Here is a 144179-nt window from a genome sequence, read left to right as displayed (position 1 = left end):
TTCAGCCAGCTTTATAACTGTGTATAAAAACACGGGTTGTATTTGCAATATTACTTCATTTAAAAAAGTAAACGACACCCCAGCTTCCACGTGCAGAAAAACCTCAACTCCACTCGTGAATCGGAGGAGAAAGTGTTTGACAGTCATTTGTGAACACCCACACATTGGGAACACAAGCAGCACCTACACTTGCCCACTGCTCGGGGGACAGCAGTGGGCATTTGATATTAACAAGAGACAAGATTTAAAAAATATGGTCTGTGAGCCCGCAAGAACAAAAACACATTTAATTGCTGCCGCCTATTATTACATGCAGCCTATTCATAAAACGACCACCCATGTAGTGTTTATCTCGCGGCGTAACATTGGCACTTAGCACACATATCTGCAACAAATGTGAGGAATGAAAAAGTGCTAACAGAGCATGAGGGACACGTCTAAAACTGGATGAATATGAGTATAATATAGAGAATATTAACATATTATTGCCTACTGATGAACAGGGCAGCTCGGTTCATGGCCCATTAATTAGTATCACAATTTTCACTAATATGCTAATTATGGCAGGCTGACCATATTACAAGAGATGTTTTGTTGCAATGTACTTTCTATCCATTCAGTGGTCTGAAAAGAGAATGTATGTCTTCCTTGACACACACTAAGGATCTATCTATTTATACACACACATACATACATACACATGTGCTGTCAAATGATTTAATCACACACTTTGCAAATGTATTAACCATTATTAATCTCGATTCATTCTAAAGATGCTGTGAACCAAAAATGTGTCACATGTACTGTGTGCATTTATAGGTTGCATCCTATATAATTATACTGTATATATGTAGGACGTGACCGTATAGATATACAGTATAATTATATAGGATGCAACCTATAAAATTTCACTTAAAATATTGTTTCACTTAAAATATTTATGAATAAATGTTTTTTTGTACATGGGACCTCTCAAGCATCTTAGATATTAGTGTTTGAGTTTAGGGTGTGACATAATGTAACCAGCAGACAGGATGAAAGCAGCTACAACCAGTGACAACTAATAAGACGGTAAAAGCGGCTGCCGCAGACGAATGTCAGGCCACGGGTACGGAACGAGAGAATAAGTTTGGGACACTTCGGGATCTGCCACAGACGGTCTGTTCGGTTAATTACAGTGCAGCCTATTCTCACAATCTTCAAATTGGCTTTGCTAAAACGATCTGCATTCGTGGAAAAGTGAAATGAATCAATTTGCATGCTAAATATAACCCTGAAAATTTGATGAAGGAGCCGCATTAATATAATTTTTTCCCTCGCTCTGTCTCCCTTTCTACCCCCAAGTACAAATGAATGGCGGCCACCTCCAGTAAATTTGGCCCTAATAGATCTTTTAAAAAAGAGAAATTACTTTTCAAACACAAAGGACGACAATGTAGAATAGAGAAGCTCGCCATATCTGCTTCTCTTTGCGCTCATTTTTAATTTTTTTTTTTTTACTTTTCCAATCTTTTTTTTATTCTCTTGGATGAATCAATTGTTCTTCTCCCCAGTAAATGGTTGAGGACTTCTTAACACAAACAGACCAGATAATAATTCCCCTATGAAGTTCATGAGGGCTTTTTTTGTGCTGCATAACCTTGGATCTCAAACTTTGGTACAAGGTGGTCCTCAGATTCCTTTTAGTGGTTCAGCAAGAGACTGCATGAGACTTAAATGCAGTGTTTCCAAATAAGAAATTGTGTTTTCTAGTGACAACCAGTAAAATAGGCCGATTTTCTAAGTGGTTCTCATCGTGAAAAGTTTGAGAATAAGACAAAAAAAAAAAATGGTGACGGCTGTGTTCCAAAGTGACCCCTCACCATCTGAACCCGTGACCTTGCGTCCGGTTTGGGCAAAGCATCAGGGCGGTTTCGAAAGGACCGGAGACCCAGTCGGTGAATGCAGAGGCCAATGGAGAGGAGTTGCGGAGGCTTCGCCCTCCTGCTTCAGTGCTCGGCGGCAGACGGATCATTCCTCAAGGTGAATTTCCTCCCCCCTTCCTTTGGCTTTTTTTCCCCTTCTCGCTCAAGCTGCATTGATTTGGCAGCAGCAGGCGGATGTCACACATGCACTGAACAGTGCTCAACGACTTTGCTATCCTATTCCCATTTAAATTGCCTCTACTTTCCCTTTCTGACACCTGTTTAAATCAATGTCTTCCTCTGCAGGTCATGGGCTGAATGTAGCGAGGTGCTCGCCGGCCGCCTCTCAAATCCACTAAAATCAACACAATAATTGAAATATTTTCAAGCTGATTACACCGAGGCCCGAGGCTCGGCTGGTTGCTATGAGTGCGCTCCCCGGTTGCTAGGGGGAGTAAATCATCTTGCATTATTTGATTTTTGTTACTGATATGAAACCGCTAGTCCCTCGATTAAATGTCTCACAGTCAAACACCTAGGGGACAGAAAGGAGAGACAAAATAAAACAGTCACCGTGAACCTGTCAAATAGCATCTCAAACTTCCCTGTCCTCAGGGCCTCGGCACAAATCTGCCTGCTTATTTACGTTAGTTCCAGCCGAAATGACAAAGCCCCGGAAAGCGGGCTGATTGAGGGGAAGAGGGACAGGCGTGGTGAAATGTCAAGAAAGCACACATCAATCTGGGCCTTGGTCAGATCATCAGCTCCACTAAGTGCTCTGTCTCACCTCCCAAACTCGCCGTGATTGTGTAATTCGAGGATGTAATAGTGGAGAAGGAGTGGAGCTTAAAGCGATTTGATGGCATTTGTTCTGCGGCGCTTTATTTACTGTTGAACGGGTGGCGGTGGGGAAGGGGGAGAAAAAGGGGAGCGGTGCAGGAAGAAAGGAAGTGTATGCAAAGCTAAAGTCGTTTTTTTACGCCCGCCGTTCTACACAGGCTTTGCTCTGCTGTGAGATTTCATTTGAAGGGTTATGAGTTCTTAAGATAAATACATTATTCCAGCCAGTGGTGAGGCCAAAAAGTATGTTATTATTTATAAGCATAAGGGTAAAAAAATTATTTCACTGGACAGGACAAATAACTGCAATACAAGAATAAGAAATCAATTTTCACCTCAATATTAATAAAAAAAAGTTCACCTTTCTCCCAGTGAGAGAAAACCAGGATACACCATTTTAACCATTTAAAAGGAAAACAACACTGTTTATTCAAGATCAAACTACACTGGAAGTGATACAAAAAAAATCTGACAATTAACATCACAGCAGTACACAATAATTCAAATACAAAATATTGACTGTTACGCTACAACAGATGTCATGTAAAATAGCATATGAAGCAATATAAAGTAGTGATAGAACATGGAAATTAGTGATAAACAATGACGTCGAAAGAGAAGAGTAATGAAACAGATAATTCCAATTACGTAAAATGTGACCCGCCGTCAGTTCAAAACACTTTTGTTTGCTTTGTTAGACAAATGTGCCACATAAAGATTCCACATTACACCTCGTTACAACATTACAACCTCATCCCCTTCCTTATGCTCATTTAGCATGGATTATTCCAAAAGCTTGAAATGGCCCTTCGCTGTCAATCGAGATGAAAGGATTGATTCAGATTCACTTTTTTTTCTTTTTTTGTATTTCAATCACCCATTAACGCGGCACCAGAGAGGATCTGGTACAAAGACGTGCGATGCACGTTCAAGGCTGCTGCCGGCTGCCTTGCCAAATGAGATCAGTGGCTGCAATAATGGGGAGGTCAAGTGGAGGGACTTGCCTTTCGGATCCACAGCAGCCTGACGGAGCAGCTCGTCTTCAAACGCGCCTGCCGGCTTTACAGTCCCGGAGCCCACTGTAAACGCGCCACGGCGCGGGGGGGGGGCGCCTGACTAAAGAGGAGCGTGGCAGACGAGGCCGCCACAACGCGGGCCCTTGAAGGGCGCCATTAGAACCCGTCAGTGATCTACAGTTAACAAACACAACACAGATGGCTGGAGCAATAAACGTCCTTTTGCATCGGAGGGCTATTGTCCGCCTGGGCGAGAGGGGATGTAGAAGGTGGGCACGACCCGGGAGATATTCCTTTGTAGGGTGGGGTGGGGTGGGGGGGGGGGGGGGGTGCGTGGCCCCTGCCGGCCCCCGTTTGTGTGCAGACACCGCTAATCCCCTCGCAGCGGATGAACTACAAGTTCACAAGTTCACCTCAGAGGCAATTATTGCTGAGGCGCCATGCTCGGTGTACGTAATGTTATTTTTCGCACAGCTGGTCAGTTCCCAGAAAAACTTGGCGGAATGTAGATACGGTGGAATTATGAGCCATTCCTGTAGTTCTATTCCTCTGGAATCGCGATATTGAGGTAGAATGGCTGTTATTGACCACTGTGGATTGCCGTCTGTGCGGCACTATCATTTTCGCAGTATAGCATGCAGCAGAACAAAAAAAAAGTCAAACGACACATTTGGTTCTAGGGAAAAAATATAAAGCTTCGTGATACATTTTTTTAAATGATTTTTTAAAAATTGCCCTTCTTTTATTTATTTATTTTTAAAATTTGGATCTGTTAAGTGGGAAGCAGAAACCAGGCTCTGCTGACCTCCCCCGTCCCCTTCTCCCCTCTTCCTCTAATTCACCCCTGCTCCCCTCTCCACGAGGCAGCCCTGCTCCTCTGAGGCCGAGTTAGAGGTGATCAGAAGCCCGCCCCTAAATAAACATGACGCCTGCCGACCGGGGGCCTTTCATTAGCCGGCAGTCGGAGTTGGCGCGTGGCGGTGCGATCGATAAGGCGGCCCCCGCTCCTTTTATTTACCAACTAGCGCATTTCTCGCGGCTGGCTTGTCTTTTTTTAATAACCAGCCGCTGTTTAACTGCTTTATTCGGCCCTCAGTGTGAGACCATCTGGTCCCCTGTCCTGTAAGTCTCTTCTGCTAAAGCCCAGGGCCTGACAAGCAAGAGATATGTCAATGCAGTCGGCAGCACAAAGCAACATCTGCCGTGCCTGACACCCACTATTGTGTGGCCATTTAATCTGTCCCCCTCCTCCCCTTAACGGCACACAACAGTCCCTGGTATTATGTTCTGCCACTCAATTAGCATTATCATCCCACTGAAATAGAGGCCAATTTACCTTTAATGACATCATTGTTATATGAGTGACAGCAGTCGGAGCGGGCGGCTATCGCTAGATAAACGAAGGGCCGGCCCCTGTCTCCCCCACTGGCCGTCACGGAGGCTGCAGCGGCCCAGTCAGCCAATCAAAATGGCCTCTCCCTCAACCCTTCGCCACCAACATTGTTTCCTCCAGTTCACAGAGGCAGTGTGCTGGAAAATTGAGTCCAGATTCATTAGGTTTCCAGTGTGCCGCTCGAGTCAGTTAAATTGATACATTTCCTAACAAAATTGAAGTGCTTTTGTGCCGCCTGCGGATGGCTGGTGACCTCACTCGGCCCACTGAGCAACCGAAGCAAGCTGATGGATCCATTAGAGCGCTAAGACCTCTTATTCCTCTCCCTCCATCTCTGACTGACACTGTAAATCTGAACCAATTTCAGCCTCTAATCACCATTACAAACCCCTTCCACTGTCCATTTGTTACTCTGCAATTCGAATACACTGCACAGATTGGCCCAGAAATCCCAGTTTAGAGGGAGCAGCCCTCCCGTTTCCTCCTGGCTAAATGGTTCATGACTGGTGAGAAACCCCACCCCCCCCCGCCCCTTCGCCGTCAGCTGACGCCGGGACGGCTGAGCGCCGCCACGCCGAGAGAGATGCCGACCGTAGATACACCCTGAAAAACACAACAAGGTCTTCGACAAATTCCCCCAGATGCACAGGAAATTAACATGGCAAAAAACAAACTGGCGCAGGGCTGGGGGTTGTGGAGGGGGTGGGGGGTGGGGGGGGCAGGAGTGTTAAAAAACTGCGCAGAGTAGAAGAAGAGATGACTGTGAAATTCATGGAGATGATGGGCAGGCCTGAAGGCCACCCTGCCGGCGGTGGGTGAAGGGTGTCCTTTGAATAACAATCACTTTCTTACACCTCCAAAACATTTCTTCATCCACTAGCCATTTTTTACTCCGGCTTTTATCTGCGCGCTCGAGCGCACCGCTCTGCCGGGGCTGGAGGATATTATTTCCCTGTTGGCCCCAGTCATATAACTCTGCTTAATATGCACTCTATAATTTAAGACACTTGAATAATAACCAAAATGCACTTACATGCCATGCAACAATTTTTTTTTTTTTGCCCCAACCTTCAACTTCGCCCGACTCTCGGGTCCTGGCACCCTGGCGAATGTTTACCCAAAACAGGTCAGAATAATGGAGGGCTAGTGAGGTGGCTACAGTTGGAGAAATGGCGCATTCATTATTGATGTGCTCCAAAAAAAAAAAAAAAAGTCGGGCCAATTCAATGCGATGGCTTCTGCCGGTGTGGAAAAAAAGTAAAAAAAAAAAAGAAAAAGAACCCATTGAGCCCGCTCGTCAGGCTGTGTATCTAATTACCGCTGCTCCTCGTATCCTCCAAGTGTGGTGGAAACGCATTTTAATTGATATTGAGATGTTTATGCCCTCAGAAAGTAATTAAGATTTTCAATTAATCCTGTCTAATTTCTGGACATCTTTGCCTCTGTGTCCTTGAGCGTCCACAGACTCAGCGCTAAAAAAAAAAAATACGGAAGGACTTCAATTACAGGCGCGTTGAATCACAGGCCTGTAAATGACCTGGACGAGGGCTACATCAACATTTAAATTAAAGCCAATACAGACACAATTAAATAAAGAAATTGAGGTGCCACAATCGTCCATCGCTGCCAGGTCACCGGAGACGCCGTTTGTCTTTCCTGCCATTTTTTTTCTGTCCCTCTACGCTGCGGCTCTTCCCCCCTCGCGGCGAGTTTTGAGGCGGTAGGTCCTGCCATGGACCAGAAGCGCTTAATCAATCGATACCTCAGCTCCGTAAGAATCAATTAAACAGCCCACTTGCAGAAAAGTTCAGATTCCGCAGGGGGGGAGGACAGGAGAAGTAATGAGTGCCCTGAACTCTCCCACAATGCCTCTTATTCATCTGCTCGCCTACATTTGTTCAAACAAATGTGCCCTGCCACACACGCTGGGGTCCGGAAAAACATCACACTAGGGGTGGGAATAGCACAGAATCCACTGATGCAACAGCGTACAATTAGCACGGACATGGAGACGTGTCACCACCAGTATCCAACGATTATCCAACTGTCCCCACCAATAATTCAGCAACTGGATCTAGGACAGGTGCCAACACAAATCTACACAATTGCAGTAAAATACTGATATGTTGCCCATGATAAAAATTGATATCGAAATACCGTTGATTCCACGAGAAATAAAGAAGGAAATCATCAAAATGCAGTTTGAATTGTATTATTAATGGCTGAATGTTTTTAAAAGATTGGAGAAAACATTTACTGTACGAGTGTTGTAACTTCACTGCTATTCCTCCCTGTTTTAATTCATTCTTTCATTCATTTTATGTTTAAGAAAGTGTTAAATTCAAAGTTCCATGCATTTTCTGCAATACAGGAAACCAGCATATCAACAATGTTTTATAAACTGTGACATAGAGACACGGTGTTGAATCCTATTGAGTTGTACATTAAATTGGGGGCACTTACCAAGTTAGCTAAGTAAAAGTAATTAGTAAAACTCTGCTAGGTGCTTAAGAACAAATTAACATAATTTACAGATGCATGGCTATCTTGGTAGCCAGCTGATCTCTGAGGTTTTGGAGAAGTCATCCATTTTTTCCACATTTCAGGTTAAGCAGTAACTGAATGAGTTCGTAATTCGTGATTGCGGGTTACGGACAGGTGAGTAGGATCCGATGACAACCAGCACAACTGCCCCAGACAACACCGTCACATTCTGATCCCAAAACATTTCTTCAGGGGGACAGGACGCAGCTCTTCAGTGGACATTATACAGCCCTTCAGCTGCAAATATGAAATTCCATGTGACAACACTCTGTCACTCTCTGGACCTCTGTTGCCATGCAAAGGATAAAAAAAAAAAAAACAGAACAATATTCTTCCTTGCTGCCCTTGCAATGATGTTTTCCTCACACATAGAATCACCTGCCCATCTAGTCTACAGTGCGGCTGCTTGGGGATTACGGTGACATAATCTTAGCGGTGGCCTGAGAGGGGAGGCTGAATGGGTTTGAACCCTCTATGCCACACGGAGATAACATTTGTCACCGGGGCTCCTGGGCTTCCCATTCATAGATTAGTGGACTGCCGCCTTTCAGAACGTGAAATAGCTTTGGCACAGCGCTGTGTTTATTTTCAACTGCCCTTCCCCCACCCCAAACACCACCCAATGTAAAACCGCGGCGGACAGAGCCCGCGTCTTGTCGGTTTCTTGAGTATCGCTGCCGGGCCCCTTATTCAGGCATGGCCTGTGGACCGTCCTTAAGAAAGGACGTCCGGACGTCAGCACCAGATCCGAGGCTAACAAAAGGCCGCGGGTTAATACCCCAACATCATGTCAGCCATTTAAAACATGAAAACTGCACACAAAGGGGGAAGCGTTTTAGCTTAACACAGTCCACATTAAGCATTTCTGACCCCCCCCCCCACAAAAAAAAAAAAAAAAAATAACCCATCTTACCGTGTAGAGAAACGAATATCTCTTAAACCCACCGGTGTCGGAAAGCAATGCCACGGGGTCACCGCCTGCAGGCGAAAGGCTAGAAGTTATCCTGCATGACGGCCCAGCGGATGCATTTACTGGATGACACGGGGAAAAAAGCTATTTTCAATTGTCCTATGTTTGCACCGCTTAGTCTGCAGCAGGCATCATCTGGGCACTTTTTACAAAAGAGGGACTTTAATCAGACGTCTCCGCCGCGCCCGGTTCTTTGCATCTCAAAAAAGGGCATGGGTGTAAATGAGATGTGACATTTTATTTGTGCTGTGCTGTGCAGTAAATAAATAAATAAATAAATATCGGGCCATGACAGACCGAGGCTGGTGGCAGGATCCCCCCCCCCCCCCCCACCACCCCTCTCTCACTCCTTCCTACAATTGCTCTCTCTGGTTAACTGTCACGCCATTAAATTGTCTCACTTCCTCGATATGTCGCCCCCTTGATTGGTTACCAAATGCGAAGTGAAGGGGCACTTGCCAACCAGTCTCCGAAAGCATGAAATTGACATTGTGAATCACACGTGACACCGCGACTCCGCCCGCCTCGCCATGAATCTGCTTTTAGGTCGCAAGGGACCGAAGGTCAACATTTATATATTTCTTTCTGAGGCCTATTATTTCATTACGCTATCGGCTTTTAGAGACGATCTTCATCTTCAGGTTTTTTTTAAAACCTGAGGAGTATGAAATTTGGGGTGAGGCCCTAAGATATGTCAGTGAGACCCTAGCCAGAGCCCTTTCATGTGTCGGATCCTTCCATTCAGCCTAATTAAATTGAGCTTTTTAATCTGGCTCTTTTAATCCTGAGTCTTGTGCATGGGGACCTGGGTGATGTGATTTTGGAAGAGGGAGCGCTCCTGATTCACAGGATCGGGCCTTATCTTCCTCTCACCCTTTTTCAAACACAACTCGAGAGTGTGTTTTGTGCCTGAGATCCCTCAGTCTGGTGCTTGTGAGGATGGCAGGGGGTGTCTTTGTTATAAAAATGCCGTTTATTGAAAGCACTTGATTAAACCAAATGACGCCTTGTATGGCTAATGAACATGGGCACTGCTTTCAGTCTGGCACTAGGCTCTGAGCGTGGGGCTTGCTCGCTAATGTAATATAAGTTGTTCTCAGCATTTAAATAAGTAAAAAAGAACCGCTTGGTAGGTTTATGCACCCGGAAGACCCTCGTTGTGGGTTTGTAATGATTCCAAAACAGTTTAAAATAGGAGGAGCAGCACAGTGATTGGCAGCTCTGATTCACGCTGCTTCCTCATTGTGCATGATTTAAACCCCTACCATAAAAACGTAACATGAAAAAACGTAATTAAATATCATGTTTCTTTCTTCAAGTAACACACAGGCATATAGTGCTTTGAAACTAGTGCCTTATATGTTTTATTGCAAGCTCTTATGAACGTCCACATAATGTCATGAAATATTAGTGATGTTAGACTAATAGCCATTTTGTGCCACACTGTGGTGAGAGAAGTGATTTGTTCGCACTGGCACTCATCCCCTGAGCTCATTTTACCTGTTAAGCTGGACAAGGAGAGGCATAAGAGGCCAAAAGATGCCGTTGTCTTCTTCAGTTTCGGGCGTTAACCATCAGCCATGCCAAAGTACAGCTGGAAATGCGGAGCAAAGCCTGAAATATCAAACGCAATAAGTATCCACATCCTGCGCTCTCGCATTTCACCGCGCGGGGAATTCATGCGGTTTGGTCTTTAAGATCCAGATCGGGGTCGGGGTTGATAAGGCTTGTTCTAGCTGGGTATCCAGAGATAGAGGTCTTACCTGGGAGTCATTTTCAGCATGATCGCCCTTATCTGGGCTGAGCCGGGCTCCCCTGGCCACTCACAGTCTCTGTTTAACTCCGGCCTTCGCCTCCCAGTTCTGAAGCTCTCCCAGCCAAGGATGCTTGTTTGCAAGGGATTAGACTGTAGCCCCCCCCGCCCCAATCCCCCCCCCTGTTTCTGTTGTGCCGTCCAGGTTCTGGCTATGTTGTTGGCACCGCTCTGCCCCGCCCGGTGAAGCCATGATCAACACGGTCAGTTGCCAAGACATATTAGCCCATATAAACCTGTGCAAACCAGGTTATGTAAACATGGGGGATGGACTACAGCCGAGCAGGGGTGGAGGGAACGGGTTGGGGGGACAGAGGGACACATTTGAGGTCAAATGTCTTGTGCAAAAAAAAAAAAAAAAACATTTTTTGGGCAAGAGGGAGAGGAGATGGGGGTTAAGAATGAAAGCGAGTTCTGTTGCTAGGATGGCACTGGAATGAAAGGAACAATGAATCTTTTAGGCAATTACCTCATTAGATTGAGAGCAGAGTTCCATAATTTATCAGGCTGTTGAGATTACAGTAATCCGCAATGCAGAAACTAAAGAGCTGATCTCATAATGGATATTTTAATCATGTCCCTCGAAGAGAAAGAGGGCCCTATTAACTTCCCATTTCAATTTATAAATAAAAAAATGATTTTGCACCTCGCCGAAAATTACCAAGGCATCCCACAAGATGTTTTAGTGGATTATACTGATACTTTAAAATAAATTAAACCAGAAACAGTCTGAGAGCTAAGGCTATTACATTTTTCATATGATTCTTTTTTTTTTTTTTTTTTTGGTAAACCAACTTTTCTCCTTCTTTCTACTTCTTCTTCACAGAGTGGTAAGATTTACAGTGGAGGAGATTTGTTAAATGACACAGCCGGTGTTACCAGGGAGGCTACGGCGCTTAAACGCCGCAAAATGCACAATGTTTACAGCATTCGCAGTATTCGAAGTGACAAGCGCGCTGCTGCAGGGAGAGAAGGATGTGTTCATATCAGCGTCTGCTTAACTGCTGCGCAACGCAAAAAGCGGATAAACGGCCCGTCGGGAATAGTTTCTATAGCAGCGGCCCAAGGTTTTCCTTTGCGCATTTACATCTTCATCTCCAAAGAACAGGCATTGTTGCTAGACATGAGCGACCTCAAGGTATTATTTTTTTTTTACACCAACCTCTGATTCTAGCACTAATAAATCCTTTTACGTTTATTTTAAAATGTGGGACGAAATATATATTCACTGAAATCTTCTGCATGGAACTTTCATGAGCCATGATGTCTGGGCTTGATAATCTGTACGAGGTTGGTGTTCGAGTTGAGTGGATCTTCTCCGGAGATCATTAGGTATCGGGACACCGAGCGATGCGGCAGTAATCCATCGCTCCAATCTCAGACACATTATGCACTCAAATAGGCTAAATTAGTGGGTAAATGTTCGCTCGGGTAGTCCAACATGAAGTAAACAAACAGCAGCAGGGTGGGAATAGGGTGTGCTGGGCCCCACGGCGCCACACTCCAGGGGATATCTGCAGGGACTTCTCCATAGTTACAGAGCAAGGACACGAATCGCCGTGTCCCTTCGGAAATTGATCCAGGGTGAGCTGAGTCCTTTCCCAAAAAAAAAAAAAAAGAAAGAAAGAAACAACAAGAGATGCACAAAAGATTTAATCGCTGCTTGAACCAAAACAATCCCAGCGCTAATCTCATACAAGGAGGGCCAGCCAATGGCGTCCTCAGCTTCCTGTTTACCCCAATGTGCAACGGTGAGGAGTTTATAGATCTCTGGACCCCCCAGTCCTGTATTGATGGTTCAGCCTCACTCTCAGTCGAAAAAGTCTGACTAGACCAGAAAAGGGAAGGAACAAGGCTGCTGTGATTGTAATGGTCAGTTCCATCCTGCAACCATGAAAAGAAAATGATCTGATCTTTAAAAGGCTATTGTGGATTTATATTGGGAAAATAGCCTATTATCATATAGTGTCTTTTTGGTTCTTTCCAAGTCAAAGTCATATCCGATGATGATTGGCTTCAGCGAGATGTTCTGATGGGAAAGCAGAGACCAGTGCATCCCCATCTCCATCTCGCGTTGCATTGGCATACGCGGCTCACTGCACCCCAGTTTTGACCAAAATTGAAGAGCTTACACAGAGGAAAATAAATAGATGGCTGAATAGCAATCGCCTGTGCCCCTGAACCTTTTATCAGTGGGAATCTAACAGCCGTGCTGTTTCAGAATTTCAGTTTAGCTTCCGATTAAGGTATGTCCCGGCATTTTATTCCCTACATCTCTATGCTTCATAGCTTTCAAAGACTTCTGGGTAACTGCCTATTATCCAACAGTTCCAGTCCACTGACCCTGCCAATAAAACTTTTCATATCCCAATAAATGAACTCGATTGCGGCGTTCTAAACATTTACACTGTGCTAACAGATCATCTCCAGACCTTGGAATTGGCTAAATTCCCTTTTCCTGATGAATATATAGAAGAAGATTAGAGATATGATAGCTTTTCAGATTGCTGCACCCGGAGAAATTAGTTTAGCGAGCGTTTACAGAGGCTAAATTGGAACCATTAAATAGCGGATTGAATTGATGGCACATTCATTGTCTCTCCATTGGTATCACTGTAAAATCAATTAGCCGTCACTTTTCCATTCCCAATAAAGTGTGATTGTCAGCCACGGATGGATACAGGAGACCCTGACAGCCCCTCCGAACGGAACACCGTGTGAAAGCAAATTTTAGTGGTGGGCGAGGGATGGTGAAACGTGACCTGTAATTGTGTGGGGAATGCACAATCGTCTTCATCTGAAGCCAAATGTGTGCGCTATGGGCTATTAGCTTGAAATACTGTTCAGGCCATCTGGAAAGGGACTCAAGGAATTCAAATTTTTTTTATAAAGCTCGGATGTTTTTGGCAGAAAAAAAACGAGGAGATGTTTATTGATTCTTTATTATTATTGCTTGTGTGCATGGTGGCATTTCCACGTCTGGCCATGAGATTGTATGATTATGTGCTGCCTGACATGTAAGGACACGCCGAGGCTAATGCCTCATATGATTTCAGGTCCTCGCCATCCTTTTAATACATGCCAGAGTATGAAAATCGAAAATAAAAAAACAATCACGTTTCTCTATTCATATGGGCATATTTCTTTATTCATTTTATACATTAGATATAAAATAGGCCCTGTTAACTTCCCATGCTATAATGAAGTGGATGTGAGCATTAAATAGTGTAAGCCTGGTGTTGACAGTCGCCTCACATACACACATTGTGCTTCACTTGAATTATAATCCATTTTATGGAAATCCTTCAGAAATCTTTTGAAATCCCCCCACAAGATGCATCTTTTGCTATACACAATTATTATAACTCACTTTATTGCATTTTTCAATTACTTCTAAATGGATGTAGCCTCTGTTATTAAGTAACCCATATAATGCCTTGTAGAGCAAACTTTTGTGGTGCTTTATAAGACCATCCTCATTAACATCACCGTTGGCACCTTACAGAGACATTTTCTTTGCTACGCAATAACATTATGAATATTAGCACAATGAAACATAATTGCATATCGTAAGACGTTATAACTATGAACAGTGATTTATGTATTCATTAAAAATTCTTGCCATCTGTATTAGTATAACACCCTGACTATGCCTGTATAATGCAGAATGAAAGGGTTAGTCATCCTTAATGCTAAGTGTTATTTTAACACAGCCGAGTGCGCACCAGGTCAGGACTCGTAGTCTAATCCAATTCAGAGACCCTGACAACCGGCTTGCACTTGCTTTAATATGCACATGTCTTATTAGGATTATTCTAAGCAAAAGGCAAACACAGACACATTCAATTGTGTGCAATATAAACCAATTTAATCAAACTTACATCTAACATGCAGCAATAATTATTTTTTCATTTACTCTGCTATATCTATTTTAAGAAGTCACCTGACATTCATTTAAATATATATTTTTTTTTATTTTCTTGAGTGTAATTGTAATTAATGGATAATTATAGGTTCTTGTCCTATAATTATTATTAATTGCTTGATCCTTTTAAACAAATAAATATTACAACGGTTATTGACTGAGTTAACACCGTTTTCAACATGGGGACATGAGCACTGTCGTTTATTTTGTTCATGGTCAGCTCCGCAAAATGGGTTTTATTTTATCAATCGGCACTCAAAGAAGGGCATCATCTGCTCTCCTAATAATCTGAAACAATCTGTATTTGGAGAACATGTTCAGAGATGGTCAGCTGCTCCAATTCTGAGGCAAATCAAACAGCATTATGCCTGTCAATTTGCCAGAGGCGTTGCCGACTCTCCTCTGAGAGCGGGACTCCCATCTAATTTTGCAGTCTAATGAAATCAAAATAGAAGCCCTACCGTCCCTTATCCCTTTACATTGAACGGGGGGGCTTCTGTACCAGATTGTCGAGACCGATGCCATGTTTTTTTTTTTTTTCGAGGGACATATGGATGTGCCAGGAGTGTGAGTGGCTTCATCATCACATATGTTGGAAAATGATGGGGAATATGACACGCCGATTATGCCAAGCAGGCCTACAAACAGATGAAGACCTGCTCGAGACCCAGAAACCAGCACTGAGCTGGAACCGTCCAGACCGAGAGGGGCGTTATTAATTGGTGGGTGATAAATGTGTTTGTGTGAAGCGCTGCCAGAAAACGAAACTGGTGTTCCTCTACACAGGCATCCGTGTTGTTACACATGAGAAATGTTGCATGAAGGCCCGCTACAGGATTGGACTGAACAGATCCGAGAAGGACAGTTTTAGGAGAACACTTTTGTCCGAATCAGAATCACGTTTCTTGGCAAAGCATACAAGGAATTTGACTCTGGTCGCTGGTGTCTCTCAAGCACACCAACAATATACAATTTTCAAAATCTTGTATACAGAACAACAGAAAGATTGCGCATTACAGAAACAATGCGGGTGTAAATAAAGTGCAGTTGCAACGCTGTAGGTGTTTAGCAGTGTGACAGTTCAGCTGTTTAGGAGGGTGACGGCGAGGGGAAAGGAACCAGGGTGCTATGTAAGACGGGGGTGTTTAATTAAACTGCAGATAATCTATCTGCGTGTTTGGTTCCCTTGTTTTCAATACACAGCAGTGCTCGAGTAGTTGGAATGGAGTAAAAAAAAGTCATCAGGTTTCTTCTTTCCACTTTTCTCGTGATGATAAAGCGAAGAGGAAGTGGTCGCAGATAAGCTTAGATTCAGTTTCAGTTAAAGCAGCTGGTTCAGATCACGCACCAACACCCAGCATGGCGTGCAGAAACAGATGCACTTTGTTTTTCACCATTTGAGTTGGTTTTCTGAACCAACAAGTATAGACTCAGACAAAAAAACACAGCAGCCTACTTATAAAAATGAATAATGTGCGAGTCCATTTTGGGACTGTGACTTTAAAAATTGAAATGAATACATTAGTTACTGTTTGGTGTGAACTGGCGCAAGGACTGGAAGTTGGGCCCAGAAATGATGGCGAGACCATGCATGTGGAGTTTCAATCGTTCCAAATGAGGAAGCAGCGTGTGTGAGAGCTGTCAATCATCCTAACTGGCTCCTCCCACTTGTTTTTAAAAATATGATTAAAGGTCATCTTTCTTTTTTTTAGTTTTTTATTTATAGAGTGAGGGCCCAAATAGGGCCCAAAATAGAAGCGTACATGTTTTTTTTTGGGGGGAAGGGGGTTAAAATAGCAAGAGACCTGCTACCATAGGTCAATGTGCAGCCAAGAGTGAGGTGTTTGGTAGGACAGAGAGCCATGGGGGCAGATTGTGTTTCGCGGGAGATTGACGACAGTTCGGGGGAGGTGGGCAGGTTGACCCCTGAGGGTCAGAGTGTGTCTCAGGCAGCGCATCGTCCTCGTACCAGCTGAGGAAGCCTTTAATGTCCGAGCGAAGGTGAGAAGAGCCACTGGCTCACTTTCTCACGAACCTGGCTGACCTGGAAGAGTGCTTCCCGCCCGACCTGCCGCAGCTGACATTGGCAACACACAGGTGCGGCGCAGATGCCTCCAGAGGGAACGGCCGGCCTCACCCCGTGCCGCTGGGACTCCTGGAGCCGGGTGGAGCCGGGCTGGCAGGCTGGAGGAGGGTCTCCCCTGCTCCCGCCTCTCGCAGCGTTCTCACATCTGCTTCGCCATTCTCCTGCAGTAATTAAAACACAGAGGGGGCTGATGACAGTCTCGGCCATCAGATACAATCGGCACAGGGCCTTGGCCAAGAACAGTCCGCATGCAAAGTCTTTTTTTTTTTTTTTTTTTAAATAAACAATGACACGTTTTAATATTCCTGCGTAACATTTACACTGCATAAATATTTACCTCATCAGGAATTTTTTCCCCTTTTCTGAGCCAAAAGAGCTCATTAAAATGAGCAAATGATATGTGAAAAACAAAACGCATTTCAACCGGTGCCAGGCCCACTGTTCCATAATTACAGAAGCCCACACTATCAGATGGAGAAACCGAGATAAAAGCACAGGGGCTGGTAATGGAAATCTGTTTGGAGAGATGTGGACTCTAATATCTAATTCCGCCTAATAAACTATAACTGATTTAATCTCCACCTTATCAGGCCAAGATTTCACCACTTTCCCTTTTAATTGGCTATTTTGTAATCCCGATTCCCAGCGGAGCTCGTGGTCTGTCTCCCCCTCTGGAGAGCGCGCGTGAAATCGGTTTGAAACGGTGTGTCAATCTCATTCTGAAGTGGCCATCTGGCCGGCATACAGGAGTCGAGGATGGCGCGCCGAGCGGCGGGGTCTCGCCGAGAGAATCAGCAGCAGCTTTACACAATGTGTTAATGCTAATTTATTAGAGGTTTCCTATCTGCCTCTTTAATCTGCTTTGTGTCCTCACAGCCGGGCCTGACTCGGGCCTAGCTGAGACTCGAGCCTGGGTGTGGTTCAGAGATCACACACACACAAGCACATTAATTCACACACACACACACACACACACACACACACACACACACACACACACACACACACGCCACATCGACACAATAAAGACCTGATATCCTACATATATGCTGCCTCATGTAAAGGCACATGAATAAAACATTAAAAATTAAGACAATATGCTGCCCCATGCGAACATGCGTCCTTATCCACTATACATTATTGCTTTGTGTGGGCCATAGTCACAACACACTTTTTGAAAATGCGTGACCAGTAACTCCTGCAAAACAATTATATTGCCGAGCATCTAATTTCCTCATCTTCCGACATAAGCAAAACAATTTAAATTTGGTTTAATTCCAGGCTTGAATCGAATCTTCACAGACACTCCAATTCCATACCTTAACACTTCATAATGATATTCTGGGTAATGTGTGTTGTGGAGGTGGTGGGGTGTCTGGATGGGAGCAAGGTGTTTATTTTTTTATTCCTCCCGTGTATTTTGATAAAGCTCAAAATTGTATAATTTTTGCTCCACTCTGGCTTTTTCCCCCCCCATTGAAAGCACGCAATAATGCTATCGGTCTCACTAAAATTTAAAGTAATTAAACACATGCACGGGGCAGCAGTGTTCTCAAAGTTCCATTATCATATCTCCATAAGACAGGAAAGGGGATTTGTGAGAGTATGTACGCCGCACAGCAGCGCCACGCGAACCTTTGATTTCATTTCGACTCGAAATGTTCCTTAACAAAAGCAAAGAAGTGCTGGATAAAGAAATTGAGAAAAATACATTCCCATTATTTTTAATTGGACAAGCGCCTTTCCTTGACTCTGTGCAGAGAGGCTCTGAGAGATAAGTTAAGTGAGCTTCTCCATGGAGACTTAAAAAAAAAAAGTTTTTTTTCTTCTTTAGTTCAACAGGGCAAAGACTTCATGCCTTTTTTTTTATTTTCAGGATGATGGAACACAGTCGGCGTAAACAAGCTTAAAGCAATCAAGCTAGCCGTTTTTTTACTTTTTTTTTTTTTTTACGTTCTTGCGCCACAGAATATTCCAGGACTGGGGGTGTGCCACCGCCCGCAAAACGGTGGAAGTTCAAGCGCTGTTGATAAAGAAAGTAAAAGCGAAACTCTTATTACTTTCTGCCGTTATTACAACTCTGTAAACAATAAGGCTCACAGACGTGAGATATTGTTTGTAAGTCAATATGACATTTACCAATATGAGGGGCATTTTAAATAGTGCACTGTTACCATCTGAGCATTGCCGCCGAGTGACTTAAGAGCAAAATGTGCTCTACTTGTGTAGGTATGGGGAATAATGGGGGGGGGGTCCTTGCATTATTGCAGGCGCTTCCTAGGAGCTATAGAGTCTGTCATTAATCCCAACTGTCTGTAAAATTGAAGCAATAAAAACCACTCCGCTGTACATCAAATATCTTCATGGCGATGCTCTGGCAACAGAAAAGAAGGAGAGAGAGAGAGAGAGAGAGAGAGAGAAAAAAAAGAGAAAATATAGATCCGCAGAACAAATAATGAGATTTATCCGTGATTGTTTCAGTAAAGATTCCTGGGCACCCCGTGCTCCCTTTGTTGTACATGAGAGAGACATTACACCCATGGTAGCGCATGACTTCATTTGCTGAGGAGGAGAAATTTAATTAACAAGGCAAACATTGCCGGTGACAGTGCCTCTGCAGAGACCCCGGCGGAAAGGCGCCGACTCTCAATACTGCCCAAAAAGGTGTCATTACAGCCCTGACAAGACGTCCCCCAACAAACACAAAGTGGGTATTAAACTACCTTGGTCCAAGGATGTTTATATATATATATATATATATATATATCGAAGTATAAAGTTGCCATAATAACCATCACAGAAGTCACCAACTCATTTGGTCATTAAAAAAAAAGAAGAAGAAGAGTTTTCTTGTTTGGCATCACGGATGCCAGCTGAGCTGACAATATGCTGCTGGTCCTTGGCTGCATAAAGAGAGGGGTGGGACTCGATGGCCTTTGCATCATAAAGCCACAGAGACCTTTTGTGTCCAAATAGAAAAAGTCTTGAAATGAAATGGAGGACACTGATGCGCCAGAGGCTGGCATGGGCCGGCGACTCCCAAAAGCAGCCCCGCCCCCCCCGAAAAAAGAAAGCCACCCTCTATATTTAGGCCGGCCATAAGAATGAAAAGCAGGGGTCGTCCACTGATGGAAATGCCCGTCGAAGTTGCGGGTACAGACAGGAGACCGGGCAAGGAGCAGGAAACGTGAATTTCATCTCTCCTAAACCGAGAGACACTTGGCTGGCCTTGATTACAATGTTTACCATAAATACCTCGCCACATGCCAACTGTGGTTGTGACCTTTGAAAGCTGAAATTATTGAGTTGAGAAAGGGAGAAAAAAGGCCAAGGCGTAGTCAATCCCAGCCATTTCCATCAGCGCCTCCCTCTTTGTTTCTCAGACGGTTTGAGGCTCCATTGAGGAGCGGGACGCGGGGCTGCTGATTGATAATAATGGGGCTGATAGTTAACCTTCATTGTCTCCCTGTGTACACGGGAACGCCTTCTGTGAATTATAAATGCCTTCCATAATGCACACACAGGTTTCCCCACCCATTATTGTAAGAGCAATGCCTCGACAACCCAGGCAATAATAGAGCTGGTGCCCCATTACCCAGACTCCCATTCATGCTAATGATGTGCGCCATTACTCTTCCACCGGCTTTGTCTACCACGCCATTCTGGTGACTTATGGCGCTGTATATAACACTTGCTATGATGCTTATTATGACGAAAGGCTCAAGCGGCACGGTCACACCCCAAACCGGAAGAGCGCGGGAGGTGTTTACTGTATATTTATTTATTTTCATTGCTTCGGATTATCCAGTGTGAGAGCATGTAATTGGCTCCGCGATAATATTAAAACTCGTAGCTAAGGAGAGCTGCATCAAAAGCAGGAAGCACAGCAAAACAATTTTAAGCCTAATTTGGTACGAGACATGACTGGCCCAGTGGCGGCATGAGAACACAGTCAATTACGATAAGGATTAAGCGCCGCGCAATCAAAAGATAGAACAAGATAATATGGCGAGATACATTTGGAACACAAGCAATTAACTGAAGACGCATGACACCGAGCCGCTAAAGATGAAGGAGGAGAGGAGGCTTCAACACTTCATTATTATTAATGACAAAGACGACTGGTTCTTTTTTCCCTCCCCCTTGCTGCCGTCTCCCGGTGCCGGCCACGGACGTAAAGGGAGAGAGCGTGCCGTATGTTTTGGGGAAGCCAGACGGAGCTGTCAGGGAGCCGTCCGGATCCTGCGCTGCCTGTCTATTACTCATGTGACTGGTGAACCCACGAGGCAGAAAATGACTGAGTTCACGAGGTGATTAATGAGCTCTCTGGTGCCAAACGTCAAAATATGACGCCGATTGTTGAGCTCCTAACCTCTCGCAGGACAGGTACTATAACACGTTTTTATCGGAAATCAATTTGCCGTTCCGGCCGCTCCTTCAAAAGTAAAATCATTGTCTTTATTCATTGGCTTTGCGTACCTGTAGTTATACAGGCTTTTTTTTCTCTTCCCCACAACTCCCTTCTTTTTTTTAACTTGAAAAATATGGCACATTAAGTTTTAAGGATGCATATTGGTATGTGTGGGAAGGTGAATTAGACTTACATGAGATTCTAAAAGGATCCCTGGTGTGCTCTTCCATGGCCAGACATTGACTTCAGGCTTCTCCCTGAGAGCCGAAAAAGAAACAATACATTAAATTAATTACTCGGCCGGTAAGGCGGAGCATAAAACCCAATCATCCGGCAGTCACCTTGCGCCATTATTGCAAACACCGAACTGGAGAGATGAAACCATCATCCCATTTGCGGCAGGAGTAATGATTTGTTCTTTATCTGCTGTGTAAGTACCGCATCCGGGAGCCCCGTCCAATTAACAGCGCAGGTAAGCGGGGCCCGCCGGGTGGTCATCGGGGTTACGACGCTGGAGGCCCGCGCCGGGACGAAGTGCTGCGCTTGATCCGCGCCTGGCAACGGGGAAAGTCAACTTGACGGAACGTATAGCGCATGATAAACATGCTATCTAGGGCGCACGCTGAGTAGGATGCCTCTCTGGGGGCCGACTCAAAACCCTTGGCATTACAAAGAAACCCAAAGCAAATTATCCTGACGGGGATGAAACAATAGCAAATTGGACAAATGATACAACGCGGGTCCTGCAGGCCCCAGCAGAGAGCGGTTGTTTGTGTCGCTCCAAGGGAATTGGAAATAAGAGCGGGCTTTGATGCTAAAAGGTCAGACGTGGTCGTGTGCGGCTTTCGCTGCGGCCTCCTTATTGAAAGATTGGGGAGATAAAGCTCCCATAGAAACATGTCGACACCCAACACGCTTATTATTATGTTGATGCCAATAATGCTGTGTTAATAAAAGGAACCCAGTTTCTTTTTATTATTATTATTAATATTATTATTATTATTATTACGAAGAGGGTCGCCTTGGATTTCTTTGATTTTGAGGGACAATTCAGAGAGACTGTTGTCAACCTCCCGGCCATCCGTGTTTCCAGACTATAATAAATCACAGGATTTTTTGACTGTCACACAGCCTTCTGTCCCTCCGTGATAAATAGCCTTGCTGCTAAACAACAGCGGCAAATGAGCTTAGATCAGCGGAGAACTCCTGGATTAAAACTATAAGTGCTGCCGAGATGGACGTCTATTTTTATGGCCCGTCTGCAAAAGTAAAAATATTCAGGGGAGGCTGGGTGGGTTTGGCCTCCACCAGGCAATAGAAGGGCTGGATTCTGATGGCGCCGCCTTATGTGTACGGCGCTCTAAATCAGCACTTTTGAATTTTTTTTTTTACACTAATGAGGAAAAATGAACGTCCCTGTGGTGTTTGCCCTCAGAACTGCTGGGAGGACTTGATGAATTGTCCACTTTTACGTCTGTGATTCTCTTTCTATCCTCTCACTACTCATCCCAATGGGTAAAAAAAAAGAAAAAAGAAACAATTACTATTCTGTCCAGCGATTGGCCATGTTTTCTTGCCTCCACGCCCTCCGTGTCCAGTGATCTAAGGGCTGAGATGAACCCTTTTTTCCACGGCAGAAGGGGAGAGGGGGTAGGTTTGAGGTAATCTTAGTCTAGACTGTGTGCTCTTTGCAGCAGGGGGTAGCCATTGCTGGTCATTAATCACGCCGCGCTGACACTGGAAACACCCTGCCCTCTCGCAGGGACTAAATAACTTGTGCCATTGTGGAAAGACGCGCCCGGGCCGGAGACACCTGGAACGGCTGAGGGCTCGTGGCCCTCAGTGCGGCGCCGTTGCTTCGTCTTTGTTTACGCTGTCGTCCTCATCAACATGCCGAGCAACCTCGGCGCCGGGGACAGCAGCCATTTGGAGCGTCTCCCTGACTCCCAGCTACCAGCAGGGTGGCTGGTGGATGACCCAGATCGCTGGGAGCGGCGCGAGGAACAGGCCGTCTGCTAGTCACATCTCCCTGCCCCTGATTTGGCTCATTAGAGGCCCTCGGCCTGCGACACCGACGCATGGGCCGGGGGGGAAATAAATAAATAAGCCAATGAAATGTTCTTTTTTTTTTTTTTTAAATGGGCGAGACGCGTTGCCACCCAGGACTCCTTGCCCCACGATGCTTCTCTCCGGAAGGTGTGCAGAAAAGCTAAAGGAGCAGGGCGGGCGGGGAGGGGGGCGATCAGGCGCCTGGCATTTCCATGCATTTGCATTCCTGCTCTCTAGACACTGAGTCCGATTGATTAATGGAGACGGGCCTTGCAAAGCCATAACAGAGCTGCTGCTCAGGTTAAGTGGTGCTTAGATTGTTTTATATTGCCTGTGATTAGGGGATGAGACTCAAGAGTTTGATCGCGCAGAGTTCATAGCCTCCCTAATCAGAGGGGGCCTTTCGATCCAACCTGCCCTGGCAACTTCAATCAGACATGCTTTCAGCGTTTCCAACAGCCTGACACACTCATCTAGGAATGGAAAAAAAAAATATATATATATATATATATATATTACAATAATAAATAAAGAAATAAATACAAAGGCGCGAAAATGACCAGTCAAATGCTTTCCACATAAATACACGGATCAATATACGCTGCCATGAACAATTGTGCAACTCGGGTTGCATTTATTATGCATTTATTACCTGTTCAATTGAATTCGGTATTTCAATTAAATGCTCAGAGCGTGTTCGTATTTACACAAACACCTCAAAACCCACACACACATGCAAATACACACACATAGTCATTCTCTGGGTTATTTAAACAGAAAAAAAGTCACTTTAGCCATGCATTATATATGTGTCGGTGTGCAGCACGGCATGGACATTCCGTGTCCCCTGCATGATAGACACTGTATTATTTTTCCGTAGTGTCGGACCCTGCCCTGTGATAATCACCGCCACTTAACCTTTTCATCAAGCAACCTGCTGCCAAAGTTTAACAGCGAGCCTCTGAGACAATGCAGGGAGAATAGCACAAGGTGGCCTGTCACTCTCCCGTCCCTCCCTTTATTCATGGAGGTGAAGCGGATGAAGTGACAGTTAGCATGGCATCCCGGCCCATATTGCATGCCCGAGCTCTCATTGCTCTCCAGGCTTTTTGCTGTAAGGAAAATACAAAAGTGGTGGTGGTGGTGGTGGGGGTTGGAAAGAAAATCGCTGGCAGCTCATATGTCAGGGGAGATTCGTACAGTGCTGCTCCTCTTCCCGTTCAAACGTACTGGGGTAAGTATTTTAATTAGCTAGCTAATTGTCTAAGTAATTGGTAGACAACTTCGCTCAAAGAGTAATCAATCTTAACAGGGCTGTGTTCTATCACATCAAAGGATCTGTAATTAACACCGCTAACTGTGGGAAGTTGTTTAACCGAGCACTGTGGCATAGGGGTGCATGATCTCAGATAAAGGAGACGTTGGAGAATCGCCTCCAGTGAGCTCTGGATCCTGGGTTATCATCAGAACAACAATAAAAAAAAAGACATATTTGACTGTTAATTTGAAATCAGGCATTTTCACAGCAATCAAAAGTATTTTGTACATAATATATGAGTTTTTTAAAAAACGAGTTGTATATGTCCATGATGCACAAGGTCAGAGCCACATTAATTATATTGAATAGACTACTGAGTGTAGAGAGTTTTTCATTAACGTTATCCATTTCGCCCTTTTTGTGAGGTGTAATTATGGTGACTTCATAAGCTACCTATTTGTTGGAAAAAGGCTCTGCTTTCATTCATGAGGAGCAAGCAGTGTCTTTATAGGTTGAGCTTCTGTTTTTTTTGTGTGTTTTAACCAGTTTTTCTCATTCCTTTTTCCATGCGACTGATTTCAATATGTATTAACCCCCCTACCCCATCCCTCCACTGTGTCTCTATTCTCACAATTGCAATTTATACATATGGGATGAAAAAGGCTAATAATTTCTTCAATTCTTCCATTTAATTAAAAAAAAAAAACATCCATTGCAGAAAACAAGAATTATAATGAACATTTATACCAAAGTCCATTTGTGTGTTGTGCAGAAAGTTTAATTAAAAGTACTAATGAAAATCGGGGTAGTTATGGTGGGCAACCTGACTTATCTGTTTGCGAACGGCAAAATGAATTGCCTTGCCTTCCTGCATTAGACAGCTAATGAAATTGACCTCAATTGTAAATAAACCCAGATTTATTTATTAGTAAATAGGAAATAGAATTAATTAACCTTAGTCGAGCCATGGTTGAAAATATTCTGGAACAAAAGCCTATTGTCTGTCACATGAGTCACAGCTGTGACAACTGGTGACAACACTGTTGTCACACCAGGACAAAAAGAATGACAAAAAAATGACCATAGCTGTAAGGTTATGCCCTTAGGAATGTAAATATTTGCATTGAATGAGCTCATTATACACTATAGAATAAACCTCCATTGTGCTTGATTGCGTGTGCGAGAAGAGATATCTTTATTGTCCGCTTGTTGAGGATTTAGTCACCAGTGTGGATCAATGCAAATTCACTTCACATCACTTAGATCCAGTGTAAAGAATAGCGTGCACGCTTCAGAGTGGCCGTGTTTAACGTTAATGGTTAAAGGAATGGAGGGGGTGGGGGTTATAAATGAGTATTCATTACAAATATACACCGCAAGCTTCACAAAGAGAAGACAACAATGGCTTTTGATTTTGACATAATACACCAGCGGTCCCTCTCCAATAGAAGCAGTAGATATTGCGTGTGTGCCATTTATCTTCTAGCTTATTAAACCACACAGGGAGGTCACTCAAAATCAATCCGACAACTGGGATCCGGTAAACATTTTAGTGTCTGGAGGTCAACAAATGGCTGCAGTATGTATATGTGTGATTTTTTTTTAGAAAAGTGTTCTCTGCATCTGCTGCAGTTAGCTATATAGGTTCTTGTTAGCTATATATGATCATATGTAACACAAATGCCTAGGCCTATAAAATCCAGAAAACAAAATTTCTTTTTTTTTTCATCAGCATTCTAAGTATGACAGTTGATAAATTGATGCATTTACAGAAAACCTCCTCAGGATGCACATTAATGAAATAATGTAAATTGCATTTTGCATTTTACTTCCAGAATCTTGTGTAGACCACAATCATTGCTGAGTTAAATACCAGTGAAAGATGCTAATTCTGTAAATACGAATTTCCAAATGTTTTTTTGGAAGAGGATGAACTTACATGCACGAAAATAGAATGGCAGACAATGTTTCTGTAAATGTGCACATTCCCCTGCTCTAATGCTACATTCCCACAAAGAAATCCTCATAAACCCAACTGTATTTGTATTTATGCAAAGCCGCATGTGCCCATAATTAGTCTGCACATTATCCCTTTCATAACCTGCCCCCAAAACTAATTTAATATATACATTCAATTTATTGTTCTAATGCACCATTTGAGGGTAGTGTTTTAAATGATCAGATTACAGAGGTGTAGGGGGGAAAAAACGATACCGTACGAAAGCATGTTCAAGCCCAAGTGGCTAATTATGGGGAACTACCAGGAGAGACAGACAGTTGAGGAAATTAAAACAGCCCCCCCTTCTCCGTTCTCCCTGCAGCAAGGTCCAATTCAGAGAGTGCCGCTGACAGATTGACAAATAAGGTTAATAAGTACTTTCCACTTCTCCTAAAGGCTAATCAAATATTAATCCTCCAAGTGTGGTCAGCAGAAAAATAACAAACAATCGCTAGATAGGAATTGATTGAATTGATTCTCCAGCCGGAGCCCTTTGAAGCCATTCAAATTCCCAGAACGTCTCAGGAAACATTTGCACAGTCAAAGGAAACACTTTTCTCACCAATCTTAATTACATTTTTCATGTGTCCATGTTACAAATTTACTGCTGAGACCAAATTTGTTTCAAGGGTACATATCATATAACAGAACAGAAGAGTGGTTTTAGTTGTTATAATTGCTGAGACAATGAAATGTCCTTAAAGCTGTTCTAGCAGAGCATGGAACACATATAGTGTAAAAAATAACCTTTATGAGAAATTCTACTAAATCTGTTCTTTTATTGGTATTATCCTACTAATGCATGGCACATTTGTACAGACAGCAGTAACAATCACACAAATAATAATAATGTGAACACTACAGTAATTATTACCAAATGCTATAAATTTTTTTTGTTATAGATATCATAAAAAAATGATGGATAATCGTCCAATTTTCAAATAAAGGAATAGTGGACAAATACAACATAAAGTAGATTTATTAAGATTTATTTAAGAGTAAATTGGATATAAACCATTCACCAGCCATTTATGGGTATCAATGGATTTTATTTATGATAGGGCAGCTCTGTTTCCCCTCCTTTTTAACCCCCTCTGCTTATTCTTGCCTTCTTTTTTTCCTTCCTGCACTGCTTTTACTAATCACAAGCCCCAGGACATCTTGAGGCCTAGTGGACTATGTCTGCAGCCCTCCACATACACACAGATAGGACAAAATTGGATCCAGTGCGAATGCAAAGAAGCTTATCATCCAACACTTTCAGGCGTTGCTCCCTCCTAGAGCATATGTCAACATCATTTATTAGATGTGGCAAGGGACTAAATAATGTATGATCACAAAACGAAAGGAGGAGAAAAAAAAGGGATCTCTCCCAGCAGGTGGGTGGAATAATATTTGGAAAGAATATGAAAATTATTAATAGAAGCCCTTAAGGGAGAATTATTTGTTAACATTATCCGGTAAGTCATTGGGGGGTGCTTCAAATCTATGATTAATCATATAGAACATTTTCAATACTAATAATATTACGCATTGAAGGTATTCCATTAAGTCAATACAATGTAGACCATCATCCAGGTAATTACCAGTCGGCTCAAGAGCATCTTACGTTTAAACTCACTGTCCTGCCGATCCTCACTGTGCACAGTTTTGAGTCAGCCCAAACATTTACAGACACATGTAGACACAAAAGGCCTAACTAATTTAAATGTACTTTTACTTAAAGAGTACTTGTTTATATTATATAAACAGTGCATCAAACTGAAAGCAATATGTTAATTTGAACAGAACAAAATGAAAACTTATGCTACCTTATAAATACTTATTTCAATAGTTGTGTCTATCAATAAAGAATGTGAAACTTTTCATTATTAGCTTCCTCATCTGTTATTATTATTATTATTAGTAGTAGTAGTGAATAATACGCCCTGTAGAGATTCCCTCCAGAAATAGCTTGGAGCTTAAGGATGTGATATGTGTACAAGAAGAAAAGGAAAATTAAGTAAGGAGGAGCGGTTTTTCCCACCGGGTAAACACGCTACATTTAATACCGAACTTGTGTTCAATGTTTGAAATGCTAAATATCCCGCCACACCATTGATTGCATTTTGGTATTGCCGTCTGTTCATAAGTGCATTATATCAATCCTGCCAACTTATATGAAATACAGCACTAAGTATATTTATTGCCAGATGAGCAATTCCTCAACCAAAATTCACTTCCGTGATGCAATGTAATTGAGTCTCCATCTCACAGTATGGAACAAATCCCACTAGCGCCGGGACCTGACAAATTGCATTAAAAACACTCAATTGGGCAGGGATGGGATAGAGGCACATGTCCCTCTTTATCCCATTAAACATTTAAAGCTTTTTTTAATCTGCAAAACTTGCTGAGACATAGGAAATGGCACAAAAACTTAGTTTAATTTTTTTTGTGACAATACTCCATTATGTAAGCAGTGAGCCTGTTGAAAAGGCATGAATAAAAAGCTTTCGCACCAGGCTAATTAATTACAAACAAAAGACAAATGACTTGTGTCAGCCATAAATATCCATCCAGAGAGTAAACCGCGAGACGAGGACTCCGACCGTCACATCATCCAAGTTACAGCTGAACGGTTTACCCGACTGGAACATGTTACAGTCCCTTTGATTACATGTAAACAGGTTTTGACATGGGCCCGCTTTAATGTGTACGACATGCAGAAAAAATGGGGTGAAAGAGAAAAAGAAAAAAAAAAAAAAAAAAAAAACGCAACTGAACCTGTCAACAGCCCGTACCTGCTTTAAATCTGTTCCCGTTTCAGGCAATCTGTGGGAACCAGGCCTGTAGAGAGTCTAATCCAGTTTTTATCCGCAGTCCCCCCCCCCCTCTCCTGTATCACACTTTCAATTCCACTTGCTGCCTCCTTTGTGTGATTTTCATTTGATCTCGCTTTTAAAATTCAAAATGTATTCAGGTTTTTTTTTTTTTAGATTTAGTTGGTTTCATGCTGTAGCTGTAAAGTCCTATTTATGTACCCGATTTGGAATTGCAAATCAAGAGTGTGTGATTTAGGGAACGGCAAGTGCAACATTTTGCCAGTAGTACCCACCTCTTACGAGCGTGTAGATTTGGACAATGTTAGCCTGTCATTGGCTCAGCCATGGAGTCCACCATGGTTACTTTGCCATGAACCAGCATCTAATCCTATAAAGGTGAGGAAAACACAGATTGCTGTTCTGATGATGCCTCAGACATGCCCAGACCCCGAATTTTCTCCATCTTTACACCGAGTCCTCTCTGACAAACTGAAAGATGCCAGATGAGTCAATTAGCTGCCTCTTTCTAAGGATTTTACATGACAACCTCAGAAAACCATCAGTGCACCAAAAAAAGTTTTAGAAATGTCAGCATATACCGCACATTTCAACATATTCCAGAAAATACAAGCAAAGGCTTTTTGTGAGACATCACCAAGTGTGTTGTACATCTCAATATGGAAAGTATTTATTGTCTACACATTCACTGAGATGCAGAAATAGGTTCAAATTCAGACGAACCATGCAATATTGACACATTTCGTCCCTGCAAATAAAAGCTTCAAAATATATATATAATGAGTGTTTTCCCTCAAATGTCTATGGGTAAAAAGAAGCGCCTTTTTGTCCTATAACCAAATGGTAATGCATGTAAAAGTATTCTCCAACGTCTTCCCACGGCCTGCGAGTGGAATCCACATTTCCTGGTTCCTCAACTGAAATATAATAAACAGCAGCACACAGCAGCATCATTTTCAATATAAACTCATATATTTTTAATAAGTAAACGCACAGGGGCCAAATCAAGGGATCGGCCTTGGAAATGTCACTGGGAAATAAATAGGTTCCAAGAAACACAGTAAATTATTTGTGAAGTGCGTCTTCGGAAAAAAAAAAAAAAAACAACACGGCCACCTGCTTGCTGAGAGGCGTTCGCGTGCGGAAGCGGGAACTGCGTCCGCAAAAAAAAAAAAAAAAAGAATTATTCTGCTTAGCCAGTAGGTTCGCCTCACGTAGAATCAGTCTGGCAAAGCCCGCAGCAGCCTCTGATGCCCTGTCACGGCTTCCTCAATAAGAACAAGGTGCTCCGGTGGCTGCCTGTAGCCCAGCGCTGTTGACATTTGTGTTGATATCGTCACTGAAGGCGATACCGGTGACAGGGATTTGTGCTCTCTGTTCGGGGCTTATCATCAACATTTCAATGGGCCTCCGAGATGACCTGTCATGGCTGACTCATCACGGCACCTCCACGTCTCACGTGCTCCGGCCTGTTCTCTCAGGTGTTTGTGGCTAGGATCCTCCACTTTATTAAAATATCTATTTATACATAAACATATTTTATTCTTTCTAGCGTACGCTCTCGCTTACACGCGGCTTGAGTGGGGCGGCCTCCTCCTAATTAGTCATTAATAGGATTAAATGTGTCTGTGCTGCATCAATAGTGTGCAGACATATGGAAATGGGAAAAAATAATAATAATGGCGTGTGGTTTAATTTCTGTCTTTCCAGCGGCTTTTAAACCCGAACCACGGCTTCCACGGTTAGTCGGATGTAGGAATTATTTCCATAAAATGCACTTGATGGGACAAGACTCTAACGTGGCGTTACAGTGAAGCTTGGCGAGAGAGGTTAATACTAAAAGGCTTGGTGCCATCACAATTATGCACAGAAACATTCGTTTGCACATCAATCTCTTTAATGGACTGCCAGTGTGTTCTCTTAAACAGAGCGTCAGAGGTAAATGCTCTTTCTGAAAAAGAGAAGAAGCTAAAATTAGTGTGATAACACCAGATTACACTTTTTACTGGGAAATAAACGAAATTGCAGGGTTTAGAAAATATATGAAACTATATCTGTGAAGCGTGGTATTATATTAGGATGACTTCCATGCTGTGGGGGGGCAGGGTGGGGGCCGAGACTTTTGAAGTTTTCGGTCGTAAGACCTGCTTTAAAACGCGGAGCCCCTTCTTTTACCCCGGGTCTGTCGGAGCGTCGCAGTAATATGAGTATTTTCTACCTATCAGCGGATAATGGATTTGGTATTGGGTTTTCCCATGACATTTAGAGGTTAATTTGCACCGGTTTCATGGTTACTTATTGATGGCCAGCCCAGATATTTGCATTAACCACGCTTTTTTTTTTTTTTTTTATTGACACAAATGATTAATATGCCGGCAAATAAAACCAGTGGTCGGAAGTGAAAAAGTGCTGCCTGAAAAGCGCTCCAGTGAGATGAAATTTGACAAAATATGTGGTCTGTCATGGACCGCAATTAATAATTCCACCAATGCAATGGCGTTTTCGAGTTCTCACCCTCATGTGTATTTTCACGCTGAGAACCCGGCGCTCTGAAGCTGGGGGGTCACGGTGCCACCGATGTGGCCCCTGCGACTTTGATCCGAGCTCGCTGCCCTGGGAGGAAGAGGAAGGGGAGATTCTTCACGGCCCGGTGTACGTCTCCGACCCCGTATTTGTTTTCATCCTCTGCTAATGCCCTGACAACCCTGAATAATCAATCGCCTCGGTGTCAGGGCCTTCTCCCAGAATGCACTGCTTCTCAACAGGTTTCTCTCTACCCCTGTTCTCTGGGACAGGTGGGTCACACGGTTGCCACACATCGTGAGAAATCTGAAAGGGGGTTGCTTCACACAAATAAAGCCAGGAATGTCCTACAAGCTGTTGCAACGCTAATTAAAATCTCACCATAATGCTTGGACAACCGGTTTGCAGAAAAATCCTTTTTGGCGTGACAACCGATTGACGATGAGAAACCACTGCTGCTGCATCAGATGACACACCACACAGTATGTGGCCATAAAACTCCCGTTGGAGATTCCTGAGCGGCGTCTGTGGAACATCTCTCCAGCCTCTCATCTCGCCTTAATACCGGGCGGCTGTGCTTAAATGTGTATAATTTCACATCCACTGATTCACACGACATGTCAGCAACTCAGAGTGAAGTACAGCGATGTTCAAAGGACTTCTAATATGGAATGATGGGGAAGTCTGTGGAGGCTCACAGAAGTTGACACACAGCTGTCTTTGCCATAAATCTTGCATAAATCCACACTACGAAAAAAAAAGAAAAAAAGTCTCTCTCTAGAGATTATTGTGAGCTAAAAACTTAAACTAAAAACTAAAAAAATATGGCAAGTGTTCATATCAGACTTTTCCATGTGAAAACGTGGCTTAATGTGCTTCATCTTTCAAAATGGCCAGTAATCAATGTAGACATGAATGACCTTATGTGACCCAGTGGGTGGATATATGTATTTAGCATATACTGTATGGTGGGATCGGAAGGGGGGGTAGGCACAAATTAAATAAGCAGTGTATGGTCACTACACAAGGTTAATCTTGTGGGTTAATAAATATAACAATTTCCCCACTTAATAACATGCCTGGCCTTGCACGAGCGCCACTGTCTCCAAGCAATATGAAAAGGTTATGATATAATTATATGATTGTATTGTCATTTCAGTTCACCCCTTTGGGTCAAGAACAAATTGCATCACTTAATATTTAAGCTTTATATCCCCTCTGCCTGCAATGATGGAAGAAAAAAAAAAAAACAAAGTTCAAATTTTGGTGTAATGAATCCTCCATTATTTAAGCAATGAATTATGGATGCGTGTGAACCCCATACAAGCTTATCTACAAACCCTGTCCTTAATTCTTGTGTATGTCTGTACCTCAAAAAAACACATCAGGGTCTGTCTATGTCAAAGCACAAGCCATGTTTCCATCACTATACTTGTTAGTGTCGAAAGACGAAAATTACCCGGGTCTCACGATTCAAATGAAAAATTGTTGCCAGATTTATAATATCCATATAAAAGAAAGTAAAGTGACAGCCTTCTGAAATAATGCATCACGCAAACTTTGCCCACAATGCCTCAAAGCTTTCAGCTGTTGGTCTGAAGGCACAATTCAAGTTTTTAACCTAACCCCCACTTTATTAGCTTATTTGATTCTCCATTCTCCCTTTTAGTTGATTCAATACATTTCCTATTTGCATAAAACTGGCCGGTAAGATTATCTTCACTTATTCGATCTATCCTAAGAGTCACCTTGTTCAGGATCTTATATGAATAATGAGATTTTAAATTGGAAGACACTCACACAGAGAGGGAACCATTTACAGTTAATTCATCTCATTGAGGTACATTGCTTAGAGGTATTGGAAGGTTTAGAGTTTCATTCAAGCATCATATTTAACAATGTCTGCCTCCTCCACTTCGCCAGCTTTCACATTTAAATGCCTCGAATTTGACTGATCCAATATTGCGTTTGACTGTTGTTATTTTCCTTAAAGCAAATATTTTGCCAAAATCCCTTTCTGTGGAGGAAATGAAGCGGCAGGGGGAGGGTGTGAGGAGGAAAAATTGGGGGGTAGAAAAGAGAGAAAGCAGCATTGAGGTTAAATTTGCAACATTATTTTTTCTTATATGAAATTATCTGTAAAAAGGACTGTATAAAACAGATCATTTAAAATGATACGCTACACAAAAATATCTTTTTTTTTCTTTGCTAAAAATGAGAAAAAACTGGCTTATTCTGTATGTGTGTGTGTTAATATGTAACTGGAGGTGAAGTTAATTGGCTTTTTATGACTCCAATTATATAACATTATGAATATACATACTTAAAAGCTCATGTGTGGCCTCTATTAACAATGTCTTTTGGATTAAATGTTAAGGCTTAAGGTTTCCAGTGGGTTGCAGTGGTTTGTCGTGGATTTTAAAGCCATATTAAATATATATATATATATATAACTAGTCAAAAATACAATAATTAAAGACTGTAAAAGACCTTTTTTTAAAAACTGAGAGCAAACTTCACCATTCTGAATATCAAACTGCAAGACCACCCGAATGCCAACCTGAAAAGGGGTGTCAGACAAAAGCAATCAACAACAACAAACACCGACTGTAATTACTTTTTGTTCGTCCGTAAGACACCCCCATCCACTCCGCCTCGCCGGCCCCGCCATCTACGGTGCACGGCGGCTGAATGAAATGAATAACAGTCTCTCATCATTACGGCATTAGTTTGTTATAATTCTAAAGGCAGCGGCGGTGGCGGCGGCGAAAACAAGCATGTGCCTGTCCTGGAGAAGAGCTCCTGAGGTGTTAACTAATCTCTGGTGGCCAGTCTGCGCGCTGACTCCTCTAATTGCTCCCCGAATTTCAGTCTGCTTTTGAGAGCAGCCATTGTAGCAAGCGCCCGGCCGGCCCCCGGAGGTCTCACACCTTCATTATCACGTTTTATTGCAGAACCTTCTACGGGCACTCAGCACCAAACAGCCTGGACGATAAAAATAGAGCCCCCCCCCCCCTCCTCGCCCCCCCTCCTCTCCTTTTGGTGGTTTCAGTTTTAATTACCAACACAGAGCCTGAGCCTGAGTCCTCGGCAGGCTAGGCTTTTTGTTCGCTAATTAAAGTGAGGAGGGAGTTTATTGAAGGGACCCCAACTCTGCTCTCTCATCTATTATTAAGAGGGCAGGACAAATCATTTTCAAATTTAAACGGTGAAACCTGTCCAGGGAGACACGGGGGCCGGAGAAACCGGGGAAGGAGGCGGGGGGCAGGCGGGGGGGTAGGAAGTCGAGTTGAGGAATTGGGCAAATGCGGGAGGGTGGGGGGACCGGGCCGAGGCTGTAGGACGCGCCTCTATTCCAGGGGTCAGTGCGAGCCCTCATTTTCCATTAGGTACGCCTGTCAGGTACGGTACATGTAAAAACTGGCACGGGCCGCGTTCACAAACGTTACCCCTTGTTGCCCCATCTGCGTCCAGCCCCCGCGTCAACACCGCTTTGTGGGTGGAATGTCAGAAATGCGATGCTAAACACGCCAGCGTGTAAGCCGCTCTTATTTAATTGGCTGGCCCCCCTTCAGCACACTCCTGCTGAATCGGGGGACACAAATAAGTAACCAGCGGGAAGGTAATGCGAGGGGCCAAGGAGTCAAGGGGTGTAGACTGATGTTTCATGGGCATCTTCTCCTCGGTGCCAAGCAGATGCCCAGGTAACCCAGCGAAAGGAACCCCCAGTTATGGAGGACAGAGCGATCAACATCCACTGATGTAATAACCTTGTAATAACCTTATTGTTGTAAACATACACATAATAGTAAAAGTGTAAAAATGTGTTAACTGATTCATTTTTCAAATATGTAGCACAGTAAATTGACACAATTAATGCAGCTGTGTTTAGTTTACTTCCTGTCTGGGCTCTGACCTATGACACAAGCTCTACAGAAAGATGGAAAGACAGTTTAGGTCCGATTCCGATCTTATGGCCAGTTCACAGTAAACTGATCAAAACCAGATCTTGGCCAGGCAGTTTAAAAATAAAAAGTTACCCAGTAAATTATCATGATCAGATCATCTTCCCACCTCTCCCCACCTGGGCCTCATGCTTGTCTCCATCCTAGATATGCATCAAAGATGCATTTCCTAAATGTCCACTCAACATGATAGTAGCCAGCATTGTACACATGCAAAGTCATCTCAAATGCTATTCAAATATTCCTGAACTTAAATATGGAGTAAAATTGCTCATTTCCACTCCGGACCCAATTTTTAAAAAAATTAACTTGAAAGGTGAAGGCTAACTTCACCGCTGCAAACGCCTCCAGAGTCTTTCGGATCGCTGCTAACTTTGCCATGCGATGAAGACTTCAAGGGATTTTCTGACATTAGGACATTAGGATTTCAGCCACTGCTTTTCCAGCTCTGCCTGGATGAGGTGCAGTGAACAGAAGAGAGAGTCTAATGAATTTAGCCCGGGTGAAGAGGCAGTGAAACTTTCATTGGCCTAACAAGCAGCTCGCATCCTTAAAGCAATTAGTCACTGTCAAATAGGGGCAAGTGTAGAACTCTCTTCTTGCTTGTTAGCTAAAAAAACTACACAGAGGTCAGCGACACTGGGAAAAATACGGTGTAACCACTGAATTGTCGAGCGAACAATACATTTTCCCCCTCCTAATTCAAAGATGTGCATGCTGACCAGCACTCCATCCATAACCTACTGTACTTTGTCAAAGAAAACAGAAACAGATTAAGCAAACTTCTGCTAACAAGTGATAGTATATCTATATTATTAGTATTGTATTATTATAATACTATACGAAAATGTTGATATTTATTAATTAATTTAATAACCTATCGATCTTATACATTGAACAAAACATGTTTTAAAAATCCAAATCAAAAGTGTATCATAAAACATATTGAATAAATAAAAACCTTTTTTTTGGTATTGTGAATCATAGTTAATATTCTAAACATTTGATTTCTGATTAGGTCTAGAGACATAATGATGAACATAATCCCTTTTCTTCAAATGAATAGCCTGTATGAAGATTAACTTTAAATTAAGATGAATTAAAATTAAGTAATTATCATAGTAACTATCATAGTTTTTAGTTGCACTTGTAGTTGCATCATTTTTAATTTTCATATGCTCTAACTATTAAAAGTGAAAAAAAAGTGAAAAGATAGCACACTGTCCTCAGTGTGCTCTCGGATCTCTAGATCGGAGGTATATATGCGCCCTGATATGATCTGTGTAAAATGCAGCGTGAAGACCTCTCCTCTCCTGCCCTCCTTCTCTCCATCCTGCCATCCGGCCAGGTCCCCTGTGCTCCGGTCCAAAATAAACTGTCACTTCCCCTCAGCCTCATGTGACACACGTGTCTGCTCTCTTTGAAATATAGATTTTCAATTACCTTCGAAACAAGCAGCAAGCTTTTTACATTTTGGCACCTAACCCCAACCGGGCGGAATCTCTTCATCTGAATCACTCTCACCAGCACCGTCTCGGCTCCCCTGCTTGCGCTGTAATTGCCTGCACCGGTGACCTTTTCCTCTGGGCCAGGCCTGGTCTTTACTGGGCCTGGGCTAAGCGACATCTACAAAATCAGCGCTATTCTCAAGTGAAATTGTACAGGATGTTAAAAAAAATATATATATAAATAAATAAAAAACATACGAAATGCATTCAGAGACCCCATTGATTGCAGCTAAGTGTTTTAGTGCATTTACCACAATAGCGGCAAGGTGCTAATCCTGACCCGTGATACAAGGTTGTAATGGAAATTAGCGCTCCTCCTCATGTTTAAACATTTTACGGAAAACATGTAAAAATGGGGTGCAATTACATATTTTTCGCGAAGCTGTGCTATGAATTTTAAGTGCTTTTCAGAGGACAAAATAAACTGAAACAGCTACATGTGTACTGTCACATATCGCAGCATTAAACTTATCACGTTTCAATATTTTGCTTGTCATTTTCACAAGTCAGCCCTCTCGCCTTATTGAAAAGAACACATGCCTGCACTTAAATCGACTACGACTACAAACATTGATTTTCCTCACCCCTTTTAAACCATCTTTCAATGCCCCAGATTATTTAATTTTGGGATATGCATTTAAAAAGGTACATTTCTCTCTTGGATGGATTTTTTTTTTCCAATATACAGAGGTGAGGATATATAGGTCAGAGACCCCAACGCCTTATCAGTAATTCACCATTGCCTGGTTATTAAGGACAGCTTAGGTGGAGGAGGCTGAAGTACCAGGAGGGGTTAAGGTGAATTGATTGCCTGTGGACATGTTAAACATGACCCTGTCAGGGCTGCACTCCACTCCCAAAATGCGCCAACCTGTGCACCTCGCTGCAAGTAATCAGCTGTAGAAAAGGCTTTAATAAAATTCGGGGAGCCCCAGAACCACCCCCAGGGGCTGTTTTCGACCAACTCGGAAATAATCAAAACCCGCGGCAAGAGACATTTGCGGCGTGTTATCGTACAGGGCATAGAGAAATGCCTGCCCATATCTCGGGTCTTTTAGGGTGGGGAAGAAAACACACACACACACGCACACGCACACGCACACACAGACGTACATATAGATGTCGCCTGGGCGCGGGGTAAAGCGCAATTGTTCACTAGAGTACCGGAAGCCACAATGGTTGCCAGGTCAGAGGGAATTAACAAAAAAAATGAGCTAATAGATCAGTTAATAGTTTTTTTTTTGTTTAATTTGTATGTATGGTTTTTGATGACTACTGAAGCTATTTAGTTTGGATTTTGTGCATATGCGATAACAGGCTGAACATATGAGAACAAAAGTCTTTACTTCTCGACAAATTAAAAGGCGTATAATCGGCGGACCTGGCAACGCCGCCTTACCACGTCGGGAGGCAGCAGCTTGCTGCACAGGGGCAACGAGAGGATAATTGCGGGGTAACTTGGGCTCAATCTGTCCGCGCGTCCACCCCCCTCCTCTCCAAAAGAGGGAGTTCCCCTTGATTAGCCGGAGTCGGGGCGCAGCCCCCTTTGCGGATAGCAGATTGAAGTTCATCACAGGGGTCTCAGCTGCCAGTGTGTAGCGATGAATTGCCTGCTGTAAGAAGGTGTTGACAGGAGCAGCTGGACATCAGCGAGTGATGAAAAGAAAGGGAAATTCATTGAGAGCCGAGACAGAGCGGTCCGCCGGGAGAGAGGGGAGGACGGAGAGGGAAAGTGGCATCTGCCGGAGGAAGGATGAAGTGCAGGGCGGCCCTTGCGCGGGCATCGCACCCCGCGGTCACGGGTTCACGACAGGCGAGGAGGCTCTTTTGTTTCGTGCGGCTCGTTTTTAATTAGATCGGATCCATTTCCAATGGTCAGGATTTCACCCTGCGTTCTTGTGAACGTTGCAAACTTCCATTAGGCTGTTTAACACAGCTTAAAATGTAATAATATACATTATTATGATTATATAAATATAACTGTATATTCTTATCTGGTGCCATTTAAACCAATATATAAAATATTACTATTTAATAATATTTGCAATTTTTCTTGTTTGTTTTGCGCTAAAATAAAAAAAAAAATCTTGCCGTGACATTCACAGAGAGAGGCGGAGGTAATGAATATGGATATTTACCGACCGCTCACGCTCGCCTGCAAAATAAACACAAATAGTGGGAAGCCATTGTGCACGGCCAGGCCTTCCTGCTCGCAGAAATGAGGAATTGTGGTGCCGTGAGTGTACTGGCACACAGAACCCCGGATTCTGCCAGTGCCCTGGGGTTACGCAGAATTCTATTGGTGTGATTTCACAATCCAGAGCATTAATGAGCTGCCTAACGGTGCAAATTAGCTTTTAATGGGTGTTACTTTACAGGAGTGGTCCTACCACACACAAAGGACTTCTCATTCACCTACATAATTTTCCGAAAGGAGCGAGGAAACAAAAAAAAGTGGCACTGTACGTAATGAAATAAATGATGCGAAGCCAGGAATTTTACACATTGTGTGCACTTCATTTTGGCTAAAAATGTGTCCCCAGCTCCTCAGCTCACCTCGCTCTCGTGAAAAAGGAACCGCCTTCGTCCAAGGACATTAAACGTCTCTATTTTCCAGAGGTGAACCTTGTGTATTGTTCAGGCCCAGTCAAACCCCAGAGGAGAGGAAGATGATGAAAGCAGCTTTTTTTCCTCTTCTCTTTATTCTGTGGCCGCGTTCGCAGGCGAGGCTCCCCAGTTATGATACGGAGGTCTCTCAGCATCCTTGACACCCGCCACTACTTAATTAGCCGCCATCAGCCAAGCCCTGAAGGAGGAAGGCGGTGACTAATGATTAATGATGAAAAAAAAAAGAGAAACTCGGCCTGAGAACAACCACTGACAAAACAAGAACATGTCACATGGCGGGATCTGAAAAGCCGCTGCAGCGGAGGTGGCTCTCGCCTCTCCCCTGAGCAGCTGACCCTTTTTCACCATATTAAGCCTCTAATGGTCGGAGAGGTGTCCTGCTCTCCAGCATATGACACCTCTGTTAAAGCGCAGAGTGTATTGCTAAATCAATTGCTGCATTGATCGGTGTCTAATTAGGGGAGGATAAATGGCCAAAGTACACAAATATCGGCCGGGCTGATGAGCCAATAGGCCTTGAGTTGCATAAAATCAGTAATGGATGAGCGGCAGTGGAATGGAGAGGTGTCAGCCAGACATTTTAGGCCTTTGTTAGCAGAGGCTATAAAATGAAAATGAACTGTCACAGCACCTTTGTCCTGGCCTGTCCAAACTACAAAACAGATATTTTGTCATCATTTGCTCCACACACACACACATATACATACATACACACATCTATATATAATTTAGGCAGCTTATTGTCCTGGTATCCTATGTCAAATGTCATGTTGGGTAAATTAATGTCATAGTAAAGAGTGTGTGTGTGTGTGTGTGTGTGTGTGTGTGTGTGTGTGTGTGTGTGTGTGTGTGTGTGTGTGTGTGTGTATATATATATATATATATATATATATATAAAAACACACACACACACATATATGTACAGGCCTACCAAAATGAATAAAGTACGTGAAAACGATTTAAATAATTATAGAGCTCTTGCCTAGTAGCCTTATAATTCCATATAAAAAATGAAATGTCCTGTTAGCCTCCTATCTGTGTCATTAGACAGCGTGGGTGCAAGTCAACAAACTAATTAGTTCCAGCTGACAGCAGATGTCCCAGAGGTCAAAGATCACGACTGCTTTCATGGGGATGATGGCGAGGGAAATGGGTCACAGGAAGAGTCGAGGGATCAGCCTGTTCATTACTGTTAAATACCTCCCTTCAAACCAGAACACCTGCTTTTTTCCTCCAAAAATAAGGAAATCGGCACTCTCTTCCGGTGTAATTTAGTAAACTGTTTTATTTGTCCAGGCACCCCCCACACCCGTCGCTGTCAATGTCAGGATGACAGAGGCAGTTTTTCAGCTCTTAAGTGAGCATGCTCGGTGGTGCCCTCTACAGACGGCGGGCAGGCCTTGTCCCCAAGTCAACCCGTGGAAATGGGTCCCTGCGCCCTGCGCGCTGCTGCGATTGTCGTGACAGATGTTTCAGAACTATTTCCCTGTAAGCTGAAAATCTGGAATAAGTGGTAAATTAATAAACGCTCCCTCCCCTCTGAGGCCCTCCGTTCTCAGCCAATGCTAAGTGCCCTTGTTGACTCAATTGGATTAGCACTAATATGTAAACACAGGAGGTAAAAAGAGTAATCCTCTAATGATAACGGGGGGGGGAATGAAATAAACAAATCAAAATGCATTTTCTTTGAGTGCAGAGCGGCTGGGCGGGAGTCGGGTGTTTTCAAACTAGGTCTCATGCTTTGGACCCTGGGACGCGGTTAGGCTGACTTTTTGGACCGTCCAGGGGCAGAGCAATTACTCGTTTGTAACTTGGGTGAATGGGAGGCAATCGGGCCTCTGGGGGGTTAAGACAGAGACTTGTTAATTATTAAAAGCTTACATCAGCCAAGCGCTGGAGAGTTGCAATTATTAATGTTGTTGTTCTTGTTTGCGCTTAAACACCGCCGCTGCCGTTAATATCCTCATTAGCCAAAATGAATGATTTTATTACTCCTGATTTGGTCTGGGGTTTGGTAATGCAGCGCCTGCTGAGGGATAAGCATGTGCCGCTCATCAGATGACTTGTTTGTCACGACGATTAGTGTTATAATTATTTGTATTATTTTCGGAGCACTCTGGAACCCAAGCCATTCCCGACACACCTCCAGATGATCCAAATATGAAAGTACTATATTTATGCAGTTTTTCTCATATTTTGTTAAAAAAATCCTGCACAGACCCCTTTTGGGATGTTACAATGACAAGATAAGCTGGGATATATATTCAGAGTGACACAACGGCCATATGTGTTATGATTCGCCGCTGCTGAAAATATCTGAGATTAATGTAAGTGGAACATTTGGGGATGGAGGCATATCATTATAATTCCTCTGATTCAAATGCGCTGTGTGTTTATGCATCTCTAACACACCTTTTATGTACTAAAGGTGTCCTCAAAATGTCTCATTGCATTAAATCATTCCGATTAATATTCATAAAAAAAGCTTTTTTGGACGAAAAGTTTAATTTGCCTGTTTTTATCTCCATAAATTCAACGTATTATGGTTGCAGGCTAATGTCATTATGGCAGGATATCAGGTCAAATTTTATTAGGAAGAATCAAAGGGGGCAAATTCCTTCCGCAGGTGATGAATAGGTTTTGTGAAAATGTTTGGCCATGCAATTCAGGTAAAAGCATGCAAGCTCTCAGCCTCCACTTAATATTTGCATAACTGGGAGAAAAACAGTCATCAGGTGAGATGCTCGCTCAATTGCCCTGCCTTGTCATCTATACGCAAACCGTTATCACAGAGTCAAGGCAAATTAGTCTCCCATTTCGATCCCGACTCGAAAAGCCGGCCCTGCGGTGCGCCGCGCAGTGCGCCTCAACCAGGAAGTAAATGATAGGCTGCGGGAAGAGTGAACATATTGCTCCCTGTTATTTACTATTTCAATAACAAGATAAAAGATTGGCTGATCACAACTCTGAGGCGGTAATAACTCTCCGGCACAAGTGCTTCTCCTCGGGCCCGCCGATAGCGGTTAAAAGGACTCCCCGCTGCTGCTATTGCCGCTTGTAAAGATTCTTTGATTGGGCCCGGCTCTTAAGATTTCCCCGGTGAGAGAGTGGACGCAAGATCTGTGAACTGGATGCAAAAAAAAAAAAAGAAGAAGAAGGCAACACCCCCGCCCCTCTCCACCCCTCGACAAGTTCTCCCGTAAGCACCACTAAGCCAGCAGGGGTTCGGGAACGGTGGACAAAGGTAAATAATTAAATTACAGCGCAGAGAGTCATTTTTTAAAACACACCGAATCCTGCTTTGATGACAAACGGGGCCAAAAGGTCAGAGGAGACGGCCATTAGAAGCACATTTGGCCGTAGCTCTTCGTGACCTTTACACTCGCGGAAACTGAAAACAAAAAAAGAACTTGTCATTTTCTGCTCCGCAGCGACGCGCCGTACATTTATTAAAGCCTCGCGCTCGCTATATTTCAACACACGGATGTGGGAAACGGACAGACGAATCTATACGTGCAGCAAACAGGGCCATGCGTCAGCCTCAGCCTAATCTGGACCATATGCAATTTTAAAGGGTGTTCCTCAGCCTAATGGGACCCCGGGGAGCGAGGGGTTAATTGATGCAGCTGTTGATAGCTTTTGCACATGATGCTGGGATCATCTCCCCTGTGACTCTTATTTCAGAGGCAGTTTTTTTAATGAAGTGCTAAACAGAAGGCTCCGTTCCCTCGATTTTTACAGTGCGTTTTTTTTTTTTTTTTTTTTTTTTGTCTGAGAGCGCACTTAAAAAAAAAAACAAAAAACGAATGTTTTCCTCTGTGGAAGCTCAAAGGATGAGCATTGATTTATCTGTTAAATAACGGCAGCTTTTCACAGCACTTACTTGCTCGTGATTTGCGGGGCCTGATAGAGAAGTGAGTGGAAGGGGATAGTCACAGGGCTATTATTTTATCTGGAAAGGTCGGCGAAAGAGGTTTCTCTCTTGGGCAAACTTAAAACCAACCTCTCCACAAGCCCTTAAAATGCATTTAAATGATCAGGAATTTAACAAAGTAATGAAGCACCTTACAAAATATAGCATCACTAACACAAAAGAATGAGCAGGAAGGATCTGTTGCCGTGCATGTATTCCGATTAAAATTTTAATCAATCATTATGAGTCGTGTTCTCAAAATGTTCATGACAAAAATGCTGATGGGCTATTTGCTTTATCCTATAATGATATTATTTAAAACTGCATTCAACCAACGCGTCTTAGACTTCAGTGAACATTAGAGGTGAAAGGGCCGATACGTTAAGTTGGTATGATGCAATCTCCAGCACGTTTTAATTATGCCGTTATTATGGCACCAGGGATAATTTGGAGGCGAGGCCTCCTCGGGACCACTGGAGCAGATGGGGCGTCGCTGAGCAAAAGGTAATTTTATAATGGCGCGCCATTTAAGGGATTTTTTTAAATGTGAACACAAATAAGGAGCTAAATGAATTTGCGTGGCAGCCTGTAGGAAAGGAAAGTTGGGTCTGGTGACAGTGTGATGAACTGGGTAGTGGCGTCACCCTGAGGATTGCTCTCCCACACTCACTAAATTGTGCTCATTAAAGTGACAAACCCAAACACCGGGCCAGTCAGGCATGACATTCAGCTGTGTACAGCATCTGGGCCGGAGCAGCGAGCCACACACCACAAGGCAGCCCAGAGACACACAGCGTACACGCACACAGCGCAAACAGACACACCACACCACGGCCACGCAGATGCACACATCACACCAGGCCAGTCACACAAACACGTGTGTTTGCATCTTTGTGTGAACTGTGTGGTAATAAAAATATGACAGACACCTACTTAAAACCTAATCTCAACTCTTCTCCTAATTTAAAAGCAAAATTAACTTTTTAAATTTGAAAACCTTTGTGGTCCAATTTGGCCATGTTATTTATTTATTTATTTATTATTGTTCTTTTGGACATTTAATCCTTGCCAATATATAAATATGTATTTATCACACCACCTAAACACACCTGCCACACCACATACACCAACAAACAACAGAACAACAAACATCAATAATATTCATTATACCATGAATACAGTGAATAAACACACACACACATCATTGTATGATACAAAGAAGAAAGTGAAGTGATTGTCACATGTGATACACAGCAGCACAGCACACGGTGCACACAGTGAAATTTGTCCTCTGCATTTAAGCCATCACCCTTAATGAGCAGTGGGCAGCCATGAGAGGCGCACGGGGAGCAGTGTGTGGGGACGATGCTTTGCTCAGTGGCACCTCAGTGGCACCTTGGAGGATCGGGATTCAAACCGGCAACCTTCTGATTACGAGGCCGCTTCCTTAACCGCTAGGCCAGCACTGCCCCAGCATACATGTTTGTGGGAACCATGAGAGTAATTATGCAACTTATGTAGCTCAAGCCTTCATCTGACCCTACCCTTTATCTTACTTTTAACTTAACTAAATGCATTGTCTTTTTTTCAAATTTAATTTTCTGAAAAGGAAAATCTCCTCAATCTTGTGTATACAATATTTGTAACTTTATCAACCAGCATTCTTTTATTTACTGACATCTCTGACATGTACAGGAATCAACATATTAGAATTTGTAAGACAAATAAGTAAATAAAACCATATTGAAACATTATTATAAATATACAGTACAGTACAAAAGTCTTAGGCAGTACTTAGGCAGTATCTTCCAAACAGTAACTGTTCATGAAAGGACTTTCTAAAATGTAAAACACACAAAGAAATACTGCTGACTTCTTCAGCTACAAGAACTGGGGGGTTTGTCTCTCCCAAAAAAATTAATGATCTCCTACAAGAAATAGTCTGCAGATGGAAACCAACATTATACTGTGGCTCAGAGAACAAAGCTGTATTTAACAGAAGCTTTTTTGCCTTTTTCTCTTTACACCCAATGCCCACAATTGCGGAATCCTCTGTTGAGGTAAATCAATATTTGATCAATGTTTGACACAGGGTTAGTTGTTACATGCATCTAAAAATATATGAGTGCCTTGTATGTTGGGTGCCGTTACTCACACCTTTCACACCTTTTGCATGATCACAATAAAGCACATGCCCTCTAGTGGTGCTTCATGATATGACACTGATACAGTGCTGATATGCCCTTGCAACTTAGAATTAGGGCTCATCTGTTTACTCTCATATCATAGGCATACAGATTTATTTATAACAAAAAAATATAAATCTGGGTAGTTAATCAACAGAATTCTTTTCTGATTGTTTATGCTTGAAAAAAGGCACCCCAGACACATTACTTATTCCTGCTCTTGTCTCAATTAATTTGTATGTGCACACGCATGCCAGTGTTCATGGACACACAAGGTAATCCTCCTTCCCTTTTGCTTGCACATGCGAATGTGTAGCCTCAATCAAATTTAAAACAATCAGCGCTGCTTTCCTTTCCAATTTACCAACCTGCCACCCAGCTCTATTAATGTCCATCGTCATACTCCTCCAGTGATTTACAAATGAGGACGGTGCACACCCTGCTCCCCCTCTCCCTTCATCCGTCTCCAGTGCAGCCCTGCGTCTTTCATTTCTCCAGTCAGCCTCTCACTCCATCCGTCAGCCTCCTCCATCCTGATTATCTGGAGACGGCAATTTCAAAGAGACATCTTAATAGTGATGTCAACGTATTAATTAGAAGTGTTAATGAGCTAAAAGCAGCCCAAATTAAATTAATACAGCCATAGACACAGAGAGCGAAATTAGCTTCAATTTCTGTAAATGATTCTGAAGTGTGCACAACATATCAGCCCGTCTGAACATTCCCATCCCCCAAAGCTAATCAAGAGCTACATTGCAATTAACTGCTTAATTAAAGCAACACTCTGCTTGGAAAATCCGGCACAATTAAGTAATGGCTGTTACAGCATGAAGGCAGGCTGTATTTGTCTTCAGGAAAAACACACACACACACACACACACAATGGGTGCAATAAAATAACACAATACACACACACACACACACACACACACGCCAAAAAATAAAAAAAAAACACCAAACATATTATGTCCCCGATGGCCCACGGGGGATTGCGATGGCTAAGATCTGCCAAGATGGAAGAGGTTCCATGGTGAGGCTCGTGGCTCCAGCTGGAAGCTGTGCGGAAGTCTGTGACAGGATGCCAGATCACAGCGCCTTGCTCGGGGTTTCGTAGCCATCTGAACTGGCGGCGAGTCAAGCGAGCGCGGCCTAATCGCCGTTTCTGTGTTCTCACCCCACTGCTCTCCAGCTGGACAGAGCGCTCCCAGACAGGCGGAGTTTCCCGACGCAGCGCCGATGGAGACCCCGCGCTGACCCCGAGTCTACTCGGGCCGCGGCTGACGGGCCGCAGTTCTGCTCCAGCTCTCACCGAGAGAAGGCCCGGAACGATGTCAGAGGCACGCTAAACGTCAACGTTGGCGCCAGCGACGCCGTGCAAAGCCCTTTCGAGACGTTAGAAAAAAGCGAGCGCTTGAAAGCCGCGCCGGGGAACGTCGGCGCCGCGCCGCTCCTGTGTATTGGGTTATTTACTAGTTTAAAAAGTGTGGGAGCGAGCAGCGAGCTGTGATTAACACCCCCCCAGCTCGGGGTGGCGTCCAGGGAGCCGTGTGCAAACCCCATCCTTCAGCGGGTGTAGGCCTCAGTAGAGCGTATGCCGGCAGGCTGGTCGGGCCCATCCTCTGCAGGGGCCGCTCCCGGGGCCGCGCCTCAACTGGGAGCGCGGCGTGGCACGCAAAAAAAAAAACACCATCTGTTGGGAACAGGTTCACCTGCTAGGAACGTTTAACAGAGGGGCGAAGAGTCCCGCTCACGTTCCACTGTTTTATTGGTGTTTTTTTTTTTTTTTTTGCCCCACGGTAACCTAGTCGCTCCTGGTGAGCAGGGCCCAGCGTGGAGCGTCACACTCCGCTTCCATGCCCATGCACCACCGCTTGTCACTGCTTGATCGTGTAAACGGGGAACAAGGGGAAGGGGGAGGTTGTGCGTTAGAATGGTGAAAATAATAAAAGAGCTGCTCACGGAAACCTGTCCCAGCTCCGTAGAAAGGCGAAGAGAAAGAAAAGACACCTGAAGTTCTTGAACGCCAAATGAGGTTTTTTTTTGTCTTTCAAAGACAATAATTAGATTTCCCTCCCTTAAGGTAAATTACCTGCTACCTCAATTGATCTGCATTCTAATTATAGCCGTGGGCCCGGCAGCCATCGCCCGAGCGTCCCCCTTCCCGCGATGGCGGCTGTTAAACATGTTTAAAATACATGTAGATGTATGTATGAATCTGTTGTGTCGCTGCGAGGGAAAGGGATTACATCACCGGAGAGTCACATTGGGAACTTCAGATTCAGAATTAAGCCAGAGGTGAGACTTATTATTGTTATTATCGTCATCATTGTGTTTAAATGCAATATTCCAGCTATGCAGATTAGGTTCATAATTGCATGCTTTGTTTAAATATGGGTTATTTGAGGTGCAGTTTTCGTCGCGTTCAGCACTCTGCTGTCATTTTAAAATAAGGAACACTGTGGGGACACCTCATCTAATTTGCTGATGACGGTTAAAGTAACTCTATACTGGCGATGACATACTTAACCAGACACCCCCGCCAGAGGAGGGAAAAGAGGGTGGCGGTGTTCCTCCCTCGTTAGGTGCGGTCACACCTCCGCCTGGCGGTGCTGTGGCGGCTGCTGGAGGAGCCACGGTCACACCCCCCTCCCTTCATCCCCCCACTACCGACTAACCCCCTCCCGACTGGAAGGGGCCAGTCATTTAAATTCAGTCTGGGCTACTGAACCTTAATTAATATGCAAATTTCACATTGTTTGTTAGCAGCGATGTCAAAAATTTGATGCGGGCGGCGGCCCTCTAAGTTAACAGAGATTTACCCGTAGATTGTACGCTGGGTCGCCGCCAGAAAGCAGCCTGTCCATAATCTAATATCTTTTAAGTAGATGGACTAATATATGTCTCTGTAGCTTAGGACTTGGTAGACTGGCTAATGATATTTTATTAAGCCTGAGTAATTGAAGAGCCTATTTAAATATGTAATTAAGCACTTAAGCATAATTATGCAACGCAGTAGGAATCCAAATGAATTAATTAAAAACTGTCAATACATCAATTTGGGTGAAATCCTTTGTCTGTTTTCTGATTAACATTTTAATAAGGCTCATCAGCGGCAGAGTGCTTTTTAAAAAAATTATATTTTATTTGTCATTAACCAGTGCAACAGGATATAGGAGACAGCGGAGACAGGGTTTTGTCACCATTTCGCATGTTTGCTATTAAAGGGAATAAACACATGGGCCTGGTGGTCCGTCGTGCCGTGTGTGTATCGTGTGTGACACATCGATGATTAGAGTAACAGCTTATGTTCCCTCCCACCTAGAGTAAATACGGACCCCATAGATGAACGAGAAAAAAATGTAACCGGGTGACAGAACATTAGCACACATCCCGCAATGTTTGTGTGTGTGTGTGTGTGTGTGAGTGTGTATGATGAGCAGGCTGTCGGAGTTTGATGCATACCCAGAGAGCTGCTTAATTTCTCCAGGCTGCCACTCTGTGGCACACCATGAGAGAGGTTCACAGATAAACACAGAGACGCAGCCGTAGCCCGGGCCCCAGTGGAGCCATTTACCTTTCTCCAAGTACATTCAAGATATTAATTAAGATAAATCTACCTCAATTCTCCGATTCTGCCATCTGGTTATTTATCAGAATTATGTTAATCATTTCTGTAGGGCAGGAAAATTATTACCCGTTTTGTGTCTAATTTATATTAATATTCAGAATTAAATAATTCAGCATTTTGGCCCATCTGGTTTGGCCACATTGCACCGTAGCATCTAAGAACAGAGTAGAAACTCACACACACATGCTCAGTGGCAGCTGCTCTAAATCTCAAGTGTTATCACAAAGTAATAAGGTAATAATAAACCTGTAATATATTCATGCAGTTTTGCAAATGTATCTGTTTGACCCGTATGGCTTGGCGTAATAACTTGAGGCAAACTCACCTACCATGGCAGGTGAACGCATGCTTCATACGCAACCATGCCAGCGTGCAGTAGCTCCATAGGAATGATATGAGCTGTCATGAATGCAAAATTCTTATGTTATGTCAATTAATTGTAATTTTGGATTCAAATTAGTGATTGCCCTTTATGACACATTTAATTAAGTTATTGGGCACTACTTTCAAACTAATGCTAAGAGCAGCTAAATGTGTAGGGCTTGCTTACTAGTTAACCTCTCGAAGACCAAATACCCTTTTTATTGGTGAATAATTATCACCCAGAACATGATCCTTAATATTGTTTTCATACACAGAGTATAAAATGGGAGGTGCATGATGATTGACAGTCCTTACTTCCTGCTAGAAGTGCTACTTCCCACTTCTGTATGTATGAATTCAACCCATATCCATCAATACTAGAGTGACCGGACGTCCTCTTTTCCCCAGACGTGTACTCTTTTTGAGACCTGAAAATTAGATCCAACTGGGGGTTTAGAATAGTTTTCTTAGTTTTTTAGCTGCCTAAGCATTTGTCACGTCATCCTATTCACTTCCTAATCACTTCCATTCACGTTAGTGGATCTGTCCCCGCTAACAACCTGCTCGCACTAATGGAACTATTGCTAATGGAAGCACCCTTCACCCGCAGATACACTAGCAAACAAGCCTTGCTCAGCGCCATTGTGTGTACAGTCTTACTGTATGTATACACAGTTTGAGAGAATTATTTTGGGTGTTATGAAGAAATATTTAATACTAATACTAAGACCTAATTAATGAGACCCAATAACCAAAATTAAAACATTATTGCCATCCACTGGAGCCCAATGTGTCCAAATTCAACTTACAACTGAAAACAAGCCACCACATGAGCACTTTTAATGACGGTTATTCAGGAACCCCACAATCTTGGGGATCCGGGTGACAGTGACGCCTTGTCTAAAGCAGCAATTAGTCGTGTTGGCGGCGCAGTGCCGGGCTTTGTGCTTGACTTGGTGCCGTTGTTTGTTAGCTGATCACGCGCCTGGGGCATGGGGAAGAGCCGAGGCAGGAGTGGGGCAGATCACACGCCAGTGCAGGCCAAGCACTAATTAGAGCCAAGATGGGGCCAGACAACGCGGTGTGATTAAATTTAGATCTGGAGGGAGATCTTGACCCACAGTGGCCCTCATCTAAGTGACATTTACCCAGGATAACCATGCTGCAGCTGAGCCTTATTAACCTTTTGTGGACCTGAACACAACTGACTAGCTTAATTGGCAGATGGATTATTAAATAGACCAACGGGAAGATGATTGAACATCTCATAATATCTGAAACAAGGAGGCTAGTTTGCATAGCCCGGTCATGGTTGGGGGCTGAACATTTTTCCCCCTTTCCTTCCCTTTTCACTTTAGCGGCGCTCTATTTTTAACTTTGACCACACATCTCTGCTGTTTAACGGGAAGGTGGAGACGCCATGCTCCACTGCTCTGTGTCTATGTCCTCTAATTGTTTTCAGATTGAGCTTCTGCAAATTGTTGCTTGTTCCAGCGCCCTGCTAACGCCAACATCAGCATCCTATGGATCACCGTAGCCGCTGGCCCTTTGACGCCTCGGCGCTCCCATCGCATTTAGGATTCCCACTGGAAATCGTATGTAAATCATGGCAATGACCGTTTCAGGGTGCCAAGTGCAGCATAGCAAAAATGGTGTCGATTCTGTCTAATGCCCACAGTTCTGTTTAATCCACTCCCACCGTCTTAATGTTCTTTTTCTTTCTCTTTTTCTTCCTTTTCAAAAAAAAAAACGCTCAGAAAATCAGGTTACTGTTCCGTAATAGAAAGCCAGTGGAAGCCATAAAAGGCGGATGATGGAGTTACGAGGCTGCAGAGCAGCAGGCATGTACAGCCGCCGTCATCCCTCAGCCTCTGAGGCTGGAAATACTGCATGCTCATTTCTCCTCACAGCCAAAAGTCTCTCCAGGCATGTGTCTACGGCTCGGCCCATTCACCAGCGCCGGCACTGCTTTGCCATGTCAAATCGGCGCTTTAGAGGGGAGCAGAGAAGACAGCCATATTTGATTCGGTTCTGCATTGGCCCCTAAGTGGATCATATTTTCAGGCTTTACCATGTCTGCGCGTCTGAGGCTGTCTCTCATATTCAAATAAGAGATTATTGCACAGCATGTGCCAAATGTCACCTTAGAGCACTGACCTACATTACATATTACGTTTTCCTCGGCAGGTTCCTCCCAAATCTGCCATGTCAGCTATGGTCATCCGGGGCCCATGAGGGATCTTCAAATAGGAGCAAGAGCTGAAGTTGCATCCGTAACATGTGATTCCGCACTGAAGCAACAAGATGTTAAAAAGGCACGGCGGCGTCAAACAGTTGTCACCCCTGAACGATAAAGCAGGGGCTGAAATAGAAATATGTTAACATGCATGTATGGAGGGAGAGCAGAGACTATCATGACTGACAAGCGACGTGGTACTCGCACTCAAAGCAAGCATACTTAATCCCTCCGAATGAAGAATTTAAGTCCTTTTGTAATTAGGCACTGGGCTAATGTATGCTACATTTTTGCAGATGAGAAGCTCTGGTTTTCCTTTCATTTCACTATTATTGTTCACATTACATTACAGTGGGCATTAGAAACCCTTAATGACACATGCAGTGGGCCTGTGGGGTGATTCACAGAGTGTGTGTATCATCCCTAGCGTTATGGGGACCAAAAGACATAATAATGGTAACATTATGGATATATTTTGTCATTGACATAACGTATATAAACCAATCAAACCTGCAGTTAGCTGATTTATTTACATTATTATTACATTATATAAATGCTAAAATATTAGGTGTGACAGATTAATTCATTATTAATTATTATTATTATTATCTAATCGGGTTGCAGCTGCCAGAGCCACTACAACTGATTTGTCACTAGCCAGTAGTTCAAGATAGAACAATGTGTATATATATATATGTTGTGATCATCACTTATGCTTAGGACTTTTTAGAACAATTTTACCGTAATATGAACATAATATGGAATGTAATCCTGTAGCAGGTGCCATATCCCGCGATGAATAAAAAACGTCTGTGTGTGCAGAGAGATGGGTAACCAGCACCAAACTCACCAAATGGCAAATTAAGAGAGAGTCATCTGCTCATCTACGATTCACAAAACTCTAGACACCGAGAGATCAAGAATTTATTAAAACCGGGGAGAACTGTTCCAACTAAAAGAGCCAGAAGACCCCCTCCGCTTAAGCCCCAGAGTTACACACACGCGCACACCATGACAAGTTTCCCCTCGCATCAAATTAACGTTTAGAGCATAAAAAGCCCGAGTCTTAGACTTTACATGGCAGTTTTGTTGTTTGCTGTTGCTCATTAGCACGCCCCTGAATGCCAGAATTAAATCTTTCTCTCTGTCAGCTCCCATTTAGCCTCAGCCCCTCGCTGTTTGTCTTTTAATTCATTACGCAAAACAACGCTGCAAAGCGTCCCACTCTTGATAGGCATTTGAAAGGTGAACATTTAGCAGCCAGCCATGGCCAATTAAAATGAGTCTAATCCAGCTAGCGCCGCGGTGTACGGTGTGTCGAAATCTCACGACGGCCACCGTACCCCCGCTTTTAAGCCACATGCCGGCGGTTTGTTAGCCTTCCAAGGACTTAGCATCAATAGTGCAACTCTGGGAAGCATTTGGTGCACAAAGCCGTGTGAAATTAGAGGCAGGATGAAATTCTAATTGGTAATGTAGTTGTAGCGGATCTTGGGCAAAGCCGGGCATCTTCAGCACGCTGTTGTCTGACGTCTGTTCAAAAGGGGCGAGCATAAAGCCCCGACATTCATTGCGGCTTTACCGCTATCAAAACTCTAATCTGTCTAGGATTCGGGCCGCTGCTAAAAACGGAGAAAGGCAAACACTCCAACAACACTGTAAATGTCTCAATATATTAGCCGCACAATAAACAACCCATTCAGCTCGCGAGGATTTACATGAGAAATGTGAGCATTAGCAGGGAGGGGTGTGTGTGTGTGTGTGTGTGTGTGTGATCTGTGTCTCGGTGACTACATTCTACGGAGCTTTCAAGAGAGAAGAAGAGGGCCCCGCTGTGGAGCCCGAGAACAGTGCTGGCATATCACCGCACACAATGCCCTAGATTAGCATAGTGTCAGCGCCGAGCTGAAATAAGCTAATTGCTTAATTAGCTGACCCAATTCGATAAGCTTCTTCGAGCATATTAGCGCTAGCTACGTAACAAATAGCTCGGATTCATGGGGAAAAAAAAATAGGGGTTTAATTACAATCGCGGTTGTAAAATGCAAAATGAGATGGCCGGAGCTACTCTTTGAATATTATTGTAAATGAGACTATTAGCCTTCATTTGAGTTTGATCATTCCCAAAACGAGTAATGCAGAACCCGCTAAGAGTACGCGCTCTCCATCTCTCTCTCTCTTTTTTTTTTGTTCAGAGACGTATCCTGGCTTGACAGCTCTCTGATCCGCTGAAACAAAAAACCTCTCTACGTAATTGTTTATTCAGTGTTTTTTAATAATCAGGCATTTGTTGCGAAACAATTACGCGCCGAAACTGAGCGCGCGGCATGCGAAGAGGAAGCCGGGAGGAAAAAAAACGAGGGGTCAGAGGTAAAAGCGTTTTCTCATTAGGCTGAGCGATGAGTGAGAGATTAATTTACATTTCTCCCGACATATTTTACATACACAATCTTTCGCTTAGCTCTGGGAGTTATGGCCAATAGAGTGTTATTTGTATAAGATGGAGTCATTTATATGCTAATTCCTCAGGATGTAGACCTTCGAAATTCATTCCTTACGTACACCCCCTGTTTACCCATTAGCACGCTCACATGCGAAGGGACGGTGAAAATGTAAAAAAGAAATAAACAAATAATCATAATTGTAATGATAGGGCTGAAAGCTGTACTGTATCACCTGATCGTGGTTAATAGCATGTAGCATCGCTGCACGAGAGCCAGGTTCGGAGTCATGCTTAACTAACAGCCTTTGAACCTGGTAGCTGAAGGTGATTTTATAATCTTTTACAGCTCAGTCTGTGTGGGGAAAGAAGCCAAGGGAATGTTTTGTGTTAAAATATGGCGGTAAATTAAGAAGCCAAAGTATCTGGGGTGAGACGTTCCACAAAACAATCCTCTTCAGCGGGTCGAGCCGGCATTACGGAGAAAAAAAAACAGGGAGGCCGGTCAGTCAGCAACACCAAGACAGACTCGTTTTGAGAGGTGTGACAGATCATATTACAAGCCGGGCTGAAATGTTAATGTAATTCCACATGAGCCAGGCTTAAAGAGATGCAATCGACCATTCCTGATACCTACCGCCGTACTGTCTAAGAGGATGACATTCTTCCTCTCATTGTCTCAGTAATTCACCAAAATTGCCACTTAGAGCCGCTCCGAGTTGTGTGTTTCATCTCTGAGCTTCCTCTGGTCTCTGCTAGTCAGCCCATTTTTACTTCCTCCGAAGAGCGCTAGCACTTCATTAACCTTGCCAGGCTCAAGATAAGAGAGGTAGTGCATCAAAGCAGCTAGCCTGCCGAGAGAGGAGAGAGCGGCCGCCTTCAAACGGACTCTGGTGGTCCCGGCGCACAGCAGCCCGTGCAAAACACACAAAAAGCCACCTCACGGCTGTGCAACGTCGCATTCGGACTCATTTTCTCATTTATTGCTGTTTTGTTGTTGTTGCTGTTAATCAAATGGATTCTGTTTTAGGTCAATTAAATGTAGCCAAGTTGCCTTTGTTCACCCCCTCGCACCACCACATAAAGTGCATCTAAAACAAAAAGAAGGGTGCCGTACATCCGTAGCCTGACAGCAATCGCTGTACCCGTAACGCGCATGCAGGTTAAATAATACAAAAATATCCCAAAATGTAGCAATGAAAGTGGAATGTAAATTCAGATTAGGTTCAGCAATTCAGTGCACTTACAGTTCAGCACCCTGCATAAAACCACCCGGTATTTTTAAAAGGCAAAAACTTCTCTAAAATATTGTTTAACCACATTGAAGTTGCGGTTAATCCCCCCCACCCCCCACCCCCCTCCGCTCATAATTTTCTCTCTCAGACTGCAGTTAAAATTATTTTCATTTGGAAGAAACTGCAAATCCCTGTCTGGATTCTGTTAAAAGGCTTAAAATGTCACAAAATGCCAAATCCAAGACTCCAGCTTACACGAAGGGTCTTTAAGACAAGATGTTAAAGCATTTGAAAGTTACCTGAAATTGATGAGGTTAATATTCTTATCACCAACTCAAGGTGGTGAGAAAGAGTGGTTATTGAAAAATGGAGACGGAAGCGTTTTCACTTCGTATTAGAATCACATGGATTAAGATGGGGTGTAAACAGCAATTATGCACTAGTGTTTCACAGTAGAAAGAGTGATTATTACTACTGTTATTATCATATGAATGTGAGGCGTAACATTATGTATTGTTTAACTGGGAAACAAATAAGTCTAATTAGGCTTAGGTTAAATAAAAAAAAGAAAAATATCTAAATGGGGCTGATAATGAATTTGGGGATTTTGTCTTGGGTTTTTTTCCGAAAATAGGTTGGGTTCTAAAGAAAGCCTAATTCCTATAAGAGACGCATTTCAATTATGTTAGAAGAGAATTGGCGCCACGAATGCAGCTCATTTCAGGATATCTGTAGGGGGCCACAATGGGACCCTGGCACTGTTGAGCACCACTGTATGGATCACACATTATACTGATCAACGACACAAAAAAAAGGGATAAAAGCGAAAGTCCGTGTACTCATGTGCCATTGGATGCACGTCCAGGCAGAATGTGGGAAAAGCGTGGCAGGGGAGGCGGTGGAAAAAAAGTTGCTTTTCCACCAAACAGAGTTGAACGGAATCCTGCGTCGCCGCTGATAACATGGCTGGATTAGGGATGTTTAAGGGAAGGGAAAATTATTCATTTGAGATGGATGAAAAGCTGTTCTTGTCAAGTCTCCCAGTCATGCACTTTATCCATTTCATTTCCACTAGCCAGCGCGCATATTTTTCTGCCCCCCCCCCCCCCCCCCCCCCCCCCCCCCCCCCCCCCCCCCCCCCACCTCATCCACGACCCCCCCTCCTTCCCTTTTCTCAATGCAAATGTGTACACATTGGAAACTGTGAGCACATTACCCACACTCTTTACACACGTCCACGGTCACAGACGCAAGATGAATTCCATCTGTGGCAAATGAATTCCACGTAGAAGAGTTGGAATGGAAGGAGGGGGGTGATGTGCGGAAAAACAAAGCCGGAATCGCATTTGATACTGTACACACACTCCAAAACAAGCCAAGTGATTGTGCAAACATGCGACAATGGTTTCCGACCCAAAATAGGAGCAGATCATGGTGGAAAATGGAACATGAGCACTGAAGCTGCGAACCGGCGTGTTTTTTTTTTTGTTTTTTTTATCTTTTATTCTTTTTTTTTAAGGCTGTAGATCAAACAGGCCTGTCCAAAGAACTGCAGTCATGCTCAATTATCAGAATAGGCTTTCTGTCAGTCCGACGCTTGGAGTGCAATTAACGATTAAAGCAACAAAGTCCCCCCTCTCCCTCAGTGTCGGCCTCGGAAGCCTTGTGATACACAGAACATGTCAGCCCCTCTGTACAAATATTATGATCTCTCTGATGAGAGCCGAGTCTCCAGCCTGGATGGCCAATAAATTAGAGGCTCGCTTCTCGTTTACTCATCAGAGCTAATGAGCCTGATAAAATTACCTCGAGGATCATAATTACAGGCTAGTGGCAGAGGCACTGGCACTCTCAACACACACACACACACACACACACACACACGGTGTAGTCTGATGAAGGTCTGAAAAGCAGCTCACCAAGTAGCATCTGTGTTTCGTGCGGCACGATAGCCGCACCTTGGTGACCTTTCCAATATGCCGTCAGGGCAGACAATAGATATGGCTAATTTCAATTTAGAAAACAATTTAGCAATTTCGCAACCCTTCAATTATACCTCAGCCCCTGTCATCTGTGACATGTGCATATGTGACACTGCACAGCAGAACCTGCTGTGGTTTATGCACAAAATTTGGTATAAAACATCTGATTAGGGGAAAAAAATCCAAATTTGAAACCCAAATTGTTACCCAAAACCAAGCGTGTTTAGCCAATTTAGCCGACTGAGACTGACCAGTCCAAGCCAAGCAGCGACATTCTTCATTTTTCACTATTTTTATCACTTTGCGCATCCACATTAAGCACTTGATCAGTAATGGCATCTTTTGATGGACACAGGCCGCCTGGACGTAAGAGCCCACCTCAGCGGATCCCATTTCATCAGCCATTCGCAGGGCGAATTGTTTTACTTATGAATATTAATGTCGCACTAATTTGAGGCTGTTGTTAATGCTTGTCGCTAGGAGCCTTGCAAATCAGGTCCCATTCCTGTTAAAACCCGTGTATTAGACACCCCCCATGACACTAAGCCCTCGTCTTTGATTCTTAATTGCAGAAGCGCGAGCATTTGCAGGAGATGGGGTGCAAAGCTTTAATTAACTCTAATATCACACGTATTCAGTCTCCACTGTCACACACATCACGCGTGGCGTTCTGCACCAATATCGTTCCCGGCTCCTCTCAGCCAGAAAGATGGTGTTCCAAGTTCATGATCACAATTTCATGCATCTTAAATTGGGGATGGGTGGTCTACAAGTGCTTGAATGGTATTAAATGGAAATTATCTTAAATGCATCCCACCCCAGCCCAAATACACATACATATATATATACAACCATATTAAATGATAACAGTAAAAATGATCATTTCTGGGTGGGGGCAAATGACACCATTCCAATAAATGATGTTGCAGAATTCCAGGTGAAACTGGGGGTGTGGGGGTGGTCTGTGAATGCTGCACTTGCATTTTTAATGGTTTTTAGAGAGGTTAAGCTGCGGCTTTATTAGGAGGCATAGTAAGGCTGGTCCGTACTATCGGCACAGTGCAAATATTCATATATTCAAGTAGAACTTGAACAGAAAATGACTCAAAGCCAACAAATAATAAGATTAAAATAAAGTTCAAAATATTTATTGAATGACTTATGTTAAAATATTAAAACACTATGTACATTTTCAATATACACTCCTGAGACAAACCCTTAAACATTTTAAAAACATAAAATCCACACGCACACACCCCGCACATTTTACATGATAAAACAGATTCTTTTCATTTGGAAACATTTTAGCCAACTGCAGTCATCTTTAAATATAAATATATATATATATACATACATATATATTTAAGATTACCAGAATGAGATCTGGTGAATAAAACTTTGTGGCTGTATTACACTTCATTAGGGTTTTAATTAAAAATGCTTTAAATATTAAACCTCCATACAAATGCTTCGGAATGAGCTTTCCCTCGACAATCTCCAGATGATTTCAACACTCAGGCATATAATATTTATATATGGAATTAACAAAAAGCATTAGTCATTTGTGGGAAGCAAAATTGGGATTTACACACCAGGCTGAAGGTGCTTGTAAACCTGCAGCGCCCCCTTCAGCATAATAGAAAGAACTACAGTTTAAAAAAGGAAAAATAAATAATAATAATAATAACTCATTCCGAAATGTGCAGCAGATTTAGGCATAAGCTTTCAAATGTGATATTTAACAATCAGAATTCTGTTTTAGGCTAATCCTTCAAATTAGTGAAACTGATTATTTTTAAATTCAAAAATCAAAACAATTCAGTGGCCATGAAAAAGTTCCAAAATAACTTGTGCATTGCTGCTTTCCAGTGCGAATCATAATATGGAAAAAAAATTGAATGTGTTCAAACAAAAATTGTACTAATAAAATCATGATCAAGAACAGTGGTACTTTCATACATTTCTGAAGCAGTGTGTTGCATTTTGTGATGAAGAATGACGCGTTAACTAGGTTTCATCCCAGACCAGCTTACTGATAAAACTCTGGGTTCTATAGAATTAGGTTCCCACAGTTGTGCTCAGTCCTTCACAAGCCCCTTCTTACGCCTCCTCCTGAAAAGCTTAGAGATAGATGAATTCCTCTTGCACTTAGACTTCTTCATACCTGAAATAAAAGAGTTCTGAATACATCTATATTTACCTCAATATGAGAAATTTTGAGGTAAATGTGATATGCCCAACAACACTTACTGAGCTTCTGCATCATTTCATTCAGTGTCTGGTCCTCCTCCTCTTCCCTAAAATTAGGGGAGACATGGGTAAAATCTCTTCAGCCACACAAGATGGTTGCCCTTGGTCACTATTAAATCCATAAACCTCACAAAACAAACCTGAGTCTGTCCTGGTCCAGCCCCTCAACAATGGCGTTCCTGTCGTTGATTATCTCAAGGAGCTTGTCCATCAGTTCTGACTGCCGCCTGCGCTCCGCATCACTCTTTCTGTGCTCTGCAATGGTGTTCATACAGGGGACAGAGTGTCAGTTTTTTACAGCATGGGGGAAATGGCTGAGGGACTTTTAAGGGAGATTACAGTACCTGGTTTCTCCAGCAGTCCACGCAGCTCCACCTCCACACCAGGTTGTTGCTCCTCAAGTTCTTGGGTTTTTACTCTGACAGTCATTTTATGGGGTTAAAGAGATCAGCAAAAAAAAATATTATGCAGATCTTATATCAAAATGTCATGTTTAAGAGATCTAATATGCAAAAATCATAAAAAAAATTAAATAAAAAGGTGAGCTGTTTCTCTATATATAAAAAAAAAAAAAAACAACAACAACAACTCACATGTAAACCAGTTCAGACTCTCTTCTTATGTAACTTTGCTTCTTTTGGATGAGCCTGAACCAGTCCACCATCAATGGGTCCATCAGAACATCTCCACCTCCCTCTGCAAGAAGAAAGACAAAAGATGTTTAGCATGAGCCTTTGGCGGAGTTGGTGCCAGACACCCCTTTCTTCACGAGGACCATTGTAAAGAGGCCTGGGCTGAGACCCAGCTCTCGGAGCCCTCCACCCCAATATCAGCAGGACAGGTGACTGGAGCGGTGAGCGCGGCTGAATTTTCTGTGCCAAGACCACGGTGACCTTGAAAAGATCCAATCAGCCGTCCCTCCCCCACGCGCTTGACACGGAGCTTCGGTGTACCCAGTCCCTCCCTCCCTTCTTTTCTATCGCTTGCCAGAGTCCCAGCAGAGGAGCGGGTACTTCCCGCCGCTCGGGCCACGCTCCTCGCTTCATTTGGCCCCGGCTGCAAGAAATGAGACCCTTTTATTGGTCGCAGCCGTCCCCTTCAGGCAGTTCTGGAATTCCGGCTCCCTGGCGGACCGGCTCGGCTAACAGGTTTGGAATGAGAGCGCGGCTCCCCAAACTCCAGCCAGAGAGCGACGCACACACAGAAGAACAGGTTGAGTCCTTTTCGTCCCCCGTCCAGTACATTATCAAAACCCCAGCAAATCAAATGGCTGGCCAAGAAAAGCCTAGTCAGTTTATTTTGACGAACGACCTTGGAGAGGTGGAAATATTCCGTCCTTCGACATAATGTGAGGTTTCCGACATGCCGGTTTCAGTCTGCTAGGGAGTGACATTCGGAAATAGAGAACCATCACAGATTTAGATACACTGGAATAAGGACTTAGATTGGGCCATCAAAATAGAGATGGAATCCACAAGATTGTTTTGGGCAAGAAACAAGCCACACAGCAAAATTAGAATGGGGGAGAAGGAAAGAGAGAGGAGGGTACACCTTTACCTTCTTCACATCGCCGCAGTTGTTTCTCCAAGTCCACCCCCTCCTTCTCTAAATTATTCAAGTTTTCTTCAATCTCCTTTAACTCCTTTGTGATCTCATCCTCCGGAATGTGATTAGGATTTCGCTGGGAATGGGAGGGAAAAGGTCACATTTCTAAATAATTCGGATTTTTAAAAGATCACTGTGATCCATTCTGTTCTCTTGAAATACTTCCAAAGCATTGAAGACATTAACAAAAATTAAACTGCTGCATTTTATGGTTTGGGGCATGGGTTAATGTTTCAAAAGGGTTTAAATTGCAATTATCTTCAAACTATGTGATTGACGTTAAATAAGTTTTGTACATGATCACTTGACTTACTGTATGTGACCTCAGGTCAGTTTTTGAAGTCTTGCCTGGGCTGGTTCTCTTAGAACCTATGACATGAGAAAGAAATGGACGCCATTGGGAGTTTTTTTTTTTTTTTTTTTTTTAATTATTGTATGTGAAAACGTTGGGTAGCTGAAAATGAGAACTTGCTGAGCAGTCCTTACAACGTTGAGCTGAAACCTGATGAGGTGACTGGGGAATCGGATTTGCCAACTCACTAGGAGATGATGTTCGGGTAGCTGAAGGGCCGTTTGGTGTAGGTCTAGTGTTACGGCCTAATAATATCAAATGAATTAGACCAGCATGATGAGCTGAATTGTAAGATGTAGTTCAATCTGGCAATAAAGTCTTACCAAACCCATCAGGAACCTGAAGTATGCGAGGAGGTGGGGCTTTCTGATTGGTCTGTCCTGGCGTGCAAATGCTGACAGAAATAGACGTGGTCCAGCAGGCTGATGGCCCATTAGAGATGGGGTTCACATTTGAAGATACTAAAAAAAATTAGGCATGTACTTAGGCAAGCATAATTTCAACAGTGAAGACATTTCTTTGGAAGAAATTAGTATTTACCAGACTGAGCAGAACCATGGTAATGCTTCCCGAGAGACGAGGCTATGTGATTGGCTGGCCCATCTGGGTGCAAATTGGGTGAGACCAATTGCGTAGATCCTTAAATTTTTCATAGATCAGAAATTGATGATTACTCAAAATCAGCATTTTTCCCCCCAAATAAAAATGCATAAACAAATATAGAAAACCCTGTTCAGGGTCTTGCAAGGAAGAACCACTAGATGGCGCTGCTGATTATGAACATTTCCAATGAAACACACATAAAACAGTGATGCTACTAAAAACTGCAAATCATCAGGCTTCGGAGTTGCTCTTCAGCTCAAACTTGTATTTAGTCAAGGTGGAGGGAATTATGAGTTGCAAATAAGTCCCTTAATGTTTTATATCCAAATTGAATAAAAAAATAAATATATATATTTTTTTATTGTTAGTTTAAGTGAGTGCACTTCTGTAGCCACCTTACCCAAACAAGGAGACACACATGACTGTTGGAGAGACCAAGTCTGAAAACCAGATGACTGATGTTTGGAGCCGATGGGTCCAGGCCCATTCATATTTCCTGTTAAAAGAGACTCAATTGTACCAAAATTCCCTTGTTTGCTTTCAACTGAGCTAAACCAGAGGCTGAATCCCTTACCCAGATTTCCAGGATGTTTCTGAGGCTGCATGGCAGGAGATTTAGAAATAACAGAGCCAGCGGAGGAACGAGTGTCAGGTGGTATGAAAATCTGAGTGGAGGGAAGCTCTGTAGTGCGCCTTGACGAAAATTCACAAGAAAACTTGCTTTTGCTTGGAGTTTGCGAAGTAGCTTCAAACGTTTTTGTTGTTCTGTCAAATGAATAAATTAAAAAGCTTTATTATGGCAGTGCTTTAACACCCCACCTGCACCTCTTCCAAAAAAAAAAAAAAATCCATGCTTGTTCAGGTTTACCTTCAGATGCAGCCAATCTTTACCTTCTGAATTAAAATGGTTTAAAACTGCAGGGAGCAAATATATATATTTGCAAACGTTGCCCTAGGGGCAGGTTCAGGCGCAGCACTCCTTGGGGCTGCTGAGGATGGGGGACAGGGCTAGGGGCTGCGCTCTGAGCCAGTCAATCACTACAGAGATGGGCGAAGCGGGGGGCATCAGCACGCTGGAGAGGTTGTTATACAGGGAAAGAAAAAAAAAAAAAAAAAAAGTGGCTATGGTCAACGCTGCTGCTCTCAGGTGATCCTGCAGTCCTCACCCAAGTGATTCTCCCCATCGCGCCCCGCAGTGTGGATTCAACAAAACATTGGGGATGAAGCGGCGGATCAAACTTACTTTAGTCCCGCGCCGTTTGAAACTGGTTTCAGCCTTGATCTCCAGTGAGCTGAGGTCTCTGAACAGTCAGGATCTTCAGTTTTAGGCCGGGGAAAAAAAAAAAAAAAAACACAACACAAAAAAAAAAAAAAGAGAGATTATATAAAATTATGTAATTACATTTATATAGTTTAATCAATTTAATCGTGTTCCCAATCCCTTGCACCAGTCTTATTTGCTGTTGACCAAGGTGTCAATGAAAGGCCTGAAGGGCTAGGAGGTGGATTACCACCCCTTGGTGTTCCTTTAATGATTGGTCTGTGGACATAATAATATCAACTCTTCCTCTTTTCTTGGAGCTCATGAACTATGTCCTTGTTTTCTGTTTGGATATATTTTATGTGAAATATGGCGTGGCAGATAAATTACGCCGCTAAAAAAAAAAAAAAAAAAAACTCTGAAGGATTTAATTGAGGTAGGGGGCAGTATTTCACCCAAATCAAGAACAATTAACACAGTTTTGCTTCTAGTGGCAAGAAAGCAATGATGCTGTTCTCCCAGTCTACAGAGAGGCATTCAGTTCCACCTCGACGAAAACGTATCTTAATATTCCATCATTGACCTTTTAAGTGCAACATTCAATGAACCACAATCTGTAGCAAAGGTCATCTGCCGAAAAGAAAAAGAGGAAAGAAAAAAATAAAAAAAATAGCCAACCTTTGGCTCCGGCGCCGAGGGCGGAGGGGGTTCTCGTGCGCTCTTTGTTGATGGCCGCTAGCCAGAGGGTTTCCTTGCTGTTGGTGCTGGAGGTGGGGGTAAGGGTGGCAGATGGGTGGGCCGCCAGTCCTCCCGCTGGGCCTTGGCTGGGCTTCTCCTGCCTTCGTCTGGGCACCCTGGTGGAGTGGAGATGGTTCCCAAACCTGGCGAGAGTGTGCTTATTCTATTAGGTTAACAATTTACGCAATTAGCTGCCGCTCTTCGCGGCTTCAAGTAGGCATTGTGCATGTGTGATTTATGGTAATCTCCCGTTGTATAATTAAATATGCTAATGAACAATGCTGATCCATTTTAATATGGGGGAAATAAAACAAGCTGTGGGGGGAAATGTGTTTAAATATTTAACTATGGCTCAGTCTTTAAAAAAATAAATAAATAATTTTTAAAAAGGTTCTTAATGTGTTATATTAAGGATATGATAATATAATAAATAATGCTTGTTTGATTCACCTGAAAATGCTAATTAAAACCTCACCGATTATCAGTTTTGAGGCCAGGGATGTACGCCGTGTTGTTATTGTTGCAATTTCCATCTCCCAGTTTCTTGGTTATCAAGGCCCTGGCACAATGCTTCTCATCCACAGGCCTTGATGGCACTATGGCCTGGGCACTGCCAGCCTCTGCCGGACCCGTCGGCTGCCTGCGGCCGATTGGCTCTTCTGGAGCAGGGGATTGGAAGAACCTCTGCCTGGCTGCCTGCGTTTTCTGCGCTGATGCCATCCACGGCTGGGGTGCAGGGCGAAGATCCACAGGCTTGGGAAGGGCAGCTTTGATAGGGGAGCAGAGCACCGACGTGGGCCTGGTGGCAGGCTGGGGACAGCGCTCGGTCCTTGATGCAAGTGCTCCAGTGTCTGGAGCGGTGGAAACAGCTGGAGTGGGGCCATTCTTCTGAAAAGCCACAGCGAGGGGAGGCTTACAGCCATTCTGGTGGGCATTGCAGACAAAAGCACCAGGATCTGGTCCAGCCTTGTATGCTCCAGTCAGAAGTGGGCGCCCACATTCGCTGCACCTATAAAGACCATTTCGCATTATGTCATTCATTTCTGAGGAACGTTGGTATAATAACAGCTGAAACATTGTTCTTGTATGGATTAAAATCTTACTTGAAGCAGCTCCGGTGGTAGAGTTTCCCATCCACCAGGTGGCGCTGCACTAGATGCACATGGGCCTTGCACACGGCACATTTACTATTCAGGGTGCCTGTTTTATTGGAAGTCTCAACTAAAACGGTCTTCTGTAGGAGAAACAGGGTTGATCCATTACATAAACACTGTCTGGAAATTGCCATTTTGTACCACCACCTCACCCAGCCTAAAACCTGGGCCTACGAGGTACTAAAAATGCAACTCAGCCACGATATCAAAGACTAAAGTTAAATCACTGGCCCTTGTGAAGGCACGTTGCCTTTCCCTTCGGAAAGAAAAAAAAATCCTCCAAAGCCACTGTATCATCCCAGGATGCCCCACACACCAGAGTTTCATGATTCTTTAAGGTCCCTCAGACAGCAGTAAGCCCAAACTCAGCGTTCCTCACATGACCCACTGTGCAGGTCTCCAATGGCCTCAGCCAGCCACACTCTATTTCTCAGGTCCCAGAACTGCTGGCAGAAGTACCCTCATATGTTACAGTTGGGACCACGGGAACCGCAAAAAGAATGACTGTCATTGTAGGAACACTTTATTTTGGAGGCACTAATTTTGGCTGCACAGGGTAGGGTCTAAACCACTACACAAGGGACAAGTGACTTACATTACATTTACGGCATTTGGCAGACGCCCTTATCCAGAGCGACTTACAACGTGCTTTCAAGTTACCATCGATGAAGAGATCAATTCCGGTTCACTAGGACCCCAACTATGAGTACAATCTTTTTATTCACTCCGTTGTAGATTCTGTACACGCGTCTGTAAAGCACATCTGCATTTTAAATGGCTTGGAAGGCTGGAGAAGTGTGCCAAAGCAGATTATGCGTGTTCATTGGTCAGCCAAACACCTGCCATAAGGAACACTGCCGCCGGGCATTTAAAAAAAAAATAAACCGAACATCAAAATCGAAACAAATGGCAAATGGACCAAAGCTGAAGAACATCTGACCTCGTACACTATAGACTAAATTAAACGATTTTGAAGTGAGCAGACAAAATGGAAACATTTTTCACTAAACCAAAGGAACAAATCTCCATTCAAAGCATCCTTGTGCTTGAATGGTGTATGGTAGCAAGACACTTAACCCTGATTGTCCCCAGGGGGGACTGTTCCTGTAACTACTGATTACAGATAAATACCGTAAACATAATACTTCATGTGTCCTACAAGGTAATAAACGTGCAACAGCAAATGCCTGGCTTGTTGGTTTGGCAGTACACTGATTCACACACTAGGTTGGGATCAAGGAGGCAAATTTCCTATTTTTGTTCCCACCCTTTAAATGGTCCTCACTACATTATACCATCTGTTACAGGTATTACCAAACACAGATTACGAACAAGTGTCTCCAACAAGCAATTGCAGCACCTGACGTATGTCTCAACATGAAAGCGCGTCGGTATTTTAAATGGCTTGGAAGGCTTGAGAAGTGTGCCAGAGCAGATTTAGGCGTGAACAATAGCTACAAACTGTGAACAGACTTGGTAAGTCAACGTGGTGGAGCCGGAAGCCAAACCCACAGTATAAAGGGGCGGGGCAGCTGCACAGCAGTAAACAGCTCTAGGTTCACCGCAGGCTGGTGTTTTGGAGCCACTGCCCTATCTGGTTGACCAACATGACTGTAAATCATAGCCGGACCCTGGAATCTGGTTTTTAAACTCATGCATCAGTTTTCATGAAGCTACTTTTGCATGATTTGACTGTTACGTGGCATTGGACCGCACCCCCCTGATATTCCATACCTGTTGGGCAGAGGTATTCTGGGTATATGTGGGTGGGTGGTGGACCTCTAGCGATTTTTTAGGGTTGAAGGTTTTGGCAGCAACTGGAAGATTCTTCTTCTCTGATGGCTCCTCCTTAGAGTCTTCTGCCGGCCTTTTAACGCCACCAACTGGAGGAACAGAGAAGACGACTACAAATAAAACCCCCACATCAACAACAACATATTTTTTAACCAGACACAGCAGTTCTACAAACTGCTTAAGATCAACTTTTTATGTAAGAAAACAGTTGTGTTTTACCACAACATTTGTACACGTTTACTGCACTTACATTACAGATAAAAACTGATTATATAAAGAAAAGGTCTAAACTTTCTAATGAAATCATTGTACGCCTGGACCTTACTGGGCGGGCGGCCGTTGAAGTAGTTGTAGTACTGAGAGACGTAGGTCAGGATGCTTAGTCTGTCTGGGACGCTCAGAGCCACCATGTCCTCAGCATCCAGCAAGGCAGGGATGCCCAAACACTCCTCGGCAACGTGGAACGCCTCGGGAGAAGACACGAGACACTAACAACTCGAACTGCATCAGACGCGCACGGTCTCGGAAACTAGGGGTCAATACAACGACGGACCCAGTAACAACACAACAGGAGGAGTGGAAAAGCACAGAGAGCTGCTGCTTCCATTACAACACAAACGTTTCATATTTAAAAATAGATTTTTATATAACGTACAGCAGTTTTGTTAAGTGCTTAAATGTATAGTTGTCCAATTAACACAAAAGCAGGCTAAAAATGAAAAAAAAAAAAAGATATATAAAATGAACGCAGCGTAAACTCCAGCCCAGACGCTACCGGCGTCCGGACAAAGAGCGAGTAACGAATAGCACACTTCCTGTGCGGCCGCGAGCCTGGGAAAGAGGGTGAAGTGGAGGAGGACAGCGGAGCATTGTTCCAGCTCGATCTGGACACGCTCATTACATTTTAGTGGCAGACTTCACAGCGAGGCAGCTGCAGGGATACAAGGGCCGGAAACGCGCCGGCCCACCTGGGAAGGGCCCTTCGTTTTTCCTTCAAACACTCCAAGCACAAAAAAGCAGGACTTGGCCGTGGAAAAAAAAAGAACCACAATCTGTCAGGTGAGCAGCCTTCTACACACGGCGCCATCGTTTGAAAAGGAGGAACAAACAAAAGGCTGGCATGCGTTCAGCAAACGGCTGGTAGTGGCCTAGTGGCTGATACGCTCGCCTATGAACTGGAGGACCACTGAGTCACAGGTTCAAACCCCACTTACTACCATCAAGTCCCTGAGTAAGGGACTTCACCCAGAGTGTCTCCCGGGGGACTGTCCCTCTAACTACTGACTGCAAGTCGCTCTAGTAAAGGACACCCGATGAACGCCGGAAAAGTACAGTACGGGCCAAACGTTTGGACACACCTTCTCATTCAATGCGTTTTCTTTATTTTCATGACCATTTACGTTGGTAGATTCTCCCTGAAGGCATCAAAACTATGAATGAACACATGTGGAGTTATGTACTTAACAAAAAGTGGAGACCTGACCACCACAGTCACCGGACCTGAACCCAACAGAGATGGCATGAAAATAAAGAACACACATTGAATGAGAAGGTGTGTCCAAACTTTTGGCCTGAACTGTAAATGGGAAGCCCCCCCGCACAGATCTCGAACGCAGCTGTAAACGAATCTTGAGGTCGGGGATCAGGTGCCCCTCGCATGACGGTAGGCTTCATTCATTATGTATTTCTTAGAGGGAATCCATGCGGCTCGTGTTCCTCGGATGGCCCTGCCACGCCGGGACCCTGGCTCACCGGGGAAAAAGAGGCAGCCCGGAACAACAGAACAAAATGCCCCGGCCACACTTCCTGACAAGCAAAGGAAGTACAGTATGATGAAGAGAGTGTCCATCCGTGTTATATTTCTGGATCCTCAAATAATCCAGACTCAGAAATGAAAAACAAACAAATGCACAGTCTTTTTTTCCATGAGGTGAAGGGTCACGCACAGCTCACGCTCTCACGAGTTGTGAGTCACTTTTCCTGTCATCATCTGCTCTTCGCAACTGGAGGAAACATTGAGGTTAAAAAAAAAAAAAAAAAAAAAAAAAAAAAGCAGCCGACACGACTAGAAATTCATAACAGACTGCGACCCGTGGAACTCTGGTCACTTCCTCTCACTCACGCCAGGTCCATAAATCTTACCAGGCTGTTGTTGTCATAAACGTTCTCCTTGTTCAGGGAGCCGAAATCTCTAAATTAAAGAGAGAGAGACAGACACAACATAGACAATTAATTTAACTAGACCAATTAATAAATACAGACAATGAGACTAAATGGCGTTTTTTTTTGTTGTTGTTGTTGTTGTCTACATTCCCTAATTCAGCAGGATAACCTGGTTGGTCTCCTGATACAGGAGACCCAATCATGTCAAACGGGTAGTAGCCTAGTGGGTAACACACTCGCCTATGAACCAGAAGACCCGGGTTCGAATCCCACTTACTACCATTGTGTCCCTGAGCAAGACACTTAACCCTAAGTTGCTCCAGAGAGACTGTCCCTGTAACTACTGATTGTAAGTCGCTCTGGATAAGGGCGTCTGATAAATGCTGTAAATGTAAATGTAAAAACCACTCGGTCCCTATAAAAGCGGGTTGTAATATAATCGTTTTAATTGCATGCGTGTATGACACGCAGGACTTTGCGCCGCCATCAGCAGCCACTGCAGTTAACGGTCCACGCGAGAGCCAAACACGAACAGCCAATGAACGGAGAGAACAACAACAACAACAACAACAACAACAACGACGACGACGACGACGACGACGAAACTGCTTCTGTGGACTAAATTACAAGACTCAAGGCTACAGGACGCAAGCGTCTCTCGTTTAAAAAGCGGCGCGGTGCGGGTCGGTCTCACATCAGGTCGGGCCGGAACTTGTGGATGAGCGCGCAGAACGCCAGGCCGTCCCGGAACGACGTGGTCATGTTGGTGATCGCCACATCGCGGTAGCCCTCGACCTGGATCCTGCACCACTGCTGCAGCGCCTTGATGGCGGCCATCCTCAGCCGGGAAGGAGGAGAGGGGGAGAGAGAGAGAGAGAAGGAGGAAGAAGTTGCGGCGGGGGGGAGAAGTTGGTCCAAACAAACGGCAGCGAGGAAGGAGGAGGAGGAGCGGGTGAAGATCCAGCTAAGCGAGATCCAGCCGCCGTCGAAACACGATCCGCGGAGCCGCTACTTCTCTCGCATAATTAACTTGAACCCTCCGAGGGGGGTACCTGAAAAAAAAAAGCGAATTGGCGTGACGTAAGAGGGCGGGGCTTCCGCGAGGTTTCATTGTTTCAATTCACGTCACATCTATTGCCCAATTAAGCAAATTCCAGCAAACGTGGTCGCGTTGTTTATTTAGATCGAGAGCAAAAGAAAAAAAAAAAGTACCCACGAAACGCTTAATGAGTGTAGGCATAGAATAACAATGTGGATGCCTAATGAGCAATTTAATTGACAACGGGGCGCTAACAAGCTCCTTCACCCCCATTTGCACGAGCACGAGAAATTAGGGTCGCGTTTTGTACATTTAACACGAATTCTTCGCGCCATCTCGTGATTCGTAACACTGGCCTAAATGTCCCGTTGGCATCAGGCGCGTCTTTAAAAACGTGATTTATTAGGAATGTAAGCTTCAGAACCGAGTGAAGGGATAATAGAACTCTCGCGAGGTTATCTGGCACTGGTATTTAAAGGTCACGTGATTTGTCATCGTAAAGACTTTTATTTTTTCTATATTTTAGAAACGTGGCGCTTGTAAAGACGCAGATGGGCAGGTCAGTAGGTCGAGAATGATGCAGAATAAACTTTAGATGCCGTCTGAAACCCGGGCAAGATCAAAGCAGCTCCCAAATTCCAAAGTTTTTTTTTTAGGTCCTGAATGAATTTGGCAGAACGTTCTTTGCAAAGTCTGATTAAGCTTTCTTTTTTTTTTTTTTTTTTTTTAAACAACGCTGTAAATAATTTATTTAGAATTTTTTGAGTAAATGCACCCACGTAAAATCCTCGACAGCAGACAGCAGTTCACGTGGACGCTGCCAGAAGACACCGAGTTTGGACGTTCATGTCGAGTTTCTCCGAACTTTTCAGAGTTCTTGCCAGAGGAGGGCACCCTCTCACCGCAGAGCTACAAAGGTCGCCCTGTCCCCCGAATCCCCACGTTCTCGTCAGAAATCCACGGACGTTGCGAGAAGGACCGGCAACGTCTTACCTCACCCCACATCGAGGGCTTAGGAGAAGGGATGGTGTCAGGACAACAGATTTACATTTTACATTTTACATTTATCAGACGCCCTTATCCAGAGCGACTTACAATCAGTAGTTACAGGGACAGTCCCCCCCTGGAGACACTCAGGTGTCTTGCTCAGGGACACTATGGAAGTAAGTGGGATTCGAACCTGGGTCTTCTGGTTCATAGGCGAGTGTGTTACTAGCACCTCTACCCAGTGGTTAAAATGATGAATGAAATATATGAAAGAGACCTTGGTAGAATGATGTTTCCTCAGAGTTTCCTTATCATCATAAGCGGCTTCATGAGATTATCGTCAACATGAAAGGAGGAAAGGCAGCAAGTGTGCAAAACAGCAACTTTCCGGATTTCACACGAGTGTGAAATTTTGCCATTACCATGGTTATTTTATGACATCATGTGCGTTACTTCATACTAGGCAGGGGCAGTGGTGGCCTAGCGGTTACGGAAGTGGCCACCGTAATCAGAAGGTTGCCGGGTTGAATCGAATCAAGGTGCCACTGAGCAAAGCCCCGTCCCCACACACTGCTCCCCGGGCGCCTACTTATTCTACAATAGTCTAAATAGTCAGAAAGACCCATACATGACTAGGTTTGTGGAAACCGTTGACTGGCAGTGTACTTTTGTGTGTGTAAGTGAATGGGAAGGCCACTGCCAAGATCGAAATTGATTATACTTTGCTGTTGAATCATTTATGTACAGTTGTATAAGTATGTAGTATAAATATCATATAAATACCTGGACATAAGCTTTTTAGTCAACGCTGTATTTGAATGAGTCAAGGCTGTCTGAATCACAGAATGGCACAAGACTGTTGAACACAATGCGCGTGTGTATGTGTGTATGCGTGAGTGTGTGTGCCTGACAGGCGAGTCGTGGAGTCATTGCGCAGTTCGGGTCATCATGGTGAGTTGATGTGTATAGGTTTTACTGTGATGCAGTTGCTGTGGGGACCTGTTGACAACGGTCCTCTCATACATAACCCAAGTCAAGGAGTTATATGTGTGTTTTATCATGAGTGAGGAAGCCCAGCAGGCCAGATGGGAAAAGAACAATATCACAATCCAGACATTACATTACAATTTTTGTTTTTGGCACCCCGCCCCGCACTCCGAACCCTCGAGAAGCCGTCTACGCTTCACATGTTTTGCCATGGTCCAATACATTAAAAAAAAGGCATTGTTATAGAATATGTATTTTTAAAATCTTTAAAGTACTCTTTGGTCTATCATGCCATGATTCATAAAATGAGGGCGGTTCTTTTGTTCTGCTGTCTTGATTGTTTCCGCCGAGGGCCTGCGACAGCTTGCGCACGTCCTGCCTCTGTCGGCAGTGAGAGTAACAGGATAGTTGAAGGACGAGCCGGCCACGGATGAGATCACTGAGGCCATTTCCTTTTACAGCGTGTCCTCAGAAGGAAGATGTCATCAGACAGAGCAAGCCACGCCCGACTTGTCGCTAACTAAGTTCTCAGTCCCGAGGAACGATGCGCTTAAATACCCACACTTCTGGAAACAAGATTATTCCAAATAAAATAGAGACATTTAAGCAACTGGCCCAAGCAATTGACTTTGATTTCATATGTTGTTGAAGATCTTGGTTTGAGTATTTTTTTTTTTTTTTTTTTTACATTTGTAAGCATTTTAAATGGTGAATTCCAATAAACAATACACCCGCAATGAAAATAAACATTAATGTACAGTCATTTTAATGTAAAGTAATTTGAAAGAAAATTAGAGGACACATATTCAAAAACTGAGCAGGCAGAAGTACTGTAGATAGTATGTATGTGAAGATATTGATATGTCAGTTAATGATTTGCCCAAAATTGTTTGTTTTCATCAGTTGGCCTGTAATTTAGTTTTGAATAATAACTTTTGGTGACCACATACATACATACTGAATACTATAAAAACCTGTTGCACCTTGTAGTTAGGGTTAATATGTTGCTGATATACATAGATACATTTTCATAAATCTTGGTCCATGAAAAGCCATCAACACCATGCCTATATGTGCTAAATGTCTACAGTGGGTACATATGCTGTGTTATAAATAATGAGTGTATGCTGTGCGTCAATAATGCAGCAAAAATAAATAAAGTGACAATGCGGAGATTTGTATGTGACTGAAGATGCAGGCGGAATGAATGACAGAAGCGACTCGTCATTCAGTCGATGTCCTCATCAGCAGCAGCTCCCGCTTTGACCACCGTGTTGTGGATCTCCGCCTCATAATCTCGGGCCTTGGCCCTCAATTTGGCAATGCTACAGGAGCGGAAGTTCTCCGAACTGGTCCCCTCTGCGCCTTCCTGACTCCTGGGCGTCCGGAGCAAGTGCTGAGCAGGATCCGTCTGGGCCAAAGGTGCGCGTTTGGGCCAGACGTAGCTCCTCCCCTCCAGCTTCCTCTCCCAGTGCTCTGTGTCAGGGCTCCCAGGCTCGGGTGCGCCTCTGCTCGATCGCTCGACCTGCATGTCCTCTCCGTCCCCCCTCCTGCCGCACAACTCCCCCGCCTGGGGCTGCAGTTTCATCTGTCGCCGCATTTTGGCCCTGCGGTTCTGAAACCACACCTGGTGGGCAGACAGGATTTGTGTTTTTTGTCTGCTAGATAAAATCTAGAGTAATAACCGGAGCATTTTCGTGAGGCGAAGGCCCTACCTGTACCCGTGCCTCAATGAGGTCCAGTCGGAGCGCCAGGGCTTCTCTCATGAAGACGTCTGGGTAGTGAGTGCTCTGGAAGGCCTTCTCCAGCTCCTCCAGCTGCCAGCTGCTGTAGTTGGCCCGAGCCCGCCGCTGCTTCACTGGCCGCTGTTCATCTGGAAAGCAGGCCGCCGTCGCCAATTAGACAACCGCCGGCGGGCGACGGCGGACTAATGCCTCCGTACCGGATAATTACTGGCGCGCTCATTAAGGCCTCTTTAACAGCGCTGGATAATTGATTGTTAGTTACAGGCTGTTAGCCAGTCCTTCTGTAAACATTAGGCCGCCGTTAAAAGATGCTCAATAAGAGTGGACAATTATTAGATAATGTCTTTTTATTCCCATGGAATTAGCTGTGCTTTATTACACAACACATCATGTTCTGACACTGCACATAAACGCAAGTGACGAACAATTTCACTGCGTCAAGGAAAAAAATGGACTCACCGATGGCCTCTGACACACAGCTCAGGCCGGTGGCCTGAGAGGCCAGGAGCAGGGCCTGTTTGCAGGGCTCCGGCTGCAGATAGCTCCTCAGGAGCTCGTAGCCGAAGAGCGGCCCGGGGATGAAGATCTGAGGAGGGCCCAGCCGGGTGGGGAAGGCGGGGAAGACGTGTCCGGCCGAGGAGTGCAGGAGCGTGGGGGCGAGGGTGGACACCAGCTGCCCTGACCCAAACATGTCCAAAAGTCTAGTGGTGGACCTCCAGCTTCTGTGGTAATTTTTAAATGTGTGGAAAAAAATTCCAGGATATTGTGGAAAATATCAAAACATGTTTTCGATGTAATATTCCATTATGAGTCCTTCAAAACACAGAGACAGGCTGAGAGTGGACCTGTCCTCTGAACATTAGGAAGGGCTTCTCACCTTAGTAAGGTGTGAGTAATTCCCACTCCCACCCGTGTCCCGCCTCCATCTTAAATTACACCAGTCACCTATGATGGTTAGCTCCACCCACTGGAAAACGCACCGTCCAATTGGAAGGGGCAGCAGGTCGACGAAACCGCCATTACTCTTCATTAGTCCATTAGCACTCTGTCTCCACCACCCCCTCCCCGCCACCTTCTAGAGGGACGGCAGTTGCAGGGATAGGCATGTCTTCAGGTGACGTGCTGCGGGACAAGTTCACACACATCTCGCTTTCTGCAATTACAATCAAATCCGATGCGTCACACAGGAGAGGTCGGAAAAAAAACGAACCAAAGGTGCGAGAGTGACACAGTGACACATGGACAGCATTGTCCACCATGCGTTTGGCGGGAACTAATTGAATTGAACAGGGAGGGAGGGAAGTGTCGGCGAGGATGAGTGGAGCTCCGGTAATAAAAGGCTTTGGAGACAAACAGGCCCCGTTTACAGAGTAAACACATCCCGCTAATGAGCCCGCACGACTGACGTTCATTCAGAGGCTCGTCTGCTCCGATTCGCGCCACGACTCTCCTCCGTCAGACGCACTTCATCATCTCCAATCGGCAGCGGCGACACCGAGTCGTCTCGGCCTGTTGTGCCTGAGCCTGTGGTCTTCTGGAATGAGATCACCTGTCCAAACAGGGGCCATTGTTCGTCTCCGAGTTCGCGGAAGAGGGCTGCGGGTCAGGGATCGCTGGCCCTTTGAAAACGGATCACTTTCCCAGCCGCGATCCCTTCATCCCGCGGGGAAGGAATGCCGCGCCTTTTACCCCGCGTCAAGCAGGATGAGGGAAATTGTTTCATTGCGTTAGTGTCTTCCCCTCAAGTGTCAAGTGCGGACTAAAAGACAAACACGTGATTATTACCGCGATCTATGTTCACACAGACGGATTAAAAGCAGACGAGAGTACGCTACTCCGGGATAAAACGTGATAATGAGACTCTGCACAGGTGGCCGATGTCGGCACCCAGTCCCCTCCGCGGCCGCGGCGGTGTTGAGCGAGGCCCGATGAGTAAAGCGTGCAGGTGCGTCGATTAATCCCCTCGGCCGCCTCCCATCACCGGCGCGGCCTGGCGCCTAATCAGATCAGACAGCGGCGAGAACGCCGAGCTGTCACCGGCGTCACCGGCGGCTTTGATCGCCGCACAAGCAGGCCCGGGCCACAACAGCGGCAAGGATGGCCGCCGTCGCCGCACCTGTCCAAACACAACCCGTTTGTGGAAAAATGTTGAGGCCAAAAACAGGCGATTTTGTGTCTACTTGCAGAACATTGTAATGTTTGTATTTTGCAGTGAAATTGCAGTGAAATTGATAAATGTTCTAATAAGAATAAAACAGTACAATCGTGGCCATAAGTTTTGAGAAGGACACAGATATTGGTTTTCACAAAGTTTTGCAATTTGCATCTACTCCAGAATGTTATGAAGAGTGATCAGATGAATTCCAAAATCCCTCTTTGTCATAAAAAATGAACTGAAAAAAAAAACATTTCCACTGCATTTCAGATTGCCAAAAAGGATCAGTGATCCTCTCATTAACATAAGTGTGAGTGTTGAGGAGCACAAGGCTGGAGATCATTCTGTCATGCTGATGGAATAGCAGACTGGAGGCTTTAAAAGGAGGGTGATGCTTGAAATCATTGTTCTTCCTCTGTTCACCATGGTTACCTGTAAGGAAACGCGAGGTCATCATTGTGTTGCGTAGAAAGGGCTTCATGGGCAAGGATATTGCTGCTACTAAGATTGCACCTAAATCAACCATTTATTGGATCATCAAAAACTTCAAGGAGAGACGTTCAAGTGTTGTGAAGGAGGCTTCAGGGTTCCCAAGAAAGTCCAGCAAGCGCCAGGACCATCACCTAAAGATGATTCAGCTGCAGGATCGGGAGGCCACCAGTGCAGAGCTTGCTCAGAAATGGCAGCAGGCAGGTGTGAGGGCATCTGCACACACAGCGAGGTGAAGACATTTGGAGGACGGCCTGGTGTCAAGCAGGGCAGCAAATAAGTCACTTCTCTCCAAGAAAAAAATCAAGGACAGACTGATATTCTGCAAAAAGTAAAGGGATTGGACTGCTGAGGACTGGGGTAAAGTCATTTTCTTTGATGAAGCCCCTTTCTGATTGTCTGGGGCATCTAGAAGAATTATTGTCTAGAAAAAAAGGTGAGAGCTACCATCAGTCCTGTCTTGTGCCAACAGTAAAGCATCCTGAGACCCTTCATGTGTGGGGCTGCTCACAATTTTGCCTGAGAATAAAGAAGGGTACCAAAGCATCATCCAACAGCAACTTCTCCCAACCCTCCAAGAGCAGTTTGGTGAAGAACAATGCCTTTTCCAGCATGATGGAGGGCTAATGATGGTGGCCTGACACCAAGCAAAAATGAACTCTCATCTCACCTTATTGTGCCTGAGCCTGTGGTCTTCTGGAAAGCTCTGAGACAATGAGATGACCTGTCCAAACAGAGGGTATTGTTAGTCTCTGGGTACAAGAACCAGATTTATTATTATTGAAATATAAATTCCATTAATTTGTAATAGTTTTCTTTTTTTTCAGCACAGCTGTAATAATAATAGTATAGATCTCTTAAATATTTTGCATCGTGCTCACTTACATTTAGTGAAAAGTGATTAGTTGTCACATATGTGACACCACAGCACAGAACCCAGTGCACACAGTGAAATGTGTCCTCTGCATTTAACCCATCACCCTTGGTGAGCAGTGTGCAGCCATGACATACGCCTGGGGAGCAGTGTGTGGGGACGGTGCTTTGCTCAGTGGCACCTAAGTGGCCCCTTGGCGGAACAGTATTTGAACCAGCAACCTTCTGGTTACGGGTCAGCTTCCTTACCCGCTAGGACACCACTGCCCTAAGTAGCCCTCCTGGAAAACAATTTTCCTTTTTTGTATTCGGTACACAAAAGTGAGCTTTGAAAGCAGAGTTGCAAAGATTAGATTAGAGGCGTCTGTTGGCAGGAAGGGAGCCTAAATAAACAGTGTGCATGTGGTGGCATCCAAATCCTCATCTCCGTTTGTCTCCAGCCCTGGGGTGCAGACACCAGGATTTGGAGAAAGTCAAGTAGAAGAGTTTCCTCCCTCCCTCCCTCCCTCCTCCATCCTCTAATTCCTGCTCATCCACACAATCAGGCGGCAGTTTGACCACCGGTACAGGACTCCCGTTTATAAGTGAGCTCCTCGTGGACAACTGAAGGAGGCTTTAGCACGACAATCGATCTGTCAGGTAGTCTCGGCCATCAGAGACACCAGGAAACCTCAAGAAATCCACAAGGGGTTTAAACTGAAGGTCTGAATATCCACGGTGGACTCGCGACAGAGGGAGTGTCACGTGGATTAAACACCCACCAGGACTTCACATCTTCCCAAAAAAAAAAAAAGGGCTCATTCCTTCTGCCAGCTTCACTGGAGCTATAAAAGGACGGAGGACATTTACACACATCCTTTCTGACACAAAGCTCTAATCTCCATTATATGCATCCGAATGAAGAGACAAAGGAGGCGAAGCTCGGTGTTAAAAACGCGAGATAAAACCTACGGGCGACATCAGTAAACAATAAACACATCACTCTCCATTTGTTGTGCCGTTCCATTCAAGGCACCATTAACCAACTCAAATGAGCTGGCGACTGCTCTTTAGTTTAACTCCAATTCGTCTGATTGATCCGTTTCCGGGGCCCGATCATAATTTAGCCGGGCTAATTGCTTCCCGCAGCTGAGTGAATGATGATGCATTATCGCTTCAGTGCTACGCGCAGACTTAAGCAGCGAGGCACACGCTTGCAGGCAGAGGAAGAGAAAGGGGAGAGATAGGCTTAATCCTCTTCAGAGCGGGTCAGAGGTCAGACGTCCAACTGGTTGTCCTCCACTACAAAACAAGGTCGAGCCTCAAACGGCAGACACACACTCAGAGGGGAGTAAAATGACTGCTGAATTTCAATACTTTATTAACAGGGATGGACAAAACCCTGCCGTAAATATGTACAGTAATACATTCTGTACAGTACATTAAAAAATCCTGTACTGGCGATATTAAAACACATCTGTGCTGTATTATTGCTTGCTTATTTTTCGGTTGTTAAACATTTCAGTGGGGTGAAGTTAGACATTTTTTGAATATAACGAAGAACATTTGAAGGCATGGACAGTGTTTTGGTAGTAAGCAATGCGGTCTCACACGTCCAAGCTCAATATCCAGACATAGATATATGTAGATGTTTTATATTGCTAAAGGAAGTTACCATATTGCTAAAATGTATTGCTCTCCAAAAGCACCTCCAAATGGTAGAAGCAATGGTCACTAGGTATATAAAACACATTATTTATACAGACTCCAATTTTGGGGTGCATTAATGTATTTAAGCATTTTGGACTGTTGAGGTCTATAATACTTATGTATTTGCATTGCTTTTGTTTTGCACAATACTTGCATAATGTCTTTTTTCTTGTTGTCATAGTGGTTGTGATAATATTAGTAAAAGTAGGAGCTGAACAAATCTAGCCCAAAAATGCAACTATTATATTGTTGGGTTTTTTTTATGTTAAACAAATTGTGTGTTTTGTTAATGGGGGAGGGGCTGCTGGGCAATAATGCTGGTTAAATAATAACTGAAATATTCAGGCCAAGTGAAAATAGAGGATATCCAGATTCATGGGAAAATCCACAGCTATAATTATTACCCAAGATAACGTTTTGTTTTGATACGATCAAAGTTCTAGTTCAAGTTTCAGGGACTTTAACTGAGCTCTGATACATAGGATGGACCCAATCCCAATGCAAAGATCACAATGTCATCATTTTCTTATTTCACACTTAATTCATTCCCATTTGAAAGGCAAATTAAGGTTTAAGTTTGTAAATGCTACAGGCCAACATTAATGTTCCAATTTAAAGAATTTGAGATAATCTGCACTTTATAGTGAGGGATTTGTGAATTATAAGTGCAGTAGGTGAGCGTGTTGGAGAATCCCACTTTTCTCCATCCAAAAAAAAAACCCCTCACCTGTTCCCACCTCTCTCTTTCACTCGCTGGTAATTGTATCTCCCAGTCAGCAGGCTGATTGGTTTAGTCCTGGATCACTGGCGATGGGATAAACCTGAGAGCTCGAGATGCTTTTCATGTCAAAACCTTCAAGGAGCGCAGACGCGATCCAAAAGCAATCACACTTCACACTTCAAAGTGCCAGGGAAGAGAGAGGCGAGAGGCCGGGCCGCATTTTTCCACGCCAGCCAAGCGCAACTCATGCGTGGAGGAAGAGGAGATGATCTAAGGGGGAAGGTGTCGTTGAGGGGAAGACAGAACCAACAGGTGTGCACGGGCAGGTAGCGGCACATCGCCGTCCCTCCCAGAGGTAAGTGAGACACGAGGGATGGTTCTCACAGGCCTGTGACTGGCCATGGGCTAGCCGAGCACTGCAAAACATCGCCTGAGGAACAGGTAAAACCCTGATGTGTGGTTCTGAAGTCCACCATTTACATGAATGGCTTATATCAGACATCCTTATCCAGAGCGACTTACTATCAGTAGGTCCAGGGGGACAGTCCTGTGAATTCTGGTTCATACGTGAGTTTGTTACCTACTAGGCCCTACCACCAGGACTGGAGCAGTAGGATAAAACCAGGCTCTACTGACTCTAAAGATACTCCACCCCTGCAGTGTTTGTTGAACGTTTGCATGCTCCCTTGCGGGTAATTGATAAGACTTGCCATTTGCCAAAAGTTCCATGTTGGAAGCATGCAGCTGACTTGGTTCAACTGGGTAAAGTTTGGGAACAACCACCTTGAGCTACGTGTCCAGTGCAATTTCACCAGCAATCTCACAATTATCACAGCCAGCCAACCAGTTTAGCAGGGTTGTCAGCTTTGGTTAGTTGGGTTGAAATAGATTTTTTTTCTTATTCATTCTGCCTACAAACGTATTTATAAAGTCTTGTTTTTCCATTTTTAAAATATAACCTCAGGTGTGCTCCATACCTGGTACTTATCGGTTCATATTGGAATAATGGAATGGAGAAGTATTGTCTGGAGTACAACGCAATGCATTATTGTGGTTTGTTTCAAATGATCTGAAATAACGCAAGTGTTGAATATATTATTCTGACATAAACTGATCTGGGACCAAGGTCAATTTATTTGCTGCAGTAAAAAAAAAAAAATTTACCCACAAAGTACAACTAAGAAACACATAATCTCTGAGGTTTTCAGCACAAATAAACAGATATTATTGTAATGCACTAGGCAGATATTACCCAAGTCAATGCAGTCAGACTAGTAAGAGCCCATCTACACTTTCCTTTTTTTTTTTTTTTTAAACAAATAATAATTTTCTGGCTTAGTATAGTGAGCAACAGAATGTGTGAATCAAAATCAGAGTCAGAAAACTTTATTAATCCCGAAGGAAATTGCTTAAGGATTGATTAGAATGGAAGAGGGAAAAATGCCTTACAGTAGGAATAGATTTATTGTGCATTTTCTTGCGCGAGATCATGAGATTGGTGCTCAGAGCCTGAGTGAACGTTGGAAAGTCAGGTTCTTTTCCAGCACAAAAGAGAGGTTACCAGTAACAGAGACATGCGAAGTAATGTGTATTTTTGTTTCAACAGGGACAATGTAGCAGTCACTAGTACAGTTTGTCACCCTGACACTCACGTTACAAGGACCACTGTCTTTCAGGCCCCTGAGTGTGTTGTGAGAAGAAAAATGCTGCGGCTGTGTCGGTGCTAGCCGGCAACCCATCCCCGGCCCTGTCACTCATCCCCGTTCTGCGCCGCCGCCGCCCAGCCAATAGCGCGCTGGCGCCTCACCAACATCGCAGCACGTTAAAGGCATCCGCAGCAGGCAGACGAAGCTAAGAGTTGATCGGGGGGAGAGGTCACATGACACCTTTCTGGCGCAATTAGCACTGATCAAGCACATCAGCCGCCCAACAAATGACGGGAGATGAGTGTAATTACAACATATGCACAGCAATTACCTTGTGGTGCTAATTGGCACCACGAGCAATTTGGAGCTTGAGTTAAGAGAATTATGGCAGAGCTAAGCAAATTAAGCCAAAAAAAAAAAAAAGGCAGATGCCGTTTATGTCAGACGCTCAGTGCGTTCGTTAAGGCGAGAAAAAACAAACTTCCCATTACTGCATGAAATTGGAGACTGGAACCAATACCAGAACGGCTCAACGTGGTCTGAATTCTGATACCACTGTACAGAGGAGAGGGGGGGTGAGGTGCGGCAGCCAGGATTTTGGGGGACGGATGTTCACGCCTTTCACCCCTAGCAGCTCTTCACTCATGAAACGTTAAAAGGGAAGGTGCACAGGGTGCGTACGCTCGGGTGATGCGTGGAGGCCGGCGGAGGAAGCTCCTTTCATCAGGCCGAGCCCGAGAGCCTGTCAGCTGTGGCGAGCGACAGCTTCCCCTCGCCCGCCAGCGCGGGCACGCCTCGCCCATATATCGCCTTTATCCTCCAGGTCAGGGACCCCACGTGAAACCCAACACTGCCACTCTCAAGTCCCAGCGCTGGGAAGACAGCCTGCCCACATCCAGCCTTCAGAGCCCGTCTTTGGGCTGGTGATTGAACAATTACGGAGCCGGTTTATTGACCCGGGCCAGGGTACGAGGGGGGAGGCTTACCTGCATGTCTGCCCAGTGTTTGGTTCTGTTTTCTTTTGACTTCATGAAGAGGATTTTGGATGAAGTCATTGAAACTGGGGCAAAAACAAGTTTCACTTACATGGCAAATTGGTTTCCATCACAGCCTCCATGTCACGGCCCAAAAGAGTCATAAAAGGGAAAGACAAGTTTGTAAAATGGTACAGAAGGCCAAAGGTCCATGTCATTAGAGTATGACTATCAAATAAATCTATGGAGTTACAGGAATTGTACAATTTACAAGTTACAGGAATTGTACTAATATGAAACTAAACATAACGAATTCCGTTCTCACATTGATTTAGAAACATTTAAATGCCTAATAATGGCATAAATAACATCAGACTGTGGATATGTGTGTGTGACATCATTTAAACAATGCAGACACAATCTTAACATTGTCTTTTTATTTATTACTTATTATGCACCATGCGCAAACATTCAATTTGTTTTAGAACAAACCTTTCACCCTCCAAGTGAAACAACACAACTTTGATATCATGACACATTGACAGAAGAAATTTAAAACAGAAATAAAAAAACTATAAAGGGCAAAATGGTTGTTATCGCTGGTCTGTTAAGTTGTTGCTTCCATGTGCAGGACCTTCATCGATTCTGAGATCATGGAGCTGGTATCGATCTGCCCATAGATCCCTACCAAGAAGGCCTTGTGCAGTAGTATATCAGCATGTTCTTCATAAAAGAGACATAATGGGGGGGAATCAGTTATAAACCACAAGACAGCACTATAAATAAAGATAAATGCGCTCTTTAAGACCACGATGGCTGTTACCTTGACAAAGCAACACGTAATCCGGAAGATTCCTGAGGGCCGTCTGCACCACGTCGAAGTTCCCGCTGCCCAGGCAGTACATGAAGGTGGGGAGGAAGTCGACAGCCATGCTGCAAGAGAGAGAAGTCGGCTCAGTCTAGAGATCTTAATTCATTTGATCCTCACATTAATCGAACCCGTGGTACCTGGGGTTGTTCTGAATGCTGCGAAGGGCCAGGCTGAAGGCCATGTTACGACACAGCTCCTCAGGAGAGCTCATCAGCCTCTGAAGATCGTTCTAGAAGACAAACAAAGACACCGCCTCATGCCTGAACTTGATCATTTCAGAAAAATGAATGGTTCATGTGTTCAGCTACTTGTGTAACTTCTAGTGTTTCTTTAACAAAACAGAACGTTTTTTTTTTTCCCTCACATTGAAACACTGTATTATTTCCGGGCTTCTCTTGGACTTCTCATCCACCTCGGTCAAGACCTCCAGCACATCTGGAATTAATGAATCACACAGCGTAAGTGATGATAAAGGCTGTCTGACACTCGCGCATTGCTAAGCGGGAGGACGGTTTGCGACTTGCCTTCGATGGCTTCTCCTCTGGAGATCTTCTTCAGGTATTTGGTCATATCCGCCGCTGTGAGGGGCACGGAAGCAGAAATGCTGACCAGTGGGAGGGACCCTGTGGAGGAGTCCTCTATTTGGACAAAGGACATACATATTATCTATTAGCCTGTCACGTAATAATACACTAACAATAATGACACACGCAAACCAAAAATACGGTTGGTGGTAAATATGATCAGCTATTTCATGATTAATAAATAACAATTGGAATTTTCAATTATGCCATAAAACCATAAAGTAATTAAGGTTAAAGTAATTTCTTGAGGGATTTTTCTTGGCCAATTCCACATCCCTTCTGTGCCACGAACATAACATGCTGCTAATTGTGTAATTGTTTTAGGCTGTCAGATTTAATATTTATACTCCCTACCGTGCAAAACTCCTTTTTAACCTACAGGCTATGGCACCAGCCAGTACGTTTGCTCAGTTTTTATCTGAGCTACAGTTGTAGTTGGACCATTTAATCAGACTACTGTCCATGTCCCTGTACACATGCACAGGAGGGAAATCAATTTGTTGACCGATATATGTCCTATATATCATTTTTCCCCTGTGGGTGACCTAGTAGATCGCGTCCCAAAATAACATACAAACAATCTAGCTGCAGGCAAATTGTTATCATGGTGAGCCATGGACGAGTTTTACAGCAGAGCTGATAACGCTCTAACAATAAGGCATACGGTGCATCTCATTATCCAAAGACAGACGCTGCCGCTGCCGGGTCGAAGGAGCTGAGGGGCAGCTGAATGTATACATGCAGGAGTAGCACGACTCCCAACCACATTATCTGGCTGCGTTGGTCTGAGTTGGATGGAGCACAATTTCAGTCAGGCATGTTTACGTGTCCGGCTTTGGATGGACTAACACAGCAACTCGATTTTCTGTAACGTTATGTAAGTGTTATGACTGAAAAAATGGGAGTCTCTGAATGGCTCCGAAAAGTCTTCCTCAAAACGTAATCTCTATGTTCCGTGAGGCATGATTCTGTTTCTTTAGAGCTGGTGGTAGGCTCATGGGAAGCTGCATTTTAATCTTTTGGAGTTTGCTGGCTTATAGGACTGGCCAAGTATTCCATTATGGGAAAAAATGTGCTGTCAAATGTGTTCAATGTTTCAAAACCAAACTCTTACAAAAGCAAACCAAAGACCACTGGGTTTATCAGGCCACTACAAGAAAAATCTAAACTCTAAACCCATCAGAGTATTCCTTTCTGGCTGTAGAGATCTCTTCATGGCATTATGCTGGGTGCGTTTGAGCTCATGTTGACTCCAGTACCGTCTTTATCCTCGGCCGAGCTCTCAGTAGAGCCACTCCTCACTGGCAGGGTGAGGCCGGCCAGCAGAGACTTCAGCTGCACAAGTTCTGGGTTCTCAGAGGAAAGTCCCCTACACATAAAGACATAACAGATGCACTGAGTGGAAAATATGACATTTGTATAATACAAACAAAGCATTTTACATTTAAGTAATGCGTATAAAATTGCATTGCATTAAATCTAAAATATGAAAGAGTCTTGAATAAAGTGCTCAGTGTGTGGTAGTAACCGTTTATTTTCAATCTTTTAAATGCCCCAGATTCAACATAAGGCCTTGTTCAATTAAAATGTTTAGCAACTGCATTGAAAATAATATAAAAAAAAAAAAAGAAAGTTCTGTTTGGAATGTGCCCTCAGGAAGCCCAGCCCGGGAGCTGAGTTAAACCCAAGTTATTTCTGCCCTGTGTAGGCTGAGGGCAGAAGCGAGAGCCAAATCGGCTCGAACGGAGCCATTACCCAAACAGAGCTGGCAGGAGAAGCACTGCAGACAGCATAAAAATACTTCGCTTGTACCAATAGCAGTGCGAAGGGGGAACCAGCCACAGCAACATTATATAAATATGTATAAATAGTCTTGTTTGTAACGGCGTACGTACGACTCGGCCTGACAGAAACATTTAATTAACGTGTACGAAAACATAAAGAGATTGTGGTGGGAACATTATCTTACTGAAGGATGTCGGAGTGCTTCTGCAGATAAGTTACAGCCGCTGCGGCATCGTGGGTGATGTATTTCTGAATAAACAGCACAAACTTGTTGATGAAAGCCACTGGCATGCGAGACAATTTCCTGATGTTCTGCAAAAGAAGGCAAACACAATTACGCTCTCCGTCTCCTGCATCGCTCTGCAACTGTGTGCATAAACCCATTATAACCATTCACAGTCACTGTGAATGTCAAAACCAAGGCTGGGGGATCTGATCCATAAAGTGCTGGCATGGGTGCAGATTATTGAGACAACCATTCAATAAGCCAATAGTAGTGGCTCTGCACACATTTATTGTCGGCCATCCGAACAATCTTCACCCGCTCTGGGCCTCCATGGATCAGGTTTCCCAGCCCTGGTCTAAACTGCTAATAAACTCCAAAAGAGACATCAGTTGTTTCGCTTCAGTATGTTTGCAATACCAATTTCCCATGAGACTCAAGGCTAAGCTCAGCCCCCACAAATGTGTAAACGGCAAATGGATATAAATTTAATAGATTAGAAGTTGGACCAGTCCATCAAAATTTTCAGAGATTGAGCATAGAATTAAATATAGATTGTTGAAGCTAATGTGGGGGGAAAGACAAGTTGTGTTTGACACACCACCGCAAGTGTTTGTCTATATGCTGCAACCCCCAACGTCTTCAGGATTTCCTCTGCATCCAATATGAGGAAAAGGCCCAGCCAATTTCATGGGCCGAAATACAGGGATTTCCACAGACCAAATTTCCTCTCTACAGCCAGTCTGTTGTTAAAATGACATGTTTACAACTGACTTCACATATTTACACAAGAACGTGATCTTGCCTTGTCATTACGGGGACATAATAATAAATTGGGTGATCAGTAAAAGAGGTTTCATTAGTATGTAGTACGAGGAAAAAAATGTAATAGGAAAGATAGAAAAAGGTTCAAGTGCTGCAAACACTAAACCGCATTCCTACTTTATATGAGTCAGCCTTCTTTCCAACCTGTAGGACCTTCATAATGGACAGCAGGCAGTCCTGCAGTGCCCTCTGGTGGTCACTGTGGAACACCAGCGGCTGCAGCAGCTCCAGGATGGCCAGCACGTCACTGAAGAAGGTCAGGTGGTTCTGCTGGCGAAACTCCTGGATGTTGAGGTGGATGCGCCCATGCAGGAGAGCTGCGACCATTGGCAGGTGTCTGCAGCAAAAATGACTTCGTTTTCACATCAAATGTTACATTTTTGTCTCATTTACAGAAACTCTAAATCTCAAAGTTGTGGTGAAAACAGTAAAATACTTATTTGTACTGAGCAGTCTTTAACTTGGGAAGCCCATAAGTTGAATATTAAATTTAAATGTGACTTCACATTTAAGAGCAAAATTTTATCACATATGGAACCCTTGGGTTGTGTTTGTATTTTCGCAGATCCAGTCGAGGTGGCAGTATATAGTGTATGAGTATGTTAAAAAAATATGTTATAAGTCAAGGAATTCTAATTCTCATTCTCATAAATAATTCTCATTGTTTTTTCTTTTTGTTGAACGCTGAAATGGGTCAAAGACCCAGACCCCACACAAGGCACACGGACCCCTAATGAATTCTGGCAGCAACATATGGCTAATATGGTCTCCAAAAAGCCGTGTTACCTGAGCAGCAGAATGGGGTGTGACACAGCCAGCTTTCTGCAGGCCAGGTTGGCGTCAGACGATCGGCTCTCGGCGGATTTCGAGTCCCCGGTGTCCGCCAGCAACGTGATCAAACGATGAACCAAGACATCCAGCTTTGTTAGAAAGACGCAGATGTTAGACTTTGGTTTGTTTTTCCTCCGAGTGCAATTCTTCCATGGACATGGGGTGGACATGGGGTGGTGGTAGCCTAGTGGGTAACACACTCGTCTGTGAACCAGAAGACCCAGGTTCAAATCCCACTTACTACCATTGTGTCCCTGAGCAAGACACTTAATCCTAAATTGCTCCAGGGGGACTGTCCCTGTAACTACTGATTGTAAGTTGCTCTGGATAAGGGCGTCTGATAGATGCTGTAAATGTAAAATAAAAGGAACCATTCAACAAAAAAAGGGCACCTTGCAGGCGCTGCCGTCTGCTGCTCCCTCGCTGCTCAGCGTGGCCTCCGGCAGGGTTACATGCTGGATGACCTCCGGGAAATGCAGGTAGATCTGGAGCAGCAGATTCTGACACCTTCTGCTCATCACACTGAAAACACAGGGCAGGAAAAGCAAATAAATGAACACACAAATGACAAGTCAAACACAAAAAACGCAAGAATCCCACAAGTCACATGTAGAGCAGGGAAGCATGACCATCAGCTATAACCAGCGTGTACGTAATTATTAATGAAAGAAACAGTAGGATTACTATAGTATCTGCTGGTGCTGCAGATAACATGGCTGGGAAGTCATTGTGATACACTGCAGCACAGCACATGGTGACACAACGAAATGTGTCCTCTGCATTTAACAGTCACCCTTGGTGAGCAGTGGGCAGCCATGACAGGCGCCCGGGGAGCAGTGTGTGGGGACGGAACCTTCATCAAGGGGATCTCAGTGGCACCTTGGGAGTTCGGGCGTTGAACAGGCAACCTTCCTTATGTCACCACTGCCCCAGTTAATTAACAGGGGTGTGGCATCCCTCCAAAACACTTTGATATGGAACTATTTGGCTCAGTTCAAAACAGTTTGATCTGCACAACATCGTTACCTTCGCTCTAGCCAATTTGCGGGACAATTGCGGTTGAAAGGAGCCGTTAACATCCATGTCCTACCGTGCCTTCATGTGCTGCACTTCATGTCATTTCAAACGTAGTGACCAGGTGAATCGTAAAGCCTGTCAAATGTGACATTTTTTGGCAGTAAACGGTGACATATTACTAAAAGAAGCAAGAAAACAAAACATAAGCAGGCTTGACGGGTGAAAATGTCGAGTCTGATGCCGCAAGTGTTCTTCACCCTCCCCTTTGTCGATTAATTATGGTTTACACCGAATAATCCCGCTTGTGTTTACAGCAAGGTTATGGATTGAATGCCTCACACAGAGGCAAAATGTTTATCCTGCACAAGGCCAAACACTCACTTTTGTGTGGCGCTCTTATCCGGCAGGGTTTCCACTTGCGTAAGTCCATTAAAAGGCTTAGCCGGACTTCAAAAATGTATATATTGTAATTCCTCTCCGGATAAATTTTTTGTCTGACCTTGCATAAAGTTTCCTCATTAAGCCGGTTTATTAGCCAAAAGCATGTTCGCGAAAGACTGTGGGGGGCCTTGCCTTCACCAAGAGTTGCACCATGATCTCTGACAGAGTTGCAACTCACAACACAATACAAAAAAATAACAGCAGAGCTTCAGCTCCTAATCCGGCTTCATTATAGTACAGTGAGCTTTCCACAAGATCAGAGCGCACACCACTTCTGCTGGGCTCAATTTCACACCACAAGACCTAATTACTGTGCCTTCCACTGGTCCCAACCTCTGTGCCTGACAGCGGAGCTGAAGTGAAATTCGACTTTTCTGTCGCCGACGTTTAAAGCCGCCGCGGAGTTCGGCTCTTCTGCTGTACAGCGAGTCAGAACGGCTGCCACGCCTGTCAGAAGAGGCTTGCTGATTGGGTGACCGCATTGGCCCTGATGTCAGGGGGGTTTAATGAGCGTTTTTTGGACACACATACCTGTCGCCCCACTTTTTGGCACAGTTGACCAGGTACTCGGCGACCTTCTTCACACTCTCCATGTCCCCATGGCAACAGCTCTGCAGCAGGGGCAGTCGCGATTGGATGAGCGAGCATGAGGCCCGGTCCAGGGACATCTTGCCGTGGGGCGAGTCTCTGCAGTTGAGCTCTGACTCGGACAGGATGAGGTCCACCAGGCTGATGAGCTCCTCGGGCTTCAGGCGCAAAACAAACTTTTCGCTGCGCTTCTGCAAACAGCCCAGAAAAGACAAATAAACTGTCGCCTCTCTACAGGCTTTGCCTAGGCGGGGAGCCCTTCTAATTAGTGCTAACTAATTGATTTTAGAATTAAGGATCCATTGGACAAACCTGTTACAAAGACAAAGCCAGGAAAAAACAAGAACCAGCAGAAAGTCTGATCCTGATAACCCTCTGGTGTATACTAGTACACCGCAACAAATAAAATACGGTGAAAGACGTGTGTTCAAAGCTTTCACAATACAGAACTGTCCAACTTCTGAAAAGTATCTTTATTTTAGACAGCCAATATGCAGGTGGGGCTGGTGGGTTGAAGCATAGATTATCAAAAATGGACTTCACCACAACCTTGACTTCTTAATAAGCCAGCTGAGAAAATGAATGAATGGACAAAAACTAAGGAATCAAATGTTGGGTTTTGTTACAAATGATTACATTATAAATGCAAGACATGGGAGAAAAATTAAATGAAAACAGTGAAAAAGAACACGGCCGTATGCGTGAGATATATACTTGTGACTCCAATAGCTAATTTAGCCTTTTGCGCCAGATGCTTTAATTTAAGTGCAGCCATCTCTTTTCTCCAGAATGAAATAAAGTAAATATATTATTATTTTAAACATCCCCTATTATGAAATTTTCACTTTGACATTATTCATAAAAAATAGTTTGGACATTGTTTCGCTCTAAACTTAGCACTAAGAGTCGAATTCTGTCATATCAGTGTTCCAGTGAGCCAAGTCTAAACGTTGCGTATGCGCGGAACCGATCGGGCAAGTGGACCAGATTCAGCACTGACAGCCTATTCGCCACTGCTGACCATGCATTTACATTGCGTTGGTGTGTGTAAACATCCCACCTCAACAGGAAACACGACCAGAAACAAATTTTACACAATTCCGCGTTTTATAGGGGATTCCATTTTATTTATTGGATTCTGCGATTCCGTCTGTGTAATCATAGGGCAGTAAGGCTGTCTATGGTCCTGCAGTGGCTAGTAATGCTGATATGTATAAAGCGTGTTTTGCCCATTCTGCTCAGATGGTTGGATCTGGAATTTGTCCCCTTATGTAGTCATAAGGTCAAAGGTTACCTCCCGTTTCTCATGCTTTGTCACGCAGAGAATCTCTTCCCCCTCCCCTAAAATATTATCTCCACTAACCGTCATGGCTTCCAAACGTGCGAAACATTGCAGTTGCTCAGTGATTGAATGTAAAAATGAGCACAAACTTATTTTTTTGTTCAGTCAAGTGAGACTCTGAAGAGCCAGTGCATTCATTCAATTGTTTTCTGGAAAAACGGCACGATTTCCTGTTTGCGGTGATCGTTGTGGTTGGTGAATGGAGTTAATCACATCATTTCTGCAAATGCCCAGTCACTTCTATAGGCCGCTTTCCTCCTCGTCCCGTCTCTGTCCTCCTCATTTGCATTTAAAGCAACACACACCGAAACGGCTGAATTTTGGAGAGACACTTCAGATACAATATTAGGGAACCTTTATAAAAGCAGAACACATTTCACAATAGGGGACCTTTAATAATGTTCTTTGATCACTGAAATCAGCCAATTAATTAAGCCAATTGTAGAAATAGAAACTTTTTTCTAGTTCTAGGTGAGAATGCTGCCCTACCTGTGGGGTCTTCTGATCTCGACCCTGCCAGATACGAGGAATGTGACCGCAAGCCCACAGGAAGTCCAGAGCAGATGTGGGATTGAGCCTTCAGAAGGAAATGCAAGTCTCAGATTAGTATCTACATGTCTTAACCCAATAATTAGCACTGTGGTTGGATAAGCAGCTCGCCTCTGGTCTCTGGGCTTGTTGAGCACTGCGCTGATGCACTGATGCAGGGTACTCCAGCTGGACTGGTGGGTGAGAAGGGCCAGGAGATACGGCCTGTAGGAGGGTACCAGGGTACCATGGGATCCATTGAACTATTAATAGGGGACAAAGCAAGAGCAACAGTCAGCAAATATATTCATGCAGAACATTCTAACACTAACATTTTAACAGAATTACCTTGTTTAGAACAAACAGAAGCTTCTGCTGAAGGTCTGGGCATACAGAAGTAACTTCAGGATCTAGTTTCTCCAGCCAGTCAACCAGCAGGCCTGAACTGGGTCCTGTCCTAGAGAACTCAGGCCTAAGTGACAATTCAATATGTTTACAATTCAAGCTGCTTAAATATCTTGCAATATTTACAATTAGAACATGTCCACACTGCATTGAAACATCATTAACAGCTTTTGGTGTAAACGTGTTAAGCGCAAATGAACTCATCTTAGCCAGTTTATTTACTACACACGTCACATTTTGACAAAGTATGAATAACAATTTCAAATAAATACAGAAAATTCACTCATTGGCTACAAAATGGATGTGCTTACGCCTTGGAATCCACCTCCTTTTTCACTAACTGTTCCTCTGTTTCCTGTAGGAGCAGGGAGATAACCATGGCAACAGGGCCGGCGGTGCTGCTGGTTGCTCCCGTTGCCATGCCAACAGTCATCAGCAGTGAGAGTAGCTCTTCCAGAAATGGAGACCTGACTTCCATGAGATCCTGCAACACTGAAACCCACCACAGTGACCATAAATCCAACACACTGTGGGACATTTAAATTAGGCTTAAATATTGATCACTTTTTCTTTTTTTTTTCGATTTAATGCAAAGATATTTAAACATTGGGCACCAATGAGAAAAATTTGTGCCACAGTCTAGCTATCTGCTATTTGCCCCAGGGGAGAAGAAAAGGATCCTGCTCAACAGAAATATGATGCGCAGCATACCTTTCCCTACGAGTTCTGGCTCAGCATTGCACCGCTCGCCGGCCCGCAGACTGGCAATGACACCCCTCACAGCCACCTCAGAGTCACGTCGGTATGCCAGCGTCTCAGCCAAATGAAGGAAACCTGTACGGACTGAGTAAAGATACATCAAGATTTAATGCTATGCCTAAAGTTATGAATGAGTGTTCATTTGGCAAAAAACAAATATGACTGTAATTACACTTTCACATACTTTCCAAAGTGATTACAATCTAATAATTGACATCTTCCAATGCCAAACCAAACAAACAGAGAGATGTGCTTCAGTTAAAAAGCAAAAAAAGTTCAGGTATTTTGTTCTCATAGATTTGTTTAGGTCAATAGCTGGAGTAAAAGGCAGACCATAAAGCAGTGCCATCATGGTGCCACCCACCATCTGTAATTCTGTGCTTGTGGGAATACTGAGCTGCCAGAGACTTTAGCAGTGTCTGCATTGGCCCCGCCTCCACAGTTGGGTTATCCAACCAGGTGAGCATTTGCACCACAGATTTAAAGAACAGCGATGAGAACGTCATGTCCTGTGACACCAGCCGCTGAGGAGAAAAAGAAAAGTCTGTTCAGCCAAATCTGAACCCTTTAACCGATGACTTTTTACTCACATGATTGCTTGTGAGGAGCGTCTACCTGGTACAGGTGTAGCTGTCGCAGCAATGGGCACGACACAGTGTGATTGCGGTGCATGGCCATGACGAGAGCACCAGCATGGGCAGAGTTGAGAAGCCCTGCCAAAGCCTGAAGCAGACACACTGCTATGCCAGCCGCCTGGATGTGGCCCTTCCTCACCCTTGCCAGCTCCTGAGCCAGGGCTTGTTGGAGGGCCAGAGAGAGTGGACGAGAAGGGGGAGCCGGCCAGCGTGGGTCCACTTTCAGAGGGAACATCTACAGGGTGATATGGAGAGAAGTGACATACCTCATGGTAATTACTGATCAGAATATTATATGTACATATGCTCCTGCTTATGAAGCTCTTATTAAGCCAGTGAACTATTACTTAACTGTCAATATAGATTTAAATGTGGTACCGCAAAACAAACTTCAGTATTATCGATATAGCAGGCTTAAAGACACTGGAATTATTACAATATACAAATGAGGACAAAATCATTCAAAACGGCGACTTCCTGATTCGTCGCAGATACCTGCAAAAAAATGGCTGCGAGGTCATCCTCAGGCCCGATCACTGGCACCTGATTGGCTGCTCTCATTTTTACTGAAGGATGGACCGTTTCCAATGTAACCTTGGCCCTGCTGACCTCTGCACTGTCTAATAAAACAAAGAAAGAAAACAAACACACAAAAAGTGTCATTTAACATTATTATTAGAGCCAGGATTATATTAAACTAACAGGGCTTGAATCTGGTGGTACAGAGATTTTTGAATACTCTATAGTCTATTAATGACTGCAGCAAAGATCATTTTCAAAATATATAGCTGAAGTAAATAGCAGTTTTGGTCTAATTTCATTGTTAGTGCTCAAATGTTTTGATTGTTGTGCTCACAAGAACAATCCAAATACTACAGCACAGCCTGGACAGGGAAGACCACCTGCTAGTAGGTTTTCATCCCAACCATATTTAGGCTCTGGTATTGCTAGTCTAATTGTTAACGGCCTAATACTTAGTATTGTACGCTGTGTGGGATTGAATAAAAAAATTCTGGCATGTATTCCTCCAAGTGCAGATTTGGGAAAGCCTTTGCTAAAAGCTAAACTGAATCCACCCACTTATGTGTACCAAGGCTTCACTAAATGGAGCAAATAAAAGTAGCTTTATTAAGAACTCTCTGATTTATGACCGGGCATTCACCCTGCGGGTGCAAACCATCCTACCTTTTTGAGGAGTTAATGATGCACTTAGTAAGGCATGAAAAGTGTGCCCTCCAGTGGCGCCTCGCTCATGTTGCACCTCCACCAAATGGGCCATGTAGTCTGAAATAGAAAAGAAAAAAAAACATGCTAGTCCTGAATTTGTGTGAATAGAAGGATTAAGAACATTTGTTATTGAGAAAAACAACATTCTCACTCTTGTCCATGATGTTCTGTTCCAGAGTCTGAGGGTCATGTGATACAGCCTGGTCCAGGTACTGCAGCAGCTTGCTCATGCTGGATACTGGGATACCAAATGACTGGACAAACAGCAACAGCTGCTGGGGTTCAAGGTCCTGCAGAGCTGTGGAGAAAGATCGAGGCATGAACAGTAAATAGAGATATTGTAGAAATACTTTGTTACCATCTGGGAACAGGTACAAAATTAATTTATTTTGCTAGATTGAAGTTCTTCTGACTGTTAATATTATTAGATTTCTTTATTTAAAGTTATAACATGGTTTTAACCAACATTCTTTCTACTCCAATATACAATGTCTACTATATACTTGTCTTCTTATGGTTTGACTGCTAATGCTTATTGAACTCTGATTCAAACCTGCATCCACCAATCGAGAAACCTCAGAGCGAATCATCCGCAGTTTTAGCCAGTCAGGTAAAAGCAGAGCTTCCTCCGAGGTGTCCACGAGAAAAGCAGTGGGAAGGGGCTTTTTGTCAGGGAACCAAATGTCCAGTAGTGCGTAGAAATCACTCTCCCCTACAGCAACACAGCAAAAAAATGCATTAATGTAAATCACTTCATGAGAAATCATGGGGAAACTGATTATACCAATGCAGTCATTACCTTTGGGTGGACCCAGAGTCAGCAGGATGACCATGGCATGGACTACAAGTATGTGCATGGTTGCAGTCTCTCCACTGGTCCAGCGTAGGAATACTTGGTCCTGGGATTCTGACTGTTAAATTAAACAAAACAATCAATATGAAACAATTAATCATAGAGTATAGCCATCAATTGTGAAATTCAGTTTAAGAAACCAGCAGGTAAGAGTGAAAGTTCACAGTATTGCCCAGAATTGCTCACCCAGCTGTATAGGTCCTCTCCCTCCTTGGTTTTCCTCATCCTACGGACATAGGAGGAGAAGACAGAGACGAGTGCTGAGAGCACTGCATCAGACTCCGGCCTGCAGGAGTGTTTGGAGAACAGGGTGCTCATGATGGTGGAACGCTCCACGATGAGTCGGGCCACGTCCTGGGAGACGGGAAGAAAGAGAATCATATAGACTTTAATAGCAGAGTGTCTGAATGTACCTCTCAGAGCTAGAAGCTTTAAGCTCACCAGGGCCAAGTCGTTGTGTTGGGCTTGGTCCTCCACTGGTGCATGCTGGGACAGGTAGATCAGGTATGCGCTGATAGTTTGAGGGTCTGTCTCCATGTGAATTGCCTTTAATAAAACAACAAATGACAGCTTATCCTCACTAAAGAGACATTATTACATTTCTAAGAAGTCCTAGATTGAGGGAAAGTAGGTCTAACCTGCTGAAGAGCGCTGGCCGTCATGGCCCTCACACTGTCGAACAGGGGCAGTTTGGGAAGGTCCTGCAGGAGCCACTGGTAACCTGGCAGTAGCTCGAAATCTCGTGAGTCATCCTCCATGAGTTGGTCCCTGTCTTCTCCATCCCTCAGGCCACTTTCTGACAGCACCAAAGACAAGCCCTGCAACAGATGTATATATTTTGTGAAATCGACACACAATTTATTATATAAAAATATATTAAAACATTCTATTTCATATGTACTGCTTGAGTAACAAAAAAATAAATTTACCTTCATAGCCAAGACCCTGGAGGCAACCTGTGAAGAGCTGAGGCGACGCAGGAAGTAGTCCAGCACCTCACGGGTCGTCTGCTCATCAGCTTTGGAGCCCAACAGTAGATCCTGCAGGCGGAGGAGGAGCTGTCGCTGCTTCTGCTGCCTCTGTGGTGTGGACCAGAGGGAGAAAAAGAACATTAGGACATTAGATTCACAAACTAGACATAAATGATGGAACTGACGCATGATACCTGACGCTTTTTGGCCCTCTGTTCTTTGCTTTCCCCCTCTTCCTCATCCTCAGCTGGAGACGAATCATCAGCAGCGTCATGAAGCAGGAATTCACACAGGCACTGGACAGGCAGCACATCCAAGGAGCCCTCACTGGACTGTACAAGGTCAGCGAGCCATGGCATGGACTGAGAGGACGCCTGGGATAGAATAGAGAAGGAAACGTCAGCTTCATATTGGATGAATACAGAATGATAGAGAGCGAGAGATTTTAGAGAGCCCGACCTGTCTCTGGATGATGTTGAGCAGGAAGTCAGGACTGCGGCTGCGGCAGAGCAGGTGTCCCAGCCGGAGGGACTGGTTCAGAGTCTTCACCTGTTCTTGAATGTGGGGTGGAGGTCTGCGAGGTGGACCCCTGCAGAAACGAGATCAGGTCTGAGCAACAATCTGTCAAATCGACTACTAGCCTACTTTCACACCTGGACATGTGAATAAAATATACTAATTCTCCTCTCCTCATTATTATTATTCTCCTCTCCAAATTTGTACACACTCATGCAATGTTCTTTTTTTTTTTGACATACATAACATAACAATAGAAATCATTATATAAACTCAACACTCCTGCTGCAACCAGAAATAAAAAGACTCACTGATGGTTGGTAATAGCTATTGCCAGTAGATGCTCATTCCAATCTCTCCTTTTTATCTCTGCACTAATTGCGGAATGTGTGAACCTTATTTAGCATTTGTAGCTATTCTCAAGTCGTTCTGGTCACAGGGAAAGCCGTAAAATGACAAAATATATTTTTGGATCCAGAACCGCGTCTTTGTCTGCTATGAAGACATAACTTTAGTGAATAATAAACTTTAATGGGCCATCGACATTCATACATCACACCATGTCCCCATGGGATGGGACAGATCTACTCCTGCTTCTGTTTAGAAAATGTGTAATGTCATGAACCCAAACTGTCAGGTTTGGGTCTTACTGGGGGTCCAGGCTGGTGAGCTGGGACAGCAGAAGGCTGTTGCTCTCAGTAATGGTCTGCTTGGTGGAGGCAGCCGCCAGATGGCTCTCGAAGGCCAGGATCTCCTGCTTCTCCCGCTGGGAGATCTGCAGCTCCCTGCTGATCATCTCTGTCTTTGTTTCCTCATCAGCCACTGTGCACGGAGGGTAGGAGTAATTACTGAATGAAAGAGACAAACAGGAGATGGTTGACTAGCACTGCAAACCCATGGGAATCGTTTAAGGTGGCAGTTGTAATTATGTTTGCCTCACTTTGTCATAACCATCTCCATTAACATTTTGAGGGTTGGATATCCATCCCAGGCTGCCAGTCCTAAACAAGCAAAAAGCAGAATTAGTCTCGAGTAGGTTGTTTCACTTCAAGTGACATTGTCACAAATGAAAAGAAATCTCACCAATCTTCTGAGGGTTAAACGCTGCCACCACCAGCAAAAGCAGCCAGGCCTTCCAGTAAAGGGTTGAAATTGCCAGATTGGGAGGTTGGTAACTTTAAAAAAGCACAGAAAATATAAATCATTAATTAATAGAATAAAAGAAAACATACATAAATACATAAAAAGTATTTTATGTACAAAGTTCATTTGCATTAAGAATATGGGCCAAATGCACAAGTTTATGTATATGTATAATAATTTTAAAAGGAGGAGGCATGATAGCATCATAGCATTATATTGAGAAATATTTGAGTTTGTAACTAGCACGATAAATGACACAGTCAGTGATCCTGCCATGCAAGTTCCTTCAGATAGCACTGTAACTTCATTTTGGTGGCTTAGTGAAGTGAAATTTAACTGATTGTCATTGTGATACACAGCATGCGGTGACACAACGAAATGTGTCCTCTGCTTTTAACCATCACCCTTGGTGAGCAGTGGGCAGTCATGACAGGCGCCCGGGGAGCAGTGCTTCGCTCAGTGGCACCGCAGTGGCACCTTGGCGGATCGGGATTCGAACCGGCAACCTTCTGATTATGGGGAGGCTTCCTTAACCACTAGGCCACCACTGCCCCTATATGAATAATAAGAAACAAAAAAAAAATGGCATGTACCCAGCAGGCAGCTGGATGTTCTCCGGATGGTGGTAGGTGCACAGGTTGAGCACGGCATCGATGAGTTGGATTCGTTCCACTTTCAGAACATCCAGATCTGAGGCACAAACACGACATTGAGACACTGAGCCACCCAGGACATGTTTTTTTAACAGGGTTGGAGGAGATGAGGTCTCACCATCTGACTGCACCCCTGCAGCCCTCTTCACCAAGTGGTCTGCTAACTCCATGGCATCGGCTGGGCCCAGGGGCAGGTCACGTGACAGCCCGATCACCAGGATACGCATCAGTGTGTCTTCCAGCAGCGGCACTTCGGAGCACAGCCTCAGGAAAAAACTGAACACAAACCACAAAGGCCCAACCCCAACTCTTATACTGACTCCATAGAACAGACAAAATTTTCAGGATTAAAATAAAGCTCTCACTTTCTGTCACTCTCAGGAGGCCAGTTATCCCACTTGTAGTATGTCTCAGGCTGTTCTGTGAAGAGTACCTTGTGAAGGCTAATAATTAAATTTGAATTTACACAAATTAACAGAGCAATCTGATTACACATAAAATGCAGACATGTTGCATTAAATGGATAAAAGTGTACCAGTGGACATAGTCTTTAGGGCCCACTTTGCTGATGGTTGGAACAACAGTGTGGAGCCACCACACAGCATCCCTCTGGATGGCTGCGATTTGGTTTTGAAACGCCCTCAGGACCTCGAGATCTGCAAAGAGTCGACAGCTTGAGCACGCAAACCAGACCTTTCTTCACACCTTCCAGCAAAAAAAAAACGCGCCTGCATCCAGACCCTGAGGCTGGTGGCTGTGGATCAATAGAGAAGCTCACTCTTTTTCTCTCCTTTATCCCAGGCGATGCCGGCCTCTTTAACCTGAGCGGTGATGCCAAGCATCATAGAGACAGTCAGAAGATCAGTCACCTGGATGACAAAACGCTCCTAGAAGAAAAAATAAGAATAAGAAGAAAGAAAGTGTTTGCTTTCTGCTAACAGACCAGTTGGGACTGGTTAGGGTTAAAACAATACAGTCTTAAGGTGCATTTCCACATTATACTTCTAAGCCTGGACCCCACTACTGGACTGAACTGCCGTAAATTGACATGCTCATGCTGACCCACCCTATATATTACAAGCAGCTCCCCATCACCTGTAAATCACAGAAAAAAAAATCACAGAAATGGGTTTTTACAATGAAAAAAACATCTATTTTAGTTTTGAATGGAAAAAGGCAAAAATACAATATAAATGTTACAAAATACAATTAGCATTTTTATCCAACTTTTATTTATATCGACCAGTGAATGATGCAACTAAAAATATCTTCATAATTAATCATTGAAACAACAACATTGAAAATGTAATGGTTAATTTCAACTCCTTGCATGACAACCACAAAAAAAGGTTTTTGCCTAGTTCCCTCTGTAAAGTGATTTAAACCATTAATTCTGCATTTAAAAAACAGCAACTTTTCCATCAATATAATACATTCTTTAGCAAGGGATAAAGTTGATCAGTCATGCAAAATTAGTTAATAAAGTTGAAATTCTCACAACATTGCCAATAAAGTTGACAAACAAGAGACTCAATTAATCACACAAGCTCCACATTTTGATAGTAATATAATAGCACAACTCACTTTAAACTCCATGTCGACATAGCTGGGCTCCTTCCGCTCCTGCATCAGGCCAAGGCAGAAGGACTGGAAGTTGATCTCATGTTTGGTCTGTTTGATGATCTCCCTCAGCAGAGCCCGCGAGGCTCTCAGGTAGTCGTCCTTATTGGTCAGCAAGTCCTGGAACACCATGGCCAGGAACTGGTTCCAGGAAACAAGTACAATTTTACAGATTGTCTGTTTAATCTATGTTGGAACAGTGGGTGAAACACATTGTTAGAACTTTTTTGGCTTTATCGAGAATCTCACCTTTGGTGCCTGCTCTGGGCTATGCTGCAACACTGTATGTAAGACCTGCATGTTATTGGGGTTTCTGGAGTTGGACAACTCATTGAAGATCAACAGCTTAACCATGGTCCCCAAGTTGTCCCTGTGTGCATTTAAAAGCTCCCTGCAATTGGCAGAAAATGAGGGCAAATGATCAGACAGACGGCACAGGGGTGAATGTGGCTGTTGCATAATAAAAATCAAAGGTATCACTGGAGACAGGACAGGCGGGCAGGACTTCTGACCTGACACACAGCATGTAGTGGTTGAGCAAAACCTTGGGCTTAAGGCGGATCTTGATGAGGTTTGAGACCACCTCCATGTCGTCTGAACCATGGGTGTTACAGTTCATGCAGAGGGACATGAGGAGGTCCTGCGCTGGACGTGTCAACTGTACCAACAAGCATACATTCTGGATGAGGTACAACATGACTCAAAAGATATTGATAACAGAGTAAGCACATTCAAACATTCAAAAATTCCAATTGCAAACATGTTTAAAAAACTTTAAAAACACACTCCAGAGAACAAAACAGCAGCAGCAAAGAGGGAACTTCACTAACTCTCACCTTTGGGTTCTGGAGCCACATCTCCAGCCGCTGAATGGCCATCAGCCGCACTTCCTTGTAGCCACAAGTGGCTGTGAGCAGACGCAGGAGGTTCCGGGACACATTGTCCATTGGCTGTCTCCGGTTGAGCTGGTCTTTCAGCACATCCAGCACGTAGTCCTCCACACCCTCAGCCAGCTCCTCGTACCTACACGACCACACCCACGTGTGACGAGGACTTCATAAAAAAATTCTTAAAAGATGTGCATTTTTGTGAGGGTATGTGATGTCACGCATGTCATGCTTGGTTCCACTGAACACATTCCAGTGAGAAGTACGTTTTTGACTTTTGTCTTTTCACATTATGAAAGGATAAAATCAACAAAAACAATCAGAGGACTTGGCATCAACCTTGACCACCACAATGAAACCAGTTCATCTGAACAAACATGTGTGTGAAATGTGAAGGTCTACTGTTGATGCAAAACGCAGTGACCTTGACCAAACCATCTCCGAGGACTTTGAAGTACATTAAGTACCTGGGCATGACCTGGCCTTCATCCTCTGGGCTTAGTTTTTCCTCAGCAATCAGCAGCTCTGTCTGGCCTTCATCCTCGTCTGGGGTAGAAGGGTGTGGGCTGTTTCCTGAAATGGCAACAGAGCCCTCAGGTTAGCCAGAGTGATTTGTGTTCATAACGTGACGTGGGAACTGAACGCCGTACCGGCACTGAGGTCCCCTCCTGAGCGGCCAGTGTCTGCCTGCAGCAGCATGCTCTTTGGAGGCATCTTGGTGGTAAATGCGGTCTGGATGTTGTCTACAAAGTTCTTGCAGTGGGAGCTGTCCACCCAGATGCGCTCTCCCAATGAGTCCTCAATATACACCTACATAACAAGACAAACCAATTTTACTAAATGGGAAAACTCACACAGAGGCCAGAAAAACACATAGGGAGAAAGGGAAATTTCCATTTACTATAGAGGAAAAATATCAAGACAGCTCTGATTAATAAACTGATTAACAATGTGTTCGCATTTACATTTCGTTCTGCAAATTACTGGGGTAGCACTCCTAACATAGTTAGATCTATTTAAAAATTCAGAGCAACCCTAAAGGGGCAGAGCAAATGGTACCCTGGCATGAGTGAGCACAATGTACATCAGTACATTGATATTGTGACATAATGACACATATTGTCATAATAAGGGTGGGAGGGAAAACAATAACAAAAATGACACAGCAATGCATCCTGATACTTCCTTAGGTCACATAATATTGCTGCTGGTATCCAGTATTGAAGTAAAACTTTTATGCTTTGTGAGTGAGGAACTTGATTACAGCGCCATCAGCAAAATTGCATAGTTAAAAGAACTGTGAGTGGTAGTAGGCCTAGGTTCAAATCCCACTTACTACCATTGTGTCACTGAGCAAGACACTTAACCCTGAGTGTCTCCAGGGGGGGACTGTCTGATTGTAAGTTGCTCTGGATAAGGGCGTCTGATAAATGCTGTAAATGTAAAGTGTAAATGTAAAACTGCAGACTTTTCATAATGGTATTGTGACGCTATATTGCATAGTGCATGGTGTGATGTGTACTACAGATTGATATACAGATTAGGTAACCTGCACAGCATTAAAACATACTGTTGAAAATGGATTGTATTGCACCTAGCCTAATAGAACAATCACGAACCAATATATGCCCATTATGACATATATTGATTATTTCACCTATACCAGTCACTGTTCCTCTCTCATAGGAATTTCATTGTGCTTGGAACATTGAACATATGACAATAAACTGACCTATAACTGCACCAATATGAGATTAAAAAATAAAAATAAAAAAAATTTAAAAAGAAAAGTTTCTCACTTTAACAAAAATCTCTGGCCAGTTTTCATCCTCCTCATAGGCAGCCATCAACAAGTTACAGGCCAAGACAGACACCAGGTTGTTCCCCTTGGCTTTGAAATTGATGGAGGCATCTCGACGAAGCAGACTGCACAACGCCTGTTGGAGCAACAAGAGTCATCAAATTCCCAACCGGACCACTTGGTAAAACCGCCGCTAACCACAGAAAAGGCTCTCACCTCAATCACGCCTTCGGTGGCAAACACGTTAGGTTTGATTTTGGCCAGGAACATCAAGCTCAGGTAGAGGGTGATGTCGGGTTTGGCACGATTCATTTTTAACTGCTTAACCGCTCCGCAGAGCACCCCCTCTATCCGATCGTCATTACCCTCGGCTTCTGCTGCTTCAATCTCATCCAAAAGCACTGCAGGTGGAACTGGGGAAAAAAACGGCTTATTTTAATATATATTAAACAAAGTTTGCTAACGATCAGATCTGTAATAGTCTGGGAACACTGAAGCACCTTCAATAGGAACCACTGATGGCTCCTTGATGGATGGGGATATCGCCCTTTTGTCAACCGCTGCCACATCTGCCAGACGTCCCAGAGCGCTCACCGGAGGCGTAGAAGAGAGTTTGGGGCGTTTGGCAAGGCTGGACAATCCCGAAGAGGAAGGGAGGGATGAAGGCGGCTCTCTTTTCCGGTCAGAAGGCAGGCCTGAAGGGGACGGCTTCAGGAGCGCAGCCGGTGCTTTAGGTTCGCTCGTTTGACCTTTGGAACCGAGGGCTATGAAGTCGCCAGGAGGGGGGTGACCTGCGACAAAGAAGGAGGAACGTCACCAGACTAAACATGAAAAGTTCTGAGTGAGAAAGAGTCAATACTTGTTATACGCACCTGATGGTTTGGCGGCGCTTGGGCGCCTGAGAGTGGTGGGCTTCGGCCGGTTCATTGTGACACTTCAGAACTAACTAACTAAAAAAAAAAATGAAATCATATTGAAAGGACTACAGACCTAAAGATTTCTACACAAGATGTCTTTTACTTCACTAAACGTTACTATTTGCCCACCTTTTTTTATTTCCACATAATACATTCTTTATAAAGCACAGCTTCAAAAACAAAAAATGTCCACCAAAGTTCTGTACATTCAAGAAAAAACTTTAAATATAAACCCTAAATAGTAAAAACAAAATGAACATCCGGACTCAGAAGGCCTGTGTGAAAAGATATGTTTTTTAAATGTTATGATGGTCTGAAAGAGTTTGATGTCTAGTGATAAAGAGTTCCAAAGTTTCGGGGCTGTAGCTGCAAAGGCCTTATCTCCCTTGGATTTTAGCAGGACGACCAGCAGCAGGTTTTTTATGATTATCTTAAGGTTTTGTTTGATGATTTATTTTGCAGTAACTCTGCAATGTAGGTGGCAACCTGACCATTTAAATCCTTGAAAACAAATAATAGAATTTGAAATTTTATTTGACCTTTGAGGCATCACTAGTTCTTATGGTGTATACTTCTGGGTATAATCAGCATAGCAATAAAAGGTGATGCCATAATTTCTAATGACTAGACCAAGTGGGAGCATATAAATAGAGAACAGCATATAAATAGAGAACAACACACACCACAGAGGAAACAGATCTTTATGTTCACTGAGAAAAGTAAAAAAAATATATTAGCCCCTTTTATGAAATTAGACAACAATCTTGATTTCTCAGCAAGAAACGTCTTGGCAGATGTGACAGTCGTCCCTCTCATGTGTTCAAGTGCCCCGTTCTTTTTCATGCTGATTGAATCTTGTTAGGAAGCCAATTGAATGCATGGGTGCGGTTTCAAAGCTGATTGGTTAATGTACCAAATGCTACTAACTGGCACTGGTAAATGTTTTGATTATATCAAGCATTGGAAAAACATTGGGAAGACGTTTAGGAAAATGTTCTCAACTGTACATCCACAACTTCAGAACATGACTTGACAACATGACAACTTCAGATCTTTACTTTAGATCCAAGCAATTGTGCAATTATTATAAAGTTTTAAGACGGAAAAAGTCGGAAATATCCATACTTTCCGGCTCTGGAAACGAGTGACAGGTTATATTCCAGGCCCTGGTCTTTCTTTGTTGACGTGTAGCGAACTAGTAACCCACTAGTGTACCGACTCGCAAATAACCTCTCTAATGCACTTACTGCATTCATATCATTATAAGACGTATACAACGTTATTTCATTAACATGCGTGCAGAGAGTCGAAAAAAAAACCGCGCCGTTCTTCTAAACAAGCGCCACCGGGACTCGGCGCACGTACCGAACTCAGCAGGACCGGCTCTTCAGAACGTCTCCGTGCCCAGCGGAACTCGTTCATAAGGCGACAGAAGATGACACAGGCGCACAATAAACTTGTTTTCCCGAACGTGGGGCGAAATCATAGATATGGGGAGTATGATACAACCATCGCTTCTCACCGCGAGCCCATGTTTCAGCCGGACCGGAAGTTTTGTGCCTTAACCGGAAGTGTCGTCTTGCTGCGGGCATGTTGAAGACGTTTTAGCAGACGACATGCATGCTAGTGCTGGGAATTCAAATCGGCTCACTGTAAAGAACCGGCTCTTTCGGCTCCCAAGTGGCTCTTCAGATTTTTTTAGTGTTTAAATAACTTTATTACCAAAACTAATATAAATTTGTTAGTGAAATGAATTCCTAACATACACAAAATACATGACATGAAACAAAGCCATGTCAATTTGAGAAAAAGATCCAATAGTTATAATTATTAACAGTGAAACAACATTAACTTAGAGAATTACAAACAAATATATGTAACAAAGTATGTTTCGTCTGGTCCCAAACCGACATAGGACTTAAAAGCCAAGTTTTATTTATATATTTATTTGCTCAAATTACAATTTAAACAAACACTGATAACAACCAAAAATAAAAGCATTACAAGACATTAACAAAAACGAATAAATAAATAAAGATGCCAGGGACATATAGTGGCAGCATATAAATAAAGCGTTTGGTGGATATAAAATTCATCTGTACGCGTCCCCGTCCCCTTAACCATTTCGTTTATCATTCATTCACAAGTCATTGCCGTATCTTAAGTACTTAGTTGTGACAGAAGATTACATACATTTTGTATTTTCTATCCATTGGCTTCTAAGAAAAATGAAGTAATAGCGCCCCCTGTGGATGGTTTTTAAAAGACATTTAGCTTTCTTCTAAAGTGTGTGGTAAGCATGTTTATGTCTCGATGTTTTGCTGAGAACACATATTGGCTGTAAGGTCATACAGGTTATTACAACCAGAAATTAGACTCAGTCATATTTGTCAGCAGATAAGTGCCTCAGAAGAGATTTCACATCGAATTTCTGGCCGGTGGCTGGATGTGTAAGATCCCAAATGGTTCCTGGGATATTAGCCAAATAATAGATGTACTTGTATTTATGCACTTAATATTATCGTTAGCATTTCCAAGCCAGCTCGCCAAAAGGTCATGCATGCCACTTTAGTCAAGAAAAAAATCTGGACAAAAACAACAGAATTACCACAGATGCAGTAGAGAGGGGTGCTCATTAGCACTAAATGTTTCATAGACAAGGCTTGTCTTGCTTATTTTTTGTGTGTGTTTGCTGTCTGTTTTACTTTTTTTACTGTTAATTTGCTCTAAATTTTACCCTGGAGAGTTTATATGTGTTTTGGCATTCTCTACACATTTATTGGGCTGGAAAACATGGACTGACAAATAATGATCCAAGAAGTGCACACTGTTCTGTTGTAAATGCTAATTTGGCTTTATTCTCTCATTTTATCCTTTTACTGGGCATCACAGAAACAGTACAATCAGTCACATTTCCGTTGATGACACAGTCCTGGGTGGTTCCGTTTTCTCAGAAAGTAGAAATGGTGTCCAACAGTGCTCACATTGCAGGGTGATGTCAGGCACGGAAACAGACATGACTTAGTCTGGCAGACAAAAGAAAACAGGACTTTCACCCTGAGAGGAACTCCACAAAGCACACACTGTAACAGACACTGAAAACAACATGTGCTTGTAATCCAGCTCCAGTTAAAAAAAATTACACCCTTGGTGTGCACATGGTTTCAGCCTCAGCGTCTTTGGTTCCTATAATCTTCAAGAAATGCCAGGTGCCATTGCCAGTCACATTATTTAATACACAGTATGGGGAGATGGTATGTACCAATGTGCTTTTTTTGGTGTTTTTTGGGCTCTTAGCAACAATGTTGTTACCAGATCCTAGTGCTGCCAATTGTCTTAAATGTCACACAAGACTACAAAGAATTCCAGTTTAGGCCATCTGTGTCAGCGCCACGAGAATTTGCCAAAATGTTATGTGAAGTGTTTTTCATATTAAACATATTTTGCTAAGGTTAGTGGAATACTTTGTAAAAGCTTCAAATAGAAAATCTCATGTTGATGGAGCGCTCGGCAAATCTGCAACAAACAAACAAACAAACAAACGTTTTAGTAATGGCTTCTTTCCTTTTCCATGTCTGTCTTCCGTTCTCTCTGACACAAAGTGTATTTCTGAACGGGGAAGGAAAATCCTTGCAGTGGATGTCTCAAGATGGCTCAAGACGTAAAATCATTAGTACGCATTAATCACACTTTTTTACAGGCATATATATACTTCATATAAAAAATCATTTAATTCATGAAAATCATTTAACTATGACAACAAGCCCAAGACCCTCTAAAAGAGATTTATAATTTATTGGATCTATACACTACAAATTATACATCAAGAGTCCAGCATTTCCATTTGAAAGATGTAGTAAATCCTAATAATATACAGAAAATTTCGACAATATCATAAAATAACAATACAGATGAGTTGAGGTCATGTCCTCATGAGGTACCAACTTGCTTCATTTGAAGCGTAAGTGCTGCCACCCACAACACTCAAGTTCAACTCTAACCGTGAAGTGCTTGAGAGATCCTAGGATATCAATAACCACCTCTTAGAAGAAATGTGCCATATCTTGTCACTTGCATGAACAACGCATGTGATCCTACCTTTCCTGGCTCTGGTGAAGCAAAAGGCTTCAGTACAGTAGTAGTAAAACTAAAGAATTAAAGGCATCAGTTTTATTATTTGTCTTATTTGAAATAGCTTACCAAACACACGTCAGTATACTGTCCCTGACAAAAGTCTTGTCGCTTGTGTACAAATTGACCTCAAGTGCCACTGAAATATATTACTAATCAAGATTTTTTTTTACATTTTATTCCCAACAGCTTTTGTAATAATGTTTCAGTGCAAAACGAAACGAAAAGCCAATTGAGTCCATTTTTGCAAAGACGTAAATGTTGTCGTCTTGTCATATGAGCTTCACCTGTGACTAATAATGGATCAGTTAGGTCTCAGTTGCATATAAAAAGCAACTGGCCGCAACTAGACCTCTGCAAACATTCACCCTGAGACTAAAGTGTTGATTATCAAGAGGCTGAACACCAGATCCACTGCTGATGTGGCAGACACCTTCAATGTGTCTCAGTGTCAAGTACAGAGGATAAAAAAAAAAGATTTGAAGAGACTGGAGACGTTTTTGACAAGCCCAGGTTGGGCAGACCCCGCAAGACAACTGCTCGCGAGAACCATTTGTTGGCTCGAAAAGCCAAGATCAGCCCATTTTCCACTGCAGCAGAGCTCCACGAGACCTGTTCACCTGTGTCAACCAGAACAGTTTGTCGGATTCTGTCTCGAAATGTCCTCCACGGTCAAATCAGTGCCCAGAAACCAGCACTAAACAAAAGACAATTAAAAACAGTTGCTGGAAATATTGCCGGAGACCTACTGGAGCCCGCATGTGATTGAACAACCTATTGGATCCTAACCAGTCTGGCTTCAGAACAGCTAATTCTACAGAAACTGCCCTTCTGGCTGTTCCTGAGCAGCTACATGCAGCCAGATTGGCAAAACTGTTATTGGTTCTTAGTCTCCTCGACCTCTCTGAATAGGTTAATAGCAAGTGTTTCTACAAAATAGATAAGCAACAAGACTTTTGTTAGGGACTGTATAGCCAATATAGCCTACATGAACAATGTATAGCCTACTAAAACAGTATATTTCATTATATATTATAAATAAATATGGTATGGCATTAAAATTAAATAACAAAACTGTAATACCTAATCACTGTTTACTAATTTGATTTAAAACATGTACATGACCCTTTTACATATTGTATAGGATCAATTGCCTGTGACATTAATGAAATGAATTATTCACAATCCAATTCTGTTTTGAAGAACAGGTGTCGGGGAATCGGAAGGTGACAGTGGTGGTTGTTTCCACCGGCAGGGGGCGCCATTTATCTCGCCCGGCCGATGGTGTGATGCAGCATATTTTGACGCAACATTTAGACGACCTTCGACACACTTAATTTCTAAATTTGTAAGAGATTAGGAATCCTATTTTGACAGCGAACTATTCTTTTGTACAAAAAATGGACAGTCACCACTGGGACAACCTAAGGGAAGGCGCTGGAGCCGAATTCAAACACTATCGTCCTGGAGTCGAGCGCCGAGGGCATCGTGCATTTCCCCGGCGAAATATGAATTTAGTAAAGCCCCCTCGAAAAGAATTCGGCCGCCGCGTCTATTTCTGGCCTCCCCCTAGTTTCCCGCCTGCCTGACGTCAGCAGAAAGTTATTTTCATGAATGGAGGGGGCGGTCACGAGGAGCCGGTGACGTCAGCGCTTGCGGAAGCACGGAGTGGAATGTTGATACATTGTTGTTGTTTTTTGTAGTTGATTTAGCGCAGGGGACGCCGAGCCCGTACGGGGGACCGGTCACTGTCGCCGCCGCCGCGACCCTCGGATACTTCCCCCCAGTTCCTGCGTTACGGAGGTAAGGCGGCGCGGGCGAGGTGTTTTGAAATTCCCGTCGAATTTCGCCGAGGTTCTCACGATGACGGAGCCGCGCGTCTGCGGACACGGAGGGGGCAAAAAAAAAATTTTTTTTTTGTAATTATTATTAACACAGCAATGATAACCATAACGACGACAACGCGCAGGTCTGGGACTGGTAGTGAAAAGTAAAGTGGAATTGTGTTGCGCATTTAGTGCGTGGACAAGTGGTCGCGGACACGTGCTTTTACAGCAACAAGTTTCTCCCAAGTTCACGGCGAGAACTTCAACTTTGGGAAAATACAACTTTACCCGAACGTAGATTCTACACCAAAACTGGTATTATTATTATTATTATTAGTAGTAGTAGTAGTATATTAATAATATTATTTAATTTTTTTTTATTATTGATGTTGTTTTGGCTGAAAAGTGTTCAAGTAAAGGGGACCGTTCGGGAATTGACTTTTATCGATGCGCTTTGACCGGAGAGGCGGCTGTTTACGCGTCAACTCGTTAATATTACGACATAAGGAGGCAACACGTGGTGTGCGTTTGAGAATTCTGGGACAAAGGGCACGACGCGGGACCGGACCGCACGCAGCCGGGCTGTAACCCGGGAACAGCGCGACGGGGGGGGACTTTAAATATGACATCGTTCCTCCTCCGAACATCCAAATATTCGTCCCGTTTCCCGTGCCGGAGGGGTTTTAACTTTTCGTTCTGACTTCGGTCTCGCTGGTGTCAGAAATAGCCGCGGTCCGGACCGGCAATATAAATAATATTACAGTCATTTATAGAAATCACTTATTATATTGGGCCGTGTGTGTCAGTCCCGCAGCTCTGGTGGGTTTTTTTTTATTATTTTTTTAAATTGGCCGTCATTTACAAGCGCTAAACGTCAGCAGGAGAAATGAAAATGTGCAGATCGCAGTTTATTCTGACTCCCAGCTCGCAGAGCTACGCCCTCGTAGGAAAGGTGAGTCAGGAGTGGGTAACGTGATTCATTTCCACCGTGGATGATAAAAGAGTGAGTGAGACAAGGCATTTATAGGCATTTCTATCTGGCGTGGAAGGGGGGAAAAATTGTGGCCGTATTATATAAGCAAGCGAAGGTTACATGGTTATTGGAGAATTGGCCTGCCCTTGTATGGGCACATTTCAGGGGAAACTCTCCCAGATAATGGACTTCTCAGGAGACACTTTGTGTCCATAATTAGATTGTACTTTTTTTTTTTTTTGTTTTGGCCATTATGTGTGTGTGTGTGTGTGTGGGGGGGGGTATTATTAGGCATTGTTTCAGCAGTGTGTGGCCATGGTTTCGAGGTGAAATGAAAATGAGCACGCGGTTCCGCCGTGGGAAGGGACTTTGGAGAACCTCTGTGTCCCAGAAATGCTTGGATGTGGATGTGTAGTCACACGACCCAGCAATTTCCGACATGGGAAGAGATGCTTCGCCGTGGAAGGATGTTGCATGTGGAGAAAAGTGTTTTCTATTATGCTGCCATTGATCTAGCCCCTGCGCGCAAGGGTTAAGAAGAAGCCTGTTGCTACACTTTCTGACGTCTCCTCAGCTGAGGAATGAGGTTTGAGGGGAAAACGATTTCATATTTTTGCGCTGACTGCATGTCTCTGGATGTTTTTTTTGGGTGGGGGGAGGAGGGGTCGTATTCCACAGTGTGCTTGACCTTTGGCTTCCGCGTGATTTATGTGGAACATTTTGGAGGAGGCCTTGATGGTGGTTCTGAAGGGGCGGACGATGACGTCCCACACCTTGTACTCTTGTCTGATGGTTCCACACCCTCTTCACGGTGACACTGCTTTGTCATGAGACACACACGTGGGACCCTTAACAAGCGTGCTGTCGCGCCAGGTTGTCAACTTGTCAGCGTGCGTGTTAAGCCTGGTTCTAAGAAAAAAAAAAAAAGAAGTGACGACCTGTGATGTCTGACCACAAGAATACGACAGCAGCTCTGCAAAGTTTGAGGTCAGGACAGTGCACGCTGCTTGTGGTTTTTAGAGAGGGAGAGTTTTGAAAGTGAGCGATATGGCGGCGGTTGAGGCGTTCATTACTCAGAACGCGAAAAGGGAAATTCCATGAGAGATGCTCATGCAAATGGCTCGACGCTTTCAGCGGCAGGCCTGATATCGATTTCAACCTTGTAGGTAGCTAGTTTATCCTAAATCTCAATGCACGTGGGGTTGTGTTCTTTACACAATCATGTCTCCGTCTCAAATGAGAGAAATAAATAATAATAAAAAAAGTGATGAATACGCAGCCTTACTGGGGAGTATGAGTGAAGTGATGTTAATGGAAACATAATGAAGAAAAATCATCCTGTTGTGCCACTGATGAATGTCCGGAGAGCCGGACACGCACTGCCTCATGGGAATTCTCAGCACCACCAGGGACCTCGCCAGGCGAGGCCCAAACGAGGCTCCACTTTGAAGGCATGAGATCAGGGGTTTGTTCCTGTTAACCTCATAACGGGTTCCCTGTTGTACCTTCTGGACGGGCCCGCCATTGTTCACATCGCATACTTCACATTCCTCCGTATCCCTGCATCCCTGGTTGGAAAGTAGCTTTTTTTTTTTTTCCCCTCCTGCTCCCCCCTTTCCTCAAAAATAAAGAAGAAAAGTGTTCCGGCCGTTTCCAATGCGCCTCATGCTTTTCCTTCCGCCCCGGAAAACAACAGGATTTTCCAGGAAACGTCAGCTCGGGAGGGCGTGATTCCCTGCCACTCGTCCCCCTTCTTACCAGTAAACAGCATGACTCACGGCTCAGCAACGCGCCCCGCGCTTCCTTTACATAATATCCCAGCCAACGTGCCGCGGCGGCAGGAGGCGCTGGAGACGAACATGCCTGTTTCTCCTTCGTTCGGAATGCAGCAGCTGGCCGTGAAGTGGGGCAGTTTGTCCCGTGAACCGGCGCACAGAGAGACGTAAAAAAACAACAACCAAACGGTGCGTGTTTATTTGCTCATCACCCCCCACTCCCCATCCTGACGTCCAGAAGCTGCCCGAGTGACGGAAGAAAACACGGTTCGAGTCAGTCGTGCCATGTCTGGGAGGGAGCCCAGGTCCTCAACCTCGTCTACTGAGGGGGGGGGGGGGGGGGGTCCAGGCACGAAGAACGCTGGTTTACGGCACGGATTAACGATTCACACTAGTTCTGGTGCCGCAGCAGATGTGGGTTCGACGACTTCTTCGCTTGGCCTGACTTCTGCCAGGGCCTCCATTTGAACTCATTTAGTTGAGTTGGTGGAGTTAATGGTTTTCTACTCCGTGTTGAGGCGAACGTGAAGACGGCCACGGATTGTCTGGCCTCGGCAGGTTTCGGAAGCAATCCGAAACAAAATGCTATATTCTGTGCTCCGCAACGCCTGCGTTTTCTCTTTCAAGCAGAGGACCAGGGTACGAGGTTCATTCTTCAGGGAGAGGAAAAAGGAAAGTGGTACCGTGCAGGGTCTGCTTGGCAGTCCTGAAACTCGACCACGGGTGAAGGTGTAAACGTGTGACCCGTTTCGTATTCTTCCCCGCGATTCGCAGAAGCTGCTTCCAGAGAGGCTCGTTGTTTCCAGGAAGTCTGAGAATGAGAGATGTTGTGCATGGGCTTCCTTCCATGCCTTCCTTTTTAACGGCAAATTCCAGCACAAATTAGGAATTAGGTTGATTGTCAGTTTGCCAACAGCAAATTCAGCATGTGATGTGTTACGCGGTGGGGCTCAGGGGGAGGAGTGAGAAGGCCACATGCTCAAAGAATGCACCGCTGTTGCACTTTTTGTTTCATTTTTGAATAAATTCAAATAATGCTCATAATGCTTCTAATTCTAGAAATAAATTTACCAAAGCTTTACCTTTTTTTTTATTTTAGGGGGGGCCTTCTGTAGCATGACTAACACCCCCATGACACCAGGGGGTTGGTTTCTATTCCTCTTCTATTGAACTTAGTGTTCCTCCATTTGGGGGAAAAATGTGGTTTTACAGAGCAGGAAGTACATCTGAATTAAGATTTTTTTTTTTTTCTCAATTTAAAAAAAAAAAAAAAAAGGTGTTCCTGTGCTCTGTCATTTTCTGCTTTGCCGGTCTCTCGCATATGCTCTGTTTTTCGGGGAATGCAGCATATGTGGATTCCAGATGCCATTCCGCCGTGAAGCAGCCCTGCCAGTGCTGAGAGAATTTTTCAGCCAGAGTAATGTATGCGCCTCCAAATGGAAAGCAGGGCCCCCTCTCCCCCCCTTTCTCCAATGTCAGCAGTGAAGAATGTGTTCTCCTGCACCTTCAGTAAAAGGGTGCTTCCCTGATGCAGGGAATTATTATTATTATATTTTTTAATAGTTCTGTGTTTTTTTTTTTTTTTTTTATCCTCCTCAACTCTGCATGCAAAGAAAACGTCGGTCTGGAAAGTGTGGTGTACCTGTTGACTCTGGGGTGTATGAAAATCGGCGTGGTGGTTATTGGGGGAGGGCAAATGGAGCATGAAGCGGAGGAATGCGAAGGAAGCATGCGACGGCGTGAGCCTCCAGGCAGGAGGCCCCCATGTAGGGAGATGGGAAGGCCGCCTCTTTTTTTTTTTTTTTTTCTTTCTTCTTCTTCTTCTTCTTTTTTTTCTCCAACTTGGTTCCACACGGAGTCCTTCCTGGAAAGACCTCCAGGGTCTCCCCCTGACGCAGCCCTTCTAAAGCAGACGCTCCTGGCCAAGTTGCTGTCTAGGAACGCACATCCTGCAGGCCTGCGTCATTCCTCACAAAACCAATCAGGCCCAACCCGAAGTTTCCCATATTTGGCCCCGAGTACATTTTCTGTAAACATCATATCATCAACCCTCAATAGAGGTGAAATGGGGGGGAAAAATAAAAAAATCAATATGACATCATATTGTGATTCTTTCTTTGGTGATACTTTTGGTGGTAGTAGCCTAGTGGGTAACACACTCGCCTATGAACCAGAAGACCCGGGTTCGAATCCCACTTACTACCATTGTGTCCCTCAGCAAGACACTTAACCCTAAGTTGCTCCGGGGGGGACTGTCCCTGTAACTACTGATTGTAAGTCGCTCTGGACAAGGGCGTCTGATAAATGCTGTAAATGTAAATGATTCAGTGGTATCTAGTATTGATGTTTTTTATTTAAGAATACAGGTTTCACCAGAAAGCATGTGATCAGTGATCAATAATTCCAATGCTGCTTCAGAATATACTTTGAGAGAAAATTTTGTCCTGCAATATGTTTTGTAGACATTGACATTGTTGTCGAGGGCAACATCGTACAGCACAGCATCACGGGTTTCTCTGTGATTCCCACCCACACTGCATCACAAGTCGTTTGACATTTGCATTTTGTCAGTAAATGCAGAAATCAGACATGACATTTTTACTTAAAAAAAAAAAAACAACATTCTCAGGATTCTTCAAAAAAAACTGTCTGCAGTGGGTTTCCCGTATTCCTGGCAACGGCTTTAAACCGGTTCTGATGAAGGGGACTTTAACGAGGTTCATGTGGGATGAATCACCAGACATGTACTCTTCTGTTGTGGTATTTGGCTGAGGGCGTCTTGGGGGACCGCAGTTTACCCGCTCTCTTGACAGACCCTCCTTCCAGGCTCGCCCGAGTCCCAGCATGACTCCACCACTGCAGGCCGCGCTCGCACCGGCGCCGCACGTCATAATTAAAAAAAGCCATAGTTAGCGTCAGCTTTGTAGTGACCTCACGTATCAAAGTCTAACAGGAGTTTATTATCTTGAACGCGTCACCAGAGCGGATTCAGCCAAATGATTTTTGATATATATATATATATATATATATATATATAGCTGTAGCACAATCTGTCATAATCTCATGGAGTCACGGGACAAATAGCACACGAAAGGAGATTTTCTTTTCTTTAAATATAAAAGGGGTTACAGTGGGTACAAGGTACAGCCCACTGGTGCCTTTCCTTCCTAATGAGGTATCACTTGTCGCATTTCCACCTAAAATATGTTGTTTGGCAGAATTTCGTGTCAGCGCATTGGAGGCTAAATATAACCCCACTGAGTTAAATAAGGGCATGTGGCGGCCCAGGAAAGCCCGGCTGAAATAGGATCCAGCCAGTCGGCTAAACATTCCCGTGGTGTAAAGTGCATTGTCTAAACGCTAGGCTGTGTTTGAGGGGGAGGGGGGAGGGGGGTGATTCCGCCATCGCGCTTGACCTTCCGGAATTTTCCACATATCTGCCAGACAGTAAAAGTACAGTGCCGCTCAGAGGGCCTTTGCCTAATAAGACATTCTGAGAAGAGACTATCCTTGTCTGCTCGCTTAATGCCGAGTTGCTTGTTCCACGGAAGCAAGGCACTTCCCGAGTAAACACAATCCACCTTGATCACACACATCGGCCATAAATCCTGACTGGGTCAGGCCGCGAGAACCTAGAACCGCACGTTTCTGCACGATCGTGAGTGCACATTACACGATATATCATGTCTCGTCCCCCTCCGTCGCGTGACCCCCCCCCCCCCCCCCCCCCCCCCCCCCCCAGCTGACCCCCCCCTCTTGCTCACAGACTTGGGGTGCTTTTACCGTTGCCACCAAGCGTGTGGCGGTCTTATGAATGAAGCTTGTTTACCATTGAGCCACCCATGTGACTTGCACTCCCACACCCTTTTGCAGAGCGTCTCCATGGCAGCAGCCTTGTGCAGGGTTCACGGGGCACTGTGACGCTGGAGAAGGGCTCCTGTAATGGTGCCTGGGGCTTGTTTTATTTTATTATATTTTTTCCACAGGGCGCACAATGGCATCTGATATGTGTTTTTTTTTTTTGTGGTAATGGCCACGGCAACAGGTCTTGAGGCCGACATCTTCGCTGCGACAGGCGGCATCGCTGAAAACACAGCCGGGGCAAAAATAGCTCGGGGTGAATAGCTAAGCAGAGAGATCAGACAAAGCCCCGTGGCGAGCCTGACCCGTTTCTATTATTGCTTTCTCACAACGGTCTAGTGAACTACATTGTGAGAGTGCTCCCTCAGCACGTAAACAGGGCAGCCCTTGTCTCTCGGCCTGTCAACAGCACCGCACTGCCCTCTGCTGGCTGCTGTGCAGGACTGCGACAAATTAAAACGTCTGCATACATGCACCTAATAAGTTCGATTTAGACTATGCTATATAATAGCATGCTCTTTGGTAATATTACCTAAATAATGTCTAATTACAGGCCTCAGTGAAGAGCAACTCCCTTCTTATTAATCTAAAAATGATTAATTTTTTTTTTTTTCATAAATTCTTTGATTTCATAACCATTGAAATATCTTCATCTAAATTCTAGTGTAATAGTTTAATATTATACAAAACACTATGGTATATGCATAGTTAGCAACACAATTCACACCTAATTGTTTAATAAAAAAATGGTTAATGTTTGCTTGAAATTAGAAATAAGCACACATATTGTTAAAGTTCTTAATTTGTATAAAATAACTTTTAACCATTTTTAAAGGATTGGAGTAAAGAAGGTATTTGTGAACATGTAAACACAACAGTATAGAATAGGGATGATGAGGGTAACATTGGTTACTGTATCATATCATATATTAATATGAATGTATTTATGTTTCTTCATTATTGCAGGTTAATTCCTGGAGGACTCTGGCCAGTTGTGTGTATGCAGGGTATGACGACTCATTTTAAACCAAGCAAAGCATTGAAGGTAATCATAGTAGAATAATAATTTACCGGCTTTGGGTACTAATATATTTACATTTATGGCATCTAACAGAGCGATTTACAATCAGTAGTTACAGGGACAGTCCCCCCCTGGAGCAACTTAGGGTTAAGTGTCTTGCTCAGGGACACAGTGGTAGAAAGTGGGGATTGAACCTGTGATGTTGTGGTGAGTGTCACCTGCTAGGCTACTAGTGGGTTCTAGCTGAAGTCTGTTCTGGTGAATTTTGCACATTTTGCGTTCATCAGGTAAAGAAGGAGGCGGGTGAGAACGCGCCGGCGCTCAGCGATGACGAGCTGGTGGCCATGTCGGTGCGGGAGCTCAACCAGCACCTGCGTGGGCTGACCAAGGAGGACGTGGTGCGGCTGAAGCAGCGGCGGCGCACGCTGAAGAACCGCGGCTACGCCGCCAGCTGCCGCATCAAGCGCGTGACGCAGAAGGAGGAGCTGGAGCGGCAGAAGCAGGAGCTGCAGCAGGAGGTGGACAAGCTGGCGCGTGAGAATGCCAGCATGCGCCTGGAGCTGGACGCGCTGCGTGCCAAGTACGAGGCCCTGCAGTGCTTTGCCCGGACTGTCACCAGGCCGCCGAACGCCCACGGCAAGGCGGCCGCCACCACCAGTGTCATCACCATCGTCAAATCGGCCAACCACAACAGCCCGAGCCCGGCTCCCTTCACGGCACCCTCTTAGTGGCGGCCCGCCGCGGAGTCGGCCTGCCATGTTTGTTTGTTTGTTTGTATTTGTTTACCCCCTTCTGGTCCTCTGAACCCGGCTCTGGCCCATACCTGACCTCTGACCCATGCTGAGGGAGAGCTCAGTAACCAGACTGCAAGAGGAAGGGTGCTACGGCCGACTGTGTGATTTTTAATATTATTATTATTATTATTGTTATTTTTTATCGTAGTCTGCCATCATGTCTTGCTCTTTTGTAAATACACATATTCACTTGTTCTCCATTGTCTGTGCACTGTGGTATCAGTCCTCCCCCCTCAACCCCCAACACCGGCAGGGCACAGTGTCTAACCCCCCAAAACCCCGAGACTGAGGCTTAGCAGTGATGAGCACTTGCTGAGGTGCGAGTACTTGACTTAACCGGTTCTAACAGCCGCTGCTCTCTGGCTGATCCCCGCGCATATCTGCATCCGCATCATATTATAAATGCTCAGCAAGTGCCGGGTCGGCACTGTAGTAGTAGTACTTACTTTAATGTTCATATGGGATTTCGAGTTCTTCAGAGAGACTATAACGCTACATTTAGCATTTTAGAAGAGTTTGGTAGGATTATCTGAATTGATGTAGATAAAGGTCTGTAGGTTTCTGATTGGTCAAACCAAAATGTAGATGTATCCTACTGGATTTGATCACTTGAAGATATGAAGCATATATGATGCATCTATCAGTGAATGAATATGGCGCTTAAGTTACTGTTGTTACAGTATAATATATACAAAAGCACTTGATTTTCAAAGAAAAAGTAAGACAATTGTAATCCTCATTCAGTTGAAAACATGTAAACATGACTTCTTTGCATGGATGAATCATTATTCTCTGTGATATGCTTAGTTTACTGGTCCAGTTGCTGAAATAGGCGTTAAACCTAAATTGTAACTGACTATGCGTATTGAATATGCAGGTAAAACCCCATCTCAACCGGGCACATTCAAAAAAAAAAAAAAAAATATATATATATATATATATATTTTTTTTAGTTGCTTTTTTTTTTTTTTTTTTTTTTTAAGCACTTGCTTTTTATCTGATCTTTATGTGTCTCTGAATTCAATGCTGTATTTCACAATAGGTAATCCATATTGGATATTGTGATAAGAGGATAGTTTGACTGAGAAAGGCAAATGGATTATAACCTGTATATTACAGATTTTAAGCTACAGCCTATATTCGATTTTATTTTACATTATTTTGGTTCCAACAATAAATAAACATTATATATCCGTATCTATTTGCCACTTTAAAGAGAGGATTCCGTCCTGACTGAAAGCATTCCTACTGCTAAGCCCTCAGAAGGTGCTGCTGCCGGTGTTGGTAAACCCTGTTTCCTTATGATTAAAATATATATTTTAAACAAATGTTTTTTGACACAGACTCTTGGGTAAGGAAAATCCCAACAGGTAAAGTGTGAAGGAAATGTGATAAGAATAACCATATAACCACATTTCCATTTTATGTTGCCGAGTTGCAAAATTACGCGATGCTGAATTAGATTGTCCCGTTAAATGGATTAAATTAATCAATTAATAACTAAATAAAGGAAATATGTTTTGTGACGTTGGGCTTCTCACTTACCCAAGTGGTTATGACTGTTCCTCTTCCCCTGGCGAGACCCTTCCTAGCTGCCGAGAGCACTGGGGGACCGTGCTGCTGAGAGGCCTTCTGGCTGATTCCTGTGCTCTTGCAATATGTTGTATACGCTTCTTTACCATTTTCTACTTTCGGTTGCCTATTATCATTCTTTATACAATGTAAGCGCACATTGCAGCAAGTGCAATGGTGCGCCACTCCGGTAATGGTCAGTCCTTGAGTCCGTCCCATTTTGATCACATTTAATAATTGAAGCCTTTTTTAAGCATTCTCCTGAAATCCCAGAAACTCGCTGCAACAGCTTTGTTGTGTCCTGTGTGTAATTTTCCATTTGTGCACCAATCAAGTTATCAGTGTTTACAATGAACTGAGATGGTGGCTTCTAAAGCCGATGTTGTGAAAATGCAGATCTTGTTTTTTTTTTTTTTTTTTTTCCCCAAGATGATGTAATTTCAGTGTTTCTGCACCCTAACTCCTCAATTATGAGTGTTGTGATTAATAGGGGGGGCTAGTAACATTTGACATTTCATGCCACATCTGTGAGTCCAGGGTATATCTTGATAGACTGCTAAGTTGTCTCGACTCTTCAGGCGAGGGACTGTGTATTTTGTCGATGAACATGAAACTGCAATTCATGAATCTCATTTGCATAAAGTCACTTTGTTTTTATTATTTCAAACAGTTGGGCCTGGTTTACCTTTTCCCTGCTCAAAAGGGCATAGTTGATCGTACCAACTTCCAGTCAAGCAAGCAGCTCTGCTCAACTTCAGTGGAACCCAGCCAGAAATTTTGAGCGGTGGACGTAGCGACCATTTGGCAGAACACAAAATGATGAGCTCATCATAATCAGCTCTTATCAAATATTATATATATTTGTTCTGACAAACCTCTGTGAAGGTTATATTTATACTATCACCCAGCAGTGGTCTTAAAATGCTGTGAAGTACTGGTGGCTCAGTTGATGCTCCCACCCAAGTAATGCTTAATATAATACATTTACACAATTCCTTAAAACATACTTTTATAAGACTCCATCACGTTTGGCCAGAGTTGAGACCGGTAACATTAGAGAATTCTGCTATCCTCTGTCGCGGTCACCTTAAGCCAGTGACCAACAACCTGACAACTTCATTAGAACCTCGCTCAGGTTCTTAGAGAGCAAAGTCCTTTAAGGACGTACCGTTCCGAGAATTACGTTTGTGAACCTTTTGGGATTTATCTGTTTGGATAATAGTGAGTGTGTGTTTTTGACACCATGATTTTAAGCAGTTAAGGTTGATGAGAGGGTGAGCATGTGACCCTCTACTTACAGAGGGCATCAGGGTGCTTTTTTTTTTTTTTTTTTCTTCAGTTTTTGAGAAAAGGCTTTTGAAACAATACTCTCACTGTGATTGATAATGATCATGATGTTCCCATGCTTTCTCCTAACCGGTGACCATATAGATGGTGAATATTTCATCCATCTATATGATTTAGACACAAATCAAGCCCTTGTAGAAATCTCAATTATTCCAAAGGGTTCCCATTCCCAAATTTAGATGGGTCATGTTTCTCAATAGCAATGTCTTCATCAATGCCTCAAACTGCTTATATAATCAATAGTAAAGATCGTATATAATTGACTTGGGTACTTTTTTTTTGGTTTTCAGATGTTTGCTGTATGTGGCCTTCTAGGCTAAACAGGTTAAATTATTCTATATTTTATACACAAGTATATATATATATATGTTCAAATTATATATATATAGATATATATGTATTTTGTTTTCTCTGTCAGTCCTTAAAGCTACATACCTTGAAAGCACATAGGAATTTTTACCCCATGTCCTCAATCACATTTTGCCTATAATAAAAAAAAAAAAAAAAAAAAAAAAAAAAAAAAAAAAAGTCATACAAAAGCTCTGTGACAAGTATGCTGCTCCAAATTGTTACTTTGTATACATCAACTTCAGAAATAAATTAGGGTGGAAAAGTTGTAAGTTATATATACATATATATGTATATATAAAACCAATAGCTAATAGTGCCTGTAAGCATTTTGCTTATAATTGTTTAGTACTGTATGAATGGGATTTTTGTTTGTGCTCTTTAGCCGTGCTTTAATGGACCGCCACGTTCATTGAAATCACCGAGCTTTAGGCGCCTAGCTCTTGGGCGCATAGCAAATCTACATTGTAATGAGTCATAACTGTAAATACAGACAACGCAAAACCCGAACAGAACGTTGCATATTCACAAGTATATTTCTTTTGATCTGTTTGTAAGTATTTTTATTTGAAGTTTTGATTATTTATTTTTTGTTTTTTTCTTTTTTAAAATTTTTGTCTATCTAAATTATTTTTTATTTACATTGATTTACATAGGAGGTTTGTCAATTACCTACAAATGAAACAATTCTCTTATCCGTTCTGGCTGAGTATAAGGAGGTAAATTATTCCTGTAAATAGTCTGCGGTGTCTGTTTTGTACTTTTTAAAATAAAACTTTATCTTCTTAAATGCTTGTGATATGTGAATGTGTTATACCAGCACGTATCTAAAAAAAAACACAGAGGCTGCAGACAGAGTACAGTTTAATATTTTGGGTCAAAAAATTATCCAAATGACAGTTCAGTTAAAACTGCACAATTGCAACACCCTTCATCTTTCCATCCACAGGAAACATTGGCACGAGCAATAAATATGAACTCAGGAAGGACATGAGCCAATCAGAGCAGGCAATCTAGTTTTGGTCACACAGTCAGTCTTTGGTGTTTTCTGTCCTACAAGCACATATTTCGCTCATTGTTAAACACAGTTCCAATGTAAGAGCATAAACTTTGTACACAGAAAGCAATCAGTAGCTTTCAAAACAATTAATACCTGATGTGAAGATATATGGCTTATAAGCAGCGTCTGCACTCATCCCGTGCAGAACATACAGCGCTCTCACTATTAACACAAGATAATAATCATTTTGATAGACTTCATTTAATTTGATACTTCAGGATTAAAAGATATGCAGTGAGAGCCTTCAAACCTCAATTTTTTTTTTATATGTTTAGCCATACCAAGTCTTTATGGCCGTTCATTCTCATAGGTTCATTGATTTCAAACTGTAAACTGAACAGCAAATGTGACTGAAAAGAATGCAGTAAATATTACAGTAAAAAGACACTCTTCCTAAAGGTTTTGCAAGAAAGAGAAAAGTTTGTTAAAAGTCTGGTGCTGCTCATTTGAACACATGGTGTGAAATTTAACAAGGAGCCATAGGTTCCGCCCCCAAAGCTGCAGAAGTGACGTGGGTCCTCCAGTCCACCCGCGATGCCTTATGTAAAAAGAGGGATTCAAAGGGCCCCAGTCAACAGTTTGAAGTACCTGCTCTGAAGTCCGGACGCCTTTGAGAGATCCTTCCATTCGCTGGGGAGGCCCAACAGACAGCTGATGAGCAAATACTTCAAACAGGCAGGACGCGCGAGCGCCAGAGCTCTAAAGCGCCTGGTGCCAGTCGGAGCGTGGTGCCCCAATCCCACTTCTGATGCCACATTTATCAGCGGCTCTCTGAAACAGACGGGGAGCACACTTTAGTGCCCCGGCGCTCCGTCACTGCCAGCACAAAGGAGAAAGGGGGAAAGAGGACATCACAAAGCTGAATCGTAAGTCGCGGACGATTGGCTTTCTGATTCACAGGGGCAGCTTGAAATCTTCATTTAAAATGCAAAGGAAAAAAAAAAAAAAAAAAAAGTCCTTTCATTCCTTGGACATGGATATTTCTAGAGTCTTAAGGATCCATTATTGATTCCCACTAACGGCATTCATTAAAGCAGTATTCAATTATCGGGATGAGCCGTGAGACTCACAGCCAAGAGTCTTGGAATAAGTGCTGCAGAGTCAAGGCTAAAGACTTGAAAGACTCAGAGACACTGTCGGTAGGTGGCGACTCATTAAAACTCATCATCTGATGCGATCAGCATGATTTTGTCAGACTTTTTTGTGTTTTTGGTGCCGGTGGCACCTGGTTTGCCGTTCTGACTGGGCTGGACCTCCTGGGTGGACTGCTGGGTGTACTGCTGATACGCCGGCGAGAAATTATGTATGGCATCCTGAACCATGTCTCCGGGGTTTATGGTCTCCTTCAGGCCATTTGAGATGCTGTGCATTGGGGCAACGTTTTCTGTAAAGACAAGAAATTGCGATATTGTTGAGCCAAACCCTACAATGATGTTTAATTATCAGTGTAAAACGCCACATTAAATATAACATTTGGTGCTTAACTAACTGCAGATTGAACCCTTATCTGCGTTTTACTTGCTGGAATGAATTACAGCTATGCAAGTATCTGTAACTTGGTGAAGCGTTTCAAAATGCTAGTTTTTGAGTCCATGTGGTTTTAATTTCATAGGGAATTTAGAAAATATCATACAAAACAATGTCTGTCATGTTATTTTACATGCAAAATTGTCCAACTGGTTACACTATAATGACACATTTCCTATTATCTGCGACACATTTTCTCAAAAAAAAAAAAAAAAAAGATACTTATCTTAACTATTTCAACCTTAGGACATCAGAAATATTTTCATTCCCAATAGACTAGAAATATTAAACTGTGGAGTTGATCACATAAACAAAATCAACTGGAAAAATGACTGATAATGAAAGCTTGATATATCTGGCAAAAAATAAAAAACGTTTTTTTTTTCCTGACGTGTCTGTGCAAAATGCCATTCCAGTTTCATCATTCTTATTCACCAAGGCCCCACCACTTACTTGTACATACGGAATGAACATCCCTGCAGGCCAGCAGAGCAATGAAATATTGAGTTCCCACTGAGATCGGTTCGATATGAGCTCAAAGGTTCAATATGCATTCCACCAGTCCAACAAATGATTTATTATTAACACTGATCGCTTCCATCAAAACACATAATAAATAAGCAACACGCTATATTAATTCAGTAAAAGTACCTTTTTTCCTAACTACAGAAATTACTTCTCAGCTTCTCCGTGTTCACTCTTTGAACTGACAACAAGTAAAATTGTGAGGTAGCTTCCCTGGGAACGTGCAAGCGGGGCTGAAGCAAAAACATCATTAGCTGCCGCCGCCGTTACCGATGTTCTCTGCTGTGCGAACGAAGCGGCTCATTATACGTCCGCTGTTCGTTAAAACCAGACCCACGCGAAGGTGGAATATATCTCAGCAGTGGCTGCACTCCACAGGTTATTGATCCTCCTTTGTGAATCCGCAGCCCTTGGCAAGGGTGAGGGATAACCCCGCTGGAGACACCAGGCTGGAGCACGGGGAGGTGGGAAGATCCTAATCTCCGGGGAGGCCGCGGCCCGGCCCGCTTTGTTTGCTCGTCCATTTGTGGGTCAGCCGTCGGGGGCAGGCCAGGGGAGTCCGAGGTGCAGCTAAGCATGCAGTCCTGAGCGTCTGCTCACAGCTGGCCACGTTCACACCTCCCTGCATGTAAAGGGCAAATCTGTGTCTTCAGCTCCTCATGGTTCTAGAGGAGAGAGAGATATTGGGAGGAGGGAGGCTTCCATTCCTGACATTTCCAGCGTGGAAAAGGTCATCAGTCCAGCTCAGAGTCCCACAGGGCCCTCAACTCAGGCCGATCAAGAGACCCCTTGGCTTTATGGTTCTCAGGAAGCTTGCGAAGAGCTTTAAACCCCCCCACCAGAAAAAAAATCTCTATTTGGTTAGAAAAATGCCCAGAGGGAAATTTAAAACATTAAACAAAAAAGCGTAAAGACCTTTGTTTAAACTCAGTCTGTCAGGGCAAAATCTGTTCAGACTTCCCTGCCCCTCTGGTGGGAAAATCAATTTGAGCCCCAAGTGAAAACACGGTGGTGAGGCCAAAAATACGAGGCAAAAAGTGTCCAGATAACAGTGTACAGAGTTCTGCTCTGTAAGAAATGTCCAAGTGAAATAATAGGCATTTCTCTCAATTCCTGAACCATGGGGATTTATATGGCAATATGTTTATGTTTTGGATACACTGGATTTTACCAACCCCATCCTGCCACAGATTATATTTCAGCAAAACTTTCTTGTCCTGCACCCATCTGCACAAAGGTTTTTATGTATAGAAACTACAACAGAGTGAATAAAAGTTTGTATTCATAGTTGGGGATCCTAATGAACCAGAACTGATCACTGGTAACATGAAAGCACGTTGTAAGTCGCTCTGGATAAGGTCATCTGCTAAATGTAAATGTAAAGATGTCTTTGGTCAACCAACAATGCAAAAGCCACACATTTCTGGGACTAGTTGACTTCTTTCATATGGTTGTGATTATGTGAACTGCACAATACAAAGCCATCCACAGCCTGTTTGATTTTAACTTACATGTGATACAGACGGGGTTGAAATTGTACTGTCCTGCACCCAGCCACTAGAGGGCATTATAAGCATTCTGGATTCGTATTTCAGTCCCTGTCATTGGCTGGGGCAAATTTAAAGTCACTGCTTGTGAAGCGATGCTGAAATGAAAAATGCAAGTTGTCGCATCTGATGCACGTTTTTTGATATAGGATGTTAGAAACTGTGCAGCATTGAAGACTACATATCCCAGTACAAGCTACAGAGACTTTAAAAGCCCTGGATTATCTTTATTCCAGTCCGCTCTATTTCAAACAGGCCTTATTGAAAGAGAAATCTAATTCATTTTTTAACATTCAGCTCCTACGCTGTCACTAACAACGGAAATAGCCTGCAAATGAAATCTAAATTTTCAGTGTGGGCCTCGAGACTGCAGAGCATGGAATACGGCTGATTTATAATATCAGCATGTGCCTTTGGTCCTCCACACAGATCAGGGCTGGAGCACTTGGTCAGATGATACGGAGATGAAACATTTCCATGGTACCTGAGGAAAAGATCCTTTACCTTTTTTCACACCCACACGCTACAGGTGTGTAGACACTGGACAGAATAAAAATGTTCAAATGATTTTCATTATGCCGCCCCCAGTGTAAAATGCACTGACACGTATGCACTGACACACATCACACAGCCTCCTTCGCTTCCCGGTTACTCATTAAGCCAGAGCCCTTCACTCACTTCCTGTGCTGTAAATGGACTTTGCCATGTTTCTGTGGACCATGGGGTCACCAGGAATAAAAGCCTCTTGATCACTTGCAATAAATCTCTTGCATACGGCTCAGCAGGACTGCCCTCACACTTGCTAAAGTTTCAGAGATAGAAATGAGCTTTTAAAAGCTTCTGAAAAAAGGTGAGACCAGAGTGTTCCTAGATTTGACAGTGTGGTTCTGGATTTTTCATGCCAGCTGTTTAATAAGTAAAAGAAAGAAAAAATTTACCTGGAGCGTCGCTCTTTTTCTCCTGGTACACGTTCCACGTGAAGGCGTAACGGAGTGCGATGGCAGCGAAGAACATCTCGATGCAGATTATGAAATTCTGCCAGCCTGCTGCCACAGAGCCTGCACCCACCTCGTGCCCATCTATGACCAAGGCATTGGTGATGACCCCACACTTCTCAAGGATAGCCAGGACCATGCCTGTGGGAAGGAGAGGAAAGTAAAAAAAAATACTAAAAAAATTCCAACAAAACAGGGGAGGTTTTGACTGATGCAGCAGTTAACTCACCTTGCCAGAAAGAGAGGAAGATGACTGACTTGATGGTGAGAAATTTCAGCACAGGCTCATATGGCCGCAGCAAGTCACTGGTGGCGAAGAAGAAGAGGAACAGGGCATAGAGCGCCAGGCTGACAGAGATGTTGTAGATGATGGTGATATAAAGGTAGCCCCCAGTCACGCTGTAAAAGGACAAATGTAGAAGACTCATGTTATTAAGCACAAAAAACAGAAGGTGTACTTTTCACATCTTCCCCCCATCTGAATAAAGGAGGTGTTAAATGACAATGAAAACAATTAAAATCTCACTTAAAATCCCCATCGTGATATTTGCCAAAGGCCTGTAAGAAGATGGTGATGATGGCCATGATGGGTTTAACCACACAGAACTGAAGCGTGGCCTGGATGGGAGAATGAGAGAGAAACTGAATGAACAGGAATGAACGGAACACGCCTACTCACTGTCCACTTTATTAGAGACACCTACTACCCTAACAAAACTACTATGTAATATGAATAAAAAAAAAAATTAAAAACTTCCATTAACAGCTGACGGTTGCATAGCAACACGAAAGTGACACGCAATCTCTGCGGTGTGTGCTAATTGGGCATTCGGTACTCTGAATGCGGCTCGCACGGTCAGACCACAGCGCAGCTGTTGCAATGACATCCTCTAGCCATTCATCAGTGGTCTGTTCCTGACCACGGGGTGGCCGCTGGCCCGGATGTTCTTGTGCGGTGGACCACACTCTTCCCAGCAGTGACACTGATGCTTATATAATCAGTCAGCGGCCCTTCGCTCTGAAGCGGTCCGCTGATGAATGGGCTGGGTGGCAGGTGGCGGACAAACTGCGTGCAGCGGCAGATGGGGTACAGCACCTCAGTAACAAAGTGGCCGGTGAGACTCTAATGTGAGAACATGGCTGTCCGGCTGGTAGCCATTCACCGCTTTCCCTACAATAAATCCTGAAGAAGGTTTACACGTTTAGCGTATGGTTAGCATTTCCCAGCAACAATATGGTTTTCAATATGATTTACAACCCTTACCATGCAAGAAAACACAGCATTTTTGAGGCAAGGAATTCCTGTGGAATGTTCCGTCATTCCTTCAAGAGGACAGTGATTCAGCTCCCTGGTTAACCAGTGGATAAAAATAATGCAACATAACAGCCGAACATATGCGGCGTTCCCGCTTTCTGTTGCACTAAGAAGAACGGCTTGTAATCAAAACTGTTTTGGTGGGAGATAGCAAGGTTGCACTTTGAAAACATTCCACGTAGGCGTCCTGCCACAGTCAGGCACATGTTTATCGCTTTCCATTTCTAAAAATGTTCATTTCACAGTTTGTTCAATGTTTTGAAGGCATACCTCTCAAATCCAATTTCCATCAGTGGTAGACTGTGTCTGCGCGCTCTCACGCCAGACACTCTAGAGACAATATCAAGCTGACAGCTATGATTTTGTTTTATTTTTTACTGTTTATTGCCAGGTCGCTTTTAACTTTTTTTCCCCCACCATTTTGTCTTGCTCTCTGCTTTTATCCAATGAATGTTATCCTCAGAAAAGTGGACAGATAATTATGGAGACTGTCACTTTGAAAAACAAAAGCCTTTCAACTAAACCAAAAAAAAAAAAGAAGGAATTCAAGATGGACAACAGAGGTGACAAAAAGAATACGCCTGTTGAAAGTAATTCAATTTCCAGGAGATGTTTCTCATGACAAAAGGGAGCTGGGAGGAGGAGACCTGTTTGCAGAAGCGCAGGAAGCCAATGGAGTAACTCATCCCGACCAGGCAACACGTCCCATACAGACAGCTTGACCTGTGCATTGAAAGAAAGTCAGAATAAATCACACACAACTAAATTCCAGATTGGAGGAAAACAAAATGAACAACGTTCTATTGTCCTAATAACCGGTTTGATAACTATATAAATATCTGCACGGCACGTAATGACAGGGCTATAGAGGCACAATCACAGGGAGACAGCAGCCGTAGTTCTATCATGACCTCTTCTGGTAAAGGAAAAATGACAGATCTGCAGACAAGCAGACTGGGGGGATAGCCATGAATGGGATCTGTTGTCCTGTTAAAACTCCATTTATTATCAAGGATTCTCAATTAATCTGGCTGTTAGTCTTGCACAAAGCCACAGTCTGACTTCCTTCTCCCGTTGAATCCACCTTAAATCCTGCACATTATTGCTCAATATTTTCTTCTTTTCCCTTCTTTGAACTCAGCTGGTACAACTGTTTGGAATATACGGCAACAGATTACAGTATAATGAAGGGTCATCAACCCAAAACACTCAAACCCAAAAATAAACAAAGCCCTACTGTGTGCTATACTTAGCTTTTCAGCATAGTGACAGAAATAAGAGAATTTGATTCCATTACGATTCCTGTTACGTCTAAACACTTTTGAAATAGGGCTGCACAATTGATAAAATTTTAATCATGATCACAATTTTGGCTGCCACAATTAAATTAAATGATTGTTGCCGACATTAACATTTAAATAACCAACCACCAATGGCCGAACCAAAGCATAGACTGAGCAGCAACCTCAAATTGTGACCGAGTGAGACGTGCATGGTTGTGCGCACCGGCAAGAAAGTGTCCCTCATTGCCCTGACTGTAAGCAGGTAAATGGATGTATGGATCTTTCAAATAATTGTATTTTCATAGCGACCTGCCATCACTCATCCCTTAAGTCAGAAAATGTTGACAGGGTGGTTTTAATTGCCTAACATCTGAAAGCATCGTTCACTTAGTGAACCTAAATGTGCACCTAAAATAATGAATAACTGTAATTATGATTTTGGCCATAATCATGCATCCATAGTTTGAAAAGAACCAAATATGTACCACTTACCACTTTAATAATTAAGATACGCTGTATTTTAAAGTGTCTAAACAATTTCTGCATTCTGTAACCAATAGCGTTAGCCATTAGGTTAACAGCAGATACACACAGACTTTTATGCGTAGGGTTAAACGGTAATGTCTCTCCCTCTTTGTATGGCAGGAGTCCTAAGACACTGAGGAATCCAGGCCAACGATGTACATAGAGCCACACATGTCAGGATGAAACCAGCGATGTACACTTACTGGATGGGCTTTCCCCGGATCTCTGCCATGATGGCGCTCTCTCCTCCCAGATACTCAAAGGATAAACTCAGGAAGTTGTAGATTACAAACGCTGTCAACGGGGAAAGGAGGAAAATTCACAAAGCAGAAACAAAACAGTCCCTGAGCAATGCGGGTCAGGTTCTCTCTGCCTTATATTTTAAGAAGGCTTACAGAAAGCTAGCAGGTCCAAGTACACCTACACTGATGAAGATTGAGTTTTACTCCCCCCCCCCGAAACTCATCCAGCCATTAAATAAAGTGTGCTGCTCGCCGTTTTATGGCTCCTGCCTTTCAGAATAGTCTGTGATTCACCTATGCGGTTGCTCAGTTGCTCTCTGCAGCAGTGCATTATAACTGTGGGATAATAATTCAAAAAGCAATTCACAATATATGGATTAATAAAAATAATGAAAAGCCTTATTCAAAGTTGAAAAATTAATTAATAACAATTTCATTTACATAAAAAATGTGGCAGCTTACATTGAAAACCAAAACTTTTTTTTAATGTCATTTCTTTATATAAAAGAAAACAATATTCCACTATGGAGAGGAACTTTGAAAATACGACTGAGGGAAACCTACACCTGGCTGCATCACTTTATCTGCTGTTCTGCAGCCTAAAAAACAGGTCTGGTCACTTCCAGCATGCCGGCGCATTTGAAACCTGCTGCCTTTCAGCTCCTCAGTAACCTCCTGCCTTTGTGTGGACTAGACATGATGAGGTCACCCACTAGACTGAGATCTGATCAGGGCGGGGAAGATCAAGGGTTTCTGTTCGGTGTACCTTCGTAGCAGTCACGGACCGAGTCGAAGTAGACGTAGTACTGGTCGTTGCTGATGAAGAGCAGGCTGAGCCAGGAGTCGAAGGCGTAGATGGGCACGATGAAAAGGATGCGGATAATGTAGCGCTGTTCGTTGGGCATGGTGTACGATCTCAGGTGGGAATAGATCTGTGAGACAAAGACAGGCGTAGAAAATCGGAAAAATTCAGCTTTGCTTTAACAGTTCTATGATACCCTGCAAGAGTGCATAATACAGACGGAAAGTGACAATGTGGGTTGAGAGGTGAAAGGAGGACCCAGGAAAAAGCTGAAAGTGAGAGGCGGTCCACTCAACACTGCTGAAATGGAGGAATAAAAACTGATTCAGCTACCCTCTGTCATTTTTTATTTTTATTTTTTTAAGTGGAGGGCAGAAAAAATTATCTGCTGCGTTATTCATCCCCCCTCTTGGGAGAGGAGCAGGAGGTGGACATCTGGCAGCTCTTCCCACACCTCAATTTCACAACCCCACTAAACGGAAACAAAGAATTTACAGCATTTAATTCAGTAAAATAGGCAATTACAATAAACTGAACACTTCTAGTATTTCATGTCAAAACACTCCTGTCTATATTTGTGATTATGTGAAGATTCATTGTCAGGAGATGCTTTTAATGCTTTAATTAATCCAATTAATTAAACTCCTACACGACTGTACATCACGGCACAGCCAAGGGAGTATATTTAATTACAAAGGCATTGATTCTATTAACCATATTAAAGAAAACTGTGTGGTAAAATAAGGCAGTTTGGAAGACTGAGATAAACAAACATTTTAGATGTCCTCAGGGGAAAAGCCCACAAAAACGATGATGGCATTTAACTGGACAGTAATTTCAGTGCAGAGAAAATAGGACGCTCTAGTGTGTCTCAGCATTCTGTTTTTTCCTGGACAGCTCACAGGCACAAAATGTGATTAAATGGCCATTACGTCTGGCCATCGGTAGAGGGTGGGGGGGGTTGATATATTTGATAGAGACGCTGTGAGATGAGAAAGGCTGGCTGCAGAGCGATGTGTTCCATTTCCCCCTACCTGCACAAGGAGGGAAATGCGGTCACACAGTGCTCCATAACAACTGCCGTGGCTTCAGGCTATTCAGTTTTATACAGTGTGTCCTTAATACATGTTTCCAAGCTTCGAATGATAGAATATGAATAGCAATGAATTCTATTTGCTCTGTTTGCTGTGTAATGGAAAAATACACACACAAACAATTCCATAATTGATGTTAATAATAAAAACATGAACATGTCCGGTTCTGGTGATAATATCAGACCATGCTGTAGGCTCATGACTTTCAACAGCATGAGAGTCTTATATTGGAAACTCAAACACTGCCTGCATAGCACTGTTTACAACTAGAAATATGCCAGAGGTTTATCCCTCAGTCTTGATCACATTTTGCAGATGCACCTCTTGGAAAAACTCAAGACATTTTACGGCAGACATGACAAATTCATTTTTGGCCCAATTTTAGCACAATATCCACAGTAGGCTATATGTGATAAACACAGCAAGGGACCATCTCCCACCGTGATATGTGAAGGGTAGGAGTGCTGAGAGCTTCAGTTCCTCCACCCATGCCGGCCAGTCAGGAGACGTGAAGAGAATTAGATTTTTGCAAGAACAATAGAAAACACTGCAGAATACTAACAGTTGTCTCAGAGCACATATTTGCCATTCATCAGAAAGAGTGGGGCTGGACAATCCTTCTCCAGCTAGACTGGAGGAATGGGATGAAGCTCTGAAATGGGGACTAATTATAATCATGGGAGAAAGGCCATTATACCTGGCCTCTCATCCTCAGTTGCCATTAGCTAACCCAATTTTGTTCGGCGTCTTGAACACCTTCTGGCTTTCTTCAGCATGTGCAAAGAAGACAATAAGCATCAGAATTAATCAAATGATGAAAGAGAAGGGGTGAAAAAAAGAAGGGATTTAAAAAAAAAAAAAAAAAAAAAAAGTCCTCCAGGTGCTCCACGAGCAGAGTGAGAATTCATCTGTGAGCAATTTCTCCTTCTGACCTCTACTCCCCATCAATGTATTCCCTGCGGCATGGTTATATAACACACACACACACACACACACACACACACACAAGCATTAACAAAAAACTCTAATCAAATTCAGCCACAAATCATTTCTGCATGCAGCCTTGTTGGGAATCAATATATGATAATTTTATATGCTCAGCCCCTTTGACTGAAATATCAGATTTATTTAACTCTACAAAATATAAATAACTGCACTGCATTAGTAGCATAAACTTTGCATACAAACTATTTGTGCAAGCAGGCTACTCACATTAAAACAGAAAAAGGTAACAACATTCTAAATTGAGATTAAGGCTTTTTAATACTTTTAAGGCTTTCATTTGAGCTAATTACCTTTTTTAAAGACCCCAAAGATGCTCATAATGTGCTGTCGGGGCTAACTGCAGTACTATATTTGAATACAAATAATCCCAGTGTACTTGGCCCATTTAGAAGCTGATTAAGAAGTAAATATTCTGCACAGGACAAGGAAATTTGTGTTAACACATGGTACAAAAAAACAGCCCAAAAACCCCAAACAAACAAAAAGCCTAATTTCCTATTTATATTTATTAACCCCCCCTCCAAATAACACACACGCCATGTTCTGTACTGACATTTTCACGCTAACGCAGCCTCCCATAACGATTGAAAATGTAGAAGACACCTAATGGTTCTTAAATGTGTCTAATGAGGCTCATTCTGTTGTGCTTATTCCCTTATCGAACATACAGGCAATAGCAGTGGTTATTGTGCACCCCGACTGTGTTTACTACCCCAGGCATGACACCACGGCCAGGGGACAGCTGGTGTACAACATCTTGAAATCGACTAATGATCCCCAAATGCTGGATGTGTTTTCGGTGTTGATGGCTGATGACTTTCGTTGTAATTTAAATATTGGCCCCGGTCCGACACTGTTGAGGAATTTGCAATTTGAGCTTTTAAAAAGGTTCAAACTGACAAAATACCAAATGACAACATACTCAACTTAAAAATGCGTTTACAGGATGCAAACAGCAATTTTTTTAATGAAAGGTTTAAAATGACAGTCAAAGACCATCAAAGCTTGTACAGACACTGAAATGACTAGTACTACCTTTGTTTGGTAAGCAAACATTAAAATGATAAAGCGGGCCTGTCTAGTGTTTACAGGGACCTGGGGAGACTTTATCACATATTGCAAAAATATTGCTCTTTCTGCAATATGAACACACTCCCAATAACCAACAAGATAAACGGTCATAATGGGATAAAAAATGCGACTGATATATTGCAGTGTAACACATAGGTGTTATTACACTGCATAATAACAACACTCCCTCACTCCTTTATAAGCATCGGCTCTACCAGTTCTATCTGTGTTTGCTTTGCATTGTGCTTTAATCAGCTCTGGCCGTTCACATCACAAAGCGGTGACCATGATGATGTACTGATGTATGTGTGTGTGTGTGTGTTTTAAACATGACGGGCACATGATTAAAAAAGGAGGACAGCACTAGATTCACATTCAAGAAAACATTATTCGTGCTGCTGTGGTTTTAACACAAAGGTGAAGGGCGGGGCTGGCCAAGCAGCACTCACTACCTGTCAGACTTGCACAAGTTCTGAGACCCGGACATTGGGAAGTTCGACTCCGCCTGAGATTTTGCCAGGCTTTCAATATGCAAAAAAAAAAAAAAAATCCTTAAACCTCTTCATCTTGTTGCAATAGATAATATGGCAGATAAGAGGTTGTAAAACTGAGATAGAGAAGCCCCAGCAAAGAAGGCGCAATAATAAACTGTTGCACCGTCCAATGACCGAACGGGGCAAAAGGCGGGCGCGACTCACCTGGTGGCAAGTGATGATCAGCGCCGACCACACGAAGATCCCAGACAGGGCCTGGGCGGCCACGGTGTTCAGGAAGATGTCCTCCTCCACCACGGAGCCGTTCCCCGAGATGACCAGAGTCCCGTTCGACCTGTCCGTCATGTCGGGCGGCGCAGACGCGGCGCGGTGCGACAGCGGGCCGCCTGAAGAGTTGCTCATCTGGTTCCAAGTGACGAATAAAGCAACAAACACACACGCAACCTGCTGAGTCGGCCTTTAAAACCACTTAATACGGTCTTCGCCTCAATTAAACGTCATTTCGGTATAAACAGTGTAACGACACTGAACAAAAGTAGATTCGAGAAGACGTAGCCAGCGAGCTAGGACGCGGTATTATCAGAGCCCACTCACCTCGGCGGCGGCGGCGCGGTTCCTGTTCAGGTAACGAGCTTTGCAGCGCAAAGCAGACGCATTTCACTTGTACTAAAGTTTTTTTTTTTTTTTTTTTACGGTCACTGTCACTATTACCCCCCTCTCTCTCAGTTCGACGAGAACGTCCCGGTCAGGCGCCTGTCAACTCGAGATGAGTGAGGTCGACAGCGGCCATAGGTGAAATGGCTTCCTGTCCAACTGATGCGACTGTCAACACTTCCTAGTTGTGACCTGGTGCTGCGCCTTTAACGCGCTTCGCGAAGAACTAGCAAACTAACCAACCAACTGGCAAGCCATTAATTACACACCCAAGAACTTCAGCTACCTGCTTCGTTTGGACTCGAGGCGTTTTAGAACCACTTTTATCATTATTTATTTCACCGAACAGGTGCATAACGCGATGACGCCACCGCCGTCTGACGTCACCTACCGGAAGTACACTGCACCTACACCAAGGGTGTATTATTGGGAGCATGGAATAAAATACAAACACACACAAACATATTTTTTAAAGGTTATATTTTAATGCATGAATATAAAAAAAATACACATTTGTGCAGTATTTGAAAACAATATGGCAAATAGCAAAACTATGCTGAAATACGAATACTAAGAAAAGCAAAGGTGATTAATCTACCTTGACAGTGATGCATAGTCAGTGGAACTTTATGCAGTGGTCAAGGTGTCAAACTGAGAACCCGTTCGTTTATTTAATAAAAAGCATTGTGTACATAAGTCCAAGGCTGTAAACAGTCCATTCTGGTCACCAGACCTGACAGCTTTTTATCATCTCTTTCATGACTCTAATGGAATCCATGGTGCTATCTTTTAGTGCCAGTCCCAGAAGAACAGGTTGATTCCCTGACTCTTGTGAAACAAAGGTTGCAACATTTTTTGCACAGACATGAGTCAAAGGCTAGAGAAAAAAAAAGAGCAAACAAAGGTCTTCAGGTTCATAATTTTTCTTTCACATTTGATCGGTTAGTGACTATAAATATATGTAAACATTTTACCTCATCTTTTCCCAGCAGTACTTTTGTTGTATACAAGGGCAGGCTGATGTCCCCCGATCTACTGTCAGGGGTTATCGATACCAAAGTCCCGATCTTCCCATACTGTGTAAGCACGACAAAGATATAGTTGCTAAATTCAGAGCACACAACTTCAGTGAACACTCCGTTGACCATCTTCTGTGTCTGTTTTGTTCTGATGACAGCCTGAGATGCCATTTTACAGCCTTTTCTGCAGAGACAGAGAAAAATCACAGTCATACATTTTACTTGAATTTCAAATAGTGAACGTCAGGCAAGAATTTGAATAAATGAATGAATGAAGAATGAACAAATTACTCGGGCATATATTAACAATTTAATAATAATAACAATAATTAAAACAATACTATTCTCACACGGAGGAAGGCCATACGACTAATTAATATTGTGAGGACGGGAAATGTATCAATTCATTTTCATGAAACTGTTTTCAAACTAAACTAACTATGTAGTGACAAAGCACATTCAACGATGCCAGCGGAACGAGATACCCTGTTACCAACAGGCGGTTGTTAACGCGGTGTTGCTACCGTACTAGGCCTTGCTCCATCCAGGGCCTGAGAGACGCTCGAAAGCGGCCGCACGCTCAGGAAACACCGAGGTTGCTAAAATACGCTAGCAAATGCTAACAAGATGTCGCGCATTATGAATGGAAATGACACGCACACCCACGGCAGAAATATACACGTGTATTACCCTTATTGCAAACGTCCAAGTAGAGCTTCCAACGCGTTAAAAAGCATCTTATGGTTTTACTTTCAGTCGGGAGCACGTCTTGTAGCGCGCTCGATGTCGCGCATGCGCAGTAAGTGCAGCGGAATATTCTGAAGATGGCGGGGAAGCGTCATGAATAATTCAAACAGAGCCACGTTTTCGTACTTTTACTCCATGGCAGAGGGGAAAAAATATAAAAAAGGAAAGAAGATCAGATTTAAGCATGTTTGAATGCATTAAAGTTTGAAGCCATGTTATTCAGAATCGGCTTTGCTGTATTTTTCCTCACCTAAATTATTTCATCTAACTATCCTTCTATCCAGCTACCCATGTGATGAATGAATAATCTACCAAACCCATTGGGTACAGCTAAAATTTTAACAATCCCATAAAAAACTTTTTTTCTCAGACTGAATTGTGATATTAGACTTCGCTCACTGGCAAGTCCTACGTCCAACAATCTGCAGCCCTGCACCTGAACACATATATCACTGTCACATTGCACTTTTCCAGGAATATTTATTAACCAATGCCTTTAAAATCGTAAATGAACTGGTTGATCTACCCCGTGTTCAGTCCCATGGGTCACATATTCACTGACCCGAGGGTCCTGTGTACATATTTAAAGAAACCCATTTTTATTAATAGGGACTACATGCACCCCCATGAGGGCGAACATATGGGAAATCAGCTTGTTTTCATGCCACTTCCGTCTTATGGTCTCTATAAATAGCCTGCATGCTATAATGGACATGTAGAATGGATGTCATGCCAGATCATTTATGCCGGTTGACGAACCACTGGTGACTCATGAATGCTGCTTTATCTTATGATGCCATCACACCAGAGATTGAATGAAATCTTGCAATTCTTTTTGTGTAACCAATTCAACCAAGCCTTTATCCCATACGCACATTGCATTGGCTAATACATTTTAATGTGTGTGTATTCATTTTGACATATGGAATAATGTGAAAACCACTAGACTTTATTCAGGCAGAAGCCTAAATAATTGACTAGATTGTTAATAAACTGGGCATTGTTTCTGTTCAGATACATCTTTAAGCCTATGGAAAATATTAAGTGTCAATGACTTCAGCTTCCTCTGCTCTACAGCTCTGCCTAAATGTGAATGTGCATTTGGAGAGAGACCACTGAAATAACCGTGTTAGTGAACTTTTAATCTTCAAGTGACAGCTTTGACCTTTCAAGGGCTGCAGGGTAGTCATAAAAACTCTTTAAAATTTAATGAGGGTCTAATTGAAGCATCTTTAAGGAAATTAAAGCCATTTGCCCTACAGGACTGCTTTTTAGTATTCCATATTTAGGCCTTATGCTTTGCATAATGTATTTTTTTAATCATTCCCAATATTTATAGTTGATAATCTAATATTATTTCATTTTAGGTAAAAGCCAGGTTCAGATAAGACCTACAGATTTGTAATTATTGCAGGATAGCATTACTGTTCAGACCATGAGACCAGCTGCTTTATTAAATCTGATCTTCACTGACTGCAGCCACTGACAAAACGCTCAGTCATTAACATTTGTCCATTTAGCCGATGCTCTAATCCAGACTGACAGATATTCATTAATTACAGGTTCAGCCTCCCTGGTGCAACATAGTGTCCTGCTCAGTGCCGCAGTAATACTAAGTGGGGATCAAGCCTTTATGAAGCCTTCATTCATTTTTAATGGTGTATCACAAATAAGAATGGATCCCAGGTCCTCAATCCAAACTGTGATATTAGGTCATACTGTATCTAATTATTTATACTCACAATCCATCCATCTCACTTCTGTCCTTCTTCATAATCGGGGTCGCGGCTGCAGGGTGGGGATGCACCCAGTGCGAGGCACACAACCACTGCATGGCATGCACACACACATACATACATACACAAATCACACTTGCAACAATTTAGAGAACCAGAGAACCTGGAGGAAACCTGCGTCAACACAGTGACAGCATGTAAATGCTGCTCACACCAAGCCAGAGCTGTACTTTAAACTCACAAAATACATATCCAAAATATATACACAGATGATATATATGTGTATTAATTAATACTAAGTAAACAAAATGTATAGCAAACTGCAGTTTAATGACATTTTCTGCCTATCCTGTGTGTCAGTGTCGTAAAGGAGGCACACAGTTTTGCTCATCTGAAAGTGTTTGACATCTTGTGTCATTGTTCACAGTCCTTTTGTGCATAGTCTAGTGCTTTGCAAACATTTGCCTGGGACTTCGCAGCCACCAAGTGTGTCCTTTTGTCACCTGCCCCTGGTTCCTTTTCATTTGACTAATGGTGGCAGGACCCCTTCTGTCTGGTGTTTTCTCTCTCCTCTGCCGATGCAGCTGTCACCGCTGGACACCCTCCGCAGCCGGCAGGTGAATTCAGTTCTTTTAGTGCTGCGGCATTTTCTGTGGAGCCCCAGTGTGACTTACAGCTCTGTGCTTTGCAAATGTATCAGTGAATAAATTAACTGAATGAATACTTGTCAAGAGTCATAGGCAAACATAAAATATGTTAGCATGCCATAGCAAAACCAAAACCTATTATCGGTGAGTTAGTGAATGTGAAAAGAATCTTTCATTTGAATCTCTGTATCGAACGAAACAATTTTACTGCTTCGTATTCTCTTTTGTGGTACAGAGAAAATGAAGAAATTAGCTGCTAATTTAAATATGAGCACTCTTCTATTCATTATCCTTCCGTCTAATGAAGTTTGGGAGAATTACTTTTGGAGTCCATAGGGGTCTGAAATGAAACTATCATCGTAGATCTAGTTCTGTGACTTTATTTGACAAGGAATATCTTTAGGTTTAAGGGTTAACTAATGATTTGTCCCAAATGCAAATATTGTAAAAAAAAAAAAAAAAGGATAATTATCAAGAAAATATTATGCATGAAAAAAATAATCATCATGCATGTAGTTCTTCAGAGTCAAGGATGTTCCCCCCCTTTACTGTTCAGAGATTATACTGCTCTGTCTCTGTCAAAAGATCAAAATGTCAAAGATGTCAAAGAGATCGACAGTATTAAATCAGCAAAACTCCTCCTTCAAATGCACTGCATATACAAAAAACAAATGTCAAATATCAACTTATGGAAGCATCTGCAGATTCATGGAGGTATTTTTATTCTTGCAATTAAAATATCACTCTTCTACAAATGTGCTGTAGTATCAAGCTCATCTTTGGACTGCTTTTTGTAAGATGTGAGAACATTGAAGAAGTGAAGTAGTGTGTTAACAGACAGTTGGCATGATAATAAATTATACATTTCCATTATGGATATTTCAGCTGAATGTTTTCAGCAGAGTCTGTGTTGCTCTTACTGGCAAAATGAGAAATGTTTGATGGGTCCTTTGTTCTCCCTCCAACAAAGGCTGGGTTTAACTAACCTGACACTCAGCTGCTGACATTAAAATAAAAATAAAATGAACTCATTAAACATGTTGAAATGCTTAATGACTTCCTGTAAAAAGACATAAAGGGGCCGTTTATGGCTGCTGTGCACATGGGGTGCATATGACGCCTGGAAGAAACGAACAGAACAGACATGTCCATTGTTGCAGAAGAGTGATATCATCTTCATGTTGGATTTATATTCCTGTAAGAAAAAAAAAAAACGAGTATGTAGTTCCAGCGCTTTATATTCCTATGCTGGAGAGATAAGTGAGATAGCGTGGTGGGATTTAATTAAACGTACAGAGTTTTCTCGACACGTCTGCGCATACCTACCCTCTTTTGTTCCTGCTTCCTCTCAAAAGGCACCTGGTTCATTCTAATAAAGAGGAGATTACCTAGGCATGATGGACACGGTAAATCCATTCACTGCTGGAGATATGAGTTCTAATGGTGTAATTATGAGCCCTGTACATTGTTTCCTTTGTTAGGTGGGTGAATATTTTCTTCCAGGTAATTATTCAAATGTGAACGACAAAAGGGGGAACCTGTCACAATGAGCACGGTTCACAACAAGATGGCTGAAAATGGTTGGATTAATATATATATATATTTTTACAATAAGCCAAGTTGTGCTGTTCTTGGCTGAAGCCCTTGGGTTTGGCAGGTGGCCATGTAACTTTCGAACCAGACGGCCTGCTCCCACCATCGGTGTGGTCTTGTGAGAATCAAAGGGTGTCTGAGTGGCTTTGGGCCACGCCCTCAGAGTACTGGAAGACGGAGCTCAGTCGGGGTTAATGGGAGCCTCTTTGGGTCACTTGCCGCACAGATTACATAGAAGCGCATTGATATGACAACACTGGCCCTGCCTACAGTCACAATGCTCATTCTCCCGCCCTGGTTCCCTGACTCTCTCATTCACCACACGCAGGCTGGTGCGGTCGCACATCAGGCTTTTTTGGGGGGGGGTCAAAAAGGAAAGATGTGGGATGCAGGTAATTATCTCACTTTTCAGGATGATTCCCGTCTTCCTGTGATAATTCCGCCCCATTCAGCCCTCCGCCATGTAGTTGCTGTCTGCAGTGAGCGCACTGATGCCTGTTTGCCTCGTGGGAAAGGGATGCATTAGGCGTCTTTGACACCGTGTGAATGAGCAGTTTGTTCCCCTTTAGAGAACTTTGAATCACTCGCCTTAATTATATTCATGCTTTCCAGCACAATTCAGAGCAGCGAAGGTACAGTATTTCAGATAAGCAATCAGAGTTGAAAAGGACCGCACATCTGCAGTGCTGCTGTCAATCGCTCATTTATTCTAAACTCGACTGTACAGTACATTGACATTGTATGTACACACACATTCTCTTACACACACACACACACACACACACACACACACACACACACACATTCCCCCTGTGACCACTAGAGTGCCGTGCTGCATTGCAGATTGCTTTCAGTGACTCACAGTGTACATGGCTGAATGGATGAGACAAGCCAGACCTGCATGAGAGGGAGCATGTTCGTATATTTCAAAGTTTTGTTAAGCATGCAATCAGTCAGGGGATCTTCTCTCCAAATACAAATATCACTTTGGTGACTTTTTGCTTCACCAAAATCTTAGATTGGACTGAAGAGAGCACTGAATAAATCGCACATGAGGATTGGCATTGGAATGAGGAGATGGTATTAAAATGAAAGGAAAATATCTAATGCCACATACATGAAATGAAATTATTATTGTGAAAGACAATGGAGCTCTCAATGGTCATGTGGAACGAACTGCAAAACCTACAGTAGCAGTGGGCATGGTTGAGAGGACTTTAATTCAGAATGGATAAGGCAGAATTTCCTCCAGATTCCATGTTGTCGAAATCTACGTACTCCATCTACTTATGGAGCCAAAAGATGTTATGGTTGGGGAAGAAGAATCATATAAGTGGAATGTTTTTTGTCTTTTAGATCGTGATATGATTCCTCTAGCCTACAGTACTGGAGTATGCTGCTTTTCTAGTCCATATTGAGACTGACAGTTAGTCAATCTTTATTCAACATTTGGGGAAACTGTCAGAAATCTGTTTCGGTTGACTTTATACCTTAATCCGCTCTCTCTTAAACTGCCACATTGTAGTGACGGAGGCGGAAAAGACACAAGTTTGCAACTACATTACAAAAAAGGCAGTTGTTCAAAGCGCAACTGTTTTTCTCAAGAAAACCCATAATCGCATGCAAACATTCAAGGGTGGGACCTTCTTCAGTGACACACTAGACTCTTACATCCAAGGCTATCCAAGAAGGACCCAAGAAGGACAAACAAAGTATCCTTGAAATCCAAAGTGACAATCTGTTGATTTAGAACATGGCATTTAAGCAAAGACCCACATGAAAATCCTCAGGGAAAAATGGGATGTCATGACTCTAGAATTCTGTATTACTTTCTGCATTTAAACAGACTCAAATGGCTCACTCACTCACTTACTCACTCACTCATTCACTCATTTAATCAATGACTCACTTATTTACTTAAATCACTCACACAATCACTCACATACTCAATCCCTCACTCTCTCACTTACTCACTCACTCACATACTCACAAGGGTGGTAGTAGCCTAGTGGGTAACACACTCGCCTATGAACCAGAAGACCCGGGTTCGAATCCCACTTACTACCATTGTGTCCCTGAGCAAGACACTTAACCCTATAATTGCTCCAGGGGGGGACTGTCCCTGTAACTACTGATTGTAAGTCGCTCTGGATAAGGGCGTCTGATAAATGCTGTAAATGTAAATGTAAAATGTAATAACAACATACAGTAAAACCAAGTTGTTGTTTTAAATACAATATGGCCTGTAATTGTAAGCAAAACATAACATACTCAATCCCTCACTCTCTCACTTAATCACTCACTCATACTCAATGCCTCACTCTTTCACTTAATCACTCACTCACATACTCAATCACTCACTTGCT

General features: G+C 43.4%; 6 protein-coding genes across 11 annotated transcripts; 1 reads left to right on the top strand and 5 right to left on the bottom strand.

Annotated features, from left to right (window-relative positions):
* Positions 1-58758: 58758 nt before the first annotated feature.
* On the bottom strand, positions 58759-70598 carry micall2a (mical-like 2a). Of its 2 annotated transcripts, none has more exons than XM_028987886.1 (20): positions 70252-70598; positions 69537-69585; positions 67720-67861; positions 67335-67483; positions 65550-65680; positions 64922-65455; positions 64387-64589; positions 63691-63763; positions 63022-63212; positions 62848-62943; positions 62385-62483; positions 62168-62305; positions 61979-62089; positions 61806-61861; positions 61445-61568; positions 60481-60583; positions 60232-60305; positions 60028-60142; positions 59888-59934; positions 58759-59801 (listed from the first exon to the last, which is right to left on the bottom strand). In XM_028987886.1, the coding sequence occupies exons 1-20, from the start codon at positions 70392-70394 to the stop codon at positions 59716-59718; spliced, it is 2664 nt and encodes an 887-aa protein (XP_028843719.1). In that variant the 5' UTR covers positions 70395-70598; the 3' UTR covers positions 58759-59715. The 2 variants fall into 2 exon arrangements, with proteins under 2 accessions (XP_028843719.1, XP_028843720.1); XM_028987887.1 differs by having other exon boundaries at positions 62385-62447.
* Positions 70599-73481: 2883 nt separating this feature from the next.
* LOC114793825 (paired mesoderm homeobox protein 2) lies at positions 73482-75460 on the bottom strand. The gene is made up of 4 exons (XM_028985952.1): positions 75360-75460; positions 74775-75037; positions 74286-74443; positions 73482-74197 (listed from the first exon to the last, which is right to left on the bottom strand). The coding sequence occupies exons 1-4, from the start codon at positions 75458-75460 to the stop codon at positions 73799-73801; spliced, it is 921 nt and encodes a 306-aa protein (XP_028841785.1). The 3' UTR covers positions 73482-73798.
* Positions 75461-83284: 7824 nt separating this feature from the next.
* ints1 (integrator complex subunit 1) lies at positions 83285-105839 on the bottom strand. 4 transcript variants are annotated; one of them, XM_028986734.1, is made up of 48 exons: positions 105650-105839; positions 104240-104317; positions 103868-104158; positions 103584-103780; positions 103366-103503; positions 102217-102376; positions 102034-102139; positions 101516-101702; positions 101192-101337; positions 100929-101070; positions 100644-100820; positions 99838-99946; positions 99595-99715; positions 99425-99502; positions 99178-99335; positions 99000-99096; positions 98347-98438; positions 98204-98264; positions 97914-98111; positions 97207-97336; positions 96942-97121; positions 96706-96855; positions 96415-96594; positions 96218-96322; positions 95963-96130; positions 95723-95834; positions 95477-95635; positions 95075-95221; positions 94882-94980; positions 94192-94316; positions 93677-93931; positions 93426-93585; positions 93014-93145; positions 92614-92794; positions 92246-92369; positions 92030-92160; positions 91859-91946; positions 89971-90218; positions 88374-88503; positions 87937-88070; positions 87268-87487; positions 86287-86414; positions 85577-85686; positions 84258-84371; positions 84098-84168; positions 83871-83962; positions 83686-83795; positions 83285-83585 (listed from the first exon to the last, which is right to left on the bottom strand). In XM_028986734.1, the coding sequence occupies exons 2-48, from the start codon at positions 104292-104294 to the stop codon at positions 83470-83472; spliced, it is 6612 nt and encodes a 2203-aa protein (XP_028842567.1). In that variant the 5' UTR covers positions 104295-104317; positions 105650-105839; the 3' UTR covers positions 83285-83469. The 4 variants fall into 4 exon arrangements, with proteins under 4 accessions (XP_028842567.1, XP_028842566.1, XP_028842568.1 ...); XM_028986735.1 differs by having other exon boundaries at positions 83470-83585; positions 87295-87487; XM_028986733.1 differs by having other exon boundaries at positions 87295-87487; positions 95477-95834.
* Positions 105840-110076: 4237 nt separating this feature from the next.
* On the top strand, positions 110077-119631 carry mafk (v-maf avian musculoaponeurotic fibrosarcoma oncogene homolog K). Of its 2 annotated transcripts, none has more exons than XM_028986278.1 (3): positions 110077-110218; positions 117817-117895; positions 118159-119631. In XM_028986278.1, exons 2-3 carry the CDS (start codon positions 117851-117853, stop codon positions 118597-118599), a joined length of 486 nt encoding a protein of 161 aa, XP_028842111.1. In that variant the 5' UTR covers positions 110077-110218; positions 117817-117850; the 3' UTR covers positions 118600-119631. The 2 variants fall into 2 exon arrangements, with proteins under 2 accessions (XP_028842111.1, XP_028842112.1); XM_028986279.1 differs by lacking the exon at positions 110077-110218 and adding an exon at positions 113158-113178.
* Positions 119632-122783: 3152 nt separating this feature from the next.
* Positions 122784-136382, bottom strand: tmem184a (transmembrane protein 184a). The gene is made up of 9 exons (XM_028987501.1): positions 136012-136382; positions 135622-135819; positions 131718-131883; positions 130913-131003; positions 129549-129624; positions 128113-128204; positions 127816-127985; positions 127530-127727; positions 122784-124376 (listed from the first exon to the last, which is right to left on the bottom strand). The coding sequence occupies exons 2-9, from the start codon at positions 135817-135819 to the stop codon at positions 124147-124149; spliced, it is 1221 nt and encodes a 406-aa protein (XP_028843334.1). The 5' UTR covers positions 136012-136382; the 3' UTR covers positions 122784-124146.
* A 152-nt stretch (positions 136383-136534) lies between these two features.
* psmg3 (proteasome (prosome, macropain) assembly chaperone 3) lies at positions 136535-137894 on the bottom strand. Its single transcript, XM_028987458.1, has 3 exons — positions 137781-137894; positions 137046-137274; positions 136535-136948 (listed from the first exon to the last, which is right to left on the bottom strand). Exons 2-3 carry the CDS (start codon positions 137259-137261, stop codon positions 136796-136798), a joined length of 369 nt encoding a protein of 122 aa, XP_028843291.1. The 5' UTR covers positions 137262-137274; positions 137781-137894; the 3' UTR covers positions 136535-136795.
* Between the last annotated feature and the right edge of the window lie 6285 nt (positions 137895-144179).

The sequence above is a fragment of the Denticeps clupeoides genome, chromosome 7, assembly GCF_900700375.1.
Source record: "Denticeps clupeoides chromosome 7, fDenClu1.1, whole genome shotgun sequence".
NCBI classification, from domain to species: domain Eukaryota; kingdom Metazoa; phylum Chordata; class Actinopteri; order Clupeiformes; family Denticipitidae; genus Denticeps; species Denticeps clupeoides.
Note: the sequence above shows the minus strand (reverse complement) of the source record. Positions and strands in the feature narration are given on the sequence as shown.

What these genes read in the sequence shown, in the direction of transcription:
- ints1 (XM_028986733.1), bottom strand. Translation starts at nt 104,294, where the DNA reads ATGAACCGGCCGAAGCCCACCACTCTCAGGCGCCCAAGCGCCGCCAAA. An exon ending in AAGCGCCGCCAAACCATCAG is followed by an intron (nt 104,159 to 104,239) that starts GTGCGTATAACA and finishes TCTTTGTCGCAG; the next exon opens with GTCACCCCCCTCCTGGCGAC. An exon ending in GCCAGAACTCGTAGGGAAAG is followed by an intron (nt 92,795 to 93,013) that starts GTATGCTGCGCA and finishes GGTGGGTTTCAG; the next exon opens with TGTTGCAGGATCTCATGGAA.
- tmem184a (XM_028987501.1), bottom strand. Translation starts at nt 135,819, where the DNA reads ATGAGCAACTCTTCAGGCGGCCCGCTGTCGCACCGCGCCGCGTCTGCG. An exon ending in TATCACGATGGGGATTTTAA is followed by an intron (nt 127,986 to 128,112) that starts GTGAGATTTTAA and finishes GTCCTTTTACAG; the next exon opens with CGTGACTGGGGGCTACCTTT. An exon ending in CTTCCTCTCTTTCTGGCAAG is followed by an intron (nt 127,728 to 127,815) that starts GTGAGTTAACTG and finishes TCCTTCCCACAG; the next exon opens with GCATGGTCCTGGCTATCCTT.
- micall2a (XM_028987886.1), bottom strand. Translation starts at nt 70,394, where the DNA reads ATGGCCGCCATCAAGGCGCTGCAGCAGTGGTGCAGGATCCAGGTCGAG. An exon ending in TACCACCGGAGCTGCTTCAA is followed by an intron (nt 65,456 to 65,549) that starts GTAAGATTTTAA and finishes TGGTCTTTATAG; the next exon opens with GTGCAGCGAATGTGGGCGCC. An exon ending in CCTCGGCGCCGGAGCCAAAG is followed by an intron (nt 63,764 to 64,386) that starts GTTGGCTATTTT and finishes CTAAAACTGAAG; the next exon opens with ATCCTGACTGTTCAGAGACC.
- LOC114793825 (XM_028985952.1), bottom strand. Translation starts at nt 75,460, where the DNA reads ATGTGTGTGAACTTGTCCCGCAGCACGTCACCTGAAGACATGCCTATC. An exon ending in GAGGGGGTGGTGGAGACAGA is followed by an intron (nt 75,038 to 75,359) that starts GTGCTAATGGAC and finishes AAATTACCACAG; the next exon opens with AAGCTGGAGGTCCACCACTA. An exon ending in CTGTGTGTCAGAGGCCATCG is followed by an intron (nt 74,444 to 74,774) that starts GTGAGTCCATTT and finishes CCTGCTTTCCAG; the next exon opens with ATGAACAGCGGCCAGTGAAG.
- psmg3 (XM_028987458.1), bottom strand. Translation starts at nt 137,261, where the DNA reads ATGGCATCTCAGGCTGTCATCAGAACAAAACAGACACAGAAGATGGTC. An exon ending in TACTGCTGGGAAAAGATGAG is followed by an intron (nt 136,949 to 137,045) that starts GTAAAATGTTTA and finishes TTTTTTCTCTAG; the next exon opens with CCTTTGACTCATGTCTGTGC.
- mafk (XM_028986278.1), top strand. Translation starts at nt 117,851, where the DNA reads ATGCAGGGTATGACGACTCATTTTAAACCAAGCAAAGCATTGAAG. An exon ending in AACCAAGCAAAGCATTGAAG is followed by an intron (nt 117,896 to 118,158) that starts GTAATCATAGTA and finishes TGCGTTCATCAG; the next exon opens with GTAAAGAAGGAGGCGGGTGA.